Below are 144,179 nucleotides of genomic sequence, written 5' to 3' on the forward strand. Positions count from 1 at the left end.
GCCGGTTCATCCTTGAAGCTCCCAGGTGGCTGCGGGATTCCCAGGTGCGTGCGGCAATGTCTAATGAATAAAAGGTGCTATAACCTTCTGCTGTGACTTCAGTCGTTTGTTTCCAAAAATCATTGTTACAGTGGAGTCTGTGGGAGCCCCTGGACACACAGCAGGCACTCAACGGATGCTTGTGGCTGCACGTTGCTGATGTTTGTTCCCTTCCTTCAAATTTAAAAAAAAATATATATATTTTATTGATTTTGTACAGAGAGGAAGGGAGATAGAGTTAGAAACATCGATGAGAGAGTCATCGATCAGCTGCCTCTTGCACACCCCCTACTGGGGATATGCCCGCAACCAAGGTACATGCCCTTGACCGGAATCGAACCAGGGACCCTTTAGTCCCCAAGCTGATGCTTTATCCATTGAGCCAAACCGGTCTTGGCCCTTCCTTCAAATTTTTAAGTGAGTGAGCGCTCTGTCCCTTGACGACCAGGTATTCCTGCTGAAATATTCGCATTTGGAAGGATGAGCCCACAAGCTGAAGAGAAAGCCCGTCTCCTCTGGGTGTGATCTGTGACTGGCCAGTCCCCCTGAGGGAGGTCACAGTGTGAACAGGCCCTGCGGCCTCACCCCATTCCCAAGCGCCTGGCTGAGGAGTGGGGTCTGACTAGGTTCCAATGAAGTGGGCAGTTGAGAAAAGGCAGCCTCAGTTCTGAGCAGCGTACCCAGCCGTGTGCAGGTTGAAGGATGATTTTATTTTGGTGCCCAAGTGACAGAACTGTCTCTCTGAGCTGTTCAACTCTGTTTTGTTTTAAAAGTAAACCACAGTGTCACAGATTTGTGTAATCACACATGGGGTTTATCCCCAGGTCAAAAATCCACAGCTCCCTGACTCCCCTTCCCTCCCCCCAATCGGTATCCCCGGATTTATGCAGAGTAAGGGGGAGAGCCCCCATTCATAGCAGATTGAGCCAGGGCATCCAGCACTTGCCAACTCGCTTAAATCGCTGGCTTATCCAAGACTCAGGGAACTTTTTTGGGCCTGTAACCCAGCGGGCATGTATTTCAATATGAAAGAGACCACAAAAACTCAGACAACAGGGAAAAGGGCCCCACTAGACCAGGTTAGCTCGGCTGTCCGCCCTGAGTGAGCCAGTCCTTTGCCCACGGGATTCTGTGGTTTGTTTCCTGGTAAATACCCAGGTGAACTGCTCCTTGCAATGCTTCGAAGCCAGGAGGCTAAGCAGTCCTTCACTCCCTTGGGAGAGAAAAAACAGGCATTTCTATGCAGTCTTCAACCCCCATCTTATGTCACATCTTCACAGATTTCTGTTCTCAGAGAGGTGTCAGCTCCTCCCGCAGGATTTCCGAAGGCCCGAGTGGCATTAGATTTCCGCAGGTCCACAAACACTGCATCCCAAATAGTGGTTGTGTGTGGCCAAGGGGTTCAGGCCACCCTTTGAGAGCTTGGCCCAGAACAAGGTCTCCTTTCACTTGACCCTCCTTTGCTAGTACAAGGCGGTTTGGCTGGGCCCAGCACCCCACGGGGCAAGAGCTCAGGCCAAGAATAGTATTCATTCTTCCCGTGAAGCTTTGGAAGGCTCCTAAAGAACGCAGGAAATTGCTGGTCCGTCTGCTGAAAACAGCTGACACTCCACTTTGAACATCCTGTGGTTTGACCCCAAATCATGGGAACCAGATTCACTTGAAAGGCAGCAATGTTTTCATTGCAGACACTCATATAAGACACCTCAGCTTTAATTACAAACAATGGCGTATTTTGTAATTCCCAGTAGAGGCTGGTGTATGAATTCATGAATTCATGCACCAGAAGGGTCCCTTGGCCTGGCTTACAGGATTGGGCCAAAACCCGGCTCTGACATCCCCTGATGGGTCCTGGATCGTGAGAGGGTGCAGGCCAGGCCAAGGGACCCCACTGGTGCACGATCGGGGCTGTGGAGGGTATGGGAGTTGGCCAGCTGAGGAGGGACCATGGGAGGGTTCCAGGACATGTCCGACCCATCTAGCTCAGTCCCCAGCAGAAAGCTAACCTACTGGTCAGAGCATCTGCCCCCCACCCCCCCCTCTCCCCGGTCAGTGTTAGTGTTGGCCCAGGCACCAAAGGGTCGCAGGTTCCATTCCTGGTCAAGGGCATGTACCTGGACTGCAGATTTGACCTTGGGCCCCAGTCAGGGCATGTGTGGAAGATAACCAATTGATGTTTTTCTCTCTCTCTTCCCCACTCGCTCTCTAAACAAAATAAAACACACACACACACACACACACACAGTAACTGGAGTCCAGACACCTCTGCACGTGCAGTCAGAAGTAATCTGCATCCCAAACAGCAAGGGCATGTGGCCGTTTTACAGCTGAAGAAATGAATGTTGTGAAGGGAAGTCAGAGGCCCAGTTCCCACAGAGCTGGGGTTGGAACCTGGACGACAGGTGGTCATTAGCATGTGACAGAGGCACCGGGTCCCTGAGTCACCACACCTGGTTCAAACAGCAGCTCCACCAGTCACCACCTGTCTCCTGGAGAAGTCACTGCACGTGCTCCACGCTGAGAAAGGAGACATTGGCATCTGGTTCTAGTGAGGACTAAGTGAAGGAATGCACATAAACTAGCTTAATGTCTGGAACAGTGAGCATTCAAGATGGACAATTACTATTACCACCCAAGGAGCAGGGAAAACAACCTGAATGAAAAACACTGACTTTTAATGACATTGCCAAGCTTTTTATCAGAGACGATTTCAAGTTACCTGAGTGGCAGGGAGGACTCACAGCAGTGTACACAGGACAGCCTTGGAGACTTAACAACTGGCTATTTACAAATCCACATCAATGGCTTCCAGAGTGGGATGTGCTAACTCGCTGAGCCTTGAGGGAGTGCCAACTTCTTCCACTCTGTACGCTCTTGCTGCCTTACCTGCCACCTTCCCCTTTCCTATTCTTTCTCACCTACTATCCCTGCCCGAGCTCCACATTCTTAGGTCCGTTTCTCCAAGAGGATTTTAAAGGCATGAAAGATACGAGGAGTCAGAATGTGAAGGTCTGATGAGCTAACAGTTCCAAAGGCAGAAGCCTGTGTCTCCTAGCTCCCAAGATCACACACTGAACTACACATAGATAAGGCAGACATCTAATTCACTGTCAGCTTCCCCTGCTGCCTGCGAACTTGATAATGCAACAATCAGACCTCATCCCACTGGGTGGCAGTAAAACCTCACCATGTGCTGCCCTAACTGCACCAGGACTGTGTTTACATGGTCAACCCGATAATGAGCAAGACAGTGGTTCATTGGCTGCTTCAACTAGGTAATGCTTCTGCCCGAGGGGAGTAGCACTGCTGTTTGCTACCTTCCCCCATGCTTACCTGAACGTTACAGTATCGCGAAACATACAGCAGTCTGAGTCCACAGGCCTCTGGCAAAAATAGCCCTTCATACGCATGGAGAGCCTGAGGTCAATCAAAAGGGCCAGGAAAGCTGCATCACTCCTCTACCAGATTGAAGGAATACCTTAGGCATGACATGATGGAGACCGCGAACGTTTTCAGAGTGCTAGAATAGAGTGCCTTATTACTGTACAGAATTTCACAACGGTAACCACCAGAACCTGTTTCTAACCAGCAGTACTTAAATAAAAAGAAATGCAAGGCATATACATTCCAAGTGAAACAAACATACAAGAGAAAAGACGTGCTGCAATCATGGAGCTGACAAATTCAAGTAGAAAAGTTTCTTCCCAAAATTATTCTAATCTTGTACATCAACTGTAGAACAGTTAAGACCCACACTCTATTACATCACAACATTGTTTATTATGTGAATTTTTTACAATACAAACAAAAAAAATACAGAAATGCAATATATGAATACAGCTAAATGCAGAATGGTGACTTTTTTTCTTTTCAAGAGGCCATGATTTCCATTTCTAGTAAAATAAAGAGGCTGCTCATGGGTGGAAAGAAGTTGGTCGTTAGCTCCACAATTTTGCCTAGAAATGATCTATAAATGCATTTCCCCTTGCTACTTACCATAAAATGTAAAAAGGGAATTAAAGGAAAGTTTCCTTGTTGGTTCCTACCATATGAAAGATGCTATATTCTATTTTAGCAGGGCCAATATATGGAAAATACCTAAATTAAATGTTGTTACAAAAATGAAGAAGTAATGAGACTCTGGCTAAAGAGGGCACTAAATGAGAATAATATATATTTAAAGAACCCAAAACAAATAAACAAACAAACAAAAAAAGGCTGTTGTAAAAAAGCTCTAGGTGCATTGTAAGCATATAGGTTTTTTTTTTCCATGTGTATTTTTAAACAATGGAAGTGTCAAAAATAGGGTCAACTGTGTTAGACTAAATTACATTATTGTATATGCTGCATTGGATGGAACCTTTGTATTATAATTATTATAGAGAAGCATAGTTTGCATCATATTATGGCAATTTATCCTCAGTGAAAACCTTTCAGAGTCCTTTTATTTTGGAATATCCTGTAAACAGTCAAACCACCAGAACATGATTGTACAATAGTAAAATGCTTTCTTGCATTAAATTGAAGACATCCGTTTAAAAAAAGAAAATGTAGGAAAGGTACTTAGAGCTGTTAGTTTCTAAGTACACAACAATACCCTAGACAATTCAAGGCATCTTAATCTCCATCAAGAACAAAAAATAATAATAATTTTTGTCATGCTGTTAAATCCATCATTAAGGATAAAACTGGTGCAAATTGGTCAAACGGATCCAACAAACACTGATGTCCAAGCTGGCATATTGGCAACTTATACGTAACTGGTGGTCAATAGAGGGTTTAAAAGATCTTCCCTTTCTTCTTGTTCTTTTCCAAGGTTCTAAATGATTAAAGAAAATAATCAAAATGGTTGACTACGTTATAAACATTATAAACAACAAACGGTAGCAATTAACTAACCCAACTACAACTGTGTTGGGTTTTCAAAGACTACTTTTTCATTTGAAAAATTAAAGTAAACAATAAGGACAATGCTAGTCCATAATATTTTCTTAGGCAATCAAGTATTTGACAAAAAATACAGTAAATATATGACAAAACCTGAATTTCAATATATGAGAACAACTCGTAAATAAAATAGTGCAAATTTTTAAAAAATCAACTGATATCTAATAGGGTATCCTTTTCTTCTATTGCCATTTGTATTCAGAAATGCATCTGTTTTCACAAATGTATTTTCCTCCTCCTTGGAAAAAAAGTTAATCGAACAAATGTCTAATCTTAAAAACATTTAGCAGTGAGGGTAAATTGTAGAATCCTTACAACAATTCAACTTACTCGGTTTTAAATGGAACTAATGGGGGTGGGGTGGAGGGTGAAGCCAAGGTACAAATATTACTGAGTTTTTAAATAAAGACTGCGAAGCTTGTTAACTGCAGTAGGAATTGAGATACCCAAATTTTATCTTAAGAATTTTACCTAAATAATTCAACACAATTAAATCATACCTCTAACTACATAAAAGATCTTTACAGCAGTATTTTCTGTGTTTACTAAAAATTGAACACAACCATTAGCCCAATAATTGGAGGGAGAAGGTAAGAAACTGATTATACTGAGTCAACTGGGCAGAATGTTATGAACCTACTAATTTAGTTATGGAGATTATTAAATCATCCAAAATGTTTGTAGTGAAAAAACTGCCATTATGTTAGATTACATTCATCTATATAAAAATATTAAAATAATTGTGCCTAGGGGTGGTGTCTTTTAAAATGCTATCCTAATTTTTTCAATAAATAAAATAATTCTTTAAAACATTACTAGACATTTTTTGGCAATGTTACCTTGAAGAGTTCTGTTGTTCTAAAATACGTTGCTGGGCTTCCCAGTTGGCTTTGTCATCTTCAAACTGACGGCGTTTTTCCTCTAATTCTTTGTGCTGTGCTTCCAAATTCTTTTTCATTTGCTCATGGCGCCGTTGGAGCTAAATCACAGCACGACATATCAAATAAGACTGGTTAAGAACTCAGGCGCTAAAGTTCGTTTCATCCATCCTAACGTTAAGAGTGTGAGCACTGAGGTCTTGTGCTATAAATTTCAGAGCACCATCTGGAAAGCACTATGATTTCTCTTCCTATAGGACTTGTGACCTCCCCCTCCAAAGAGGCCCCAGAGAATAATCCTGAGAAATGGGGAAAAGTGCAACAAGCTTATGGTTGTAAAGACCTTTCTAACAGCAGACATACCTATCTCATTTTTCATGGCTCACAAACATGTAGAAAGCTCAGCAGGGAAGACGTCACTGCTCCCTCCCACTATAGAAATAAGCAAATAGTCTACAGTTTAAGTCCCATGCCATAGCCATTATCCAGAAAGTGGCAGAAAATCAGGATTTGAACTTGTCTCCTAATTCAAGGTTCAGAAAGCTGACACAAGTGAGAAGAAAGCAGGGAGAGATGGCTTATAGTATTAGGGGAAATTGGGCCCAGATCTCTTTACAGGTAGGCCCTTTAATGCTAAGAAAGGTTTTACCCTTCAAAATACTAAGTTAAATTTCTCAAAACTTATAGTTATTTTTCTTATTCTAAATATATGGGATGGCTTATAATTTCATTTTTCATAACTTACTCATTATAACTAATAATTCATTTTAACTATTCTATTACGTCTTTCTGCCAAATATACTATGTCCACTTACATAATAAAGTATATTTTATAGAAACATAGTGCTTGTTTTTATTTCTCTGTTTTATTACATTAGAGTATTATATTCAATTTAGGAAAATATTTTTAAAAAGTTCTATTATCTTTGAACTTTATGGAACAGTATTATTCTGAAAAGGAATATTGTGTCGTAAGAAGTGGAACTATTAGGTTGATTACCTCAGCTTCAGAGTCCTTCAGTTTCTGAACTTTTTCTTTGACCTTCATCTCAAACACCTGTTCCATCTCCATCTCCATCTTCTTCATCTTAGCTACATGCTCCCTTCTTTCTTCTTCCATTTGTGCCAGAGGGCTCCTGTTATGAACATGAATAATCATTACATATCCAGAAATAAAAAGTTAACACAAAACTCTGAGTGATGAAAACAAATGAGATACTGTATGGCATTACTAAAATCTCTGCTTTCTGTTTCTTGAGAATGTTTCAAAATAAATTTTCAATTATTCTGACACCATGTAAATAATATTGAACACAGATCAGAAGTTCCATATATAAATGCGTTAAAAATTCTTTATGAATTTTAATATTTATAATCTAATACTTCCACAAAATTTCTTATCTAAACTTAAATCTCTAGTAATTATTATGAAAATAGCTCTAAAAAACAAAGGCAACTGTTAGTAGGATGTTTCTCTAAACCTAGTGCATATCTAACTTAAAGATAACCTATTAAAGTAGGGGTGTCGAACTCAATCAGAGAAGGGGCCAAAATCTAAAATCCAGCCTAAATCGCGGGCCGAATGGTTTACTGAACAGTCATAAACTGTCATTGTGATGGAAACGCAGCGGAGTGCAGTGATGACAGCGCAGTGCGGGCCACATTGCAAGGCCTGGCGGGACGGATTTGGCCCGCGGGCCTTGTGTTTGACACATGTGTATTAAAGTGTAGAAGGAAAATGGAAAGGAAACATTTCAAAATATATTCGCAGAATGGAAAACCAAAAGAAAATTATTTCATTTTGTACTTTCTTTAAACAAGATTTTAATATGAAAAAAGAAACTGAATTAATAAAGTTAATATATGTAGAATATTCTTATTTCTACAAATCTCCAAGTATTACAATCTCTAAGACAACTACTGACATCACAATTATACTGTTAACATAATTCAAACTTATTTTGGTAACTGAAATGATATGCTGGAAATGAGCAGCAGTCAATACTACAACACTTGCTGAAACCGGTGTGGCTCAGTGGATAGAGCGTCGGCCGGGGTTCGATTCCAGTCAAGGGCATGTACCTTGGTTGTGGGCACATCCCCAGTAGGGGGTGTGCATGAGGCAGCCGATGGATAATTCTCTCTCATTGATGTTTCTAATTCTCTCTCTTCCTCTCTGTAAAAAATCAATAAAAATATTAAAAAAAAAAATACTACAACACTTTTCATTTAGAAATGCAGAGCATTTTTAGTCCACTTCGGTAACTTCAATGCTCTTGAAAATTTATTTCACCTAACCCAAATATTTCATTGATTTTTCAAGACTGATAGCAATAGTGATAAAAACAGACAAACACACACACACAGAATCCAAAGCAAATAATTACAATTATTTTAATATGTCAGAAAATAGACACAAGCATAAAAAACAGTTCAGTATTCCACTGACATTCAAATCCACAGGCTCAAATCTCTGCACAATTTTGTCCAAAATCTCATGTTGAAAAAAACACCACAAATGAGTTTAATTAAAGACTAGGATGCTTATAGACCCAAGAGGATGCCAAAGTTTCAGTAACCTACTACAGCCCCAGCAGGAGAGAAAAGTGAGCTCTGTGGCTTTGAGGAGCTCGGAGCACTATTCAAAACACTGGGACAGCTAAAGAGGCAGGCTCTTCTCTGCCTCTGTTGCTGAAACATGTTGATTTGACCTCCACAAAAACAGGCTTTGACCATGGAATTTTACATTTTAAATCAATGAGTTTTACTTCAAGAAAGTGATTTTAAAATTAAATTATGGCTGAAAAAGAAATCAGGCCTTCAATATCACCCATAACTTCAAGGGTAGTTACTCATCCTGACCTCACACTATGAACATGCTGACTTCTCTCTTTAGGAGGCTGTCTATTTCTGACCCTTAGAACACTCTTCTCTATCCAGAAGCAAGAGAGAGATAGAAAATATTGAAAAAGAGCACATGACATAATATTGGCGACTGCTTTCTCTTAGCAAAACAGGAAGGACAAAAATGTGATATACTGCCGTGATTAAGATGACCTGTTTTTGCAGTTAGTGTAAATTAGAAAAAAATGTTATTTGACTAAAGGAGATTTCTTTACCAAAAGAAAACTTACAAATTTGCAGTATAGTTTAACAACTAAGCAATGAAAGGAAAGTCCTGAAAATGAAAGTATAAGCAAAACATTAACTTACAATAAGATCCTGCATTCAGAAAATGAGGTCAACAAATAATAAAATTTTAAGTGTAAATGCCATTATTTCATTAAAAGCTGATGAGGTCCTTTTTAATTATATATTTCTCATCTTTATGGTATCAGATCTCTTGAGCATAGAGCAAATGAATAACCCCCAAATGACATGGTAGTCTTAGCCAGTTCAGTGGATAGAGCACTGGCTCATGGACTGAAGAGTCTTGGATTCGATTCCAGGCAAGGGCACATATCTGGGTTGTAGGCTTAATTCCCACCCCCCTCAGTAGTATCTCTCTCTGTCTCTCCCCCTCTCTTCTACTCTTTCTAAAATCAATGGAAAAATATCCTCAGGTGAGGAGTAACAACAACAAACTTACATGCCAAATGTGTGTGCCTTCTAAAGTCTTTTAGAGACTAGAAAAGAATCTAATAACTATTTTTAAAATGACAGTCTTAATAACTGAATATATATGTTTAAGCAACTTAGGTTATCCAACAATATTGCTGTGATTTGAAAACAAATATTCAAAACTATAAATATATTTAAAAAATTAAAATTTAGATAAAATTATAATTTTAAAGTTAAATATATATTTTTACTTATAATAACCTATCTGTAAAATGCTCTTTTAATTTTATTCCTGGGAGGAAAAAGGCAATTCATATAAATTTAAAGAATTCATAGCATAATCTGCATGTGAAAAGACTACTAGTTTACATGAGTAAACATTGTTATCTAGATTCTTATTTAACTCTGGGAAAAAATATAACACTTTTATAGCAGAGAAACATGCTATAATGTTTTGAAATTTGCTTTTAAAGTAAAAATTTAAATATTAAAAATCCCTACATACTAGACCTGCTGTCTTTGGAAAAACAAATAGCCACTTACATGCCTTCATATGTGTCATATCTAAAAGAACAAAAATACAAAAACTTAGTAAATGTAAAGTGAACCACACCAGAAAGCAGCAATTAAAGGCAAATTTATAGATTTATAGTTAAATAAAGTATGTGCCCTAAAATAAAAGCTTATGGGAACATTTGTAATGTAATTTTATTTCTTTTCCAAAATTCTGTTAGTACTTATTATTCCAACTTATAGATATAAATATGCTGTGCAATCACCTTCTTATAGCCTGCTCAAATTTCTAAACCTATTTAAATATGCATACTTTCAAAAGAAAGTTGTAATATTTCACATTTGAGATATTTTAAATTCTGACCTTGCAAAAATATAACTCCTGACCAAGAAAATTGATCTTCCAGTATTATATTAACAAAATGGTCACATAAATTTAAAAATGGAATTTTTTACATCTCTCACTCATCAAAATGATCTTTCAAATCTCTTTAATTTTTAAAAAAATTGCCATCCTGCTTCTGGTCATCTTTATTAAAGTGGTATTTAGAAGCAATACAAAATTATGCTTAATATGTAGAAAACATGGGAAAAAGATTACTTGTCATAACTGTTTTTTCAAATAAAATCTTTATTAGATGGCTAGAAAATACTTAAATTAATTACCTGCCTACTTCTTCTTATTTAATTTTTAAATTTTTTTTATTGATTATGATATCACATAATTGTCCTCATCCCCCCATTCCCATCCCAAACCCCTCCCCACATATGCCCCCACCCCCTTGTTGTCCATGGCCACTGGCTAGGCCCATATGCATGCACACAAGTCCTTTGGTTGATCTCTTCCCCTTACCCCCATCCTTCCCTACTTTCCCTCTGAGGTTTGAAAGTCTGATCGCTGCTTCTCTTTCTCTGGGTCTGCCCTTGCTCATCAGTTACCTGCCTACTTCTTAATGGGAAACTCTTTTTCACACTCAGATTCATTAAAAATTACAAACTTAAACTTGTCAGAGAAATTTAAAACAACTCAACCAAAGAAATGAAAAGACTTGAAGATTTGTTTTTTTAAAGAAAGGCTATGACATAACTTGAATATCAAAATAAATCCCCAAAGATATAACTTGGCTTTTTCTAGAGTTCTCTTTAAGTGTTTCTAACTCCTAAAAACCATCAAATGATTTATACTTTCACATGTCCAATAAGAGAGTCACAGCAGGATGCAGCCAATTGATGTTTTGCTTTCACATACATATTTCCCTCTCTCTCTAAAAATCAATAAAAAAATCTTAAGAAAACACTGTATAAGTTTAAGGTGTAAACATGATGTCTAAATCTTGTTTTAAGTCTGACCAAAATATAAATGGTCTAGCAGGCAGAGGCGGTGAGGGGTGACCAGGCAGGCAGGTGAACAATTAGGAACCAGCGGTCCAGGATTGAGAGAGGGATGTCCGGCTGCCTGTTTAGGATGGAGCCTAAATTGGCAGTTGGACATCCCCCAAGAGGTCCTGAATTGGAGAGGGTGCAGGCTGGGCGGAGGGGACCCCCCAGCCAGGTGCATGAATTTCGTGCAACGGGCTTCTAGTAAAATTTTAAGTGGATTTATCAATGTTTTTCTTTAAACTGTTATAAAACCTTTAAGCTAGTGAAATGCATTTAAAAGAAATTAGGAGCCCAGGAGACATGGCTTAGTGGTTGAATGTCAACCTATGAACTAGGAGGTCACGGTTCAATTACATGTCAGGCACATGCTCAGGTTGTGGCTCGATCCCTACTGTGGGGAATGCAGGAGGCAGCTGATCAATGATTCTCTATCACTGATATATATATATATATATATATATATGTATATGACATATATATATGTCTCCTCTGAAATCAATAAAAATGTATTAAAAAATTAAACGAATTACTAGTAAGACTGGATCACTTCATAAGTTACATAATTGTCAAAACTATTATGATGTACATACACCTGAAACTAATATAAAATAATGTTGAATGTCAACTGTAATTGAAAAATTCAATGAAACAAAAATAATTGAGTGGCCTTTTAAAGGATATATTAAAATAAAATAAAATGGATAGGATTTTATTAACATTTACTAACAATACTTATTGATAATCCTTATATTTTTTGCGATAAAGTTGAAAAAAATTTTGCTAAAACAAATAAGTCTTGCCTTTTATTTGCCTTATGTGCTGAATCTTACCACAAATATTTTAAGTATTTAAAAATTTTATCTTAAATATTTAAAAATTAAAATATTAACCAAATCAATTTTTCCTAGAAGTCAATGTTTTGCTAAGTATGAATTACTAATCACCTATATCAGAACCACTCAAGGTGCTTATTAAAAATATAAATTTTCAGGCCCATCCTCCATCTAATGAATCAGAATCACTCACTAAATGATTGAAACCAGAAATTTACCTTTTTAAAAATCACTCACAAGATCCTTGAAACCAGAAAAGCTAGAAATTGATCATCAAAGTTTCTCAAAGAAGTATGCTAATAGCATAAGAAGAAATTCTAAGTTAAGTAAAAAATTAGGGACCATGATCCAAGAATCATTAAGAAAATACGTAAGAAAATAAACACAGGGTTTAAAAGAGAACTGCTTTCTGTGCTTTCTCTGGAATGTAAAGGCCATGTGGAGACATAAGTAAAAGAGAAAAAGGAACATTTTCTGTTCCATTATGAGGGATGCTGGCCACTATAAAACACAGTAATGGCTACTTTGAGAACTTGCCTTTCTCATTATTTATACAGATGATCCTTCAGATTATCCTTGAATGGCAGATAACACCTGGCTACAAATGTACATATTATAATTAAAATAGTTTTTATAATACTTATGATCTTCAGCAATTCCAAGTTAAAAAAAGGAAAAGAAAAAGGAATAGACTTGTTACCAAGAACTACCCCAGCTACCTCACCATGTCCTCACACACCTCTTTCCCCATCACATCACAACCACACAGCCTGAGATCTGCACCGAGGAGGTGAAGCTACACACCTGGTGGTCACTCATACCGCTCCAGGAAATCCAAACCCAGGCAATTTACTCCGTGTTAATACACAATGGGAACAGAGAAAGTAGAGAAGGTAACCAAGACTAGAGCCATCTAAGTGTTCTTTTTGTTTGGTTCTATCCCTTGTTTCTATATAATGTTAGTGAAAACTCTGTTATCAAAAATGCTTATTTAAAAAAAGACATAATAAAACATAGAAGTTCTATGTGAAGTCTTCTTAAAGAGACAATGAGATATTTATCTTACAAGCATTATGGGTTAGGAGATCTTAATAGTAACTTTTCTCTTTCCTTAAAAAAAAAAAGTATTTTCTAAAGGGGAGCTATTTAATTTCTAATTGGGAATCTATTAACTATGTGGTACACAGATTATAAAAATGGCAGATGACCAAGAGAATGCAAGGTTCTTTCTCTTAAGAAACAAGGAAACAACACTTCCTTCCATAATTAAATAGTAAAATATAAAACTGCCAACTATAAATATAAAGTAAAATATAACCTCTTCAACTTAACAAAACTTAACATAAAATTCTGCTGTTGTGTATAAGTAAAAACCCAGTTTTCTATTGAGTAGCCAGGAACTACTTGATGAAAATAAAACAATATAATTATATACTAATAAACAGTACCTTTTCTGATGTATACTTACTTAGTAAGCTGCCCTTTATTCTTGTTATTATCAACTCCATTATAAGTCACAGCTGCCAATTTTCTGCTCCGGTAGTTCTCATAGTGTACATTATTAGTGACATCTTTCAAGTCCTGCATATGTGTTCTGTCATAAATGAGTAACAGATCAAGAGTTTGCTTCTATTAAAAAGCAGAGCAAGATACATGCACTATCTTGACACCAATGGAAATTTAATTCCAAATGAGAAGAGCCATAAATCCTTCAAAGCACTTACTAAAGATGACATTTCCACATAAGACTATTTACTTTTATACTACAGTAAGTTCTCCCTAACATATCGATATTTTGCAATTTTCCAGGCTAATAGATATAAACAAAAGTTAAGTTCCTGTGGCTTCTCAACATCATAGCAAAACAACACTGAACAAAATGACATTATTCAAAGATCTGCTGTACGTATTTTACTAGAGAAAGGAATGTAGATTAGCTTGTATAGACGCTCATAAAACCTAAAAGAAATCCTTTTCTTTTAGCAGTATTATTAATAAGAGTTTTTACTAAGGTGATAAATTCACAGGGACACTTTAGACCACATAACAGGATGAATTCAAAGTGGGGAATTTAAATTTGTTTATTCAAACTGTCCAATAAATGTGGTATCTTGGCTAAATGTTTGCTCATAGCATTTCCATATCATATAAAATCAATACATATAAAAAAAAACTGAACAATACATCAATGTCATCATTCCTTAATGATTTGAAATGCTAAAGACACCCTGAACTGCATGATTTCCTTTCCACAAATTCAGTTTCTTGGATGCGTGTGGTGTGGAGGTCTCTGTAATTCTTCAATCCTCCCTTCCTCATCACTCTACCACTTTACCAAAACTCCCTTCTGGGAGACAAACCAAGATATACTCCGTTTTTATTCTTCCTGATATCCATGAAACATTTACAATTACTCCCCCTTTTGTGATTAAAATGTGATGTTAAATTACTGATTCAATTCCTACTATTTGACCTTTCTATGCAGTTCTCTGAGTTTATTGCTCATGGTTCTAAGTCTGGTTTTCCACATGTCTCCTTTCTCTTTATACTCTGCCCTTTGATGACTGTATTCTCTCTCTGGCCACCATAGTTACACCTAAAGCTCTACCCCTCTCCAATTAAGTAAAGCCAGGCAGCTTATTCCAAGCTGAGCCAGTGTTTGAGGATAAATAGCTCATGCTAATTTGTCACTGATTTTCCAAACAAAAGAGTTCTTCCATTGCTGTGGAAGTTCTCTTCTCAGCCTTAACACTGAGTACCCCCCGTACTCATGAGAACATAGAATTAGGCGCAGCTAAGCACGGTGCAGTGCATACCCCCACCAAACTCTTCCTGTTCCCCTGGGGATATGTGTACCACTTTGGGAAACACTGAGTCTCTCCTGGCTGTCACTCAATTTTTGGTACCACTGTGTCTTATAGGTGACACCATATAACCTCTTCAACTATAAGCTCCCCTTTACAAAAAAACATGCCTTCAAAACCTAGCCTTCCCTTCCACTTTTTCCAATAAAAAAAAACCCACACAGAAGTTACCTTCAACTTTCCATACCTCTTTCAGTGTTAAAACTAAACTAAAAATATGACTTTTTTCCTATACATCCCTAGCCACACAGCTTATTTTGTATTTTTGCTAATGACTTTAAAATCCTGGTGAAATAATCCAAGTTGTCTCCGTTCACTACTTACTTCAGGGCTACAATGAGACACCAATTTAAATTAGCTACCTTTATGGAAGGCAAAACAAATTTGTCCAACTCTAACTTTATCTAGGGAAAGAAAAAGCTTGTTGTTTTCATCATTACTTACACTTACCTTATCAACATATTTCTTAGAATTGTGAAATCACAATGTTCACCATTTTCAACTATAAAAGAAATAGACCATATTATTTCCATTAACTGCAGGCTTTGCGAAGCAAATTTCACAGAAAGGTGGAGGCAACAACAATAAAAGAATATGCAAAATAGCTTAGATAAATTTTTCACTAAGGATTTGTTTTCCTCTGTGCCATTGAGTGACAGCTACCACTGGCACAGTCCCAGGAAAGATGCACTCAAGGGTTTTCTTTCAGCACCAGCTACCAAATCCTGGCCCCACTGCCTGGGCAGGACCTGTGAAAGTGCTATCATTCAGGGTCAACACGGTATGCCCGGCAAGCACAGTGTAATACTGCTTCACTGTAGTTTAATCTTCAGTGGTCAAATATATACATCTAACAAAGGAGCTCCTCAGAGCAACTTCTGCGAAGTTGAAGAGGGAGATCATATCTTTTCCTTTATTGGTAGAGAATACGTTTATTCCATGATAAAATACATGTTAAAAGTTTAGTGGTGGGAGAATAAAAGGGAAATCTCTTTAGAACGCCCCCTTAAAACTTACAGGAACATATTTAGGGGGGGAGAAACCCCTAAAACTAGAGATGTAAACTAAATTCTTCATCACAGATTTCAAGGGTTGTACAAACTCTAAAGCCTCTGCTCAGCAATTGAAGGTAATCTGGGATAACAGGGCTGGGAATGAGTACAGTTCATTGGTGTGGAAAGTCACTGATAAGGACAGTAACTAGGAATAATACCCTAAAAATTACAGAATTTTTCAGAGTAGTAATAAGTAGTTAAAATAATCATGACTCAATCTTTGTTCCAAGTTACTGTAACACAGGAGACTTAAGCCAATAATAATAAATACAAACTTAGGAAAACTCATCTTTTTGCCAGTGGACTTCTGGGATTTGATACTATGGCTAAGATTTTATTGGTGTTTAGACGAGATCGGGCGCGTACAGGGTGGTATGGCCATAGACTGGTGTTTAAAACTCTTTGCAGAATTAGTAGAGGATGATCTCTAAATAATGATCCCCCTGCCTAAAGATCAGATGCCTAAAATGGTAGCTTCTGTCCTGAGGAAAGGAGACTGTGAATACTTTTATTGGGCTTATGAAAGTTGTTCTCAATCATTCTTGAGGATCCTAGACAAAAATTGAGACTCGGATAAAAATAGGAGAGGCCTTTTCTCCAAAAATGGTTTTCAATTTCAGAAAGGGTAGTACCCTGTTTTCCCGAAAATAACACAGTGTCTTATGTTAATTTTTTCTCCCAAAGTTGCGCTAGGTCTTATTTTCAGGGGATGTCTTATCTTTCCATGCGCTAGGTCTTATTTTCGGGGAAACATGGTAGATCCCTCAGAGGCAAAGTTTGGATCCCAGGTAAAGAACCCTGCATTGTACGCATGTGTTCAAACAAGAAAACAGAATAGAACTAATGATGGGGCAGAGGTGGGAGGTGGCGTACTGACAAGTGACTTCTGAGTATTACAAGTGTTAGGATTTAACATATACCTGCCTGACTTAGGACACAAGATCTGAGAAACTGGAATGTTTGAGAAAATGAGACTAAATAAAACAATTTACAACTACCTCTAACAACTTAAATTATATCAATACAGTGATCATATTACTACTTACTATAAATACAAATCTTTATCACTTTTTTGAGCTCTTATAGAAAGTCATTCACTAAAGAAAACCTTACCTTCAGCAACACCCCAAGGATACTGCCTTCCTCTGACCCTTTTGCCATTAACTTCAATGATAGTATTACTACCTACCACAGCAAGAGGTAAACGGTCCTATAAAACAAAGTATTCTTGTTCAAATACATCTCTGTAGTCCTCACAAGTCAAGAATAAAAGTTATATTATTCAAGAACAGATTGGTAGAGTATATAAGAATATATAAAATATATGACTATTTCTACAAAAACTTAGAAATTCTTTATTGATAAAGCATTTCATTATTCTAAGATAATTATGTGCTTACATAATGCCATATATAAAAACATTTTTAGGTCCAGGGTACTTAGGAAACCACTATAAATTAAAAACACAGAAATTTATGTTGGTATAGATTTTTGGTTAGTTTTTATAAAAGAACAAAAGCGAACCTATTTTGTCTGGCTGTTAAAACAAATATTAAGCGTAACAGTGCTTAAGAACAAATCCTCTCTCTCTCATTACCTGTTTTTTTTTGGGGGGGGTTAAATGAAACCAGTTATTTGAAAACCATATGAAGATTGGAATTATAGCATTCATCTCTCTATTCTACACAATGCCTTATTACATATAATAGTCACCAAACAGAGTTAATTGTAAAGTTGAAGTCAACAATGAATTATCTCCCAATTGATATTGTTGTGACTATTATAGTGTTTTTAAGGCCTCAAAACATTTTAATATTTGTATGGGAATGAACCTACCTTTATCTTTTTAACAAGCTTATTTTCTTCTTCATCATCTGTCTCTGGAAATTCATATATTTTAATTTTATGTTCTTGGATTTCTTTCATTATCTAAAATGGAAGAGAAAATTAGCAAAAAAGAAATACACATAATTAATACATTAACTTTATTTTTATTATACTCACCTTATTTTTATTATACTAAATTCCTAGGAGCCCTCAGCTTTAGGTCCTTGACTGTTTTTCAATAATGTAAAAACTGTCATCTAAAAACATAGTACTATGCTGAAATCCAATTACTGCAGAAGTATTCAAGTAATGTGGTTATAATACCAAAAGAGTTCTAAACATGAAGTAAGATTCCAGAAAGGCTTTCTCGAGTTGATTTCTACGGTAATCGATGTAGGTCATTTATTTACAATGACTGAGATTCTTCCTCTAGATAAAGCTCTCTCCAATTGTTTTTATTCTGCTGAATCAACAATGCCTAAACTCACCTAAAATTTTTAGAAGATTTTGGCTAAGGTAAGTAAAACTAAATACAGTACTGGCTTCAGTAGAAAAAATTCTACACCATCAGAACATATCCTTGCATGTAAATGTGCATAAACACAAATCAAGGAAACAACAGATACAAGATTGGGTAAGCATAAGAAAAAAATATGCCCTGGAAATAAAGAAGCGAAGGTATTAATGAGGAAAACACAGAAAAGAGAAAGATAGCTTATTAATAATATCAGAAATAACCCACTTCAAATTAAATTATCTTGTCCAAAATTATTCTAAATTCAAACAAAATAAGGATATCCAAATATTGTTCAAATTCACAACAAACCACTAAACATACCTAGAACTAGCTCCCTACCTGTACTGGTATTTCAGTACTATTCTCACTGTAAAGGGTCCCCAGCAGCAGTAAAGGGATCCTAAACAAAATGTTTTAGATGGTTACTAAACTAAGAGGAAATAAAATGGCCACTGGAAAACACACACACACACACACACACGTTTTACAATTAGGGTTATGTATCTACATAGAAAAAAACATGAACTAAATAATGTGTCAAATGCATGACTAGAAGAAAAAAAGAAACACTAAAAGTTGGCTCTAAGAGCAGAGATTGTATATTTAAAGGACCTGAACGAACACCTTCAAAACACCAAAGCTAAAGCTCCACCTTAATCTACTGAGCCAACTGGTAGAAATACAAGCCAATAACTCATTTTGAAAAAGTTCTCCAGATGAGTTTGATAGGCACCCTGGGTTAAGAACCATTATTTTTAAGCATATGAAAAAAATAGTACAACCACTTCAATGCAACCGATTTGGAAGTTGAGATCATTGCTTGCTCATCTTTTTTAAGTTCTTAGTACTGTTTCAAATCAAGATACATTAAAATCATACAGAAGGGAAGAAATGTCTATGATTAGTAATTTAGAAATAGCACATTATAAAGTAAAAATGAGTGATAGAAATACCAAATATAGTAAAAATGATGCATTAAAGCAGTCTCAAAATCTAAATTAGCTATAACAAGCAAATTTCAAAAGACTTTTGTTTTTTAAAAGGTTTAAGATAGCCTCAAATTTATATTGAAAAAGGTGAAAAAAAATAAAGTTTCTTGTTTTAAAGAGAACTACAAGGAAAATAATGTATAATTAATTCTAAAATCTATTTTAAAATATTATACAAAACAGCTGCAATTTATTAGACCACTGGCCTAAAATTAAAAAATAGCTGTTGAAATAGAAGAGTAATTCCAGAAATTAACTCTACATTTCATAAAATATATGTGAAAAAACCAATTTAAAAAGTGTTCAGCTTTTATAGAAAATTAAATTATTAGGTACCACTTTATTCCAAAATTTTTTTCTAAATAAAATGACAAACAGTGCTATCAAGGCACTGAAATAAATACACCCCTTATTGAAGAAATTTGACTGTTTTACTGGAAAAGCACCATGACAAAATGAGGGGGGAAATGTAATCATGGCCTTTCAAAAAGTAATATTTTTGGAAATTTATGAAAATGATTCTAAGGTGTGTGGGAAGGGATGCTGGTGAAAGCGATACTGAAATATCTAAAATAGCCTTAAGGGACCAAGGAAAAAGGAGGCACCACCATAATAAAGAAGAGCTTTCAGGAGAAAACTGAGGCAGAGAATTATTTTCAAGAGTTATTTGTAATACAGCATAAACAATCATATGGAAAGTAGCAAGAGAAATACACTGTAACACATTATCCTGAAAATGTGAAAAACTACAAATTACGTGAATGGTATGAGAAACCCAGGAGTTCAAGCGCATTCAGCCTACCTGTTTTTTAAACTGTTGGCACTCCTCTGGTGTGAGTGTGTCTGCTTTGGCAATAAGTGGGATGATGTTCACTTTTTCATGCAAACGCTTCATAAACTCAATATCCAATGGTTTAAGTCTGAAATACACAATATTTAATATTACTGAATTTTAGGTTTGGAAAAGCAGATTCTTCACACCCCCAAATGCTAGATTAGATACGTTGGAACTACTTAATTGCCAGACACTCTCTAAAAATGTGCTGGGAGCTGAAACAAGCTAGGCCCAATGGATAGAACGTCGACTTGGGGACTGAAGGGTCCCAGGTTCGATTCCGGTCAAGGGCATGTACCTTGGTTGCGGGCACATCCCCAGTAGGGGGTGTGCAAGAGGCAGCTGATCGATGATTCTCTTTCATCTATGTTTCTAACTCTATCTCTCTTCCTTCCTCTCTGTACAAAATCAATAAAATATATTAAAAAAATAAAATAAAATAAAAATGTGCTGGGATAGCAGTGGTTATAATAGAAATTATCTACCACTGAACAAAGAAAATGAAGCATCAATAGCTGAAATAAAAAATTAACTGTGTGTGTTCAGTGATGACACTGGTGGGGTGAGGTAGCGGGGTGGGGAGGGCACTGAAAATACATTCCATAATTACTCCCACAACAGGTTCCCTCTATAAAGGAAATCCAGGGACTAGCCCTATAAGATGGATAGGCCCTTATTCATGTATCAGACTGCCTAGAATTTTAGTCTGCAGTGAGCAGGGGATTTACAACTCTCTACATAAAAATTGGTGTCATATTCTTTCACTTAATGCATACTAAACAGCACAAATGAATGGACAAAACTTTGTTCCATTTCCAAAAATAGTTAAGCTGAGAAACTATTCAAAGATACATTTTTGTACATCAGAAATAAACATTTTGAACTCCCATTCCTATGACAATGAATGGCCCAAAGCCACTAAACATCATTTGAATTATATCAAAAAATTTTTGCTTAAAAATAATTTTATTTCCCATGCAATTTTAAGAAGTATTTTTCCCCCTGGGAAATAGAAGAAATGTGATTTCATGAGAATTACAAAATCTTGGAGAGAGCCCAAAAGACCTAAAATAATAAAACTGAATATAAACTGACCAATTTCTAGTGATTCAACCTCAGATAAGGTTTTACTCTGTCCATTTCCAGGAAAAAAACCCCCCACAAAAATGATTACAAGTTAAACTAGAATGATTAAAAATGTATAAATTCAGGGAGAAGCTAACAAGAACTCATAAAAGGCCTTAGAGTTTGTGTTGTATTTCTGAGATGACTTTTTAAAAAAATTGCTTTCAGGAGGGGGAAAGAAGGAGAGACGGAAACATATATGATGAGAGAGTCACTTACTGGCTGGCACACCCCACCCTGGGGATCCAGCCCATAACCCAGGCATGGGCCCTGACAAGGAAATGAACTGTGACCTGGTTCATAAGGTTGATGCTCAACCACTGAACCACACTGACTAGGCAATATTACTTTTTTAAGCCTTTGAGATAATTTTTGTGCTTTCTTCATAGTAGACAAATATTTGAAATGAAATATTTGCACCACTACAATCTTACTGCAAAAAATGGTAAGCTACATTATTAAGGCTTTATATAGTGATAATGCGAAACCAAGACAATGATAAGGGCAAAGGTAGAGAAAGAAGCAGGAAATAGAGAAGTATTCTTATGAAGGAACTGGTATACACTACTGTAACTTGGATATTGGATATATAATAGTCTAGTTCCTTTTGGTGGAAAGATGGTGGGTTTCCTATCATCAAGACACTTGAATTATTCTGAGCCATTTACCCAGATTAAAAGCAATTACCTACCACTGAATCTTTTTATTTTTAATATATTTTATTGATTTTTTTCACAGAGAGGAAGGAAGAGGGATAGAGAGCCAGAAATATCAACAAAAAACATCAATCAGCTGCCCCCTGCACACCCTCTTACTGGGGATGCGCTCGCAACCAAGGCACATGCCATTGACTGGAATTGAAGCAGGGACCCTTCAGTCAGCAGGCCGACACTCTATCCACTGAGCCGAACAGGTCAGGGCCCTACCACTGAATCTATTAACCAGAAAAAGATTAGAGGGTAATTATAAACATCTGCAGTTACCAACGATACATATATCTATCTACTCAAAATGGCAGAGGAAATAAAAACAACAAAAAAGAGTGCAGGCTGGAAAACAGAAAAATCACACCGGCCCTAGCCAGTCTGGCTCAGTGGATAGAGCATCAAACTATGGGCCAAACAGAGGGTCCTGGGTTCAATTGCAGTCAAGGGCATGGACCTTGGTTGCATGCTCCCCCCTGGCCCAGGCCCTGGTCAGAGCTCATGCAGGAGGCAACTACATTGATGTTTCTGTCTTTCCCTCTCTCTTCCACTCGCCCTAAAAATCAATAGAAAATATATATCTTCGGGTGAGGATTAACAAAAACAACAACAAAAAAACACACAAAAAAACCAATCACACCAGATGAATGTTTAGATACTTAGTTATTAACTCCGTATAAGTAGAAGGTTAGTACTGATGCCATGATCCTTAAATGATGTGACCAAAGAAATGCTATGTGAGGACTTTGGTATTTTTGTCTTTCTGTAACCTTCTCTCTCAGATCTATTTTAAAAAACATCTTTGGAGTTTCTTAGAATATAATCTAAGCTAATTACTATGGCTGTTTCTCCTTATTGGGTGGTTCAATTGGTGGCACAGTAGTCCAAAAGAAAGCCAAATTAGCTATTCCTCTCTATGAAAGCAAGTAAAAAAAAGTATACATGAGAAATTACAGAGTCAAATCATTGCTAGTTTATCTAGGACTGAAAAAAAATTTTTATAAGACATTTTTACATGGAATTTGGGACTTTTCAATTAGTATAGTGAAGTGTACACATATAAGGAATACTAAAATGTGAACCGAAAATTGAGTAATAAACAAAAGGTTATCAGAAGCATCAAGGTACTGACCCATGTCCTGAAGGAGCAATGAAGTATAAACAACACTGCACCCTGCTATCAGGCATCTGACGTCTGTTCACTCGAGATTCTGCATTTAGGTAGTCCTCAAATTTACTATCAATGTAGTCGATAACAGGCTGCCAACTATAGAATAAAGATGAACAAAATAATTAAGTGGCAATTCTACATTTAAATGTACAAATGATGACTGTTAAAGGGCAATAATCTATATTTTTAAATAGGCAAAATCAATCTAACCAGTATGTATCAAATTATTCTACATATACTGATTTAAAGTGTACAAATTATGTTGACTAAATCTTGATTATTTCTAAATTTTCTAAATAAAAGAATATTTAAGTCAAAACATAACTAAATTATAATCATCTTTGTACCGATAAGTATATCAATGCTAAGGCAATTTACAATATGAAAAATTATATCCAAAGAAATGTTTATATTTATATACAATACAGAAATCACATGATGAATTTATTTGCATATTTTTAAAGTTGAGAGAAATTTACTTCAAAAAACAAAACAAAAAATGGAACTAAAAAAAATTAAAACTGCCAATTAAAGTGTCATGGAAACTTTCTTCATTTATGATGTATGGAAAACTGAAGATCTAAAGTCAGATTTAAATTAGAATGTGATAGCCGAAACCGGTTTGGCTCAATGGATAGAGCATTGGCTTGGGGACTGAAGGGTCCCGGGTTCGATTCCGGTCAAGGGCATGTACCTTGGTTGCGGGCATATCCCCAGTAGGGGTGTGCAGGAAGCAGCTGATTCATCGATGTTTCTAACTCTCTCTCTCTCCCTTCCTCTCTGTACAAAAAATCAATAAAAAAAAATACCCCAAAACAAAACATAAATTAGAATGTGATAGAAAATAACATATACAAATATATAATATTATAGTAAAAAATGAAGTTTTAAATTTCTTATAAGAATTATTGTATATATGTTTTAAATTTGTCTTAAAAAAATCAAAGATAAATATCTCCATTTTATAGAAAAGAAAGTCTGTTCAAAGAAATTAAGCAACATAAAGTACCGTATTTTTCGGACCATAAGACGCACTTTTTCCCCCCCCAGCAGTGGGGGGAAAAGTCCCTGCGTCTTATGGTCCAAATACAGCCTACACATATACTTTAAAAAAAAAAGTTTTTTTACTTGCCCGGCTCTGTGTGGTCTCTGTGTGCTTGCCCGGCTCTAAAATGGTTCTAAATGCTGCTGTTTACTTTACAGGGCTGATTACATGTGTTTATGACTGTGATGTTGGGTTTTAATGCACATAAAATATTTTAGGGCACTATTTGTTTCAGAATCTTTTTTTCTTCATTTCCCTTCTCTAAAAACTGGTGCGTCTTATGGTCCGGTGCGTCTTATGGTCCGAAAAATACGGCAAGTGGCAAAGTTGGTGTATGAACAGTTTAGTGGCCTTTGCTAAGATGGAAAATTTTAAAATGTTAAGGAGAAAGAGTCTAAAAACACCCTGAACCCCAAATATAATGAAAAGCAGTGATAACAAATGCTTCTTACCAATTACTATTATCCACTGCATCTCCAAATCCTGGGGTGTCAACTATTGTGAGCAGCAACTGAACCCCACCTTCTTTGATTAAAACTTTAGATTGTTCCACCTGTAAGAGTAATTGGTGCAGAAATTAATACAACATTACACCTATGGTTTCCTACAAGGTAAGCTGTAGGAAGATTAACATTAATCAAAACTAATCAAGAAGCTTTTTGCTAACTAAATCTATCCACCCCCAAATTTTCATTATTGTGGACAAAAAGTCCTGGTTACTTGAAAGAAAAGTACGATGTAAATATTGGATTTATGACTCATAGTTGGTATAAAGAAGGAACTGATACCCTGTTTCCCCGAAAATAAGACAGTATCTTATATTAATTTTTGCTCCCAAAGATGCACTAGGTCTTATTTTCAGGGGTTGTTTTATTTTTCCATGAAGAAGAATACGGTACACATTTATTGTTAAATGAAAATAAAGGAAATTTATTACCTGTATATGGTACGGTAGTACGGTAGTTGTCAACACAAACCAAAGAAACTGTGAATCCTACTGTATCAAGAATTTACTCATTTTGACAATCATGTCATCATCATCTGGAACATCATCATAACAATCCAATTCCTGAATTTCCTGGTGAATTTCTTGTGACTCCATTTCTTTCAGAATTAGTGGACCAAATCGCTCATGTTTAGCCTGGGGGGAGGGGGCCCTTATTTTCGGGGTATGCTTTATATTTCACTCAGAAGGAAACCTGTAAGTAGGTCTTATTTTCGGAGGATGTCTTATTTTCGGGGAAACATGGTAAATGGTAATAATCACTAAAGCCATATAATATTTTTATGGCCTCAATGCACATCCATTAATACCAATAAGGACTGTGTTAGAATGATTCAATAATTAAGAGATCAACTGTGATTAGGTAGACAAGTACATTTAATCTAACACAATAAATGTTCTCCATCTATGTTGGTCTAAACTAGGGGTGTCGAACTCAATCAGAGAAGGGGCCAAAATCTAAAATCCAGCCTAAATCGCGGGCCGAATGGTTTACTGAACAGTCATAAACTGTCATTGTGATGGAAACGCAGCGGAGTGCAGTGATGACAGTGCGGTGCGGGCCACATTGCAAGGCCTGGCGGGACGGATTTGGCCCGAGGGCCTTGTGTTTGACACATGTGGTCTAAACCAATTACTTAAGTAAACTTATTACCATTCCCAAATCTTTCCCAGCATGTATGTAATTATTTACACTCGTGTTTATGTTATGGCTAAGATCGTTTTCTTTTCTAAAGTGGTATTGCATATTTAGGCCAAAGCAATCAACAAAAGTCCCAGCAATTAAAAAATATATATTCTGGTAGAGTAAAACCCTACTAACTCTGATTAAAATCTTCCATTCTCTGTAGAATTTATAAAAACCTATGTGAGAGAGTATTGGACTTAAACAATCAGAACATATAAATCATTCACCCTGGGCATATGCTGCTGCTAAATAAAGTGAAGAAAAGAATACTAATTCCCCCATTCATTGTACAGTATATTTACATCTAGTGCTTATTAAAACAAGAGACTCCAGGTATGCCTAAAGGCTAAAGTAAGAGGCAAGAATTGTATTAAAACTTTGAGTGGTAAGTGCCATTGTACAGTCCAGATTAAATGCCACCAAATTTAGGAAAAAATGTAATCTCGAACAGGTGAAAAGCAACTGCAACTATTTATGTGATTAACAGAGTTTGGAAAGGAAAACTGATTTCTGGGTAAAAGAAGTTTGATGCTCCTTTACAGAACCGATGTTGTCTTTCCATTTTCCTTTGGCATTTCTTATAGATGCTAGCCGATGCATGAAGGGACTGAGGAAATGAAACAGATTGCTGAGCAAGAAAGTCTGTAGCAGCACTATCCAAGAAAACTTTTTGAGATAATTGCAATGTTCTATATTGGCACTGTCCACTACAGTGGCTGCTTGCCCCAGTGGCTACTTAGACCTTACAAAGTGTAACTGAGTAACAGAATATTTAATTTCATTCAATTTGAATTATTTTAAATAACCACATGTGGCTTAGTGACTATGGAATTGGACAATGCAGTTCTATAGAAATCAAAAGTTATTTTGTTAAAGAGTAGTTTCAAAAAAGAATTTTTTAAAAACTGAAAACAGTTCCTAAATTATGACATGCAAGTCCATGGAGGAGTTTCTACTCTTTTAGACAAGAGGCAAAGGTCTTATCTTTAGACCAATGGTCTTCAGACAGCTCTGATCCTGATGTAAACTCTCACATCCCAAATATAAGCATATTTATTTATCAATTCAATTATACATAATTGGCAACATGAATATTAAATATTAATAAGTATTAATTTTTCCTATAGATTAAAAAAATAAACATCAAAATATAAGGGTCCTAGCCCAGCCAGTGTGGCTCAATGGTTAAGCACTGACCTAGGAACCAGAAGGTCACAGTTAAGATTCCTGATCAGGACATATGCCATGTTGTGGGCTCGATCCCCAGTAGGGTGTGTGCAGGAGGCAATCGATCAATGAATCTCTCTTGTTGTTGATGTTTCTCTCTCTCCCCTCTTTTTTTTTTTTTGTTTTTTTTTGTTATCTTCAATATCAACTTGGGAGAACACTGTTTCAGGTCACATAGCCAAGATAACACAGCCTGTCTTATACCAGGTTACTCTAATATGAGGGAGACAAAATAACTAAGAAAATAATCAGGTATCGTCATCAGTGTCCGATTATCAAAACTAAAAAAAAAAAAGTGGCTTAGCAAGTGCACATTTCATATATCCTCTAATCAAAGAACAATTTGTTTATATGTCAATTATCTTTTTTTTTTTTTTTTTAAGGACAATCTGGTCAAATCTTACATCTCTATATATCTTGAATTCACCTCCACCTCCTTCATAAAAACAGGCCATTCGTTAATGGAAATTGTTATTGAAGCAGAAATATCCATAGTACTATGTATTAGAAACTAATGCAAAAATACAATTGTTCTATATGAACAATTTTACTTCAAACTATTTGATTGCCTTATTACTAAACCTTCAGTAATAAATTGTACATTAATCACATATCCTAATAGAATAAATTTTAAGGTCTTTGTCTCCTTGTCTTTATTTTAAAAAATCAGCAGAACAACTTGTTTATTGATATAAGAAAAATAAAGATCTGTATTTTACATACTTTAAAGAGTGTTTATATAGCTTCTTTTCTCCTCTGGCCTATGAAATTCTGTGTATCCATACATGGACAAATACAGAGACGACAGCAACATATGGAAGAAATCCAGAAAACATAACTGTAAACGAGTGCCCTTCACAGGATCCAACTGTATCCTATCATCTGATTCTGCAAGTATCCCCATGGGATCCAGGAAAAACAAATCAGTGCAAGTCCAGGAATTCCAAACTTTTCTTAACAAATGTGTTCCAAATGGCCACTTTCCCATGCACTTTACTTAAGCAGGTCACATCAGCATTTTTTTATGGCATCACTCAAGAGTTCTCTAAGATTAAATGCATAATTTAATACTGAAGGAATGAATCAGGGCATTTTCTGTTTTTCTATGGAAAATAAAACTAAAGCCCTTATATTGTTTATGTACAATTAATTTACTGAGGCCTCTTTTGGATTCCTAGATTCCAGAAATCCAAGGCACTGTTTTCTAATATTGTTCTTTTTTCAATCTGAGGGAAAAGTCAAACCTTCCATGTTTATATGATTCATTTCTTTCATTTTCAAAACACTGTTAAATACACTAAACTTTTCTAATCTAATGCTTAAGAATGTTTTGCTATAGTAAATAAAAAGTATTGCTTAATTAACTGAATTAAACTTAAAAAATGTTAGAATTTTCTTTCTTTTCTAAAAATATGTTTTATTTATACATTTATCTATTTTGTTAATCCTCACCCAAGGATATTTTTCTATTGATTTTTAGAGAGAGTGGGAGAAGAGAGAAATATCAATGAGAGAAACACATCGATGGTTTGCCCCCTGCACGCACCCAGTCCAGGGCCCAGGCCAGGGAGGAGCCTACAACTGAGGTATATGCCTCTGACTGGAATCGAACCAGAGACCCTTTGGTCCACAGGCCAATGCTCTATCCACTGAGCTAAACTAGCTAGGGCTGAATTTTCTGTCAAGAGCTTATCTATGGCTACACTTGCTCGACATTATAGCTAAAGCTCTGCAGACTTCAACATCCTGAAGCTGAGATATTTCACTTAGTTCAAACACAATTAACTATTTTAATTATTAATATTTAATGGCTTAAAAGACAGACATCATCTTAAATACTTCATTATGTTCAAGAAACTAAAAGAAGCAATGACCAACAGAATAGCTATGCCTTAAGACTACTTTCTTCTTATCAACACCCAGATCTAGTTTATTGAGAAGTTTATCTAGAGACTAGAGGCCCGATGCACAAAATTTGTGCACTCAGGGGGCCTGGCCTGCGCCTTCTCGCAGTCTGGGATCCCTCAGGGGACGTCCAACTAATGGGCCTAAGCCGGCAGTCGGACATCCTTAGTGCTGCCACCAATGCTCTTGCCAGCTGTGAGCTGGGCTTCTAGCTCCCTGAAGGAGCACACTAATCACCATGGGGCAGCTCCTACGTTGAGTGTCTGCCCCCCTGGTGGTCAGAATATATCATAGTGAGTGGTTAAGCAACCTTAGCATATCATTAGCATGTTATACTTTGATTGGTTGAAGGGCCAACCAGATGACCGGACCCTTAGCATATTAGGCTTTTATTATATAGGATTCTAATTCTGCCTTCTACTCTGAACCACCACACCTCATTCCCCCATCTCCTACTCTGAGACTCATTTCCTAGTATGGCTCTTCCCATGCTTGAGCCAAATATCTCTGCCATCAAGCACAAAAAAATACCTTATCTCTCCTTGAAGATGAGTGCCCCAATTTATCTGAAGCAACCCTGATTATTCCCTCCTTCAGTGGAATAGATCCCTTTCTTCCTAAGCCTAATTTCTCAATCCATGCTAGGAATCTGATACCTTCCCATTTTAGAGTCATCTTGAAAACCATTTAGACTATTTCCCCTGTATCTTCAACCTCTCATCCCTTAGGGAATGATTCTTCAGAGGCTATAAACATCCTCAGATCTTTTTTGGAAATAAAAGCCAAGTGACTCTCTAACATCTCATTCCTTCCTTCACAGCTATCCCATCTTTACTGCCTCACTTACCATTCACTTTTCAGCCCACTGGCATATTGCCTACTATTCATACTATACTCTTCACTAAAATCTACCTCGCCAAGGTCACCTTTATAGCAGATTATAGCAACATCTTTATCACTATATCCTTCACTTTACTGTGAGATCCTTGAGGATTTTGACTGTTATCATTACTCTAGCTTCAAAACCTGGTATGTGACAAGCATTCAAATGTATATTCCGTGACTAGTTAAAAAACAAACAAACATTGGAACAACATCAACAGGAGAGTTTCTTCATTAAACTATAACCTAGAAAACAGCAAACTCTGAGGGGGGGACTCAGCAATCTGGTTTAGCCTTCCGGGTAACTGATGTACACTCAAGTTTGAAAACCACTGGTATAAAGAACTCCAGGACTAAAGTGTCAGCTCACATTTGGAATAGCAGAGTTCCCGGCCAAGACACTCAAGATAGAAGGTCAGAATTCTATCTAATACTGAAAGCTTCACTCAAACTGGAACCACTTATATATAATAGGAAACCAGAATAATCTCTCTATTCAGTGTAGACAGTTTCTCCTTTCTTCCAAGACTGTGAATGTGAAGGAATGTCTTTTAAAAAATATATGTTTTATTTTTTACAAAGAGGAAGGGAGAGGGATGTAGAGCTAGAAACATCAATGAGAGAGAAACATTGATCAGCTGCCTCTTACACACCTCCTACTGGGGATGTGCACACAACGAAGGTACATGCCCTTGACAGGAATCAAACCTGGGACCTTTCAGTCCACAGACCGACGATAGTCTATCCACTGAGACAAACTAGTTAGGGCAGGAATGTCTTTTTAAGATATGAGTCTCTTATAAGTAAAGTGCTCAGGGAGATAATGAATTTGTGGGTTTTGGTTTTTTTTTTTTTTTTTTTGGTTGTTGTTAATCCTCACCAAGGATATTTTCCCACTGGTTTTTTAGGGAGAGTGGAAGAGAGAAGGAAAGACAGAGAGAAACATCGATGTGAGAGAAAGAAGTTGATTTGTTGCCTCCTGCACAAGTCCCAAACAGGGCGCAGGCTAGGGAGGAGTGTGCAACCAAGGTACATGCCCTTAACTGGAATCAAACCTGAGACCCTTTGGTCCAAATGCCAATGCTCTACCCACTGAGCCCAACTGGCTAGGGTGGAATTGTGGTTTATTAAAATTCACTCCCTATTTGCCACATCACAGGATTTTTCTTTCCTCCTCGTCCTTTTTTTTGACAGTTGAAAAGTGTTTCAGAAAGCCTTCAGGTCAGGGAAATTGTAGACATGCCTTTTGAAATTCAGAATTGTATGTTTCTTATGGTCTAATATGTCTGAGCTGGGATATAATTCTCGTGACCACTGAGAGAATTTGTGAGCTTTCAAGAGCAGATTATCTGAGAGATTACTGGGTTTGGTGAAGAGCCAGTCAACTGCAAAAGAAAATTACATTCTATCCTCTAACTGTGCTGAATGACTTGGCACATGTAGTGTTCTCCCCTGGGTAAGGGGGGAAGAGTTTGGATAATCTACAACTTGTTTCATATATCAAAGAATACCTTTATGCTACAGCCAAGAAAAAGGACTTCTCTGGGATTCTAAGTCTGGATCAACCCAGATCTCAGAGGCTGTAGGTCTTACAGTGGTACACAGGCCCTTTTCTTAAAAATCTAACTAGTAATAAAAAAAATATTCACAATAAAAGATGGCACTTAAAAAACAGGTTATTGATTTTAAGACGGGGGAGGGACAGAGGAAGAAAAGAAAGGAAGGAAAGAAAAATTGACTTATTATTCTGCTTATTTATGCACCATTGGCTGATTCTTGTACGTGCCCTGACCAGGGATCAAACCCAGAACCTTGGCATATAGAGATGATGCTCTAACTAACTGAGCAACCTGGCCAGGGCAAAAGAAGATATTTCTGAAGTGTTACCTTAAAGGAAGGTCAAGTGAGCTTAGAACAGATTATTGGAGATGGGCCAATGCAAAAAGAATTCTAACAAAATAAATTGAGAATTTCTCCCAATGTCTTTAACAGATGCTAGTCTGAGAAGTTATCTGTAACTTCTGAAATGTAAGAGACTATTATTCAGGTAAGGAACTCCTTCAGATCAAGGAAGGAAAGAATAGTCATATTAAGATGGTAAAAGCACTTTAATGATATCTGAACACTTAATGAGTATAAAAGACATGTTCAATCCTGCAAGAAATAAAATGTAAAAAGTGAAACAATGAAATACCTTTATTTACACACTAACAAGGTTCACAAGGAAAATGAGTGCCTATGTTCACCAAAAGATATGTATAAGAATATTCATATTAGTCAAAAACTAAAAATCCAAATGCTTATCTACAATAGAAAGAATATATTCCCACATGGAATATTATAATATTTCTATAATGGAATATTATACAGCAATGAAAAACCTATTGCTATGCAACATAAATAAATACCACAGACATAATCTCCAGTGAAAGAAATCAGACACAAAAAGAATATTTAAATGAACAAGAACATCTATAGAGAGAAAAGTAAAAAAGGTGCTATTTAGGGTTGGGCTGTAATACTGAGTGAGAGTAGCACAAGGAAGCCTTTTGGGGTGCTAGAAATGTATACATTAATCAGAGTGGTAATTACGTGGATATAAAAATACACACAAAAATTCATTAACCTCTATGCTTAAATTTGTGCCCTTTAATATACAAGGTACATAATAATTAAAAATTACATTTTTAAAAATATTGCTTGAGATAAGATGAAAATAATAAAGATCCTCAAATTTAAAACTATTTCATTTAATCTATAACAAGGATTTATAGGACTTCACAGAACAAAAAGCAAAAATTAACAAAACTTCAAATATCCTCGTTAAAAAATATCCTAATTAAACATTTATAAATTGCTTAAATCATTTGTTCAATCACTCAATAAATACTGAATGCTAACATATGACAGATGCAGTTCTAGGAACCTAGCTATAACAGTGAATAGAATGAAGTCTCTACCCTCAGAGAGCTAATACATTTGGAGCTGGGGGCAGAGATTAGGAGGCATTTACTACCGTGTTTCCTCGAAAATAAGACACCCTCAGAAAATAAGACCTAGCGCATAGAAAGATAAGACATCCCCTGAAAATAGGACCTAGCGCAACTTTGGGAGAAAAAAATATAAGACACTGTCTTATTTTCGGGGAAACAGGGTAGTATTATAGGCAGAAAAAGCCCAGTGTAGAAAATGGGTTGTAGGGGAGAGCTACTGCAATAATCCAGAAAAAGAGATGATGGATACTAGGAAAGTGGAAAATGGTGGTAGGATTGTGGATATGCTGTGATGGACTGTATGTGAACTAGAAGGAAGAAAGGAATTAAAATGGCTCCAAGATTTTTAGTCTGAGCAACTGGAAAGGTAGAGTTGAATGTAGTGAGATGGAAGAACCTATGGGAAGAGCAGCTGGTTTAGGGTCAACAGTACCATATGGCTATAGATATTTTAAAGTATTTTTAAAAAAATATATTTTATTGATTTTTCACAGAGAGGAAGAGAGAAGAATAGTTAGAAACATCGATGAGAGAGAATCATCGATCAGCTGCCTCTTGCACACCCCCTACTGGGGATGTGCCCGCAACCATGGTACATGCCCTTGACCGGAATCGAACCCGGGACCTTCCAGTCCGCAAACGATGCTCTATCCACTGAGCCAAACTGGTTTCGGCGGCTATAGATATTTTAAATAAATCTGTTGATTTGTTTTGCAAATTTATTTTTGGCACAGAAATATTAGAGGATAGGTTTTGTTGAACTGCCCTAGTATAAATTTTACCCTGCCCCAAACCCCACCATAGCTACTTTTTATCTTTTGATGCTACTTTTCCCTTTCTGAAAGGTGTTAAAAAAAAAAAATGATGAAAGCATGCTCACTGTATAAAATTAAGAAGATATAATAAAAGGAAAAAAATTCAATCTCACAATGTGGGGAATCACTGATGACAACTGTCTACGAATCCTATTTAATATACTTTTTTTGTACTGTGTAAACAATTACAGAATAAGCAGTTATACCTACATTACAAACAATCTCTCATTGTTTGGACAAATACTTCATTGCAGAGTATGTAAAACTAGATTTCTGTGTGTTGAATTCCTAAGATTGCATAGGATGATACTCTCACCTGTTTAGACACTAGTAAAAATCACTGCATAGGGAATCAAGAGAGCTAGAGATATTATTTATTTCCTGTTTATTAAACATAGTGGAATAAAACATGGTAAGGTACAAACCTTTCATGAATTAATTGGCTCCCTTCATCCACCCAGCAGTTTACTGGAATTTCAAGCCTGGTACTTAAAGTTAATACACTCCGAGTCCATCTTGTAAATTCAATTCTAGTAAGCAACAGCAAACACCCTGTGTGTTCAATGACAAAAACCCCTCTTCAAGTATCCCTTACTAGCTAGCACAGCACCAGAGAGATCAGCCTCATGACCTAGAGATGCATTTTCATGTTTTTTAAACTACTTTCACATAATACAAAACTATGAGGAAGAAATAACTTCACTAATCAAATCATTTTTTCTTCTTCATTTTAAATTGCCTAATTGGGAATATATTTTCTTATGTCATATTTTTAAAGGAAAAGGTGAAATAAGCCAAAAGAAAACTGGTAATTTATTGGACCAAACATTATTTAAAAAGGGGTGGATGAAAGGAAAAGCTAATCCATTTATTAAGAATAAGTTAATCTATCAAACTAGCTCCTATTATCTACAATAGAGAGCGAGTACAGGTTGATAGAATACAGACTAAATCAGACAGCTAATATTTGTATCCTAGTTCTGTCACTCTACATGATCTTAGGCATATTAGCATCTCTGTGCCTCAATGTCCACATTTGTGAAATGGAGATGATAATACCACCTACTTTATAAAGTCCTTATAAGAATTAAGTAAGTTAATGTATCTAAAGTACTTGGTATACTACCTAGATTACACATGTGTCAAACACAAGGCCCGCGGGCCAAATCCGTCCCGCCAGGCCTTGCAATGTGGCCCGCACCGCGCTGTCATCACTGCACTCCGCTGTGTTTCCATCACAATGACAGTTTATGACTGTTCAGTAAACCATTCGGCCCGCGATTTAGGCTGGATTTTAGATTTTGGCCCCTTCTCTGATTGAGTTCGACACCCCTAAGTCCTAGAAGATGATAATGACTCATTATGTGAGTTTAAGTATTACTGCAGGCCTGGCATTTTGTTAGGTGATAGAATTACTAAGAGGATTTAGAAAACCACACTAGCATTACTCACCAAAGACACTTTTGGTAGGTAAAGGAACATTGAGATTTAACAGATCTAGTTTTTAAAATATGTTTTTTTGATTTCAGAGAGCAGGGAGAGGGGGAGAAAGAAACATTGAGTCCACAACACAGCCACATGCCCAACTGGAATAGAACACGCAGGCCTACACTCTATCCACTGAACCAAATCAGATAGGGCTAACAGATATTTTATACTAAATTAGAGGCCCAGTGCACAGATTCGTGCACCAGTGGGGTCACTCAGCCTGGCCTATGGCCTCTCACAATCCCTGACCTCTCGGGGGGATGTTGGATAGCGGGTTTTGGCCCAATCCCCACAGGCCTGATCCAGACAGGAGGGAGCCTGATCTTATGTATTGAGCATCTGTCCCCTGGTGGTCAGTGCATGTCATAGCAACCTGTCAACCAGTTGCTTAGGTTTTTATATATATTGATATGCCCAAACCTAGGAATCTACACTGGGGTTCCTTAAACATTTCTATGTACTTCATTTACTGATCTTGAATTTGAATTCCTACATTAAGAAAGTTAAAAGTTTAACTTCTTGCTTACAGTTAAAATATTCAATACTGAATATAATAAACAATGTAGTAGCAAGTATTTAGAACACACTTTTTTGCAGGTAATTTGGAAATCAAGCTCTATGAAGGATAAAAAAATATTCCCAGCAGCAAAGCTTTAAAAAGAATAAATAAAACATTTATGTCACAGAATTAAGTCTTAGGGTTATAATTTATACACTGCATCTTGCAGTTTGATAATATATGTTTCTGCCCTAAATTTCCAGACTGTCCTTCCATCTTGTGCACTGAGATAATTTCTGCCAATCCTCCAAATCCAGCTTCTGAACCACTACCGAGTAAAGCCTGCTCCATGCCCCTCCTCTCTGCTTATGTGCTGCATCACTCCACCAACAACTTTTTCAATCAACAGTTTAAAGCAGCAGTTGCCAATCAGTGGATCACTGGTGGACTGTGAGGTGCAAAAGGTTGGCAACCACTGATTTAAAGCACTGCTGCCGAACAAAAATGTAATGTAAACTTCAAAAGTAACTTTAAATTTTTCAGTAGCCACTTTAAAAAGTAATAGATTAATGTATTTTTTTAACCCAAAATAACCAAAATATTATCATTGCAAAATGCATTTAATATAAGAAAAACTATTAAACATTTTACATTCACTTTTACATACTAAGTCTCCAAAGTAAGAGGTGTATTTTATACTTGCACTAGAGACTTGGTGCAGGAAAATTCGTGCAGGGGGTGTGTCCCTCAGTCCAGTCTGCACACTCTCCAATGTGGGACCCCTCTTACAATCCAGGACTGCAGGCTCCCAACCGTTCACCTGCCTGCCTGCCTGATCACCCCTAACCACTCTCCTGCAAGCCTGATTGATGCCTAACTGCTCCCCTGTCAGCCTGATTACAACTGCCTTCCCCTGCCAGCCTGGTCAACCCTAACTGCCCTCCCCTGTCAGCCTGATTGCTCCCAATTATCCTCCCCTGCTGACCTGGTCCCCCCACAACTGTCCTCCCCTGCAGGCCCAATCGTCTCCAAATGCCCTTCTCTGCAGGCTCAGTCACCCTTAACTGCCCTCGCCTGCAGGCCTGATCACCCCTAACTGCCCTCCCCTGCTGGCCATCTTGTGGCAACCATCTTGTGTGTTGGAGTGATGGTCAACTTGCATATTACCTCTTTATTAGATAGGATAACATCTCAAGTTGGATTACCCATATTTTAAGAGCTCAACAGGCACATGTGGCAAATGCTACTGTACTGGACAGTGCAGACAGATATAGAGTCTATATAAGCAATATGGCATCACCACTGCCATCACCTAGAATTTTGTTAGAAATGCAGAATCTCAGCCCACCTCAGACCTAACAGAACAGAAATTAAATTTTACCAAGTGATCTGAATGCATAAGCAAGTTTGAAAATTACTAGACCACACATAGCTTGGGAGCCTTAATGAACTGCTACTGCCATTCAACCATGTGGTATTATGTTACCACTGAACACAGAACACTGTATTTAAATAATAATGGCTTTTCCGAGTCATGTTTTCTCTACTGTCCAACAGAACTTTTTGTAATGGTAAAATTTATACATTCACTGCCCAAATAGTAGCCACTGGCCACATATGGCTAGTGAATACTTGAGATGTGACTATTGGAACTGAGAAATTAAACTTTTAATTTTATTTACTTTAACTCATTCAAACTTAAATAGCCCCATAAAGCAAGTAGCTACCTACCTTACTATTTAGCGTAACTTTAGGAGTATTACTCATATAATTATCACAGTGTAACTTCTATTAGGGTCTTCAGGTCAAATTTTGGTTTTAATCAAGGTAATTCCTCTAATTAGCTACACTTCTTTCTCTCTTAGCAACATGTTTACCACTTTACATTGGCTGAGGCCAACTCTGAAACCTACCTTTAGGGAAGCATAATAAAAGTTATAGTACGTGATTTTGTATGTTAACTTATTCCAGCTTGTTATCAATTAATAAAACTAATACGCATACCTGTACAGTCTTTTTTATTCTATGGGAAGGACCTGGATACTCTGGAGAATACAGATCTGTGAGGAATAATGAGTTGATTAACGTTGACTTTCCCAATCCAGATTCACCTAAAAGAAACAGGGAGGAGGGGGAATCTGTTAAACTCTGCCACATTATCGACTTTACTATTCAACCAATGCTATAATTAAACTTGCTATATTCTTGGTGGGACAAAAATGTGACATTAGAAAATATACTATAAAGATTTCCTATTAGAGTAAGCTCTTTGTCCTCATTTTCTTATCAAATTAGACCCGTTTCCAAGGAATCCTTTTAGTTTTATAATTTTACAAAGTAATGTACCTGATCAATAGCTTCCATTAAGAAAAAATGTTTTTATTGATTTCAGAGAGAGGAAGGGAGAGGGAGAAAGGGATAGAAACATCAATGGTGAAAAAGGATCATTATGGGCTTCCTCCTGCACGCCCCCCACTGGGGATCGAGCCTAGACCCAAAAGCCATGCATATTTTATCCCAGTTCTCTGACTGGGAATCAAACCATGACCTCTCGTTCATAGGTCGCTGCTCAAACACTGAGCCACACCAGCTGGGCAATAGCCTTCATTTTTAACAATAATGTATCCCCTAGAGGTCAAAGTTAGGCATAAACAAAACACTGGATTGTATAAAGCTGCTTTAGCGAAATAAAACATAGAAGTAAAAATGCAATAATTAATGAATGGCTAAAGCAAGAAATCATACAGCTAGGAAAAGAATCTCCCCCCCCCCCCCCCCCCCCACACACACATATACACACTGGCTGGGAGAAACCTACAATGAACCATTTAATTCAAACATGGTACAAAGAAGATTGCACAAGGCGCTACAAGAGCACACAATGAAAGACTAACAGGCCTCTCAGATACTGATAAACCAAGTAGTTTAAAAAAATGGAAATAATCGAAATATGTTTGATTAAAAATAAATCTGAATAATATGCTTGATTTAAAATAAATGAAAAAATCCTCCCTAAATAAACGTTTTTCAGATATTTATTAAATACTTATATACTGTGATCATATCTTTGAGTTTTAGCCCATGAAAGCCATAGATATTTTATCACTGTTCAGAAATATTACATTTCAAGCCTAAGAATAAAACATCCATAAGATGTTTGCTCACAAAGTTTCGAAGTCCCACCATTTAAAGATGGTTAGTTTCAACAATAAAGATTAAAATAAATAATAATAATAAAAGAAAAAAAAAAAAGATGATTAGTGGAAAGAAATCTAAGGAACCAGATAAACCAAGAGGCAGTATCACAAAATGTGAGAATTACAAAAAAAAAAGTGGTCAATAATACCAAATAAGAGATTTTTTTTTAAGTGGCCAAAGGACAATGAGAAGGCCTTTTACTGACCTTTAATAAAAGCAATTTTATATTAAGTCAAATGGTGAGAGTTAACAGGTGGGAAATTTAAAAGTACAGATTTATTCAGTTAAATAGAGAAAAGATATCACCTAGGAGGTAGATAAAAATAAGTTATCCAGGAGGGTATTAGTCTTTGTTTTGCTTTTTTATATGCTTATCTCTGAAGATTTAATCTAATAGTTTAGGTTACATTAGATACTGATTATTTCCAAGGTATTCTATATATCCTGGAATTTGCTAAAAAATTCATCTCCTCAAAATCTATTAGGGTATCCTTCAACATACAGATGATGTACAGGATAATTACAAAACGCAAGCTAAACAGGTTCCCTATGACCTTGTTCTACAATTATTTAAACAAGGTTTACATATTCTAATTACAGTAATTGACCACCACCACTAAAAGCTAAGTAGTAATTCTGCTGTGTAGCTAGTAGCAAACATTCCAACCAGCTGCTCAATAATTACCTCATTCACTGAGTTAAAAGTTTTCACTTGCTATGCATCAAAAGTTGGGAGGTCTTAAGGAGGATATTTATTTATGATTTATGATATTTCTTGCTATACTCAAATAAAAGTACTCTTTTTATAGCCCAATTTGAGAGGAAAAACCTAAATGTCTCTGTAGAAAATTTTGCTTATGATTAATTATTTTTAAAATGGATGATCACAACTTTGTCTTTAAAATGCACTGTCCTTAGTGGGTGAATGTCTGGGGTGGGGCTGGGGCTGAATGGAAGGGGGCAAAATAGGGGGTAATGGGTGACATCTGTAATATTGTCAAGAATAAAAATAAATAAATGTACTTTTTTCTTTTTTAAATATTTTGTTGATTTTTCACAGAGAGGAAGGGCGAGGGATAGTTAGAAACATCGACGAGAGAGAATCATAGACCAGCTGCCTCCTGCACACCCCCCATTGGGAATGTGCCCACAACCAATGTACATGCCCTTGACCGGATCGAACCTGGGATCCTTCAGTCCGCAGACTGATGCTCTATTCACTGAGCCAAACCAATTTTGGCTGTACTTTTTTCTTTAGGCTAGGTCAGTGGTCAGCAAACTCATTAGTCAACAGAGCCAAATACCAACAGTACAACGACTAAAATTTCTTTTAAGAGCCAAATTTTTTAAACTTAAACTTCTTCTAACGTAACTTCTTCAAAACAGACTCTTTAGTGGTATTTTGTGGAAGAGCCACACTCAAGGGGCCAAAGAACCACATGTGGTTCGTGAGCCAGTTTGCTGACCACAGGTTAGGGCAGGTGTCGGCAACCTACAGCTCCAGAGCCGCATGCGGCTCTTTTGAAGCTTTACCGCGGCTCCGACAACTTGCAAGCCTGTGTGAAAATGAAGGTAACGTCTTACAGCCCTGATGTGCTGACACTGTGCACTGAGGTTCAGGAGCAAAAAAAAAAAAAGCTGAAATCAACAGGTACTGTTTAACAGCTCTCCGTACCACGTTCCTCTAAATTCTTCATGTTGTTGCCTGAAAGTCTAACTGATCATTCAATAAACATCCTCTCATAAAATCAAGCATTCTTGGAAACACTCTTAGTCTTTAATACTGGGGTGGGGGTGGGGAGGGTGGAGAGATTTACATTTTTCCTCTAATTTCTTTCTAGTAGTGGCCAGCATTCACTGAGTTTTAGTTTGAATGGAAATAGGATTAGTTTTGAAAAATATGAATTAGAGCCGAAACTGGTTTGGCTCAGTGGGTAGAGCACCCGTCTGCAGACTGAAACGTCCCAGGTTCGATTCCGGTCAAGGGCATGTACATTGGTTGCAGGCACATCCCTGGTGGGGGGTGTGCAGGAGGCAGCTGGTCGATGTTTCTCTCCCATCGACATTTCTAGCTCTCTCTCTATCCCTCTCCCTTCCTTTCTGTAAAAAATCAATAAAATATATTAAAAAAATATGAATTAGAAAAAGTGAAGATTTTGTGGGAATACAGTGGAGGGTTCTATAAAACTAGAGGGCAGCTAAAGGCTAATGATCACACTAGAGGGTAAGAAAAAGGCGAGATCAGGGGGAAAAAACAAACCACACAGGAGTATAACAAAAAAAACAAACAAACAAAAAAAAACACACCTCAAAACATTTTATTTGGATAGAAGAGGGGAAACAGGGAGTTGATCTATTCTTGAGCAGAGAGCACATTCTACAAACTGACATCAAGAGTGCCTTTTAAAGCTGAAGGGCTGACTTTGATCTTATGCACTAGATGACTCATATATTCTTTCAAGACCTATATATCTCATATACCCAAATTTATACACCAAGGACAGTGGTAAGTTGCATGAAGTACACTGGTGATTGTATGAATATGTATTTCTTTAAATAAAAAAAACAACCAACAACACAAAAACATGAGTATGCATAGTTATAACATTCACAATAGTTAATTGTGTAAATATGCTTAATAAAAAGCTAGACAGATTTCATATTTTTCTGAATTAGAGACCTAAATGTCTTATCAATAAAAACAAAAAAGCTGTAGTTCACAAAAGGATACATTCAGAGATTACATATTTTTTCTGATCAAGATAATATGAATATTAAATGTTTTTATCTGGCCCTGGCTGGTGTGGCTCTGGCCACAAAGTGAAACGTTGCAGGTTCAATCCCCTCTCGGGGTGCATACAGGAGACAACCAAGTGTGTGTGTATATGTGTCCCTCCCTGAAAACAATGAAAACATATCCTCAGGTAAGAGGTAACAGTTAAAAATATATAATTTTATCTAGAAAAATCTCACAGGCATTTAAAACTCCATCTGACCTGCATATGCCAATATTATTCTACTAAGTATATGTTCAATAAATTACTCTTTAATCCGACTGGAGTGGCTCAGTAGCTGAGTGTTGACCCATTCACCAAGAAGTTTGTGGTTAGACATGCTACAAGTTGCAGGCTCAATTCCCAGCAGGAGTATGTGCAGGAGTCAGCCAATCAATTTGATGCTTCCTTTCATTAGTATTTCTGTATCTCTCTTTCTCTCCCTTACTCTCTTAAAAAAATTTTTTAATATCAAAACTTTTTGAAAATCATTATAATTATCATAATGGGACCCTGGAAGTTCTCTTACAAATTAAAAAAATGATCTTATACTTGTCTACAGTTTGTCATTTAAGATCACTAACATTACATATGTAAATGTACTATTTCTTCACATATAATGATCATGTTTCCAACTTATGGAAGAAAAGGAAGGTTCTATAGAAGTTTTATCCATATAGCTAGACTCTCTTCTATTCCACAGCAGCAATTTGGAAGCTAGGCATACTATACTTCTACTCTACCTGTGACAGGCAAGTTAATTAACTAAAGTATTATGGTCAACTGATAAAAATATTTTCCCCTTTAATGAAGGAGTATCCTATCTAATAAAAGAGGGAAAATGCTAATTGACCATCATGCCCTCACAAAGAAGGCAGTGCCCACAGCCAATAAGAAGGGAATATGCTAATTGACATACTCTCAAATATAGCAGCACCCACAGCCACAAGATAGCGGCACCCAGTACCCTTAGCTCCCGCTGGGGCGGCAGGTGGGTGGGTCCCACCGCTCCACATGCCTGCCTCTGGAGTCCCTTAGTCCCCTCAGCCCCCAGCTGCCCAGGGTTGGTCTGAGGCTTGACTGTGCCTCAGATGGTGGCTGCCTAGCTGCCCAGAGCTGCCCAAGGCTTAGGTAATGAGGGTCAGCCGAGGCTTGCGTTGCTGGCAGTGGCAGCAGCAGAGATGTGATGGGAGCATTGCTTTCCCCTGATCTCCGGGTCACCTCCAGCCCCTGAGGGCTCCCAGACTGTGAGAGGGGGCAGGCCGGGCTGAGGTACCCCTCCCTCCCTGGTGAATTTTCATGCACCAGGCCTCTAGTTTTATACATAATTTAATCTAAGTTAATACCAGGGGTTGACTATATTAGCAAAAATTAATGCATACAACATAAAGGTCCAGTATCAACTCAATTTTCTTTGTCAAGGACAGTTAATCCATTATCCTGCTTTTAACTTTCTTACAAAGTATAGACAAATACAATAAAGTTGCATCATACTTAGGATTTGTTCTAAAATCAGCCTATATGAGATGAAAACATTATAGTCATTTAAGATTAAGACTGTCATTTAAGTCTACTCATTTACATATGGTAATGTGTTCCTTCATATACAATGATGATGCTACCAACCTAATATCAAAGTAACCATTGACAATCTCTTAAAATTGGCTACATGCAGGATAAGTATTCACAGAATAAAACACAGGAAAAATTAGACTGAATTAAAGAATAAGGAGATTCATATTTCACTCACTCCAGGACGTACACTCAAGGAATGAATTCCTGTGGTAATAATTTGCATGATTATGATCCTTCGTACCCTATCCTTCTTTTTTTTAAATTGAGAGCACTCTGTTTAAGTTAAATGCTCGTGTGCTATGACACAACTTAGCAATATAAACCACAGAAAAAAAATTATCCTGGAGAAATAAGTAATCACTAGATGCTCTTTCTTCTTGTAGCATAACCAAGTGAACAGAACTCCTCTAGTGTTCTATTCCACCTCCTCCCAACTGCTTGTCAACTTTTAGTTTCCAAAACTGTGTCATCTTTAAAAAGGAGACAAGAAAACATATAAATCCTGTTATACCAAGCTAACTTTTAAAATGTATTCACATAATAAGAGAAAATATAACACAGGATCCCTGCAGTTTTTTGGACTATTGTTTTCTTAAATTCATCCAGAGTTGATTAATAGTTTAAAATTTAGATCAAAACTCAATTTTAGGGAGAAATCATATCTTACCCACAACCATAAGTGTGAATTCAAACCCTCTCTTCACTGATTTCCTGTATACTTGATTTGGTAGATTGGCAAATCCCACATAGCCTTCAAGGTTCTTCTGTTGCTGAGAAAAGAAAAAAGGGCCAAGTTATTCATATATCAACAAACTCTTTTGTCACACATTTCAAATTCCTTTCATAAACCTAGTTTTGAAAGCGATACAAACTATTATTCATGGCAAATAAAAGACTTCTAATGGTATCACAGAAGTATTGGTTAACTGCAGCAATGGACAAAATGAATTAAGCATGAGTTAACTGACAATATAATAGTCAATTATAAAAACCCAAGGAAATAAAAATAAAAATAAAGAAAACCTGTCTCTGAACAAAGATTTCACTTTATAGTGAATTAGTCACAATAAGATTCTGACCAATCAACTTAAAAAGAAACAACAAAGGATTATTCACAATATAAAATCCCTTAAAATTATACTAAGAACTCTTCTAATTATCCCATTTGTTCATACTAATTACCACAGGCATGAAAAAAAAAAGTTGAGTATAAAACAATTTCTCCACAAATTTTTGAAGGCTCTTATGACCCAGTGTTAATCAATAAGCAGTATATTTCATGCTACTATACCAGACCGAATTATGTTACTTCAAGTTTTCACATGATCCTGCTGCCTCTATTATCAGGGAAATCAGATTTATCCTGGTTTTAAATTACAATTCAGTTTTATAACTTTTATGTTTTCTGATGACCTCAATATAATAGTTTCATGAGTAATTCAAAGAAACTTATTTCTAAATTGGTGTAGTGAATAAGTCTGATTTTTAACTTACCCATTGGTGAGAAAAACTGTCCATAGTTCAGGCCATCTGAGTAGAGTCTTAGTTAATTTTATTTAGAGGTAGGTCTTATTCATCATTAAAATATAATTGCAAAAATATTCCTAAGAGGTACTCATTTCTCTTAAAAGTTTTTGTAACATTTAAATTCTCATTTAAAAACCTCATGTGAGATTAAAGCATTAACTTAACACATTTGGATTTAACAACAGTCTGCATTCCTCACTAGTATCACATATGTAGTTTAATATTCTATCCATAACCTTTTACTGTTTTTTTTATTCTAATTAAAAAGTTAAAAACTATTTTTTAAGCCAAATGTTGAGACAAAAAAGCCAATTAAATTGAAAACCTAATTTTAAATGTAATTATGATACTTATCAGATACACTATTTTAAAATAAAATATCTGAGCCGGGACCGGTTTTGCTCAGTGGATAGAGCGCCGGCCTGCGGTCTGAAAGGTCCCGGATTCGATTCCGGTTGAAGGCATGTACCTTGGTTTCGGGCACATCCCCAGTAGGGGGTGTGCAAGAGGCAGCTGATAGATGGTTCTCTCTCATTGATGTTTCTAACTCTCTATCCTTCTCTCTTCCTCTCTGTGAAAAATCAATAAAATATATTTTTTAAAAAAATCTGAGAGCCTACAATGTGTACAGCTAAAATTAAGGCTTCCTTGGCTTATATTTCATCCAACTATAAGTTAATTTAGACTGAAAAAAGTCTCTGTATAAATTATCAAGTATACTCACAGCTACTTTGTAAAGAACACATTTCCATCATTCCAGTGTTCCAAATTCCAACAGAACAGATCCACAAAGGAACAGTAAATGAAGAATTCCAAGAATTGTACATGATATATATAGTCCAAACAGGAGAGGAATCCAATGGAACATAGCAAAAGATAGGAAAAAAATAAAGTTAGCTACATGTAATTCAACAAATCAGAGGTAAATTACAAATAAATTAAAGGCATATATATATATATATTTTTTTTTTTAGGGATACAAGGCCCAGTGAATTTAGTTCATTTTCAGCAGTTCTCTTGATGAAATATAAAACAAAAAGCCGAAACCGGTTTGGCTCAGTGGTAGAGCATAGGTCTGCGGACTGAAAGGTCCCGGGTTCGATTCCGGTCAAGGGCATGTACCTTGGGTGTGGGCACATCCCCGGTGGGGGGTGTGCAGGAGGCAGCTGGTCAATGTTTCTCTCTCATTGACGTTTCTAGCTCTCTATCTCTCTCCCTTCCACTCTGTAAAAAATCAGTAAAATATACTTTTTAAAAAAGAAATATAAAACAAAAAACCTCCTACCTTTTAAATGCCCTGTACCTGAAGTGTTATGAGAAACTAGAGGCCCTTTTGCAGGAAGATTCCTACAAGAATAGGGCCTGAGCGAAGCAGAGAAGGGAGCAAACCCCGCCAGGGCAGACTTCCCTTCCCCCATTGCTGCGGCCCCACGCTTTCCCTTTCGCTGCTGCCATTTTCTGCTTTCCCTCCCTCTTCCTTCTACCTTTGTCTTCAATCTTCACTCTGTGCCTGCGTATGCAAACTAACCACCATCTTTGTTGGGTTAATTTGCATACTTACTCTGATTGGCTGATGGGCATAACGAAGTGATGGCCAATTTGCACGTTTCTCTTTTATTAGTGTGGATGGTGGGAAAGTTGTCAAGCATAAAGTTTCAGGAAGGTATACAGGAACCAAGTTTAAATCCCAATTAAAAAAAAATGTTAATTTTGCTTTGCCAGTCACTGAATTAAGATAGCCCAAATCAGATAAAGAAAAAATGTTTTAGGTAAAATATTTACATGGTACTGTATTTCAGGTTTTATTAATTACCTAAACTAAAATTCAGAATTGGAAGAAATACAGGCTCATGGATGGATACATGAAAGGGAAGGAAAAGACGGAAAGCAGAAACAAATGGAAAAATGAAGTAAATGTGAGCTGTGAAACTGAAAGACAACTAATGAAGCACAAAGAAAACAGACTGCTCTTGAACAAAATGTCTGTGAAAAGTGTGCATTTTTTATTCAATACTGACATGAATCTGTGAGTTACATTACAACTTGAAACAATGATGATAATATGCTAACTCTTCTTGGCAAGGCCCACCCTGACCATCTTTTCTAACATTATAATCCCACTCATCACCTCAGAACTTTGCTGCTTTATGATTTTCTCCTTAGCCCTAGCCACCATCTAACATACATTGTACTCATCTTATTTATTGCCATCTCTGCCCCAACCCACCTCCAACTAGATTGCAAGCTCCAGCAAGGTAGAGATTAATAAATTATATAAATTGTGGCATCAAAAACAACAACAACAACAAAAAAAACACCAAAAACTAACAAACAAAAAAACCCACATGGCCATCTGGGAGAGTTCAGGAAGTTTCAGAGAAAGTATTATATATAGGTTGCATATCAAGAAACACACCAGACAAAAAGCATAACAAAACTGCCTCAAAGTCTACCCCCTGTGTCTTATTCCTTGCTTTATTCTCATCTCCCAGAACTGTCTTTAGCATATAGTATAATTTGAGGACTAAAGTAAAAAAAGATAAGTATTCTAGGCTAAGTGGCAGCCCTAAAAGTAGGATGAACTTTTACTCCCAGGAACCAAAAGAAGGTACATGAACTGTAATGATGAGAAGTAGTGGACCTGGGGATAAGTGATAGAAAATGAGGTCAGGGAGGGAGTCAGGGGTCAGGTCATGTGGGATCAGACAAAAGAAATATGGATGCTATTTTAGGTATGATGGGAAGCCACTGGAGGGTTTCACACAGGCGATGACCTGACCTGATTTGTGTTTTAAAGATAGCTCTCACTGCTTAGAGAAGGAGTGAAAATAAACTAGTAAGGAGCCTACTGCAACAGTCCAAGAAAGAAAGGATACACTAACTTTAGATGGTGTAGATTAAGATCAGAAGAATTCAGAATGTCTTTAAGGTAGAACTGTCAGGACATTGCTAATGGACTGTATTTGACTGGTGAAGGAAAAAGAGACCAAAGAAAACTCCTAGGCTTTTAGCTTGAACAATTCCATGGCTAGTGATATTTCTTAGGGAAAGAGGCAACAAAAGAGAAGGAAAAGGTTGGAAAAGTCAGAGCCAAAGTTGGCCCCCAAAAAAGAGAAAAAAATAAAACAAAAAAAACTTTGAACATACTCAGTTTGAGCATCTATTACATATTCAAGGAGAGCTGTCCAGCAAGCAATTAAGTTCCAGTGTTAGTTGGTGCTGCAAACATAGATTTTGGAATAATAAGCATATAATTAGTATTATGGGAGGACTGAAAAGAGCAACTTGTTTTAGAAACTGCTAAGTATACTTTTCAGTAACAACAAAACTGATCATGGGGTGTTGTAATAAACAGAAAGCCCAACAAAATCGGAATTTGAGGAAAATTAAGATATATTCATAGTACAATCTACGTAAAAATCTTCAATTCCTCCCATTTTTACAAAATAAAAAGTTCAGCCCAAATTACCTTAACATGACCAGAATTCTCTCTCTCTCCCCTTGGTAACTACAATTAAAAAAAAAAAAAAAAAATCAGGCTACAAATATCAAAGGTTTATATCAATAACTTTAAATATCAAAGATAAACATTTGGTCTTTCCTATATAACTGCAAGTCTAATCTGTACCCCTTTAGGTCTTAAAACATAGGTATACTGTATATTGTTTTACACACTGACAAAAATAATACATTTCTTTCTCCTAAAATGTAAGTTAATTCTAAATATAAATAAATAATACACCACAAGAGATATTAATTTATAAACTTATCTATTATTCAGTGTATTAACAAAAGCCTTACATCATATACACAGATACAAGTGTCTAGCACTTGCTTAATTAAACTCCTATTATCTCTTACATACAAGGAAAGCATTTAAAAACTTAATCACTTTAATGTTTTAAATATTTTAAATATAACTGGTATAAAAATACCTAGGTTCTAGATTTACTGTTTCAAAAGCATTAAGATGTTACAACATTATATAGGCATGTCCTAAATGTTGGTTTTGATGTCCCTTCCAATATTTTTAAAGGTTCATGTATCAGTTTGAATGCCCCCTGCTCCTCCTCCTTTACTGAGATGAGTTCCTGTTTTCACTAACCAAAGGAAAGCAAAAGTTGGCTTTTTTTTTTTTTTTAATAAAAAGGTGGGGGGACAGCACTGTTTGTTTTATAAGGGCAGTGAACACCCCTAGACAGGAGAGTGGCACAGGAAGCTTCTTCCCAGGAACTAAACTCACTACTTCAACATTAAGCTGCCATAGCTTTGAACTATGTCTGTTACCAAATCTATTTCATCTCAATTTATTTTGTGCATCTGTTACAAGGTATGTACTAAGGTATTGGGGGGAGGGGAGGAACAGATCTAAGGGTGTTACACTTAGTGTAAAACTGGACATAAGTATATTTGGTATGACGGGTTATTTTGGGGGTCTGGAAACACTAAAAATATTTTCCATATAAATAATGTAATTGCTTCTTTGCTTTACACATTTCAGTTTATAAAAGGTTTCTCAGGAATACTCCACTTTCATATAGTGAAGGAAACCTGTACTAGCTGGCACAGTATTTATTAGGCACCTATAAACATTTTCTTGTGTACATACTAGACAATTAAAATAATATAGAATGGAATGGCATTAAGAAACTGGCAGAATAAAGATCTCAGAAAATTCTCTCCATTGAAAGAAATGAAAAACTGGTGCAATTATCAAAATCAACTTCTCTAGAACCCTGGAAATTAATAAAAGACTTGCAACAATCCAAAGAATGCTTATTCAATAAAAAGGACTGAATCTCAGCAAAAACAGCAGCCCTTTTTGCATTTTACCTTGCCCATTCTCATCTCCCCTCCCCAGCACCACAGTAGCCTTGAAAACCAACATGCAATGATGACAAAAATCAGCCGTGTTCACAACTGGAGGAGACAGCTTCAAAGCATCATTCCCCAAGAACTATCATTATTTGACATGTCTGGTGGTTCCCTGAAAGATTCCACAAGATAACCAAACCACTAAGGTAACCAGAGACTTCAATGACAACACATATCAAAGAAAACAGACTTTATAGAATGAGTTCCCCAAAAGTTAATAAACAACAAACAGCAACAATAAACCCTGTGGAATGGGAGAGAGGAAGTATCTGATCCCAGTTGCCATAATGTATTACTTAAAAGTCCAATACACACAAACTACAGACCTAATGCATGAAATTTGTGCAAGAGTAGGCCTTCCTGTCCCGGCAGCCAGCACTGGCTTCCCTCACAACCTTTGTCTGGAAGGTCATCCAGAAGGACATCCGGTCTAATTAGCATGTTAAAGCTTTTATTATTACAGATTTACTGATTTCAGAGAGGAAAGGAGAGGTAGCAGCATCAATGATAAGAAAGAATCACTGAATTGGCTGCTGCCTGCATGCCCCCTACTGGAGACATAGCCAACAACCCAGACATGTGCCTTGACTGGAAACTGAACCCATAACCTCCTGAGCCACACCAGCTGGGCTACTTACTGCTTTTAAGAAAAGTTAAAAAAAAAAAAAAAAAAAAAAAAAAAAAAAAAGAGCTGGAAAGAAAATATATTCAAATGTTAACACTGGTTGTATTTTGCTAAGTGGATCTGGGGTAATTCAATTTTATAATATTTTCTGTTTTCCAAGTTATTATTAAGGAACCTGAAGCATTTCTAGTAAAAAAAATAAAATAAAAAATAAAAAAAATCGGAGGAAGAAAATGAAGTAATGTTCACCACAAATCAGTATGTTGTTTTGTTTTGTTTTGTTTTGAATAGACAAATCAGGTGTTCTTTATTTTCCATTTCTGACAAGTTCATTAGACCAGCAGTAGCCAACCTTTTGGAACTCATGGACCACCAGTGGTAACTGCTGCATTAGACTGCAAAGGAAAAAAGATTCAATTATAATAATAATTCTGACAAGATTTCAAGAAAAATTGTAGGATGTACCGTATTTTTCGGACCATAAGATGCACTTTTTCCACCCCAGAAGTGGGGGGAAAAAGTCCCTGCGTCTTATAGTCCAAATATAACCTACGCATATACTTTAAAAAAAAAGTTTTTTTTACTTGCCCGGCTCTATGTGGTCTCTGTGTGCTTGCCCGGCTCTAAAATGGTTCTAAACGCTGCTGTTTACTTTACAGGGTTGACTACATGTGTTTATGACTGTGATGTTGGGCTTTAATGCACATAAAATATTTTAGGACACTATTTGTTTCAGAATCTTTTTTTCTTCATTTCCCTTCTCTAAAAACTGGTGTGTCTTATGGTCCGGTGCGTCTTATGGTCCGAAAAATACGGTAATTCTGACAAGCAAGGTACAGAAAGCCTGGAAAGTTATAAAGTAAGATTGATCAATAGCTGGTAAGTTGTATGCCAAATTTAACAGAATTGTACACCACCAGGATCCATCTTAATTAAGTCCAGATAACATCATTCAATACTTTTGATTAAAAAAACATAAAAGGTATGTTTGTCAAACTGTGAGATGATAAAAACTGAAAAGGTAACAAAAAGTTTATGACACATTCAGAACCAAATTAAACTTTAACAGAAATATGTGGACCCAAACCATTACCCCCCCCCCCAAACCAGAATTTGAAAGACAAACTTTCAGTTAAGATCAGAACTATAAACTAAGACTAGAAAAGTAAGAAGGTGAAAGGACAGTTTTCAGCCATTCAATTAACAAGTTGCTCTAATTACCACCACAACAACAAAAAAGTGAAGAAGTTAAATCAATAGCAGCATGAAAGGAAAAAGCAGGAACACCTTAGCAGATGCTATGCTCCATAAGTCAATAGCTACCCTCAAAGGTAATTTAACTTTAGATCTCATTAATAGACTTATAGCAAATAGAATGAGACAAAAGATAGATGTATTCTGACCCATAATTTTAAGATCACAAGATATGCAGTTCTTGGTTTCAGCAGGGATATGTACAAAATAAAGTTCACAAGAGAGTAACAATGATGGTTAGAAGCACATAACCCCCTGCCACAAATATTGTTAAAGGAAATGGAAAGTCCAAATCTCTACAAGACTTAAGACTATCCTATATAATAAAAGGCTAATATGCAAATCAACAGAACGGCAGAACCACCAGTTGCTATGATGTGCACTGACCACCAGGGGGCAGATGCTTAACGCAGGAGCTGTCCCCTAGTGGTCAGTGTGCTCCCACAGAGGGAGCTCTGCTCATCCAGAAGCCAGGCTCATGGCTGGCGAGCATAGCAGCAGCACTCCTGAGCTGCGGCAGCAGGCACAGCAGGCACAGCAGGCGGGATGAGTGCAAGCAGCAAGGCACCTGGCCCCAGTTCTGGCTTCTCCCTGGCCACCTGCAGGTTTAGGTGCGATCCCTGCAGGCCACGTGCATGAATCTGGTAGTATATTTTAAAAAATAAGAAATATGAATACCAGTATCTGTTCTAATTTAGAGCTATGCTCTGGTGAGTAAATTACATAACCTTTCTAAGCCTTAGATTGGGATAATGTCATTATGAGGTTATTGGAAGACATAAATATATTTTCATTCATATACTTATGTATGAAATATTTATCACTTCATAAAGAGTAAGTACAATGTGCAATTATTAAAGTCTCTATTCTTTGCAGATAAGAGATTCCCAATCCTAGCTGTAATGAGAAGTATTTAAGGAGCTTTATAAAAAAGTAACCTGGACCTAGCCTCGAAACAGAGAAGAATCTTTTCCTGGTTCGTAGGTTGACACTCAACCACTGAGCCATGCAGGCTAGACAACAAGTAGAATCTTGCTGACAGGGCCAAGAAAACAGTATTTTTAATAAGAATCTTTAAAAGCCTACATTATAAATAAAAAAAATATTTAAAGTTCTATAATTGGCCAATTATAATAGCAGTATTTGAGGTACAATAATCTTACAAACACTTATTGAATGAAGTGGGAAGAGACTGGAAGCAATGAGATCAATGAGAAAACTATTATACTAAATAGGAAAGACAGTCCTTTGTTCATGTTGGTTAGATTCTAATTTGTTAAATGGAATCCATTAGTGAGTAACTATATGCAGAACACTCACCTTTCAATAAAAAAGAAAAATCATTGGAATCTTTCAGACCTACGCAGTAACACCTAACAGATTTAAATAAAAGTTTCCATCAAGCATAAACTGCTCTCTTATTCCCTTATTCCAGGCCAGTACATTTATCACATATAACATGGTATATTTGCAAGTTTATGGTATTACTTCTTCATTTCCTCTTTGTTGATCAAATACTTAACTTTCATAAAGATAGGGTTTGCAACTTTATTTTTTATTTTTTTATTTTTTTAAATATATTTTATTGATTTTGTACAGAGAGGAAGGGAGAGAGATAGTTAGAAACATCGATGAGAGTGAGTCATCGGTCAGCTGCCTCTTGCACACCCCCTACTGGGGATGTGCCCACAACCAAGGTACATGCCCTTGACAGGAATTGAACCCGGGACCTTTTAGTCCCCAAGCCGACACTCTATCCACTGAGCCAAACCGATCTTGGCTGGGTTTGCAACTTTTAAGCAAGTCTAAAATAGCTCCAAAATTTCAAAAAACAAAACAAAAAAACCCAGGTCCTGGCTGGGTTTGATCAGTAGTTAAAGCATCCGCCTATACATCAAAGGGTCTCAGATTCAATTCAAGGTCAAGGGTGGTCACGCATGTGGGAGGCAACCAATCAATGTGTCTTTTTCACATGGCTGTTTCTTTTTCTCTCTTTCTGCCCCTCATCCCTTCCTTCCACTTTATAGAAATCAATGGAAAAAGTATCCTCCAATGAGAATTAAAAGAAAACAAAGGAACTATCTACACTAATTTTTTAAATATGCAAATTGTATATCTGCAACACCCACCAGCCAATCAGCAGTGGGTATGCAAATTCACCCAACAAAGACAGCAGGCTAATTTGCATATGCAGGCATGGAGTGGCCAGGCAGGGAGGAAACACCTGCTATAAGGGGGAGGACAAAGGGTGGAGAGAGGTACAGGAGCGGGGGCTCCACCCAGGAGCAAGAACTGCATGCTCCTGGGCGGCCGGGAGCAGTCAGGGGAAGGAAGGCCTATTCTTGCATGAATCTTTGTGTAACGGGCCTCTCATATCTATATAATTATCTTTCTAATAGCATAGCACCATGGTCAAACACAAACTTAACTACTTTTGGTGTGTCTGCTTGCCAGCCAAGTGATTCTAGTTTTACCTTTTTGGCTCATGGCTGAATGAACCCTCCTCTCATAATGTAACTCCTAATTGTTCTGTATTAGACCAACTTTTATATTCTATTATAAAATCCCAAACAGAACTGACTATAGTTCTATCTAGGATCACTAGTTTCATCCTTTCTGCCAAGTTCTCAAGTCTCCAAACTTGAGCTAGAGATAAGTTAATCACTAGATTCACCCTTCCCAACAAGAAAACTAAAAGACAAGTTCTTAGCTGTGTAGCTCAGTTGGTTAGTCAAGGTTGCAGGTTCAATTCCTGGTCAAGGCACATATAAGAATCAAACAATGAATTCATAAATAAGTGGAACTATATGCATAATCCATGGTCACAGACAATAGGGTGCTGAAGGCCTGGGACGGGGTGAGGGAGGTTGGAAGGGGTCCATGGGTGGGGGTGGGTGGGGAGAGGGGGACATATGTAATACTTTCAACATTGAATAATTTTTTAAGAGATGATAAAAATAAGTGAAACAAACTATTTCTCATGATAAATCAATAAATACTCTATATAATAAAAGCATAATATGCTAGTCAACTGCTCAACCAGTTGCTATGACATGCACTGACCAACAAGAGCAGACGCTCCAACAGGTAGGTTTGCTTGTTGCTGGGGTTTGGCTTGATTAGGACTGGGCGAGAGAGCTGGACATGCTCTGGAACTCTCCTGTGGTCCCTTCCTGGCTGGCTGCCCCCAATGACCCTGATTTGAGGGACCCCACATGTGCATGAATTCGTGCACTGAACCTCTAGTAAAAAATAAAAGACTACAATTTGTCCTCTAAGCATTATGTACTAGTATGGTCTTTTAAGATTATAGGCTACATATTTTGGTTTTTGAAGTTCTTTTCTATTTGCATATTATTTTATACCTCATAAAATATTAATCACATCTACTTTATTTTATTTTTCCCCAGCATATCAACTACACAGAATACAAATGGAAGATAGAAATGGAAATCTAATTCTTAACAGGTAGCAGACCTTCAATACAGAAATGAACCACTATCAGGGGTCTTCAAACTACAGCCCGCGGGCCACATGCGGCCCGCAGAGGAGTCTGATCCGGCCCGCCAGGTTTTTTGGGCAGTGAGCGCAGCCGAGGTGTTACAGTAGGAATTAGCAGTTCATATAGTCCGGCCCTCCAGCTCTCTGAGGGACCGTGATCTGGCCCCCACTTTAAAAAGTTTGAGGACGCCTGCACTAAATAAAAGCTGACAAGGAAAACATAAAGATTTGTAACAGCAAACTGGATAGTTACAAACTCCAGGGACAGAAGAAGATAAATATACCCATAGGACGGAAAAAAAATGAAAAGCAATGTACACATAGTTAAAAAAAGCAAAAATGACTATCATATTGCATTATTTAATAGTTCCATATATATAAGTCACAGCATAAAACAAAATATTCCTGATGATGATTTAAGAAGTTCAGTATATTCTACTGAAAATATGGAACTAATCAGTTTATATAATATAATAAATCTTTCTCCAGTAATATAAGAAACAGAAATTAAAACAAATTTAATGTACTAAACTAGGAAAATAACTAGGGAGGGCAGAAGAGGTTTGCTTAAGGATACTCTTTTTTTCTTTTAAAAAATATATATTTTATTGATTTTTTACAGAGAGGAAGGGATATAGAGAGCCAGAAACATCGATGAGAAAGGGTCATTGATCAGCTGCCTCCTGCACGCCCCCCACGGGGGATGTGCCTGCAACCAAGGTAGATGCCCTTGACTGGAATTGAACCCGGGAACCCTTCAGTCCACAGGCTGATGCTCTATCTCAGCGTTTTTCAACCGCTGTTCCGCGGCACATGTTCCCTGGTGTGCCGTAGGTGCAGACAAGACAAGAATTTTATAATTTTTCACTATTTTGTTTACTTAATATTTCATAATAAAGTAATTATAAAATACTTTGTGTTTATTTGATTCCTATTCAAGAGAATTACTTTATATATAGTCAATATAGGCACAGAGTTAAATTTTTTAACATTTTCTAATGGTGGTGTGCCTCGTGATTTTTTTCATGAAACAAATGTGCCTTTGCCCAAAAAAGGTTGAAAAACACTGGTTTATGGGTATCTACACATTGTAGTGGTGAGAGAAGAGGCTGGAGAGTGTTTTACATTATGGTAAATGTTATTGGTTTGGTATCACAGAAAGTCTCTGCATACAATATACCGGTATGAAGTTTGTTGCAGTACAAACATTTTGACAGTTACCGGTATAATAGTATGAAGAGAAATTCTGACGTAGCGGCGTTATCAATCAGGGCATCTAGCGGCGTTATCAATATGGCTGCAGCGAGGGCATGGAGGCTGACTACCATACATGGGAACTCCTCTACCACTCAGGGTTTACAGAGCGGGGCAGACACTCTGGGCACGGAAGAATGGACAGTGGCTGCAGCAAGCACACAGAGCCAGGCAAGCACACAGAGACCACACAGAGCCCGGCAAGTAAAAAAACTTTTTTTGTAAAGTATATGTGTAGGCTATATTTGGACCATAAGACGCAGGGACCTTTCTCCCCCCCACTTCTGGGGGAAAAAAAGTGCGTCTTATGGTCCGAAAAATACGGTAATTAAAAAAGAACACAAATTAACTTTTAGTGATCGAAATAACAATGTTTTTTTATTCCTTCTGGTTAATTTGTTTAAATTAATCATAAAAGGAAATTTTATATATGTGAGTGTGTGTGTGTATATATATCCCTAGAGAGGGGAATATATATCCCTCTCTAGTCTCATAACCCACACCACTATGATTTCACAGCTTAGAAAAAGTATCCTTTCTCCTTTGCCTAATAACTTGTACCTAACTTTAATATTCATCTTTTCCATTTTGGAAAAGGTATCCTACTACTACTCCCACTGTATACATACCTTTAAATCATATCACAAATGATTTAGTAAGTAAATATTAAAGTGAAAAAACAGTCCTTGAGTTTAAAAAACTTACAATGGAGACAAAAAAGTAGTTAATTGCCAAACAGTCTAATACCTTTTTTAAAGCTAAGATCTAAGTGCTTGTTATATGTCAGATTAAGAATTTGCCATGTATTATCTCATTTAATTTTCCAATAACTTTGGAGTCCTACTTTTTTTTTTTTTTTTTACATGGAAGGAAACAAGAAAAAGTTCTGTTATCTTCCCAAGATTCAGTTGAGTTTTAGGGACATGAATCTAGGCCTAACTCCAAAACCTAAGCTTTTAATCAATCAGCATGCCTTCTATTTCTGTCACAGCATTTAACTCACTTTCCCCGGTGCCTGACACACAGCAGGCACAAGATACAAATTTGTTAAATGAATGAATGTGAGTGTTAAAGTCCTAAGCAAGTTACAATATTATCAGTGCTACTGCTTTAATTAATAGTGTCTTGGGTCAAAGAGTTCCAAAACTGCGAAACTAACACATGTGAAAAGATTATCTTCCAAGTTATTAATCATGTCATAGCTTATGATAGCAAAATATCCTATGTAATAAAAGTGTAGTATGTAAATTGTCCCCTCGACTGAGAGTTGTCTGGGAGTTTGATCAGGGGACGGGGTCAGCCCAGGGAAGGGAGTACCCGGCTGGCAGCCAACAGCTGCTAGGGGCCCTACCAGTATAGCCTCTAGTTGAGAATAAATATCTATCAGAAGGGGACATGTTAAACAAATCACAGCCTATCCATATATAACAATGGGGTATGTCAAATGAGAAAAGCTATTCTGTCATGCACTTCCACGAACCTAGATGACATATAGCCTACTACACACCTGGATTATCTGGTTTAGCCTATGCTTTAGGTTATACACCTGTACAGCATGTTACTGTATTGAATACTGTAGGTGATTTCAACACAATAGTATTTGTGTATCTAAACATAAAAAGGTACAGTAAAAATACAATGTTAAAGATTAAAAATGGTACACCTATACAGGGCACTTATATAAGGGGCCCTGATTGACCCTCTTGTAAATACTGACCTAATATAATGTTGTATGTTCAATAATTACTGATCATGTCTCACGAAAGTCCACTAATCCCATATAATAAATAGGTGATATGCAAATTGACCATCATGCCCTCACAAGATAGCTGCCTACGACAAAGCCAGAAGGGGGTTTACTGAGGAATGACCAAACAACTGAACAAGCAGGCTGCGTGGGGGGTGACCAGGTTGGCAGAGAGGGGGTAGTTAAGGGTGATCAGGCCAGCGGAGGAGGGAGAGGAGGTAATTAGGAACAACCAGGCAGACAGGCGAGTGATTAGGAGTCAGTGGTCCAGGATTGTGAGAGGGATGTCCAACTGCCGGTTTAGGATCGGGCCTAAACCGGCAGTTGGACATCCCCCGAGGGGTCCCAGATTATAGAGGGTGCAGGCTAGCTGAGGGGACCCCCATCCCCATGCATGGATTTCATGCACCGGGCCTCTACAGACACAAAAGCTACCTAGATGATTCTGATTCCCAAGTCTGAAAATACTAAGTATTAAGTGGTAGGAGTTCTAGGAGGAAGAACTATTGACTAGATCAGTAGTTCTCAATTTTCCGATGGTCTTAGGCTCTACAGCAGCAGTTCTCAATCTGCAGGGTCTCCTATAATAAAACCATCAGAAAACACAGATACTAACATTACGATTCATTAACAGTAGCAAAATTACAGTCATGAAGTAGCAACAAAAATAATTTTATGGTTGAGGGTCACCACAACATGAGAAACTCTATTAAAGGGTCGCGCCTTAGGAAGGTTGAGAACCACTGGTCTAGATGGTTAAGAAAGACTTCTTGCTTCTCATTTCCTCCAATGCTGAATTGCTATCACCCAGCTCAATCTGGCTTTGAGATGAACTCCTCTCAAGCAGTAGCCTCAGATCTATCTACACTAGCTATACAGAGTACAGAATAAATGAATTTATGTAAAAGCCACATTGACTTAATACCATTTAAGTTTTTCCTCCTCACATCAAGACCTCCAACCTCTTGCACATACTGCACATCCAAACTATATATTACCCAGAGTTTTTACAAATTTTTACCATAATTCTTAATAAAAAAAAGAAATATTCCCAAATACTTATAAAAGAGAATTTAATTCTCCCCAAATTTATAGTAAGCACAATATACTGCTATTTTCTATTTCTTCCCTAACTTTTTTTCCATTGATTTTCAGAGAGAGTGGGAGAGAGAGGGAAAGACAGAAAGAAATACCGATGTGAGAGAAACACATCCATTGGTTACCTCCTGCAGGAGCCCCGCCCAGGGCCGGGAGGAGCCTGCAACAGAGGTACATGCCCTTCACTGGAATCAAACCTGGGACCCTTCACTGATGCTCTATCCACAGAGCCAAACTCGATATGGCTCTCTCCTACTTTTTAAAAAGCATTAGGAGAAATCCACAAAATTGATTTCAAGACCAACTAATAGGTCTCAACTTGCAGTCTGCAGAACACCGCTGTAGAGACCAACAGTCTACATTTAGCAGAATGCTCTCATCTGGCAGGCTTAACCTATAATCATGCTACCTTAAAATTCTACTCTGCAAAACACATTTTTTCTACATCACTTTCATTGTATAATTAATCTCAAATCATTTACAATTCAAATTTAGTAAACATGTGTCCTAAAATTTAATAAAATGCTTAATGTTAAAATAAAAGGTTTCAATCTCTCATCAAAATTGAACATGGATTAGCTCAAAATGTGAAACATGGTTCTCGACTGGTAATTTAGTAGGTAACAATATTCTATTGGCAAAACTCAGAGTAGAGTATCATATTGTGACTATGTATACCACTGAATTATAAGAAGTCTGAAACCAAAGTGCTCTACTACTGTCTTCACTGACTGGTCCTGTCATCTGACCACCCCCATGCATGAGACCTTGAAAACCACAGATCTAGCTCTTCCTCCTCCCCAAGCTTTTTTTTTTGGGGGGGGGGGGCGGTGGGGAGTGGAAGATATCATCTGTGTTGTTGTCAACCCTCTACAATTTCTTTAAGGTCTGTCAGGATCCAACCTTATCTCAAACTAGCTCAGAAGTTCTGGCATGGACTTATTTAAGATTATTTCTATGGGAAAAATCCATAAATCTAAGCAACCAATTGTATAACAAACTTCTGAAACATAATCTATTGATAACACTACCTTTCATGGAGTTACTACTGAATACCTTATCTGCAAAAGAAAACCAGAAACCAAAGACTTAACTAAATTACAAATATATATATATATATATATATATATATATATATATGCACACACACACACACACTTTCTGTAAATTAAAATCTTCTTGACAAACACAAAATGAAGTTCTTTGTAATCAGTTATGAATTTCAGTTCTGTAAACCTAACAGCACAGGTAACATTTTTAATAACTTTACTGAGAGAGGCTGGCTTCTCAATAAAAAGGAGGGAAAATAAAAAGAGAACCAGGCTCCACGGTGTTGTCCCACCACAGACTGACGCGATGGGACCAGATACGCCGTCTCTGCAGCCTGCACATTTATTTCATAGCTCCGCTCACCCCGCTCCTCTGCCCCACCCACTGAACAGCTGGGTGGGAGAGACCGTTTCCTGCCCGCCTCCTCTGCCCTTTCCCTGGCTATTTGGAGGAACAAGGGATCCAGGCAGCAGCAGCTAGCTTTGTAACCGTTTATATCCTTCCGTATATCAGGGTTCCATCAATTTCATGTCATCGCTCTCTGTACATGTAATGCCTAAAATGTTTCCTCCTCAACTTGCTCATATGCTGGGAGGAGGGGGTTGGGGTGGGGATGGGTGCTGACCACATTCACCACCCGCATGTATGTAAATGTGTAAGACAAGTACCATGCCTTTGGATCTATAGTCTGCCTGCTCATTTGGATTTCTCAAGGGCACCCGGTAACGCTTCCCTTTTACCAAAATAAGAGCCAAAAGAAACCTTCAAGTTGAACTCTAACCATCAACTCGCAACAGTGTTGTTTCGGTCACTAAGCGAGCACCTGGATGTCACACCAATGACTTCCTCGCGCGGTGAAAACCGCGGTGTGAAGCCCAGCGGAGGGAGGGGAGGAAATGTGTTAGAACCATCTCCGCCGCTGGCGGCCCACCGCGCACACCCCGTCTGCCAAGGAGCTCGGCAGTGGAAAATGTGAATGAAATGGCCTTGCTCCTTTTCCAAAGCGCGGGGGGAGGAGAGGAAACGAGGGGGCTTCTCACAGGGAGTGACGGAGAAGGCTCAAACACTTTGGAAAACGAACCCCCTTCACCATGGCCAGGCAGGGGTCTCCCCGGTCCCCGAGACCCTTCCCACCCGTCCCCACTCCTCGGGAGGGCGCCCTTCCCTGGCGTCCTTTCCCTTTTTTTCTTCTTACAAATGAAGCCCAAAAGCAGGCTCCAGAGTCTCGGTCCTCAAGCCTCGCCCGCCACCCCCGGCCTTCGGGGCCGCGCCTGGGGGAAGGAAGCCCGAGCGGGGACAGGGGCCGCGCTGCAGCCGCCGCCGCCGCCGCCGCCGCCTTCTTCCCGCAGCCGCAGCCCAGCGCATCCTTCCTCCTCCTCCTCCCGCGCCCGCCGGGCCGGCCCATGCCGCCCGCCGCCGGGCCGGGCGGCTCCCACGAGGGCAGCTCCCGCGGGGCTGCGGCCGGCCGCCCGGGGAAGCCGGGCCGCGGAAGCCGGCGGGCCGGGCACAGACGACCCCCTCAGGCTGCTCCCGGCCGCGGCGCCGGAGGCCGCGGCTCCGTCCCCCGCTCCCGGGCCCGCCCGCCGCGGCAACAGGAAATGCCGCCGCCTCGGCGCCCCTCGCCTTCAATTCAAACTGTCACCGCCGCCGCCTCCCCTCCCCCCGAGCCCGCCGCCGCCGCCGCGCCCGGGGCCCGACGTCGCCCCCACCCCACCTCCTCTCGCCGCCGCCCCCGCCTGGCCTCAGGGCGTTCCCCCTGCCCGGTCCGCGGCCACGGCGGCCCCGCCGCGTCCCGAGCCGCCGACCCGCGCCGGGCGGCCCGGAGCTGAGACTCACCCATGGTGCTGCTGTTGACGCTCCTCTCCTCAGCAGCAGCGGATCTCGCACTGACCGACATCCCCTCCCCCTCCGCGACCAGCCCGGGAGCGGCGCAGCCCGCGATTCTCCAAGGCCGCCTACGCCAGTTCCGCGGCGCAGCCGCCCGGCGTCGCTGCCCCACTTGCGCAGCTCGCAGCGCCCGGACTCCGCCTCCGGCTCGCGTCCGCCCGCCCTCCCCCGCCCCCGCCCCCGCCCGCTCGGGAGAGGCTTCCGGGCTGCGCGGAGGCCGCTCGGATCTCGCGAGATTTCCCCTTTCCTGCCTCGCCGCCCTGCTCCATGGTGAGCATGACTTCATGGGCGTCCGCGCTCGTTTGCCGCTCGGATGCGGCCGCCATGTTTAAATTGGCGGGGTTGGGTACCTCCGGGGCCACGGGCAGTCAGACCTCAGCTAGCTTCTTCAGGACTGCCTCTAAGGTTAAACCCTCACGTTCGTCGGCGCAGAGCCTGCAGGAAGGTGTGAGGGAAAGGCCGGTGGGGCGCGAGGGTGGGGTTGCCCTCACTAAACATGGCCGCCGCGAGGGCCGCCCCGCGCGATCTGACGTCAGAGCTCAGGGAGGCGGGCGCCGCCCGGTTGGCCTCAGCGCCTCCTTACGGAGTTGGCGTAAGGCGGAGAGGCGCCACCGGGAGAGGCCCGGCTGGGGAGCGGCGCTCGGGCGGGGGCCGCGTCTGCGCCAGGGCTCCGGGCTACTGACCTGGCGGCGTTGTGAGTGGAGGGGAGAGAAGCTTGGAGGCCGGAGTCTGTGCCCCGGCCATCGCCGCCTCGGCTTCCTGACTCGGGGTAGAAAGTGAGATGAGGCCCTGGGTTCCCCCACGTCCCCCCGGCGCTGTCACTGCGGGGGCCTGGCACAGCCCAGAGGTCGGCTGCGCGGCTGCCCCCGCGGACCCTCCACGTCAGGCTCCCCCGTGCCCGGGGCCGGCCTCGTGGAGCGCACACGCTAGTGGAGAGAATGAATGGACGCACGTGAGACCGCAGGGTGACCGTGGACGCGGCATCGAGGGCTGAAATGGTGCGGCCCACGGAGCAGCTGTGTGTCCCTGGGCCCCTGGAGCCGCCGCCAAACGCTTTCCAGGGAGAGCGTCGTCATCCACCGGCTTCTGTGCCCTTCTTGAAAACGAATGGCTTGTATAATCCATGCACACATATGTGTTATCTTTCCTACTAAGCTGCATGCTAGGACTTAAATAGGAATAAATAAATATAAATGTATACAGATATAACGTATATATATTCATGAGCCAGCATGAGGACGTTTATAGCAGCATTGCTTATATTAAGTGAAACAATTTAAATGTCCACTGTGGGAGAATAAGATGTGTCAGTTACATTTGTTGGACAAATGGACATACGCATAATGCTAAATGTGCATTAATGAGCCAAAGGTACTCGTGTTGATTTCAATAGGATCCATTAACATAATATTCAGAGGGAACGAATCAGGTTGCAGAAAGACGTGTGTGGTATACGATAAAAAAAAGTTTAAAAACCAAAAATCACATAAGGAAATAATTGACACCAAATTCAGAATCGTGATGACTCAGAGAGGACAAGAAGGGAATGTAATAGAGAGGGTTCACTTGCATCTATGATGTTTTATTTTGTACCAAAAATAATCTGCAGAGAAAGTGGCAAAACCTTAGAGCCTGGTGGAGGGTACACGGGGTGTTAAATTGTAATTCTTTTCTATACTCTTCTGTATACTTGAAATGTTTCCGATTTCTTTTTAAAATAAAGGACACTTTTTGCCTCTTGGTATGTTTCCTCATTTGCTCCCTCATTTCTTCTCTGCAGAAAGAACCCTTCAGAGAGGAATGCCAACAACCTCCTGTCTCTATCTTCATCAGCCTCCTTCACCCATGCCCACCCTGTCCGCCATCGAAGTGCATCAGGTATCTACCCCATCTGAGGCACAGATCTCTGCATGTTCTCTGTATTTTATCTGCTCATGCCTGTCCTCTGGATTCTGTTTCCTCCTGTCCACCCAAGAACTTCATTCAATGGATTATTTATTCAGTGCGTCTGGGTTCTGCCCCTACCACTTCACTGAGATTCTAAACAAAGTCATTAATAACCTGTTTGTTCAATTCAGTGGACCTTCTTTTTTATTGTACTTGACCTCTTGGCAGCATTTGATACTGGTGGTCAAGGCCTGCTGCATGTACAGCCCTGATTTGTGAAACTACACTCCCCTAGTTTTCCTCTGGCTTCTTTGTATCACATTATTCTAACTTGCAGGGTGCCCATCTTCTGCCTGTACATGCCCATGTACCTCAGAGCTGTGTTCTAGTCAGATTATTCCTATCTCACGTTTTATACTCTCCTTCGATGATCTCATTCATGCCCTGGATTCAGTGACTATGCTAATGACTCCTAAATAAAAATTTCTAGTTCGCTTTTCTTATTACAGATCTGCATACCTGACTGCCTTCAAGATATATATCCCCAAGTTCCAAGATATCTCAAAACAATGTATCCCAAATTAAATCCTCATTTTACTTGTTGTCTTTGTTCTCAATCTCTAAATGGTATCATCATCAAGCCCATTGCCTCAGCCAGAAATATGGGTTTTATACACAGCCCCTCCCTCTCACCATTGACAGCCATCGGAAAATCCCGGCAATGCTTCCTTCTCAGATATGTCTAAACTCTTCATTTTTCTCTATCTCCTCTTCTCCTGTCCTAGTTAGGCCAACATCTCCGGCCTCACCTCTCTGCAATGGCCTTTCTGCCTGGTTTTATCTCAACTCATTCTTCACATTGTACCCAGAGTGACCTTCCTAAACTTTATGTACCTAAAGACTTCAGACTTTCCCTCAGGAAACTTACATGATGCATACTCTTGTTTCTGGCCATCCTGCCATGCTTTGCTCTCTCTAGAAACTCTAGCAAGCCTTGTTGCTCCTCTTCCCCCCCAGTCCCCTTTAGCCTGGGACACTTCACTCTCTTTTTACACTTACATTCCTTACCTGGCTTTCTCCTTTAAGTCTCAGCTCAGCCATCATTTTCTCTGAGAGCCTTCCTTGATCTCCCAAGATTGAGCAAGGTACCCTTTTACCACCCCCACTCCCATAGTATCTTGTATTTACTGCTATGGTAGCACAGATTTTTGTATTTGTGTTTCTTTTGCGGGAGTCTAAGCTACTTACGAGCAGGAACTCTTGTCTTATTCAGCTGTGGGTCCCCAGCACCTAGCACAGGGTCTGATATTCGTTATTTCATTCAGCAAATATTTCTCGAGCCATAACTGGGTCCTAGGCACCAGCACAGTGGATAATGTGTGGAATAGGAAACCCTTGAATGAGGTCTCTGAGAAGCAAGGGGATCCATAAAGTCAAAATTATTTCAATACCAAGACTATTTTTAAACCTTTTTGATTTTCATTCTATCATGAGCATATAGTAGAGTTTTCCAGAGACTACATGAAGTGTGACAAGTGCAACAGATGGAATGTAGAAACATATAAATAATTTTAGCTAATATTAACCCAAACATTAAAGGGATTCGCAAAATGTAAAACAATACCACTTTTCAAACTAATTTTTTGTTTTGTTTTGGAAGATATGGTTAGTTTTCATAAAAAATGTATTTATATTAACATAATGGATTTGTTGTCATTTTTATTGAATAAATATTTTTAAATTCCCTCAGTTTTAATTTCTAATAAGTATCAATAGATATACTCCACATATACAAAAATTCTTTGGGGTCCTCAATAATATATAAGAATGTAAAAGGCTCCTGAGCCCAGATGTTTGAGAATGGCTGCACTGGCACGTCTTGCATATGTGTCCAATGTAGATGTGGTAGATGATTAATAGATGTCAGTTTGCCAAGATGCTGGCACATGGGTGCTTAATGTTTCTTAATCAAAACTCCCCCAAAATATCTGAATAGCAAAAATACCCTTAATATCTGAATATGTATAAGTGAAAATGTTTTGTAGATGAATATGCTTTGTAAACTATGGCATGTCATACAAATACTATTGTTTTAGAAGTTTTCTGTGACAAATATGGACTAACATTTTAGCTTTGATAGTAGAACCAGAATTACTTATTATAATCTATAAGTGACATTAAGATGAGAATTTTTATGGTCAGCTATGTTTTATCAATCTAATTTAATCCATATAACAATTTTATGAAATAGATACTACTCTCAGTTTTTTTTAAATGAGCAAACCAATGTTCAGAGGAGTGAAGTGATTTATTTAAGGCCTCCGAATTTATAAGAACCTGAGACAAGATTCAGAGACCTCATGATTTTCCAATACATAAGACCTCAGTTGAAGAGATTCATTTCTCTGCTGACCTGAATCATGTCCTCATTTGCTAGATATCTGGTCTGGTGGAAGGATAAGAATGTTTTACAGTTTTCAAGTGCTTTTACCTTTAGTGCAAGCAGAAGGACATGTGGATGGTTTTACGTCTATATGGAGGTTTTCTTTGAGGACCAACTCACAACTGACAATATAAATGAGATGGCACTTCTCATAGAACAAGTCTGTCCTGTTTTCTACAATGACAGAGCTTAGCAGACAAAAGTCAGGTTGGGTGGTAGGGGTGGAGCTTGAGATTTCAGAGGTTTATTTTATGAAGTGGGTTAGGTAATCTGCAATATTTCCCTGTTAACACTAATACCTAAATATCCAAAAAGCCCTCAAGTGCTTTCTGTTTGTTCCTCCTTTGAAGAGCAGTAGGGGAGGACTGAGAAACAATGTTGAAAATAAGGAGCCATTAATTAATTTTTTTTCTTGTAAATTAAAAATATATAATTTACTCAAAAGCCGAAACTATTTTCATATGAATGAATATTGGAGTGTATTTTATTCACATCAAATTTGGAATATGAAACCTCATAATTCAAGATATCCCTCAAGAGAAATATTCCACCATCCACAAAATCTCTTAAAATACAAATACATGGAATCTAGCAGAGTATGGTTTAAATACTTTTGTACTTAACTTTTAAGGAATAGTGCATTCCAATATTAAATTCACAATTAAACAGTATAGTTATTAGAAAAAGTTCTGTTGAGATCAAAGAATGTAGACTATTAGACTGTGTTAATGTTCTGCAAATAAAAGAAAATAGGTATCGATGTGCCTTTTTATAGATTAAGAATCTCTACAGTACAGGAAGTCGATTGACATTTGCAAGGTTATACGACTAATGAATAAAAGTTAGAAAAAATAAAGCCTACTTCCTCTTCCTTTGTAAAGATTAAACTTTACCCCTCAGAGGAAGAGAAGCCAAAGACATAGCAGTGATAACAAACAAAAGACAAGAAAACTAGAGAACCATGCAACTTGAAGACCAGAGATTTAACCAAACAGCAAAATAGCTGTTTAAATAACAAATAACTCACATTCTTAATTCTTTACCTTAGAAGGAGGGCTTTTTTTCTTTTTCCCACCAGCCAAGGAGAGAGTGGGGGAGAAAGCAGAGCAGAAATAGGATGTTTGGATCCTGACTACACAGAGAGGCCTGATTTATCTCAACATATCACTGAAGGCTCAAGGAATTTTCAAATTCCAGGGCTGCCCTGGAAACTTAGTTCTTATGTAGATGAAAACCCCTCTTCCTTCTGAGGACCCCGTGTTTCTGGTAATAGACTACTAGCAGCCCAGTGGCTTCTGGGACTGAAGGCAGAGAGAAAGCCATTTACCTTGAGGTTTTCTTGCCAATCAGCACCTTGTTGTAGAGCTGTCCAAATCTGATTACACAATAAAAATACCACTGAGCACAATACCGGAGAAAAATCCAAAGTACATAAAAAGAAAATCTATTATAAGTGGAAAAGGCCATTGTTGCCAACTCCCTTTGGCATTTTCTACCACTGAATCATAAACTGACTGAAATAGGAAATGGGGACACATGATTCTATGGGAAACAAGCTGCCTTCAGCAACCAGAGTTAATATATTGACTTTGGCAATGACTGCATGCCTCCTGCTGTATGAGAGGCCAGTGAAAGTGAACTGAACTGAACTTAAGGACTTTAATGTCAATGGCATGCCCTAGGTTAGAGCAAGGCTGTCCTTTTAGTATGCAGTTGGAGCCTATCCGCTCCAAATCACTCTTCCTAGCAGACTCCTGAGTGAGCGACTGTTTCCTGAAGGCTCACCTCAGAGAACCTCACATCCAGGAAAACAGGAAATTTAGAGAGGAAGCAAATGCCTGTGCCACACGAATGTGCTTTAGGTGAAGCAATTGCATTGGATCACCAAGGAGACTGGACAAACGCTTAGTAATAGTGAAAATAGTATGTTATTACTCCCTTCCTCTGTGAGGATCCTCGAAACTTAGAGTCTCTTACACTGTTTCCCTCGTCATTTGACATTGATTGGATCCTATTCTAGTTACATAGTGAAGCATCTGATAAAAAAGAAAAGGGCAAATAATGGTGAGGTTAATTGTTACCCACAAGGTGACCAGACCATTTCGTGGAAGGAATCGTGATTGAGATTTATTTATGGTTTTTAGTTTAATTTTTTCCTCCTTTGTTTTGCTTCCAGAAATTTGGTAGTAAATTATAACAGCTTGTCATCAATCACTATAAACAGATAAATGATTTTATGAAACCAATATAATGGCCATCTCTATCATCCCAAATGGTAGAAATACAGCATTAAACACTAATGTTGAGCTGTAGATATTTCCCCCTGGAGTTTTATTTCAAAAGGCTACATTTGTGCCCTACTAGAATCTACTATTTTAAGATTTGGAAGATACTTTATAACTCTAAACAGCTACCTGCTAAATTCAAAATCTTTCTCAAATAATTTTTTTATGTGATATACAAGGCCACAATGCCAACTATTAAAAGAATAAATGTTACATTTGCACTTGAATGAAGCAAATGTATTGTAGATGATGTTATATTACTTTAGAGCCCTGTAGTTCCCATATGGCATGGGTGTAACTCCACTTTTTACAATTTATGACACACAAGTGAGCAAACTGTCCCCAAATCCTTATTTCTCATAAAAATCTTCATTTAATTGTTTATTTCAGAATGTTTTTGGTTTGAGCTAAATGCCAGTGACATTTAGATGCTGTCAGTGAATACTAGACAATTACAGTGTTTTCTCTTGTAAAATGTAGCTGCTTTTGCAAATTTCTGAGCAAATAGATCATGAATTACCTTTACTCTGATACTGCAGACCTTGAAGGAAGACTAAATCTTAGCTATCTTCTCATCTTGTTCAAACCTAACATAATGCCTTGCACGTAGTAGTCACCAAAGTAGTTTTTGGAAATAATTGTGTATACTTTGAGGGTTCATTGGTAGCTTAGGAAATTAGAGTGGAAAAATCAACACCAAAAAAAGGGCAATAGAAAAAAAAAAAAGTGGAACTTGAGTATTGCAAATAGGAAGAGATTATTATCTTCATATTTGCTCCTTAATTTAATCCCAACGTCTCTTATACACACATACATCTGAACACATTGAGGGGAAAAGTCAGGGAAAAAACCTATACAATTTCCCCCCGCATTTCAAAAGACAGAGGTTTCTTTGTTTCTTTAGCATCACCTTGAGACTTTGAGTTTGTTTGGGGAATAGGAGAGAAGTTGGCATTGCCTAGTCAGTCACATGGTATCATTGGAAAGTTTGGGGGAAGAGAGCAAGTCTGCCTTAACTTCTCCTTCAGCCTAGCTGCTGCTTACTTTTCTTCCTTCCTCCTGATCAGTTCTAGGTAACAGGCAGGCCTGACTCTTAGCTTCCCAAACTATACTAACCTGTTGGAGCAAAGTAGGCAGAAGCTTTCCCAGATCCATGAGGCTTAAGTGACCAAAGTGGACTCTGGAAAGAAAACAAAGAGAAAGAAGAAATGCCAAAAGTAAAATCCTCTTTTCAATCACTGGCTGATACTCTCCCTCTTCCTTTCCTTCTGTCACTAACACACAGCCATTTCCAGCAAAGCAGCCTTCCACTTTATAAGGAAAAGGAATTTCTAAAGGGAGGAAGAAATATTAGGAGACCTTGAGACCAATTATTCCAGCTACATCAATCCTGGTGAGTCACTCTTCAGGATTTTGAAAGAATGTTAAGTATGTGAAGATTACTGAGGATGGCTGTGGAGCAGAATGAAGATTGTCATTCTGCCTCATTTCAAGTTCCTTCTATGTCCTCACAGAAGCACAGATGTCACAAGCAATGAAGGCTGAGGGACAGAGGTGCCCAGAGAGAGACTGTAGTAAAACAAAGCTTCAAGAAGTGCATTAACCCCAGCTAGCCAGTAGGTAGATTTATCTAATGAATTTAAAATAATCTACAAAAGTGAGCTATTGATCCCCATCAATCCATGCAAGAAATGAGAGAAAACTGATGTGGGAAAATTTTCTTCTGATCATTGCATAGTTTATATAGTGAAAATAAAGGATATGTCAGTGGATAAATACCTTAATAGCTTCCTGCTAACTAAATGCTGCACCGGAATGAGATACATAAAAAACAAATTGTTCACAAACATCCAAAGATTCTTGAGATTCCCCAGTGTTCACAATAAACACCTCTTATTAAATAAACTGCAGTGAGCAAGGAGGGTAATGATGATAAAGGCACAGAAAGAGCATGGGATCAAGTAAGTAGGGAGCAAGTGACTAGAACACCACATGGACCTCAACTCAAAGCAGAAGGGCCACTAAGGCTTTTTGAGAATAACCCCTCTATATTTACTAGGGCTCCCATAACAAAATACCACACCCTGGGTGGTGTAAATAGCGGATTTATTTTCTCATGATTCTTAGGCTCTAAGTCCAAGGTTTGTCAGCAGGTTTGGTTTCTCCTGAGATCTCTCTCCTTGCAGGTGACTGCCTTCTCTCTGTGTCCTCACGTGGTCTTTCCTCTGTGTGTATATCCCTGGTGTGTGTGTCTCTCTCTCTTTTTTTCTTTTCTGGTGTCTCTGTGTGTCCAAATTTCCTCTTCCTATAAAGACACCAATTGGATTGGATTATGGGTGTGTGTGTGTGTGTGTGTGTGTGTGTGTGTGTGTGTGTATTTATATATGTTAGAGGCCCAGTGCATGAATTTGTGAATGTGTGGAGTCTGGCCAGCCTGGCCAGGGGGAGGAGACATGGGCGGTTGGCTGGCCTGACTGCTGATCGAACTCCTGGTGAAAGGGACAATTTGCATATTAGCCTTTTATTATATAGAATATACACTGGCCAGATTATTATGTGTTCAGAGATCATAATTGGCCACTCAGTGTATATCAAACTGTTAACGGAGCTAAGGTGCCGGCTTTGTAGTAGGGCCTTTCACTTTTTATTTGTATACTTATATAATCTGAATTTTTGCAACAGATGTGTTTTAATAACTAAAAATGAAACCATTGATTTTTAAATTATTTCCAGAAGAACATGGGGCAGACAGGTTTAAAGCCTATAAAGTTTGACAAACACTGTAATAAATTATAAAGGCTATCTTTTTTTTAACTTTTTTAAAAAAAAATATATTTTATTGATTTTGTACAGAGAGGAAGGGAGAGAGATAGAGAGTTAGAAACATCGATGAGAGAGAGTCATCAATCAGCTGCCTCTTGCACACCCCCTACTGGGGATATGCCCGCAACCAAGGTACATGCCCTTGACCGCAATCGAACCCGGGACCCTTCAGTCCCCAAGCCGACGCTCTATCCATTGAGCCAAACCAGTCTCTGCATAAAGGCTATCTTTATTGAGTGTCAACTACTTATTCATTCAACAAATACCTTTGAGCCTCTATGTCCCAGGCAATATTAAGCAGGCACTTTACATATATTACACCCAATCCTCGCAGAATTTCTCGAGGCAAGTTTTATTATTTTTATTTTATTCTGGCAGAAAACAAGGCTCAGAGAAGTCAAGTAATTTGCAAAAGTTGCACAGTTAATAAGCGACAAAGCCAAGTGTTTGGTCTGCTCTATTATGGTGCCTTGTGAAATCACTGTGTATATGGGATACATAAAATTGTTGTCCAGTTTGACCTTATCTTACAGTCATTACTTTATTCTTAGCATCTCTAAATCTAAGTCTATATCTATCAATATATATTTGGCAGCCACTAATCTGAAGTATTTGCCAAAAACAATTTCGAATGTATGAGTAATTTTGATAGGTAGAGGAAAATTTCATGATCTTGAGCTCACATTGAATGATGGTTGGAGCAGGGCAGGTGGGGAGCCACTCTTGTTTACTCTATTTATCGTAGGTTAGGGCGGGACTGGTCTTTGGAATACGAACAGAGCAGTGTCTGGGCCTAAACTTCAGTTATGGAGAGAAAGAAGATTTGATGGATGGCGTCCTCTGATTACCATTTCTGAGGCGCGCACACATCCGTCTTGTTCCCTGTGAAGACAAAGACTATACCAATAGGCTGGCACCATGGTATGAAAAGTACTTCATGAGAACCCCAAGCAGCAGGCCTCTTGATCATCCTACGTCTGATATTTTATTATTTCTTTTCAGACAGCAATAGAACATATTTGAAAGTGCTATTGCCTGCCTCCAAGGGTGATTTCAGGAACTCAGCTTATCTTCCAAATCCTTCCTAGATCCTGCCTCTGACATCCATTCCTCTAAGTGTCTGCCCTTTGTCAAACGCAGTAGGTCCCCAAAGCACAGTGCTTTCATCTGCCATCAGACATGTATTACTTGGTGTGACAGTAGGCCCCTCCTCAGGGACTGGGGTAGAATTACAGGGAAAATTGGGAAGGCTGGGGGCAAAAAGAAAATCCTGGCAATTTCACTGTTTCCCAGGGCATGCTGCTGGGAATAATGAGGTCCCTATGGGTCAGGTATCACTGGGTGTTTTTGCTCACTAGTGAGTAGAGGTGGAAAGCTGCCTGGTGCCTCTTGTGAGCAGAGCCCCTTCAACAGTGGTCTTCCTAGCTCACCCCTGGGTGAGCCTGACAAGCTTGTGCCCAGTCCCTACGGCTCCAGGGAGGGGCCGAGCAGTACAAGTCTGCAGTCAGAATAGAGTTCGGTTCCACTGCAACTCGCCCACTTACTGATTGCCTGACCTTGGGCACCCCACCCTGTGTCACAGGGCTGTCATGAGGATGAAATGAGATGATGTACATCATCTCATTTCATCCTCATGACAGCCCTGCTACACAAAAAGGACACAACCCTTTCTAGTTCTTGCTGAGAACTCCACCAGGACCAGAGCCCAGCTTGAACCATAGCCAGGTCAGCTCTGAGTCCTGACCGCTTGCCCAAATCCTGCTGAATCCTTTCTCTTGGGCTGTATTCATATCCTTTCCGCCATCAGGATGCAGCTTCAGACACACATCCTGCCTGCCTTCCAACCACCAACTGCTTTCCATGGATGGCTGTGCCAGCTTCAATCAGACCAGGGTCAGCTCTGGTCCCCCTTAGACCCGGTGATTTAGACCAATGGCTCTCAACTCTTACTGGGACCACGCTGGATCCAAACCGCTCTGTGTATGGAGCCTGAGCATCTGCACGTTTTAAAAGCTCCCCCTCCCCCACAGCAAGAGCCCCTTACTAGTCTTTACTCACTCTTTAAAAAATATACACATATAGCCCTAGCCGATTTGGCTCAGTGGATAGAGCATTGGCCTTAGGACTGAAGGGTCCCAGGTTCGATTCTGGTCAGAGGCACATCCTCGGATGGAAGCTCCATCCCCAGTAAGGGGCGTGCAGGAGGCAGCCCATCAATGATTCTCATCATGGATGTTTCTATCTCTCTCACCTCCCTTCCTCTCATAAATCAATAAAAATACATTTAATCAATTTTTATATTAAAATATGAAATCAATTTTTATTGATTTCAGAGAGGAAGGGAGAGAGAGAGGGAGGAAGATATAGAAACATCAATAATGAGAGAGAATCACTGATGGGCTGCCTCCTGAACACCCCTCCTGGGAATAGAACCCTCAACCCAGGCATGTGCTCTGACTAGAATTGACCGTGACTTCCTGGTTCATAGGTCCACACAACCATTGAGCCATGCTGGCCAGGCTATCTTCACTCCCTCCTGTTTTCATTCAGAGGTTCCTGCATGCTGTGTAACCAAGACCCAAGCATCTATTCTACTTTGCAGATAGTGAATGCTTAATAAATGTTTACTGAGCAAGCCAAGTGGTGGGTGTTTTTTTGTATGTTTGTTTGTTTTTTGCCTTACAAAGCTACTTAGCTATGAAATTTTAAAATAATGACACATACTTGTTGTTCAATAAAAGTTGGTTTATGAATGATTAAAACCTGTTTTGGTGTGGATTCTTTGTGGGTAAGGGGAGGAATGACAATCATTTGGGAGAATGCCTGTGGGTACAGAAATTCCAAAGAAATAAATGACAGCGCTTTTATATAGCATGAAGGAATATGTGGAACAATAATGATGTAATACCATCACATATTAATGTCAGTAACGTGTTACTCTAATTTGTTCTGGAGAAAAGGGACCTCAGGTAAGCACTGTCCCAAAGATTTCCATGTAAGTCACCGGGACAGAGAAAAGCTTTCATTAATTGCACCTATCCCAACACAACAAAGAGACATCTCCTTTTTTTCTTTCTTTTTTCTTGTTATTTGGGAACTTTCTAACATATACAAAGAAGAAAGGATAGCATAATGAAGCCTCATATCCACTGCACAGCTTCAACAATAATCAACATTTTGCCTATATTGGACCAACCCATGTGATGCAAAATAGGTCTCTAAGTTTGCTTTTTAAATCGTTCGAAGAGAATGTGTAAATAAATGCTTTAGGACTAGGTCAACATTCTCTGGGAGGGTTTAGGGATGGCATGTCCTCCAGGGCCCATTTACATATATTTTTCAACATCTCACTAACAATCCCTCTTTGAGTTGGGTGATTACCACATCCCAAACCCTGCGCAGTCTCCTGTTGATTGTATATAATAGAGTCACTGTACTTGTCCTTGGAAAAACAACTTATTTATGTTTAGAACTTCAGAAAACTGTGACTGTGTCTCCCTCTGGGGTACAAAGAACCAGTGAGTCCAGAGTGCTGAGGTCCCTGCACTCAATGGCTCCAGATGTGCCAACCCCAAGACAGTGTTATATCAACGCAGAGGGTGATGGGGTGAGAGAGGCTGCAGGTCTGGAGCCACTGACAGGGGAAAGAGTCTCTGAGGGTGGAAGTTTATACTCTAAGGCACATGTGTCAAACACAAGGCCCGCGGGCCAAATCCGTCCCACCAGGCCTTGCAATGTGGCCCGCACCGCGCTGTCATCACTGCACTCCGCTGCGTTTCCATCACAATGACAGTTTATGACTGTTCAGTAAACCATTTGGCCCGCGATTTAGGCTGGATTTTAGATTTTGGCCCCTTCTCTGATTGAGTTCGACACCCCTACTCTAAGGCAAAACATTAGGCAGTGACGAGTTGTTTCACATCGAACCCAAGCAGTTTCTTGGGAGTCACCATTTTTGGTCCAACCATTTACTTAAGAACATGGTGACGTTACTAGGTTTAGCTTTCGTATCATTTTCTTCCAAGTAACCAGTTTTATTTTCTACTTTTACAAGAAGGTCACCACGTACTAAGTACCCTCTGACAGTGGGAAGATAGTAATATTAATTAAACTGTTCTTTGAGAGGAATCTACCAGATCATGCTTATTGAATACAGTTTCACATTAAGCACATGGCTCAATATATATTTGAATGAACGAGGTTGAGTGTCTTCCTTCCAAGTTTATTTCTAGCTACTCATATGTTTTAATACTAATGTTAGTGTGGGATTTGTCATTGCAAAGAAGATCTCAGCTAGAACTAGTATATTCTTTGGGATTCAAAATCCACGTTGATGACCTTTTTAACTCTTTGGCCTCCTTTTTAACTTTCATTTCCTTACCTCGGACTCTGTGACTCCATCTCATTCCACCTCAGGTCCTCTGAGCGTAGCCATAACTTAGTTATGACTATCAAACTAGAAAAGTTTTCTCTGACCACTACCCAGCAGTCTCTCTCTCCTGCTACCTCGCTCCTGAACCACTCCTCACCTTTGTGGACACAGACTCTGTGCTCTTTCTCTATAATTTCTGTTCCTGGCCTCTCGGGACATCTCAGGCACCTCACAGATCTCAGGATCAGTTCTTCCCACTGCACTCACAACTGCATCCCAATGACCCTCACTCCCTGTGCTCCTGTCACATCTGTCCTGCCAATCCTCAGCCCTGGATAAGGCAACCATCTGTTTCTTCTGCTGCCTTTTCTAGGCAACTGAGCATTTCAGGACCAGGTAGCATAACCAGGTGGATTAGATGCTCTAAAATGTATTCCAATTTTTCTGGGGATTCAAAAACTCTGGAAATTCATTTTCTCACCCCTCATCAATTCACTCTTATAATACACATAGCTGTCGTTCCATCTTCAGCACCCCCATTAAAGTTCTATACCTACCCTCCCCCCCCCCCTTTTGCTACCAACTTCACCAGAAGCTGAAGATCAACTGGTATGAATACTATAAAAATTTCCTTTGTCAAAAATTATCACCCATTTCCTTTATCTTTCCTCTAGTCTCGGTGAAGGATTTTCCTGACTTCCTTCTGAAGCCAGTGTTCCCACCTGTCTTTTCCCTCTTCCCTCCCTAGGTACTAGACTTTGCCCCCCCTCCATTTGCGTCTACTTCCCTTCCCTGCTCTGGGCCTGCTTTCCTTTTTGTCCCTTCCTTGAGACCTACAAACCTTTTCTCTCCTGTTTTAATTCTCTACCTCGATTCTACTTTCTGCTCATGGTATTTCTGTCTCCTTCCTGTTCATCCACAATTTTATCCACTTTTTTCTTCTCCCTCTCAATCCAAAGCACCATTAGTCTACAGAAAGTGCTAATGCCGAAAACCAACCTCTTCCTAGACCTTCTGCTCAGATTCTGTTTTCAACAGAATTTGAAAACATTCTTCACCCTCTACTTGCTGGAACTGGGATCTCCCCTGGAGCCCTTGTTACATCCTACTGGCTCTCCAGCCTCCTGAATCCCTACATACTACCCACTTAAAACAAGCCCTTTAAATATAAACTTTCTGAAGATTCGGTGTTCAGTTCTGTCTTAACTATTGACAGTCCCTTGGTAATCTCTTATCTTACAGCTTGAGCTACTTAGTTGTTCCCTTTAGAGAGTGGCTCACAGTTCTACCTTTACCCTCATCTGTCTTTCCCTAGTCAGACCCTGTTCCTAACAGTATGCTGAGCCTCCCACGCTGATGTGTTGCAGACATCTTACACTCAGATCTAAATTAAACTCATCGCTTTCCACTGCCGTAGTTTTTTTTTGTTTTTTGTTTTTTTATCTTGTCTAATCAATCCAATGAAGTCTCCTTCCACCGTTATCTTTCAAATCATCTCTTGTTCGCTACCCTTCTTTAAATAATTGGCTAATAGAAGGCACAGTGCAAGTGAAAGAATATATGCAAATATCACAGAAGCTTCTGATTTTAATTAAAAGAAAATGTATGTGAAATGCTTATTATTTAACACAGACTAAGCTCTCAGTAAATGTTACCTAATATATACAGCAAGTAAAGGGTCTGGAAAAAAAACAACAATGTGTTTTTTTCCCATGTAGCCCCCATAATTTTGTGTGATAGGTGATACTAACTTTGAACTGCATTCAGTTTGAAGTCAGCTGGATATGTCTTTTTATGATAATTTCAAGAGAAAGTAACAAAGAGTAAAGCATGTGAGGAGTAGCATGATATAATTAACCACGTGCACTATTGATGAGACGTGGCTTCCCTCTGTACCACTTGATATTCAGTGAAATAAATAATGGTGATAATTGTCAGATTCCTAACAAAGACATCTGCTAAACCAGACAACTCAGGCAAAGCTGTTTGCTACTGACAGCTTGCTTCAAATGTGAATGTTGCCATTAAGAAAAAATAGAGTTTCTGTATTTATCACATTACCTAATCTGTTGTGTCGGTGGTGTTTCATCTGGGGACCAAAATACCTGATAATTAAATTCAACATTTAAACCTCTACATTTGCTTAAGGGACTATTAGAAGATCTTTCCTTTTGTTGTTGTTTTAGTGTAAATGCAATATATCTACATGATAAAAATAAAATCAAACAATGAAGTATGGTAGCAACTGAAGAGTAAAAGTCTCATCTATTCTCCCTACTACCATTCCTCCACTCTAGAGATTATCTTTTGAATCATATGCTATGTAAAAATCACATGATAAAATCCTATCTAATAAAAGAGAAACATGCAAATTGACAGTACCTCCGCTATGCCCAGAAGCCATGCCCACAAGTCAATCAGGAGCAAGTATGCAAATTAACCCAAAAAATATGGTGATGGCCATAGAGTTGGAGCAAGCAGGAGGTTTGGGTTGTCTCCAGTGATGGAGGAAGCCAAGCTTCCCACATTCCCTGGCCTGCCCTGGCCTCTGCTCATGGCTACAAAGTTTCAATTATAGAAGAGAAATAAATCCCAGATACCAGGGCCTCTGCTTGGGTCACCATGGGGTGTGGCCGGCCTGCAAACCACCAGAGGCCCCATACCCAAGTCGCTCCATGACCCAAGGGAACCCCCACCCTGATCTGGGACACCCTTCAGGGTAAACCAGTCAGCCCCCACCAGGGCACCAGGCCTCTATCCCATCTAATAAAAGAGTAATATGCAAATTGACCATCACTCCAACAAACAAGATGGCTGACCCCATGTTGTCAAAGATGGCTGCCCTCCATGTGGACACAAGGTGGTTGCCACAAGATGGCTAGCAAGGGAGGGCAGTTGGGAGGGACCAAGCCTGCAGGGGAGGGCAGTTAGGGGTGACCAGGCCTTCAGGGGAGGACAGTTAGAGGTGACCAGGCCTTCAGGGGAGGGCAGTTAGGGGCAATCAGGCTGGCAGGGGAGCAGTTAGGCATCGATCAGGCTGGTGGAGGAGTGGTTAGGGATGATTAGGCTGGCAGGCAGAAGCAGTTAGGGGCAATCAGGAGGGCAGGCAGGCAAGCAGTTGGGAGTCAGCAGCCCTGGATTGTGAGAGGGATCCCAGATTGGAGAAGGTGCAGGCTGGGCTGAGGGTCGCACATCATCGTGCACAAATTTTGTGCACTGGGCCTCTAGTAAAAATAATAAAAATCAACCAATGTCACCTTATTTTATATATGGCCTTGAATTCAGAAAACTCCAATAGAGCATAAAGACTAAGATCATTACATCTTTAGATTTTTCTCTACTTGTCAATCTCATCATTGAAAAACTCTCCATTTCAAAGTGTTATTTCACAGGACCAGAAGAATGGAAAGGCTTACTCTCTTTTTCCTCATCTGATGATCCATCACTGAGAAGTAGCTGAAACAGGTTCATCCTCAGACCAGATGAGAAAGGTCCCTCATCCTGGGCTGGAAATTTTTGAGGATCCTAGTCTTGCCTTCCTTTGGCCCAGCCCCAACGATGGATGAGATAACATGCCCACCCAGAGCCTGTGCCCTCTACCAGACCACATTTGGGGTCACCTGGATAGAAGAATGAATTTCTAGCTCACATGGTTCAAGCAACTTGCATGGCTTCTTCCCACCTCTTTCCTCACAAAGGTGGGGAGGCCATGGACAGGGGGACAGGTCCCCATCTCCTCCTTCTCCTCCTCCTCCTCCTATTCCTACTTCTGCTCCTCCTCTTACTCCTCCTCTTCTTACTCCTCTCTTTTGCTATTTTTTTGTATGGATCGAACTCTGAAGACTTTGAGAAATCTAAATTCAGCCCTAACCTTTTAGGTTGTTATGAAGATGTCAAGGGAAGAGGATTTGAATATTTATTTAACAATTTTTTAGCTTGACCTGTAACTTTAAAGTATTGAATTCGGCTGCCTTTAATGTTAGGAGGTGGGCCTGATTTGAAAATAATATCATTGTGAAGCTCATGTAGTTAAATGCCTTACCATTTGAATTGTGCTTCTAACAGTTCTTTGAAATAAAGGCAAAATAAGTATTTTATTAACATTTTATTTTACCATGGTACTCATTACAATTATTGAACCAATATTGACACATTATTATTAACTAAAGTTTATATTTTGTTCAGATTGCTTTAGTTTTACTGTTATTAACTAAAGTTAATACTTTGTTCTAATTGCTTTAGCATACCATTTTCTGTTCCAGAAGCTCATATTACATTAGTCATCATGTCCCCATAGGCTCCTCTCGGCTGTGACAGTTTCTTAGACTTTCTTTGGTTTTGTTGGCTTTGACAGTTTTAAGGAGTAACTGGTCATGTATTTTGTAAAGTGTACCTCAGTTGAGATTTATTTTTATTCAAATGTATTTTCCACAAGGAAGTCTTTGGATGAGTGCTTGAATTTTTTTCTAGTCATTTGCTATTACCAATAATGCTTCCTCAGTAGCAGCACACCTCCCATGTTGCATCAGCCACTTCGCATATCGCAGGTAGAGGAGATAAATTCCCAAAGTGGCATTCAGGTGAAACGGGAAATGCTTTTGTAATTCTACACTATTGTCAAATTGTCTTCTATAAGGACGACTGTGTTGGTTTATACTGTATGCCCATTTCTTGACAGATTTGCCAACAGAGTATGCTGTAAAACTTTCAGAGTTTTGTCCGTCTGATGGGGAAAGTGGTATCTCAGCATGTTTGTTTGTTTTTTATAACGTTTATTATAAATGAGGATGGAGTATTTTTATACATATTATTGCTTATTGTCAATGGATTTCCTTCTATTATATTTGCTAAGCATCTTTTCTCGTGAATAGAAAAGCTATTGATTTCTGTATAATAATTTCACAAGTTAGATATTTCAGCTGAAGGATGCTTGTCATGCACCCCATGTTCAAGCTTGTACTCATATTAAACATATGAAATTCTAAGACACAACATTTTTATTTAAAAATAAAACTTTAATTTAAAGAATTAATAAGATAAGGTTGAACATAGATGAAGGTGGCAGAATGTTTTCCCCCTTAGAATTTGGCTGCTATTGGAATTAGTTTTTCTCTCAGTGCTAGGTTGATAGCACATAGTCATCAGATGATCACATTATATCATCGAGCAGTAGAGATATGTTACATTTCAGGTGAATAATAATACAATTCATGGCATAAAGGTCAATAGCATATAGAGTCAGACTGACTAGACTCAAATTCTAGCTTAACCACTCACTAGCTATGTGACACTAGGCAAGTTAATTAATGCCTCTGAGTTCTTGGCACCTACTAAGTATAAAAGTGTACCACTACTTTACAGTGTTCTTTAAATCTTACCAAGGACTTTCAGTTGTATTAGCTCACTTATATCACCAATAGCACTTGGTATATGACTGCTTTAAACTTCATTGTACCTAATGTGGACTATGAGATTAGTGGATGTGTTACTGTCCTGTACCCATTGCTGGGCCATGTTGCTTTATCATACTATCTCTAAGCACTAATCTGGAAATGTATAATCCATCCATTTCTTCCTTAACCATCTGTAGGCCAGAAGTGTCTATAGGCACAAGTGGCAGGCCTTTTTTAATTAAATTCAAAATATTGTGGCAGTTAACTGGTTAAATATAAGGGTAATCTCGGGGACATTTTGTCACATTTCTATTTATCCTAAATAGAATTATGAATAATTATTGATATTGTAGAATGTTCTCAAAACATATGATTCATAATGAATTCAACTTCAGCCCTTTTTATTGTTTGTTTAGTTTGTTTGTTTTTTCAACTTTGGCCTTTTATAGACAATGGCTATTCTTCTGTCAGGAATGTCCTCTTGATTAGTACGGATGTCCCTCAGGAGCGGCTGTGGCCTGGGGAGGCTGGCCTGAGATAACGCAGGCTTGGGATGCAGAGCTCACTTAATTCACCTTCCTCTTGAAGGCATTTCAAATTTTCACTTTCCCCATAAAGGTATTTCCCCCCACATTTGGGTCTATGCTATGCATTTGTCAACTTCATGGCTTAATTCCACAGCAATTCAAAAAATCTTCCAAGGTTGATAAGTTTGATCTTTGGGTTAAAGATAAACATATATGCTTTTCCTCTCTCTGGCTGGGCCTTGCTCTTCAGCTAAGACACAGAGCATATGTCTTACATTAGAGAATCTTATCAGGCTCAGAAGATGCACTCCCATTTCCTGTTCATACCACGCTTACGTGCTGCAGAGCTAAATTATAATCATAGCCGCTGTGCTATTTTTAAAGTGCAGTTACAGTTGGAGTCATTGGCTTCCTTCTAAAACCATGACCATACTGCCACTCTCCTCGCAGGCACTATTTTACAGTGTCTCTGTGCTGAAATAAGAAACATTTTGGTGCTTACATCTGATAACCCTTGCTGCCTTGCTGAGAAGTTTATTTGATAAATGAGATGTACAAGAAGTCTTTTCGGAAACTTAATAACATGCTTCCATGTCTAAGTTGCATACAGTTATATAACCGAGGGACAGGGTGGGGGTGGGTAGTTAATCTGACAAACTAATAAAAAAAAAACACAACACCTTGATCTGGAATGAAGGAACAACCTTGATGTATCCTTTAAGCCAAGTGAAGCCGAGGTCTGCCATTTATCTGAAGAAAAAGGAGCTTGCAAAGTCGAGTCTGCTTACTTATTGTCATGGGAGCTGGTGTTGGCTGGTTTTTGTTTGCTTGCTTGAAATACCTGGCTTGCTGATTACAGCGTTTAAGTAAGCTAGATAATGCTGTGCCCGTATAGGTTCAACTGTGACCTGATGCTGGTTTTCACATGTGAGAGTCTGGGCATAAATCATGCTCAGAAGAGTCCTCCTCCTGGTTTCATAATTCAGCTGAGAGACAGAGTACTCAAAGGGGAGAGGAAGGAGATTGAAGTCAGACCCAGAACAGAGACCTGCATTTTTGTTATTAATATTTCCACTTGACAGAAATTTTTATCGCTTCGAATATAAATGGGCACAGATAAAAGGATAGGTCAGCCAGCCACAGAATAAATCTCTTTCAACTCAGCCTGGGGAAGAGGCACTGAAGTTGTTCTTCATATGTTGCACTCTGACGTTCCTCTTCAGAGTCCTAATTTTGGCATCAGAAGTTGGATCATTTGGGTTCAAACATCTGTTGTTTCTGGATGGCTTTAAAATTCCACTGCGAGCTCAAAAATGCTCCAATTGCAAGGCATACCCCTCTGAGAAGTATCTTTTGGTGTGTGTCTGCCCTTCTCTCTCACGGATCTTCCGAGAACACTTCATCTAGGCCTCCAATTTCTGCTCTTTTTCTGTGTGGGATTGTAATGTAAAGTGTTTGTTTCTTGCACTCGGATCTCATGGAATGCCTTTCCCTGCTAAGTTTATTTTTTATGTGTTTGGAATGCTCTGGAATGTGTGCTAATACTTTTCAGAGTCATCACTTGCTGCTTTTCCCTTTCCTGCTTGCCGTTGCCTGACTGTGCCATACCAATTTCTGTTAGAACATTTGCAAGTTATAGCAAGATTTTTTTTTTTTTTTTGAGAAAGATAAATGCAGTCAGATAACCCTTAAAGGGCAAATGTAACTCTTTTTTTTCCTGAGAAAACCTAATAGCTTTTTCCCATTCCATGAAGCACTCCAACTTAGAGGTATGATTACAGGCAGAAACTGAGTTAGCACAATAAATGTCCTCATGTTGGAAAAACATATTTGATGAACAGATATTGAAGAGGGTCAAGTTCTTGTGACTTTCCCACCAAGCCACTGAACTCCCTAGCTCTGCATTCTTTCCAAAACTATTGAATATGTCTTAAAGACAAAATGCAGAGTAGCATTTCAGTGGGGGAGACCACACCATTGGTGATTTGATTGGGGTTCAGAGTCATTTAAAAACAACTGGAGCTAGGACTACCCTTGGCACCCTGGCTGGGTTGATCAGTGGTTAGAGCATTGGCCCACTGACCCAACAGTGGAGGGTTCCATTCCTGGTCAGGACATGGATCTTGGTTGTAGGCTTTACCTCTGGTCCCCATCAGGGTGCAAATGGGAGGCAACCAATTAATGCGTCTCTCACTTTGATGTTTCTTTCTTTCTTTCTTTCTTTCTTTCTTTCTTTCTTTCTTTCTTTCTTTCTTTCTTTCTTTCTTTCTCTCTCTCTCTCTCTCTCTCTCTCTCTCTCTCTCTCTCTCTCTCTCTTCTTTTCTCCTTCCCTCCCTCCCTCCACCTCTGTCTTCTGCTCAGTCCTCTCTTAAAAAAGAGTGAATCTTGGCATTGGTCCCCACACCAAGTCAGATATCTAAAGAAAACAATTTGGGAGATTTAAAAAATTTTGTATACAAACTTTGTGTTTTCTCTCTTAACTCTCTAATCATAAATTATTATAGGATGAACTAACCTAAGAATGACAGTTTATTAAATAAGTGATTTATAGGAAAACTAAATAAACCCAGGGAAGGTCTCAGCGTTGGAGGGCCCTCTGGTCTTAGCGGCTAATTCTTGGCTTCTCAGTGTCCTGCCATTCCCATGGTAGCAGCTGCTCCTCTAGGGCCGGGGTAACTGCCACGTGGGCCATTAATCTTGGCTTGGCCCCTCTGACTCCTTTATCTCTCGAGCACATAACACACTTTAAACCCACTCGGCCACTGACTTCTTGGACTCCCGGAGTCCCGCCCCCCATCCCCCTCAGCCTCAGCTCTGCTTTTTCACAGAGTAATTGTGATATCTGGAAGGCTGCCCATCAGAGAATGCAGTATGGTTTCCACTTTCCTCCAAGCTCCTTTCAAAAGCATCGCACGCACATTAAAGGGTTGCTCTCCTTAAGCAATTTACTGTTGGACCTGAGAGTGTCCTATCAGCTTTGCATCCTGCCTGTTTTTGTTACGTGTGAAAATACTGGCCACCGGATCCCGTGCCTTGCCGAGCTGTTTCATCTTAGTCTTTGGCAGGAATGGCCAGGCGCTTGTCACCGGGAGCAGCAGGGTAGAGAGCTTACGCTCGGACGTGAGGCCCACCTGGATTGGAGAGCTGCTCCGCCGCGTCCTAGTAAGTGACAGGTGGCCCTTGTTTAGCCCTAGAAGCTTTGGTCAAATAAGATAAGGTCTATAAACCACTTAGCATGTGTTTTGTGCAGAGTCCTTACTCACAGTGCTAGCCAGTGCAAGTTGTATGGACCTATGCGTGGGACCGAAGGGAGGAGGGAGAATCTGACCTTCACAATTTCCGGAGCAGAAAGAGTGGTTTCTGCAGAAGAGCCCAAGCAAACCTCGGATGTAAATTATTTACACTGGTAGCACATGTTTACACACACTGGCCAACAACACCTACGGGGCAGCTGTTTCTTAACACTGCTCCTACAATTAATAATTGCTCTTTTCAAATCCAAGTGGCCATGTGCACGGACAGCCCCAGCTCAGGCGGAGCCTGTGAGTCTGTGACGTGGTCAGTGGCTGCACAGTGACCTCAGGCAGAGGCCGGGTGGCCGGGATATCAGCCACCTGCTTGGCCTTTGAATCTGGGGCTGGCAAATCTGTCTGGCATGGAAACTTTTCTAAACCATGGCCCCTTGAAGAATGTGGAGAAAACTGTGCCTACATAAACATATGTGGTAGGAGGCAGGTGATAGGGGAAAGAGAAGAAAGACAGACTCTGGTAATGACACGGAGAGAAAAGAGAAGGAAGAGATGAGCCACAAAGCCAGAGTGGGAGCAAAAACCAAAGAGGCAACAAAATGCCAGGCTCTGGATTCAGACAGGCTTGGTTTTAAGTCCTCGTTTTCAAGCTGTGTGATGATGGGCAAGTTACTTAACTTTCCTAAAAGACACAGCAAGAACACCCACTTCACAGGGCTGCCGTGAGGCTCAAGTGAGAGCAGGCATTGGAGAGCATGGGGCCCAGTGGGCATACTGTTTTCTAACTTTCTCACCTCATGGCACATGGAAGATCCTTCCTCATAGATGGCATTTATGTTTATTTATTGACTTAGGGGTAATTTTTATTAGCAAGAGGCATCCCTAGAACTAAATTCACATGGTCCCATCAATCTGGGCACATTCTTATTGCTGTTTTCACAGGAACAATTACAGATACGTGATGCTAGGCAGCTTGTATCTCTTCTAAGGGCCGGCTGTACCTTTTAAAAAAATATTGATGAATTGGTTCAAACACCAAACCAGGAGTCACAAGGCATTCATGTATTCACTCATTTATTCTGAGGCCAAAAAGAAATTCGATTTTTAGCATCTGGTGATTTTAGACTAGTAAAGATTTCTGAATACAAGGTGCAGCCAACAGAAAGTGGGTTCTTCATTTATCCCATTTTCTAGCTAGTACCTAGGATGAAATGGGAGAGGGAGAAAGAATGTGGAGAGAGAAATGCCTGTTGACACACCAGCAAGAACTCGGTCACTTCTCACATTCTTTCTTCCCCTCTGTTGTGGGATCACCCTCACTTCTGCTAGGATTTTAGCATGGCCTATTATTTATAGGTTGGAACCAGGGTAGGAGGGTGAGGCGCCAGGTCTACTTTCAGCCTCAGTCTCCAATAAAGTATAAGTTATATCCCATTTGCTGCTTTCCCATCACTTCATAATACGCATGAGGTTCACAGACCTGTTCTCTCGGGCTTCCTCTGGGGCAGATAAAGCTGAGATTGCACCATCACAAGCAGTTCAACCAATGGTTGTGTATAACCACAGCCCTTTTACAACAGACAGGGAAGGGCACAAACCTGTCATAGTCCCAACTCGTCTGCGGCATCAGGGCCACAGAGCCCCTCTCTCCTTGGAAGTACCATCTCTGCTCTGGTGGTAAGCCAGTGCCCTCCTTAGGGAAAGTACTTCCTGAAGGTGGAGTGTGCATGTGATGTACAAACACCTACAATCACTTTAGAAAGGAGCTGTAAACTGCATGCTGGGAAGCTGGAGCACAGGAAGACTGAATGTCTAGAATTTTCAGGCGTCTTCAAACTACGGCCCGCGGGCCACATGCGGCCCGCAGAGGAGTCTGATCCGGCCCGCCAGGTTTTTTGGGCAGTGAGCGCAGCCGAGGTGTTACAGTAGGAATTAGTAGTTCATATAGTCCGGCCCTCCAGCTCTCTGAGGGACCGTGATCTGGCCCCCACTTTAAAAAGTTTGAGGACCCCTGGTAGTGTCACAGTCTCAGGAGAAGCAGTGCATGCTCGGGCCTGGAATCCTGTATCCCGGCCATGAGGAGCACAGTCCCTGTGAAGAAAAGGCCAGCGAGTTTTCCAGCAGGACGTGGTGTTTTATTTCACCATAGCTGCCGGCTGGGAAATCCCTGGAGGCCCTGGCAGCTGCGTCTTGTCTTTAGTATGAAGCCCTGGGAGGGGGCAGAGACTCATAACTCACAAGAGGCACAGCCTCAAGAAAGCCTTTCTGAGTAACTGAATCAGACAGAGGGGGAGCGTTAGTCCATTCCCAAGTCAAGAATGCTTTTTGTCTCTCCTTCTCTCCCTACGGGCTGTGTCCTCATGAAAAGATCATTTATGGCTGTGGGAATGAGTGCCTCAGAGCTAGCTTCTGGTTCTCCCTTTTTCTTCTCCCATCGCTCTTTCCTGCTCAAAAGACCTTTTGTTAAAGACAAACAGCAGATGCAGCTCAGATGTCATCAATAATTTGGGGTGGGGGGTATTTTATCTTGAATTGGTCTAATACCATTTTTTGTGTTGAAAGTATAAATATTCTAGGAAGTTGAGAGACCCCTACCAAAATAGTATTTTTTATATGTATCTCTTTAAAATGATGTAATTCGGGAAGAACTGATCATGTCACTTAAATGATATACAGAAGAAATGGACATACAAGGGCATCACAGGCTGGAGTGAGTCAGGAGGCCTGTGGAAGAGGTAAGACTAATAGGAAGTGCTGGGTAAACATGAACAGAGGCATGGAGCTAGGAATGGGCTTAGCGGGGGCAAAAGTAAGGCTTGTTGATTAGGAACCTTGAGTTAGAAGTCAGGTAGAAAAAGGTGATCAAGTGCTGCAGAAAAGGTTTAAGACTTGAGACTGTTTCAGTAATCAATTAGTTGCTATCCAATGAGTTCCCATTCACAGATATGTGAAAAATATTTTAAATATAGATCATAAAAAGTTCAATCATTTACAATCTCACCAGTCTGAGGACAATGGCGGTGAGCATTCTGGTGCATTTTCTTTCTCAGATTTGTTAGTAAAATTCCTGTCCTAGTTTAGGTGCCCCAGAGGCAGATCCTGAGACTAGGATTGAAGTGCAAGTTTAAGAGCTGATTCCAGGAAAGGCCAGCGGGGGAGTGAGAGTAATAAGACAGGGAAGTCAAGGAAGCTCCAAAAGTACATGTTCTCAAATGCATTAGTTGGAATGCAGTCAGTCATGTGGGGAGCTCAGAATTATCCTACTGGAGGACCAGGCAGCTGGAATATTTATTCACTAATTCTTGTCAGTTGATTTTGGGGGGCATTAACTCTGAAAGGGTCTCCCTGGTTTAGAAAAAGAACTCTCAGCAGAGGGTTGCATGTTTTTGCAGCCAAGGGCCCTCAGTGTGTTGTGTGGATATGGGTGCTACATGAATATACCCAATTTATATTTTACCTATAAAAAATAAGCTTTCTGTGCATCAGGCTTTGTACTATTTGTTTTACTTGTGTTAGCTCTTCTAATTCTCACAGAAGCTCTGTAAGGTAGGCACTGCTCTTTCCCCCTGAAGGTTTGAGTCTAGGATTCCAGGGCTGGTAGCAGATAGGAATGTCATACTCCCAGAGAGTAAACATCCGAAATCACAAACATGACGCACAGAAGAGCTTTAATGACGGCCTTATTCACTCAGCTCCTTTCTTCTGCATATTTTTTTCTTCCTTCTGTCAACACAGAGTTTTTCCTTTGCAACTGTAATGTCTCCTCTGTTTTCAGAGACATTTGTTGGAAAACAAAACAAAACCTTGAGCCATAAAGGATCTGTAATGAATGCCTGTCAATGGTGTCTGTTCAGCATCTCCTTTCCCATCTTCTTCTGGCACAGCACCTTATTCCATTGGGGAGAAAGGATCCACGCTTCTTCCTTGTGGTTTTAAGGACTGCCAAGCCAGTCTTTAGTATACAGGGGTGAGCTTGAGGTCCAGACTTGGCCAACTTTAGTCTCCATCAACTTGGCCACAGTGTAAGCTAGGAATGTGTTTGTGCATCAAGCTGAACTAACTGGAGTCTTTCTCTGGGACTTTGTGTCAGGCTTTAAGAGAAGAAAGCTGATGTCATTGGACTGAGATGGTAGAACCAGGAATTGTCTGAACCATGCTCCACTTCCTCTCCACAGCAAGGGTAGAACAAGCCCATCTGCAGTAGGAGAGAATGTAAAGAGAGCAGAAAGATGGGGATAGGGGGAAGGAGGGAGGGAGGGCGGGAGTGAGGGAGGAAGGCAGGGAGAGAAGGAGGGAGGCAGGAAGGGAGGGAAGGAGGGAAGGAGGGAAGGAGGGAAGGAGGGAGGGAGATAAATAGATAGATCTGACTGCATGGCTAAATCCCTGCAAACCCCTGGGGTCTACTCCTCCTGGACTCCCCATTGCATGAACAAAATAAACCATAAGCTTCTTTCTTCCATTCTTCTTTCTTTCCTTTATGCTTGTTTACTTACTTGTTCATTTGTTTGCTTGTTGAAGCTGGTTTGATCTGGATTTCTGTTTCTTGCAACCACAGAATCTTGACTAATTCAGGACATAGTACATTCTGACCAGAAGGTGTGTTTGTGGCCCATCGTTATAAATTGGTGTAAGAGAGCAGAGATGTGGAGAGAATTAAGTTAAGATAGGACAGGGATGAATTGTTTCCAACCTTCACAATGTTATTTGTCTTCCATGATTCCCAGGTCGATTCCAACTCTCTGAGGCATGAAGGAGGCATCTGCCCCTGGGAAGTTTTGAATTGCAGTAGCATCATGAAGCACAGTTTTGTATCGACTGCTGCCTTTGCCTGCAGCTAGTGATGGCATTCATCAATTCAAAGTTGACCTATTTGTTTGTTCCCTCGTACTCTTGCCACTCAAGGACATGGGAGAACTCTGGTTTTAGGAGCATAAACTGGTGGTTCTGTGAGTTTTAACCCTGCCTCAAGTACTCTTTGGCTTGTGTGATCCTCCAAAGATTCAGCAGATCTAAGATCTCAGCATGCTGTTATTCCTCTGGAAGCTAGAAGACATCCTTGAAGTAATAGCTGTCCTTTATTAAGCAATTACTATATCCTGGCCCTGTGCACTTTATGTGCTACTGCCGTGTAACCCTCCCAGGATCCTGCAAAGTGGGTGTTAACTCACAAGGTCTCTGTGAGATCAATAGGGGAGCTCCAGAGCCCAGATGGCTGGCCCCTTAGAGTTCTTGAGCTGGTGGAAAGAGCTGGGCTTTGTTTGCCAGCCTTGCTCAGTCATTGGCTGGGGTTGTCCTGAAAGGAATGTACCCTTTGCTGGAAAGTTAAGGAAGACCCTAAGGAATCTCAGCTGCCACATTCCTCCCCCATGGGCAGCCAGTACTTTCTTAAAGGAGGTATTTGAGCAGCACTTTTCTAAGTCAGCCACCTTACTCAGCCCATTGTACAAAAGGGTATTATTGCCTTAGGCCAGTGGTCAGCAGACTCATTAGTCAACAGAGCCAAATATCAACAGTACAATGATTGAAATTTCTTTTGAGAGCCAATTTTTAAAAAAATATATATTTTATTGATTTTTTACAGAGAGGAAGGAGAGGGAGAGAGAGTTAGAAACGTCGATGAGAGAGAAACATTGACCAGCTGCCTCCTGCACACCCCCACCGGGAATGCGCCAGCAACCAATGTACATGACCCCAACCGGAATCGAACCCGGGACTCTTTAGTCCGCAGACCGACGCTCTACCACTGAGCCAAACTGGTTTCAGCTTGAGAGCCAAATTTTTTAAACTTAAACTTCTTCTAACATCATTTCTTCAAAATAGACTCGTCCAGGCCATGGTATTTTGTGGAAGAGCCACACTCAAGGTGCCAAAGAGCCACATGTGGCTCTCGAGCCAAGGTTTGTCCACCACTGCCTTAGGCCATGAAAATCTCCCCTTGGACCAAACAAGGGCATACATTGAAATATTGGTTTGGTCAAGAAAGAGAGCTTACTCTAGATCAGTGTTTTTCAACCTTTTAAAAAATAATATTGCTCATTCCCCCAACCCCAGGAGCATTTTTAGACATTTTTTCCTAATTGTTTTTCCACCATGAAAATTTAATATCAGAGTTATACTATTATCGACATAAGAAACATCCAAACCTGTAGAGAATTTTTGTAAGCATTTATTTGAGCCAAACTGATGGCATTGCCAGGAAGTAAGATCTCAAATGCTCTGGAGAACGACAGTTTTATGCATTTGAAATTAAGAAGGGAACGTACAGAAGATTACATGATAGTGGGAGAGATCAAGGTGAGGATTGGGTTATAGGATAGTTAACAAGATTATGTGCTCACTTGAGGGTGGTTTCCTACCCAGGAGTCTGAAAAAGAGGCATTTTAAAGGTGTGTTAATCTAGACACACAAGAACAAAGGACAGGGCTTGCTAAAGTAAAAGATAAACCTTTTTCTCAGCAAGTTATAGGCCTGGGCATGATTATCCATCATGAACTGCCCAATTAGAAATTTATGATCACATCGGACTGTGAGGTTAATTTTGGTTAAATTTATTATAATAAATCTGTGTGTATATGTTTATGTACTGTATGGATATCTGTGCTTTGTATATAAAAAGAGTTAAAAATTTTACATTCCTCAAGAACCAATTTTCACTTCCTTGGAGACAATATCACCCTTTTAAGAATCCATGTTCTAGATTAAAAGAGACTCAAGAACTATAACAATCAAATATAATGTATGGTCCAGGGTTGGACCCTGGGTTGGATTCCCAGCTATAATGGGAATTTTGAGGATATGTGGGAACTTTTAATATGGACCAGATAGTTTTGTTAGGTGTGATTGTGCTATTTTGGATGTGTAGGAAAACATTATTATCCTATATAATAAAAGGCTAATATGCAAATTGACCAGACAGCGGAATGACTGGTCACTATGACCTGCACTGACCAACACAAGAGCTGCCCCCTGGTGGTGAGTGCATTCTCACAGGGGGAGCGCCACTCAACCAGAAGCTGGGCTCATGGCTGGTGAGCGCAGCAGTGGTGGTGGGAGCCTCTCCTGCCTCTGCAGCAGCGTTAAGGATGTCCAACTGACGGCTTAGGCCCGCTCCCTGTGGGAAGTGGGCCTAAGCCATCAGTCAGACATCCCCTGAGGGCTCCTGGACTGTGAGAAGGTGCAGGCCAGGCTGAGGGACCCCCTCCCCAACTCCTCTACCCCAAGTGCACAAATTTATATATATGCCTCAATCCTATACACACATACACACACACACACACACACACACACATATATATATGTATATGTGTGTGTGTGTGTGTGTGTGTGTGTGTGTGTATATATATATATATATATATATATATATATATATTTAATATGATAATGTCTGCCTAACTGGTAGCTATGACATGCACTGATGACTAGGGGGCAGATGCTCAACATAGGAACTGCTGAGCTGCAGTGACTTGGCAGTGGCAGTTTTCAGGTGACGCCTCCCCCAAATCAGAGAGAAGTTAGCCCGATTCCTTGCAGGGCCAAGCAATTCCACCTTTAGCCATGGGATATGTTGTTGCTAGGGCACTGTCAGCCCCAAATCTGGTTTACTCACACTTGCTTTTGGGTTTCACACTCTGTATGATAGTAACTTTGCAGAGTGCCCTCCCGCACTACAGGACCCCTCAGGGGATGTTGGAGAGCTGGTTTCAGCCCAATCCTCGCAGGCCAGGCCAAGGACCCCACCTGCCAAAGGGACTCCACTCACACAGCAGATGCCCTTTGAGCTACAGCACCACCCCAGGTGTGTTCCGTTAGGGAGAGACCACATGGGAGGTTGGCTCCAGAGCATGTCCAGCCTATCTCGTCCAATCCCGTCCTGCCAGCCACTTTCTAATTAATTTTCTATCAATGTATGAATTTATGCACTGGGTCACTAGTTTTTTTATACATGCCTATGGAAGTAAAAAACAAGAAAGAAATATTGGCTTTTTGAAGACACCTGTATTTGTTATTAATCAAGTTCTCTTACATGCATGGGACTTCCCTCCTTGAAAATCTTATACATATTTCAGTTACTAGCAAAGTTTGGCATCAGAAGTGGAATAATTGGCCTTTGTGGATTTGGAATAGCTGAGTATTCTAAGTTCCTGGTGCTGGTTCTCTTAAAGTGAACTGAAATGTCTTGTAAGAAAAACAGTCTTTTTGTAAAACACTAAATAAAACTGGGTTATAAAACTTTTCCATGGTTTCTTTAAGATTTGGGTGTTTTAGTCATTAGGAAATTAAAACCTATTTTATCAAATAGTGTCATGAATTATTTATCCCAATTATCATCCATCATCATCTTATCTTATGATGAAAACTTTTAGATGACAACATAACATATGTGAGGAATTACAGAGGTTTAAAAAATTCTTTTGTGAGTTATGTAAGCAACATGCTTAAAGATTCCTGGGCTAACATCATACATTTCCAGGAAAGTATGATGTTTGCCATCCTTCCAGTCTCTTTCCTTCCCAGGAGCCAGTCGCTAATTATAGGCACACAACCCACCTGGTCAGGACTCTAGGCAAAATGGCAGACCTTTGCTTTTGTCAGTGAGAACCATTTTTACTTCAATAACATTTCTCATTCTTTTCTCTCAGTGGTCGATATCCAGGGTGACACAGCTCTAAGCACATCAGCAGAACTCAAGCAGCTCACCTAAAGCTGCGACTGCTTCCTGCAACTTTTCTCACTGTGGTTTACAAACCTCACACTCAGTGTTCACAGACCCTCTTCCCATTTGCTGCTGGGTGCATGAAAAACCATTCCAAATGGCAACGAGATGACTCTTGTTCTTTCCAATCAGTGTTATATCGAACAGTCAAATGTGAAGGGCTGTACATTTTCTCAGGCAGGATGAACCGTGGGCATGCTGCTTCGGAAGGGTGTCTAAATCATCTCACACGTTAAAAAAAAAAAAAAGCCCGAGCATCTGGCGGAAAATACACGTTCTCCCAGATCTCCCGAGAGTCTGAGCTTCTCAGGGCACGCCATGACCCACCTTTCTGGGTTCCTCTCCCACTTAATTTGTTGGCATGTCTTTCTGTCAGGTCTTGCGTATAATTCTCCTTACTGCTGTCTTTGATTGTCTAGTCTTGGCCTAAGCTTGGAAAATTCCAAAGAGGAATGCTCCACCAGTTTGCAGGCCAGAAGTAAAATTCTAACAAGAATCTGTTTATTGCTCACAGCGTCTGCGATTCCTGGAAGATGATTACAATCAGCTGTCGGGGTTTAGACAGGCTACACCCCCCGAATCTCAAGCCTTCGCTCATCTCTTAACTCTAACTGTTCGCCGAGCATGTTCCTTGAGAAGACCCACTATGATGTCAAACTCAAGCTCTCGGGGATAATACTGCCATCCTCCCCTTTAATGCTTCCTGCCTGGTTGCTCTAGGAGACCAAGCTTCCTGTAGTGCTATTTTGATCTTGTCGCCTCTTGCTGCAGAAGCCTTCAGTTGTTCACATTGTCTGCAACATGAGATACAAATTCTTTTTCTCATATTCTAGGGCCTGTTACTCAGGTTAGATGGAGCCCAACCAAGCTTTGTGTCTCATGCTACAGATTTTTTGGTCAAATGTTCCCACGTTCTGGAATGTTCTGTCTACTTTCCCCCATTTATTTTTCTTACAAATATTTATATTGCTCTTCACATTTAACCCAGATAGCTGCATGTGGCCTTCCCCTTAATTCCTTGAAGTCTGCTCAAATGTCACATTTTGCCGTCACTCCCCCCACTTCCTATCCCCATTCCCTGCTTTATTTTACTCCATGGCACTTGTCACCATACCTTATATATTCATGTGCTGTCCATGGGGGCCAGGGATTTTGTTAATGCTGTTCATTGTTGTATCCTCATCAACTAGAAGGAGGCCTGGCATAGAACAGGGAGACAATCAGTATTTATGAATTAAGTGAGTAGATGAAGGAACTCTGAGAATATTTAAGGGCATTTAGCATGTGGCTGGCACTCTCCTGGCCCTATAAAGGTGGATATAAATGAAAATGGGGTCCTTCTATTTTATTTATTTATTTATTTTAAAATATGTTTTTATTGATTTCAGAGAGAGGAAGGGGCAGGGAGAGAGAGAGAGAAACATCAGTGATGAAAGAGAATCATCCATCAGTTGCTTCCTGCATGCCCCCTGCTGGGGATCACGCAGCAACCTGGGCATGTGCCCTGATCGGGAATTGAACTGTGACCTCCTGGCTCATAGGTCAACTCAACCAATGAGCCACACCAGTCGGGCTATTTTATTTTATTAAAAAAAAAACTAGCCCAAGTATAGTTTGTTTGTTTATTTTCTTTTCTTTTTCTCTTTCTTTTTCTTTTTTCATTTTAGAGAGAGGAAGGGTAGTGGGAGAAAGATATATGGATGCGAGAGAGAAATATTGTTTGGTTGCTTCTCATATGCGCTTGCACCAGGGATCAAACCCACAACCTATGTAAGTGCCCTGACCAGGAATTGAACCTCTGTTTTGTTGTACAGAACAATGTTCCAATCAACTGAGCCACTCAGCTAAGTCAAATGGAGTTCTTTTAGAAACCCACAATCTTGTGGGGGTAGGAAATGAGAAATGCAAAAATGAAACTGAGGCAGGATAGTAAGAAGCTAGGAAAATTCCTTGACAAGTAGAAAGGGGAACTGAGACAAATAGCTCATTCAAACTCTGGCCTCAGCCAGCTCCTTGACTCACCTGCCTCCTTCTCCCTTGTACAAACCACTCCCTTAAGCATTTGTTGAGGTCCTGATCAGCATAAAATAATCTTAGGGACAAAGCCTCGGGATTGTTGACCACATAGAGTTTTGGTCAAAATAGAGATAGCATCTAGGCCTCATTTGTGTTTCAGCTCCAGGCTCAGAAAAGCAGAAAAACCAGATGAAGCCACACCATGGCTGACATCAGGATCAGATGTGCTGATCAGCTACCCAGTAGCCCAGTGCTGACCAATTAGTAGAGACCATGACCCTGATTCTATCCCCTTATTTTTATGAATCAGCATATTAAAGAACACACCTAGAAAGCTGATGAATATTCTATTGAGATCCTCCCTTGAGGCCTCGCCTAAAATCCTTGCCTTTAGAAAATGGACAAAAACTCTTAAGACAAAGGACCCAGCGCATGCTCTGTCTCTAGAGCACACCCACATCGCCTTTGCTTTCTTCCTCCTAAGCTCAAAAGGTTCCCAAGAGGTTTGCAACCAGGGGAGCAGTGGGCAGGGGCAGCTTATCCCGGGCTACCCCCCTAAATCTGTCTTCAAGGGGCCGTCTTTTGCCTCTGTAACTTGTTTCTTGAGTCCACACAGCCCAGCTGGCTCACTTCTGCCTTCGTGACTTTCTTTCTAAAAGGTCAAGGTAACTCTCTGAACAGCTCTCTCATATCTTCTCTTTGAGTGAACTTTTGCTTTGCAAGCTAAATAAAGTTTCTCTTGCACTAGAGTTCTTTTTTTGAAAAATTTTATTTTATTGTTTAAATTATTACATATAGTAGTACATATATCTCCCCCCTTTCCCCCCCATAGAACTTCCCCCCGCCTCCCCTACCCCTGTTACATGCCCTCATCTCCCCCTCCCCCAGTGTTTTGTGTCCATTGGTTGTGCTTATATGCATGCATACAAGTCCTTTAGTTGATCTTTCCCCCTCTTTCCAACACTCCCCAGCCTTCCCGCTGTAATTTGACAATCTGTTCGGTGCTTTCCTGCCTCTGTGTCTATCTTTTTGTTCATCAGTAATAATGTTCTTTATTTTCCATAAATGAGTGAGATCACGTGGTATTTTTCTTTCATTGCCTGGCTTATTTCACTTAACATAATGCTCTCCAGGTCCATCCATGCTGCTGAAAATGGTAAGAATTTCTTCTTTTTAACTGCAGTGTAGTATTCTATTGTGTAGGTGTACCACAGTTTTCTAATCCACTCATTTGCTGATGGGTATTTAGGCTGTTTCCAAATCTTAGTTATGATGAATTGTGCTGCTATGAATATAGGGGTATATATATCCTTTCTGATTGGTGTTTTTAGTTTCTTGGGAATATTCCTAGAAGTGGGATTACTGGGTCAAATGGGAGTTCCATTTTTAGTGTTTTGAGAAAACTCCATACTGTTCTCCACAGTGGCTGCACCAGTCTGCATCTTCAATAAATGGTGTTGGGAAAACTGGACAGATACATACAAAAAAATGAAACTAGACCACCAACTTGCACCATACACAAAAATAAACTCAAAATGGATAAAGGACTTAAACATAAGATGGGACACCATAAAAATACTAGAGGAATCCACAGACAGAGAAATCTCAGACATATGCTGAAGCAATTTCCTCACAGATACTGCTCCTAGGGCAATGGAAACTAAAGAGAAAATAAACAAATGGGACTACATTAAAATAAAAAGCTTTTGCACAGCAAAAGAAACCATCAACAAAACAACAAGAAAGCCCACTGTATGGGAGAACATATTTGCAAATGTTATCACTGATAAAGGCTTAATCTCCAACATCTACAGGGAACTTTTATACAACTTAATAAAAGGAAGATAAATGATCCAATAAAAAAATAGGCAACTGGGGGAAGAAAAGAAGATATATCTACTACTATACATAACACTTAAAGAATGAAAAAATATATAAATAAATAAATAATAATAAACACTAACTTTAGTTTAAAAAAAAAGGGGAGGGGGCAACAGACCTAGATAGAATCTTTTCAAAAGAAGATAGAAGGAAGGCCAAGAGGCACATGAAAACATGCTCTAAGTCACTAATTATACGAGAGATGCAAATGAAAACAACAATGAGGTACCATCACACACCTGTCAGAATGACAGTCATCAACAAATCAACAAACTGGTGAGGATGAGGAGAAAAATAAACCCTTGCACTAGAGTTCTTGGCTCTGAATTCTTTCTTTGCCAAACTCAAGAAACTGAAAGCCGAAATCACCAGTAACAAAACCAATTTGAAGTGAAGCATGGTGTAGGAAAGAGAAAGGATTTAACGTTATAGAACTCCTATGTGCAAGATGCATGTATTTATCTGGTCTCATTTAAGCCTCACAGTGATGCAATCTGGTAGGCTTTATTGTTTCCAATTTTGAAGATAAAAATACTGAAACTCAGGAGAGTTAAATAATTTCTTCCAAAGTTTTATGCTAATAGGTGGTTAAAATAAGAAGAGATTTACACCCAGGTCTTCTCGTGCAAATGTGAATACACTTTGCATTATATTAGATTGCCTCTCAAGTTATTAAGGAGCAGATATATTTAGTTTAGCCTGAGGATGACATCTAGAGTATGTGCTATTTGAGTAGTTAATGAGAAGTGCGTCAAAGCAGATAAGAGATGGCAAGATAGTCATAAACTTCCCACCTCACTACATCCTGTGGGCCTTCCCCTCTGACCTTTTATTCTCTCCTATAATATTCATTCAGTAAATATTTATTAAATTCTTGTTATGTGCCAAGCTATGTTCTATACCCTGGTCCTAGAGTAGTGAATAAAACAAAGTTTCTATCTCCAAGGATATTTCATTCTCTAAATATTTTATGTGACATGGGGAGAAAACAGAATATTTCAAATTTAGAGAGCTCAGATTAAAGTTATGACTTCATCATAGTCTAGCTGAGGACTTTGGAGAAGGAACACATTTAAACTTTCTGAATCTCAATTTCTATATTTGGGATAGGAATACCCATCTCACCAAAATATGATATTGTGAGGCCCAAATAAGATGAAAATAGTTTGAACCATGAAGCACTAGATACTGTGTTTATTTAAATCTAATATGCCATTGATTTTAATAAACACTATTCTTTTATGTTCCACTGAGAAAAAAAATCCACCAATTATGATATGCCATTGATTATAAAGCCCATTCTGATTTCAGAATACCAAAATGTGAGGGAAAATTATGTATCTTAGTTAAAATATGGTATAAGAGTGCTATTATTAACATTCTGTATGGTGCATGGCATATGGTACATGTTCAGAGAGGAATGGCTTTAGCAAGATACATTAAAGTGGATCAATAAGACAAGTGATAGAATATTTCTTATAGATATTCAAGGGTCTATCTGTCCAGAGTTTCACTATAAAAAATTTTAAGTACCTAGAAAAGATGAAATAATTTTATAATTAACACTCATATACCCACCATCTGGATTCCATAGTTAACCTTTTCCTGTATTTTCATTATTAGATCATTATATCAATTATTTTTTTATACATTTCAAAGTAAATTGCAAAAATCTATACACTTTACTCCTATACATTTTAATATGCACATCATTAAAGTTCAATATTTGGTTATATTTTTGTTTTTTTGAGGTAAATTTTACATTTAACAAAGTGTACATACCTCACATGTAACATTCAATTGTGTAACACAAATCCTTATCAAGATACAGAATATTACCATCAACCTAGCAAGTTCCTTCATGGTTCTTATTCCTTCCCCACAACTTCAGAGGCAACTACTGTTCTGATTTTTTCCCCCCCGCTCCATAATTAGTTTTGCCTATTTTAGAACTTCATATAAATGGAGTCACACATGTACTCATATAATCTTTTACTCAGCATAATGTTTTAAAGATTTATCCACACTCCTATGTGTTTCAGAATTTGTTCTTTATTTTGTTGGTGAGTATTCTATTGTATGAATATTCCTCAGTTTGTTGAGCAATCAGAGCTGCCATGAGTGTTTTGTATAAGTCTCTTTGTGGTAATAATGCTCTCAGAGCTCTTGGCTACATACCTAGGAGTGGAATTTCTGGGCCAGAGGGTAGTGCATGTTTAGTTTTACTAGAAACTGTCAGACCTTTTCCCAAAGTGATTGTTATCATCAACCACTGTGTATGAGAGTGTAGGTTGTTCTGTGTCCTCCAAACATTTAATGCCGTCAGTCTGTTTTAAATTTTAGCCACTCATGTGGGTAACAGTACCTCATTGTTGCGTTAATTTGTAGCTCTCTTCCTTTGTGAAATGTCTGTTCAGGTGAATCCACATTGAGGTGTGTGTTTTTGTTGTTTTTTTTAAATTCTTGAGATAGGGGAGTTCTTTACATTTTCTAGATACTAATTTTTTGTCAGATATGTTTGTCAAATATTGTATATCAGTTTGTGGATTTCTTCTGTGTTTCATGAACATTTGTTTTTTTATGAGCAAGAGATTTACATTTTGGTATAATCTGATTATTCAATTTTGAAATGGTAATTGCTCCTTTTATCCTAAGAAGCTGTTGCTTACTCTAAGTTGTGAAGATTCCTTTTCTTTTTATTCCAAAAGACTTATGTTTTCATTTTTACATTTAGGCCTGTGATCCCCCTTAAATTATCATGGGAAGTAGGGGGTCATGGTTCATAGTTTTTCCATTTGGGTACCCAGTTCTAGTACCTAGTCTATTTATAAATGTATCATATACATTTTTTGTAAGATCCCTCAGATGTTTTTTGGAAGAAGCAATAAATGGATTCTGCCTAATGGCTAGAGCAGTGTTTTTCAACCTTTTTTGGGCAAAGGCACACTTGTTTCATGAAAAAAATCACGAGGCACACCACATTAGAAAATGTTAAAAAATTTAACTCTGTGCCTATATTGACTATATATAAAGTAATTCTCTTGAATAGGAATCAAATAAACACAAAGAAAGTATTTTATAATTACTTTATTATGAAATATTAAGTAAACAAAATAGTGAAAAATTATAAAATTCTTGTCTTGTCTGCACCTACGGCACACCAGGGAACATGTGCTGCGGAACAGCGGTTGAAAAACGCTGGGCTAGAGGATGGCCTCATGGGTCCCTTTGAGCACTGTGATGAGTAACATTCCCTCAGCATAGCCTTGTCCAAATGCGATCCCCTCCCTCCCAGGAAAAAGTGCTATGTTCCCTTTCGCCTTGGCCTTGTTATTCACATCACTGCCTCTCAGAAGTGGGAGAGGCCGCTGTGTACTCCCTTGCCTGGGATGGTTAGCTTGCTCCTACCTGGTATTTGGGGATGGAGATGAGGCAGGAAGAGGCTTAGGATTGCTGGGTAAGGGGAGCGGGGAGAGGAAGAAGGGTCTGGAGCAATCTCTGTGGGTGTCTATAGGCCTCCAGAACTCATCTTTTTGAAGGTAGAGATGTTAGACTCTAATGCACTTTGGAGACAGAGCAAAGCTGTGCTCTCACTCTTTTGGTAAATTTGGTTTCTCATTTCTGAATGGGTACCAGTGGCTAAGAGGAGCCTTTCCTTTATCCCCTTCTAAACTATTTTTTTTCTATTTTTCTCCCCTTCGCTCAGCAAAGAGCTTTGGAAACAGATGTTTATATATGTGTGTATGTATGAGGTATGTACTTAATATATTTACTTATATATTTTCATAAAAGTAGTATAAATTCCTTGTTGAAAACCTTGCTAGTACAAATAATGTATAAAGAAGAAAGCACAAACTAGCTATAATCTAACACCCCGAGGTAAGCCATGGTGACATATTTTGTCAGCTTGGATTTTGAGTCTGTGCTCTGTCTCTTACCAGCATGATACCTGTTTGAGTGTCTTCCCCACCTGGGAAATGGGGAAGCCTCCTTCATGGACAAGCTGAAAAAAATCAAAGAAGATATACGTAAAAGATTTGGCAAATAATAGATCCTTAATATATATATATATATATATATATATATATATATATATATATATATATTCACTAAGTGATGCTATTCAAGGGTGTAGGAAGTAAGTGGGTGGCAGGAAGAAAATCTCAGTTCCTCCCTCCTCCCCATTTTAAGTTTTGTTATTAAATTAAATACCTTTAAAGCAGGCAAAACTAGAGGAACAGGAAACAGAACAGTGGTTGCCAGGAGCTCTGGGTGAGGGAGGAACTGATTACCAAGGGGCCAGAGGGCACCTGGGGATGATGACACTGTTCTGTATCTTTGGTAGCTACCCAACTGGATGTGATGTTTCAAATGCGTTGAGCTCCCCACTAAGAGGGTGCGTTTTATTGTGGAAGTTATACTCCTGTAAACCTAACTTAAAAAAATACTCTTTAAACCATCATCTTCGAGCCTTCATTAAGATTGGCCTTTTCTCTCCTTTCAGGCTTCCTTCTCCAGTTCACTTCTTCTCTAGCCACTTCCTGATGGTGGTCTGAAAGGGTGTTCATTGTCATACTGGATTCTTTGTTCCTCGCCTCCCAACCCGGCTGCATATTTTATTTCCCTCTTTTGAATTGACACTCTGTTGAGCTGGGCTCAGCTGCGCTTCACAAACAAAATGTATGGCTGTTTCACTTGCTCTTTTTGTGCCAGTAGATGTCTGATCAGGGCAACGTGTTCATTATACCGAATGAGATAACAGAAAAGCTGATCCAGGGTCCTTGTGGCAGTGGTTGAACAGAAATCCTTTAAAATTCTCTAGATTGTTCTTTCTGCTCTGAGCAAAGGACTTGGAACAGTTTTTGTGCTGGAAAAACCAGCATCACCCAAGGTCACAGTGGAACTCGTTATAGCTACTTGACGTAGCTCCTTTAAAGCAGACACAGTTATTTTGAGGTATATGCTGATTACCTATGCTGAACTTTCCAGGTCGGTCTGGATTTCAAGTAGTTCATGCCGAGTCTCTCTAGGACACTCATATTCTGTAGAATAGACAGAGTGTCTTGATTTGGGCTCATAAATACAGTTGTCAAACTCAGAAGTTAGATACATGCATTCATTCTTTATTTTTCATTTCTGTAAGTATTTAATGAGCACTTACTATTGAGTGCCAGGCTCCTGGGTAGGCTCTGGAGAAACAGGTAAGTAAAATCATCCTTGAGAAGCTAGTGCTGTGCAGTCTGGAGGTTGGATAGACTAACAAATGCATTTAGTTTCTCCAGAGAGCAACTACACAAAAGGAAAGGCAGAGGCTAGGTAGTTCATGTGCGATGTAGCTTATTGAGACAGATTTTAAGCTGTATAGTATATATTTAAATTGCATAAATTATATAGTCTTGTTTTCCAACACCAGTATTAGCACGAATTTCATTATATGACGAATTATATAATGCATCCACATATATAATATTGCATATATTATACTTACGTATTTTTCATAGGCAAGCTTGTGCTCTATACCCAGTGTTTTCACTGGTATAACTTTTGGATAGAAATCTTCCCCTGACTGGCTTGACTACATTGCAGTTACTTCCAATAATAACTGTAGTATATACTTATATATTTTCATAAAAGTAGTATAAATTCATTGTGTCCTGTGTTCTGTCAGGTCAGTGGTCTGCAAACTCATTAGTAAACTGAGCCAAATACCAACAGTACAACAATTGAAATTTCTTTTGAGAGCCACATTTTTTCAACGTAAACTTCTTCTAACGTCACTTCTTCAAAATAGTTTCGCCCAGGCTGTGGTATTTTGTGAAAGAGCCACACTCAAGGGGCCAAAGAGCAGCATGTGGCTCGTGAGCCGCAGTTTGCCGACCACGGTGCCAGGTAATTTGCAACACTTTCTTTTGCTCATTCAGCGCAGCGGAGGACGCATCGCTCTCCCTGTTTCACAGGCTGGGTGGAAAGTGGGTGCTAGAGAGAGTGTGTGGCCCCGGGTGTGCCTGGCAGACAGGAGGTGGAGGGAGATGTGATCTGACCGCCTGACTGGGGCCTGTGCTGTCTTCCAAGCACACAGCCCTTCATTGTTGGGGTGCTTTTAACTGCCTATCGGGCACCCATTTACTCAGATCTCCGTGGCTACCGGAAAGGAGGGTGAGAAAGGGGAAGTCACTCGGATGCAGCCCCGGTAACCCAATATTCTCACTGCAGCCCGAGCAATCTGTAAAATGCCATTTGCACGATTTCTCTTTCCTCCTCAGAACCTTCTGCAGCTCCCACTGGTTTCAGGTCCACCAGCCTGTTGCTATCATTCCAGCCCCGACCTCCCGGGGAGCTGCCCCAGCCACCGAACCTTTTTATTTTTTCTCCGCCTACAGCTCTGCCTGTCCTGGGCCCTTGTCCTGCAGCTCCTTTTGCTTAGAAAATTCCGACTATCCCTCCCCCTTCTCATCCACTGGTTAGCACTGCTTCTGGTTCTCAGTGCCCGGGCCCCTTCTGACACCTGTCCTACCTGCCAGCCCTCCTGCATACGCCCTGCCCTCGCAGGCACCTGCACCACCCTTCCTGGAGGCCACCATCAGGCTGTCTTTGACAGACGGATGCAGTCGGAATCTGTGACCCTGGCTCCCCCAGCAGACAGCTTCTGTTCATCTCCACTCATCGTTAGCTTAGTCCCATAACTAACTGCTGGGAGAATGAATCCTTGCGTCTTTCCTGTCACCTCCACTCGTTTAGGACCCCTCCTCCCGTACCCTTAGCAGGACCTGGATTTTTCCTTGCTAGCCCAGTAACTACAGACTTGGCTGATGGCTAGGTTATGTGTCTCTTCCCCCGAGGGCCCATAAAAGTAGGGTTGGTGCTCACTTGTGAGCTTAGCAGTGCCCACCTAGAGTATGTGCTCAGTACAGTTTTGTACTGAGGACAAGCTTGGGGCCTATTTACTCAAAAAGAAGTGATTCCATGTCTTAGTGTTAAGGCTATATGAAGTGGCTCATTCTCTACTAATTCAAATTTGTATGCATTTAATAAATTACCTAGTAATGCCATGAGCAGCTTCCAAGCGGAACCCTGAATACTGGCCTGAAGCCCCTTCCTCAGCTGGGACGGCTCTCTGGCCAGTGAAATTCAAGTCCCTCTGTTCTAGGCAGAGGCAGATCATCCATGGGAGTCTTATGCTTCAGGAGCCTTCACCTGTAACACCACCCAGGGCCTGGGAGAGGTCTAGCAATTGTGCACAGGATCATGGGTTCTAGTAAAATTAGCAATAGAGATTTAAAATTACAACCAGTCAAGGCCCTGTCTCTCTCTTCTCTGATGTCCCTTCTGTCACTTGGTTAGGGGGACTAGACTGGCCATGGTATCTTAGGGCTCTCTCTATGGGAAAGTTGAGCTGGGGACACATTGAGTTAAGCTTTAATGGGATGCAGTCATGTGATTTTTTAGACATTTCTATCTAGTTAAGTCATGGCTGGTAGTCCTATTGCCAGAGTGGCTTCTGGGAATACCTCTCCTGCCCTCTGTGACAATTTACCCCAAGTTGTGACACCAGGTGGCGGCTAGTATCAATGAGGTTCCTTCTTAGAATCTTTTGCTTTGATGCTGAAGGTTGTGGGGTTGCTGGCATGGTTTGCCTATACTTCCTGACTTCCTGCAAATGGCCTTTTGATCTTTGCTCTCCTGGTCTATCCAGTGATTGTGTCAGTCTCGACCTCCCTTTCTCAGCAACCTTTCAGGAAACCCCTGAAACACCAAGAGGGGCTCCCCTTTCTGGCTGAACTCTGGGCAGGCTATTCTGCTGTGGCATCAGTGCAACCCTCTTGCAAAGCCCTCTCTTGGGCACCTTCCGTTCCTGCCTCCCTCATCCTTCTGAAGTGCCCTGTGGAATCAACAAGCCCAGAGGTACACTGCTCTCCCCCCAGGACTCAAGACAAACCCGCAGGACTGTGCCCTGGAAGAACAGACCATTCATAAGAGTAAAGAAGGGCAGACAGAAGACTGAGCAGGAGGCAGAGAAAGAGGGAAAGGGCAAGAAGATTAGGAGCAGAGTGGTAGGAAGACAGTGATGATGGCAGTGGACGGATGGCTGAGAAAGTTGCAGGAAAGAACCAAGCAGAGGTTTTCCTTGCCAGATCTTCCCTCTGTAGATTCAGGCCACAGAATTGGTTCATGTCAGGCACCACATCAAGGATGTCCCATACTTCATCTTTCACCTTGCTCCCTGCAGTGGTTTCCACACTGGTTTCCTAGTAACCTCCCTCACCTTTCTAAGCCTGTCCTCAACCCAGCAGCTCAGTGATCCCATTCAAATGTGAGTCAGAGATGCCACTCCCTGGCTCTTCCACTCTCTGACCTCATTTCCCTGCACAGTTCCCCACCCTCCCATGCAGACGCACTGTTCCTCAAACATACTTGATCTGCTCCTGCCTCAGAGTGTCCCTCTGTCTGGAAGGCTGCCCCTCTGCATGTACACTTACTGCTACATCACAATCACCCAGTCACCTCCTCACTCGGGCTGCTCTGGTCGGTCCATCTAAAACAGCAACCCTGCCAACACTGCCTAGCCCCTTTCCTTTCTAACATAATATACTAGTATAATCTATTTGTTCATTTTTGTCTATCTCCTTCCACTGGAATGTAGTTCTACGTGAGGACAGGAATCTGTTCCCTGTTATATCTCTCTTTTCAAGAATAGTGCCTTGCACTTGGTAGGAGTATATCTGATGTTGGTTGAAAGAATGACCTCTGTAGAATGACCACAATCTGTAGAGGATAAATGTTGGGCTTAGCAGTGTAAAATAACTTGCCCAAGATCATGTGGCCAAATGAAAGGCCACAAGTTGAACCAGTATTCGTCAGCACTCTGCTGTAACAAGGTCTTCCTCTTGCTACGAGCTACTGAAGCCAGTACAAGGAAATAATTTCTCACGTCAGCCTTCCTTTACGGTTAACCAGACCTTCAGGCCTTCAGATGACCTTCCTGAGTTGCAAGGTGAGAGTATTGACAGAAAGAGATAGAGATCAGAATTGCAGTGCATGTGCTATGTGGGGAAGTGAAGGGACAGGTCTGAGTCCACTTGGTTAAAAATAGGAACAATTACTTGTTGAGTACAGCCTTTGCTGGGTGTGTTGGCCTGTGCAAAGGGGCTGTCCCCTCAGGGCAGGATCACTGCAGGCCAGCCAAAACCTGCGTGGGGCACCCCCAATGCTAGGGCACCCAAAGGATGAGAAAAACATTATGTGGGTAATGGTCGGCTCTTTGATAGTCGCAAAAACATAAAAGGAGGTGTGTGGGAAGAGATGAGACTTTACTGGACTCCCTAAGAGGCATTTGTGGGCACGGCTTTCATATTAAAGTACACATGGGAAACAATATACGGATGATGTAGACTTGCACACCTGAAATCTATATACTTTTCGTAACCAATGCCATCCCAATAAATTCAATCAAAAACTACGAGTGGGGATCATCATCACCTTTTCGGTCTCAGAAGGTCCATCTGGATCTGCTGATCCTGATCATGGGACCAGCGGACTCATTTTACCTGTCACTTTAAAAAAAATGTTAAGTATGTGTGGTTTCCATTGCACAATGGGAGGTAGGTAGGGCAAGAACGGTTGCTTTGTAAATCCTTGAGGAATAACACTGGTGTTTCAGGCAAGGTTGGTTAATGCTGCTGTTTTAAAATTGGAGTTGTGGCTACTAGTCCTCCTTCTTCACCTTCTCTGATGCCACCCTTGTGCAGCCTTCTCTCTACCCACACCTGAGCTCCCCTCCCCCAGCAACAACTCACTCCTCATCCATGCCACCGATCTCATTATATTTACCACATTGCAGCATAATCATCTGAATCGCTCCTGATCCCCCGAGAGAATGAGAACTCCTGGAGGCCCAGGCTCGTTCATTAATGCACTTTACTCATCTTTGCATCTAGTACATGCTGAAGGTTTCATAGTTTTGCCAAAGGCCATTAAATCCAGATTCTGGACAACAGAGGAACAGATGGAGAACTACACCACTGATACAAGGCTGGACTTGGCGTTTGAAGCCTGGGCCCCAGGATAATCTTCTTGGCCCAGACATGATGGCCTCCAAACCATGTTGGTCTGAGGGTCTGATGGAGGTCTGGGTCCTGGGAGGGGAGTTCGGACCAGAGAGAGAGGTCTGGGTTTCTAGGGACATTTAGACCCTCAACAGGACATTGGGTTATGGAATAGTTGTCTGGGTTGTGCTTAGAAATCTAGTACCTGATATACCACTGTGTTCGGTGTTTGTGGACTGGGACCCAGATTGGCATTCTCGGCCCTGCCATAAAGGTCTGGGACCCCATGTAGGTCTGGGTGATGCGAGAGAGGTGTGGTCACTAGGGGGCGCTATGGGCCCAGGTGGAAGGTTTGGGTGAAGGGCAGGACCTTGGGATCAGGAAATGGTGGTCTGGACTAACCTGGATATGTAGACACCAAGAAATGGATAGGCAATGGGTTCTTGTCTCGTGCCCTGAGTGGCCTTCTGATCCTTGTCATAGAAGTCCGGGACCCACATGTTGGTCTAAGCCCCTCTATGGAGGTCTGGGTCCTAGGAGGGCATTTCGGGCCAGGGAGGAAGGTCTGGGCCCCGAATGGAGATCTGGGTCCTGGGAGGGCCTTTGGGGAAAGGGTAAGGTGACCAGATTTTAACATTGGTAAAGCGAGACACCATTAATGGGGGTGTGGGGGGAGGTGGGAGGAGGAAGAGAGGGAAATGGGGGGAGGGGGGTTCTTGATTAAAAATTTGGTCTATATGGAGCCGTTCCCTAGCTTGTCATTCATTCTTTCCAAAAATTGGGACCTTTTTAAAATGTCGCGAGACTCGGGAAAATTATTAAAAATCGGGACTGTCCCGCCAGAAGTGGGACTTCTGGTCACCTTAGGAAAGGGCGGGACCTTGAAGGCAGTCTGCTGCCTCACCTGGACATCTGGGTTATGGAAATGGTGGTCTGGGTTACAAATTGAGAAGTACACCCCCGATACAAGTCTGGATTCTGTCTTTGAGGCCTGGGCCCTGGGATAACATTCTCAGTCCGGCAATGATAGTCTAGGTCTCAGTGGTAGGTGTGAGCCCCAGGTGGAGCTCTGGGTCCTCTGAGGAAATTCTGAGCCTCAGGGGCAGTCTGGTACCTCACCTGAGCATCTGGGTTATGGAATAGTTGTTGGGGTTACGCATAGAGATCTAGTCCCCTGATACAACTCTGTGTTCCAGGTTGGTGGCCTCAGCCCCAAGTGGGCCTACTAAGCCCTGCCATGAAAGTCTGGTACCCGGATGTAGATCTGGGTGCTCATGCATGGTGTGGTCACTAGGGGGCGCTATGGGCCCAGGTGGGAGGTTTGGGTGAAGGGCAGGACCTCGGGATCAGGAAATGGTGGTCTGGACTAGACTGGATATGTAGACACCAAGAAATGGATAGGCAATGGGTTCTTGTCTCGTGCCCTGAGTGGCCTTCCGGTGCTTGTCATAGAAATCCGGGACCCACATGTTGGTCTGAGCCCTCTATGGAGGTCTGGGTCCTAGGAGGGCATTTCGGGCCAGGGAGGAAGGTCTGGGCCCCAGGGCGTTCTGGTACCTCACCTGCACATCTACGATATGGAATGGGGGTCTGGGCTACAGATGGAGAACTACAACCCTGATACAAGACTAGATTTTGTGTTTGAGGCCTGGGCCCCGGGATAATCTTCTCGGCCCCACCATGATGCCCACAGACCCAGATGTTGGTCTGAACACCTGATAGAGATCTGGATTCTGGGAGGACAATATGGGCCAGGGACGGAGGGGGCCATCTAGTTACTCAATTGGACATCTGCATTATTGAATAGTTGTCTGGGTTATGCTCATAGATCTAGTCCCATGATACATCACTGTGTTCTGTGCTTCAATGAAAAGGTGTCCTTTGGCGCATCCCTCTATAAGCCAGGCCAGGTGCTTAGAATCTACGAACAGGTTGTATGGATCAATTGCTTCTAGATCCCCTCCTTTCTCCCCAGAACTTCTCTGCAGGGCGGCTGGTACTCAACTGTCTTCCAACGCCTCCCACACCATGCCCCATGAAGCAAAAGATGTCAAGAAATAGGCGTTTGTCATTTGGGCCGCTAGGGCCTCCCCCATCACTTCTCTGCCTTTTGGTTCCTCATTTTGCGGAAGTCATGAGTTGAAATCTGAATTCTCTGAGGTCTAAAATCTCTGATTCCTTGACCATGACTCTGCCTTCTTCCCACTCCCTGCTGGGCAGGCCTGGCCTGGCTGCCTTGGAAGCAGACCTGCAGCCACACCTGTCCTCTGAGCTACCACTGTGACCTGCCTTTCCTTCTGCTGGGAGTGCATTTCTCCTGCACACCCCTCCCTGCGGCCACCTCCCTCTGTGCTCCGCTGCTGCACCCAATTCAGTGAGTCAAGCTGTTCTCCACGGCATTTTAGGTAGATTTCATCCCTGTGAAAGCGATGTGATACATTTAGAACACTGCATACATCCTGATGCTATTTATGTATTTTATTTTAAACTGCACCTGCTGGGGGTTTTTCTGTTTGCTCTCAGATCTATTCTCTGCCACCCTCCATCTGGGCTTTGCATCCCTGGGAGCTGTTTTCCTAGATGCCCTTACAGAACTGGCTTGTGGTGGAACACTGAGAACGAGAGGAGGGGAGAAGCCAGGCTATTTCTCCCCTCTCCGCTTCAGATGGTGTCAAGAGCATCTTGTCCATGTCCCCAGCCCCTCCTGTACAGCGTCAGGAAGGGGGCTCCAGTAACACCTTCTCCTTCATCCCTTGAGCCTCAGGTTAATGGTGGGCCATCTCTGGCCTCTCACCCCGTCCATCACCTGTATTAACTCCCTCTGCAGGATCTATCACTGCTTCTGCCTTCTGACTAGACTCCCACTAAAACACTCTGAATGTGTTACACCTTTTTAAAAGTAGCTTGATTGTGGCATAATTTACATATATAAGACCATCGCTTTCATATTTATGTGTATGTGTTGTTAGAATATTTTAGAGATCATTTACTTATTGCTTATATAATATTGAAACAATATTTATAGCAGCCTTGGCCAGTGGTTCTCAGAGGTATGGGCAGTGGCCTGTGAACCTAAGGGTCATAGGTTCAATTTCCAGTCAAGGGCATGTACCTGGGTTGTAGGTTCGATTGGTATGCAGGAAGCAACTAATCAATGCCCTTCTCTCACACTGATGTTCCTCCCTCTCTCCCTCTCTCCCTCTCTCCTTCTCTTTCTCTCTCTCCCTCCCTCCCTCCCTCCTTCCCACTCTCTCTAAAAATCAATGAAAAAAATATCCTCAGGTGAGGATTAAGAACAAAAATAAAATATTTATTGCAGAAATGGGACAAATGAGGCGAAACATCAAGTGCGTTAGCCAAAGCCTTAGGCCATGTAGGGAAAGCTCTGCAGATGTCATTAACATTCGTTCATGCAACACGTACTTTTTATTTACCACGTGCCAGGCACCGAGGGCCCATTGGTGAACAACATGGGCACGATCCTTGTCCATTACCTACAGTGATTCAGTACACAATTATTTCAGTTTTAACTAATGGTACGCTTGAGTAGGTAAAGAGGGCAAAGGAGTCAGGGTCAGGGTCACGGAGGAGCCAAGCTGCTGGAGAAGGCGACCTGGAGCTCCTTGGCACCGCCTTTGTACTCCCGCTAGGACAGGCTGCAGACTTCCTGCAGCGTTTCCCACTCCCTCACTCGGCAACCCCACCAGAACTGAAAATTAAATCCTTTTTGTGGAAGGACAGGGGTTTTGGAACAGGTGATCTCAGCCTTGCGTGTGCAGTGTCACAGAAGCTGGGAAACACTACAGTAGAAGACGGATCCTCACGTGCTCGTCACTGTCGTGCAGCTGGGCCTCTGATGAATCCATGAAACCTCGTGGGTTTCACTGGGAAGTTTACATGCAAGAACAAACGAGAGAGAGAGAGAGAGAGAGAGAGAGAGAGAGAGAGAGAGAGAGAGAGAGAGAGAGAGAGAGAGAGAGAGAGAGATTGGAGAGCTCTCTGCTGGACACGTCACAGGCGGACATCCAGGGAAGGGCACCTGCCCCTGATACTCTCCTCTAGGGCAAGAGTGAGAAAGAGGTGGCTGGTGGGATGGAGTTAGACTTCTTGGAATCATCCAGTCTGGAGCTGAATGTTAGCTTTTTACAGTATCTCCCTGGCACAGCAGCTGTCCAGCACCCGAGGTTCTTGGGTCCTATGGAAGGGAGACACGTGTCCCTTGCGAAGTTTGGGTGCAACACCCCTGGAGGGAGGGTGAGGAACCAGGTCCCGGCTGGGTTGTTGTCCAGAATGATTTATCTATGTCAGTTTTGGACAATCCTGACTGTGGGCCCATGAGTCCCATTCACCTTTACACCCCAGCACTGAGCACACAACCGCACAGGATAGGTCTCTGAGCAGTGCTGCTGGTTTAATGAGCAAATGCACTTCCGAGCCAACTGAAACAGCTCACTTTGTTCTAGCCGATGAAATGAGGGAGGCTGGTAATAGATGCTGTTGCCCACATTTCACGACCCTGTGGAAGTGAGGTGCATGCTCTGCCTGGGCTCTGGAGGACCAGTCGTGCCAGGACAGGGCCCCCGGCTCCCGGCTCCCAGCTCCATGAGAAGGCCCCTGGCTCCAGGATGGGGCTCAGGCTCCAGGAGGAGGCCCCAGGCTCCAGAACAGGGCTTCTGGCAAGGTTTGCCTCTACAGGTTGCTCCCATTCCTTGCAGCCCCAGCCAAGAGGCAAGGTCTCAGATTCGGGACAGTCCACAAGGACACAGAGGCCTGGAATTTCCCATGGCCTCTCCCAGGGCAGTCTTTTCAAATATCCAGTACTTCCACGAATTAGATGCGGAGTTTAATGGGAGGTTAGCCCCTGTTTGTCAGTTTTTAATGAAAATTATTGGAAAAGCTACACCCCTTAAACACTTTTCTCTAGGATAGTATGTTTTATTCCACTTCCCACTGGAAACCCCTTTTAATAGGATTGTCCCCATAGAAGGTTTGTTTTGAAGGACTTTGTTTATAAGCAAACACATTTGTTCCATAATAACGAATTTATTTTCTTAAGAGGAAACTAGAGTCAAGATTTTTTTTTTTTCTAATTAAAAGTCATCCTTGAGGTTTCATTTTGAGTAAACAATTACTTTTGTGTTTCCTGAAAAACTGAAAGCTGCTGGAAGAATTTCCCAAACTGCTAGGCTTCTAGGCTGTAATCCCGGGTTCCAGAACGCCCCAGGCACACGGCACAACATTCACAACAGCCCGCGCGCCTGTTCCCCCTGCTGCCGCCAGCCCACCTCCGCAGGTAATGCGTGCTCAACTCTGGAAGTGGTCCTTCCTGCCTCAAGTTCTCCCAGTCCAGGGGCCCGCTGAGTGGTGGGGTTTTTGTCTGCCAGGCCGGAGAGGCCAGACTTTAGCCCCAGCTTTTTGTTCACATGACATCACACAAGAAATGGTCAACAAGCAAGCTGGCACATTCTGCTCTCCCACTTATGGAGCTGTCCCCTTGAGAGTCAGAATAAGTCACCTGTCTTCCCAGAGGAAGCTTTTCACCCTGGTTGTGCTTGAAGCTGTAACTTTGGGATGGGGGAGCTTTGCAAGCAAGAACGTAATACAGCAGTAGCACTTTTCTAAAAGAAAAAAAGAGAGTTTTTATTACTTTTGTACATTGCCATAGCACTTTTGTAAGGAAATATCAGAATAAATGGGAGTTGAAAACCGGACCTTGGCTGTGTAAGAATAGCGAGAATCTGGTACGCCTTCATTTCCCATTCAGGTCCTCAGTAGACCAGGAAGCAGTTTGCTCAAGTTTCTTTTCTGCATTTAGCTCTCCTGAATGCCCAGCCTCAGTGCCCAGCTCCTGCTGCCAAGGGTCCTGCTGGCGCATTCAGCTGCCGCTCCAGGACCCATCCCCCCCCCCCCCCCCCCAGACCGCCTCACCCCTAGAAGCCTGTCTTCCAGCACAAAACAGGTGGGGGGACATTCCGCCTCTGGAGCCTGGCCCGCATGTCTTGCTACTTCCATTGCCTAATGCCAAGAATGACAAAAATCTTTTGTTTGCTTGGAAGTAGGAAAGACCAGATAGAACTGTGGATAGCAGTGAACTTGCTCGTTGGACAAGATTCCCAGGGCAGCTGTTGTATCTCAGACACTTGGCTCTATTGCTAGGATAGATGAATAGAAACTTTGGACAAATCATTTAAAAAAGCTATGCTTGCTGAAACCGGTTTGGCTCAGTGGATAGAGCATTGGCCTGTGGACTGAAAGGTCCCAGGTTCAATTCCCATCAAGGACAAGTACCTTGGTTGCAGGCACATCCTCAGTGGGGGGTGTGCAGGAGGCAGCTGATTGACGGCTCTCTCTCACCGATGTTTCTAACTCTCTGTCCCTCTCTCTTCCTCTCTGTAAAAAATCAATAAAATATATTTATAAAAAAATAAAAAAATAAAAAAGCTATGCTCCCATGATAACTGTTGAATATATCATGGATCATCTTAAAGGCTGAATATTTGCTAATGTCATAACAAGGAAGTTATTTGCTAACATGATAATGGACTTGGGTGTGTTTACACTTTCAATTCCATTCTATCCTGTTTTCAGTAAAGTCATCAGTATCTGTTGGCAAAAATTTGATGTGACACAGTATTTACAATCTATAGCTACAATTGAGACATAGTTATTATTTTAAAATGTCTTTATTAATATCAGAGAAAAGAAGGGAGAGGAGTAATAGAAACACCAATGATGAGAGAGAATCATTTATCGTTTGCCTCCTGCATACCCCTTACTGAGGATCAAGCCCACAACCCAGGAATTGAAACATGACCTCCTGGTTCATAGGTTGACACTCAACCATCAAGCCACATTGGCCTGGCAGGGTTATGATCTATAAATTATTTATTTATGGATTTAAAGAGAAAGAGGAAGGGAGAAAGAACGAGAGAAACACTGACTTGTTGTTCCTCTTATTTATGCATTCATTGATTGATTTTTGTATGTGCCCTGACTGGGGATAGATCCTGCAACCTTGGCATATCAGAACGATGCTTTAATCAACTGAACTACTCGGCCATGCCCATGGTTATCTTTTTTATGTGCTGACATTCTTAGTTGCACTAGCAAGTTAGTTAAATTCACAATGGAATTATGAATTCTAACTTAAGAATTTGCCCATTGTTTGTTCTCAGCCAAAGAATTTAACCTATGTTTGATTCAGTCTTTTTTTTTTACTTCTTACTTTTATTTTTTATTATTTTTTAAAATATATTTTATTGATTCTTTTTTGCCCTTTTTAAAAAAATATATTTTATTGATTTTTTTTTGCTCTGATTCAGTCTTGATGCATAATAATCTTCTTTATTTTGTGTATAAAGAACAAGATTATGTTAGTATCCAATTGGTAGTTATTTCTACTAAATTAAATGTACACTTTAGTGGAAGATAAAAATGTGACTAACTGAAATGTTATTCTTAGAAAATAAAGTCTCAATGAAAAGTTCTGTGAATTTCAACACTATCAGTTACATTTCCTCTAGATCCCCTAAACCGGATTGGTGTGCATCAGTTTAAAAATATAGAGTTGAGTGGTTCTGCCTTCATCTTTTCCTTTTGGTTGAACCTATCCAGACTAATAATAACAGAGACAATTGCCCCCACTTCAGAGTGGGTTTCGCATGGGCATTATTGATATAGCTACAGGTCCTATATCACCAGCAAAGCATAGATTAGAATTGGCCTTGACTCAAATGGACTTAATGTTTTGTTTTTTTAATATATTCTTCTTGATTTCAGAGAGAAAGGGAGAGGAAGAGAGAGATAGAAATATCAATGATGAGAGAGAATCATTGATCAGCTGCCTCCTGTATGCCCCACACTGGGGATTGAGCCCGAAACCCTGGCATGCGCCCTGACTGGGGATTGAACTCTGATCTCCTGGATCACAGGTTGATAATCCACCACTGAGCTACACTCGCCAGGCTGGACTTAACATTTAAGTTGGTTCTTGGATGCAGCCAGAAAGTTGGCTCCACAGCATCAGCCATCTGGCTTGCCTTGCCTTGGTTCACGCTGACCATTCACTGCCTCAGCTTGCTACTGCATCTCTTCTACTCTCTCCTAACTCCTCCACTTGAGTCAAAGCCCAACACGCCTTCAGCTCTGGTTCTGGCCAACCTGGTCTGTCCTGCTCAGCAGCTGACACTCACCTGTGCCAGCCTTCCTGTCATTTCTGGGTCCTGCTCTCGCCCAGTAGTCTCTGCCAGTTTTGCTACTTGAGAACCCACGCCTCAACCACTCCCATGGCGTCTCCTTCTGCCACCACCTTTTTACAACCCTCCTGTTGTCTGTCTGCCTGCGTTGGCTGCTCTCAGCTCAGCTGCTGGCACCTGCATGAGCCACATACTGCTAGGTCAACGTGGCCCTGCCAGGCTGACTTCGGTCCTTCCTCCAACCCTGTGGATGAGGCACTGGCATTTGATCTCCTTTGGGATTCCAGTTTTGGTTTTCTACTCTTTCCTGGAGTTCGTTTTCCCTCCACATTCCTTCTCCTCTGCCTCTGCATGGGGTGCCCAGCAGGTCACTGGGATGCTCTGTCACCATCTGCTCATCTACCCTGCACAATTGCAGCACTTTTTGGACAGGTGGATAGTGTTGCCTCTGTTCACCTGCCCTGAGTTTAAGGCAAAATACGCCTACAGCCCAGCTGGCATAGCTCAGTGGTTGAGCGTCATCCTATGAACCAGGAGGTCATGGTTCGATTCCTGATCAGGATACATGCCCAAGTTGTGGGCTCAATCCCCAGTGTGCAGGAGGCAGCCGATCAATGATTCTCTCTTATCGTCAACATTTCTATCTCTTTTTTTTCTCCCTTCCTCTCTGAAATCAATAAAAATATATTAAAAAAACAAACAAAAAAACTTCTACAGATCAGGGCAGTTGTGACTCAATATAAGTGGGAAAGATGACACTTATGGTGAGGAAAGAGTTATGTGGAAGGAGACGGGGTGAGAGAATCTGCGTGGAGTTCTGAGTAGGAGGAGGTAAGAATAAATATGATGGAAATGAAAGACAGGGGGAGGAGGTGATGTGTATGAGAACGAGATAGTGAGTATTGAGAGAGCTGTGCTGGGCCATGAGATCTACCTGTTCAGAGCCCTGCCGTTTGACTAGTACCATGTCTTTCATTGCAATGGGGGAAGTTTAATGAATGTCACAAAACAAACAACTTTAAAAATACAGTGTTAAGTTAAAAAAAGCAAACTGCAGAAGGCTATGTGCAGTATGTTGCTATTTCATAAAAGGTTAAAGTAGTCTCATTTATATTGTTTAGGAATTCACTCCTTTGTTGTCAGACTATAAAAACATATTCGGAATGATAAACACCAGATTCATGCTAGTGGTTACTTCCAGGGAAGGGAAATGGGGACTGGGCTTGGGAAAGATGGCACCAGGATTCCACCTATACCTGAAATGTTTTTATTGTTTTTAAAAATTTGAAGTAAGGTACTCAGGCAAATAAGGAAGATGTTAAACTTTGAGTTGGCTGATCGGTACCTGGAAGTTCACTATAGAATTTTTTTTATAGTTTTCTGTATTTTGGAAACACCTTATTATTAAAATAAAGAGAAAGAACAGTGGATCCAAGTTGCTGCAAGACAGGCCTGCATATTTGCACAGATAAATTAAGTACATTTCAAAAAAAATTCTCATGTTTTTATTGATTTTCAGAGAGAGTTAAGTGGGGAGAGAGTTTGAGAGAAATATTGATGTGAGAGAAACAGCAATTGGTCGCCTCCTGTATGAGCCCCACTGGGTATCGAATCCGAAACCGAGATATGTGCCCTGACTGGGAATTGAACCAGTTGCATGGGACAAAGCTGGCCACACTGAGCAACACAGGCCAGGACTTTAAATATATTTTAAATCTAAATTCTTATTGATACAAGTCTATTTATGGATGAATAGTATTCTGGATTTAGCACCATTTGAGACTCAAATATAACTCAAATGTAACCTACATGTAACCTAGTGCCCCATGGGGCCCAGCCACTGCAATCTCATTAAAAAAAAAAACAACCCACAAAACACACGTTTAATCCCAGCAACCTTGGGAGAGAGCGAAGCCTCTGTGGTGGGGGTAGCTGCTACCAGTTGGATCGCACACTCTGGAAATATCCCTGTTTTTGACAGGAGATAGCACTACTGACATATGGGATGGACAGAAAAGGGATCTGACCTACCTTAAGGATAGATGGCCTGCCTGGGCTTTTAGGGTTTTTGTAGATTTATCTGCTATTGTGTCCGATGATAGTTCAGATTAACCTCTTTCCCTGGTCAGCAATCATATTCTTTTTTTTTTTTTTTTTAATATATTTTATTGATTTTTTACAGAGCGGAAGGGAGAGGGATATAGAGTTAGAAACATTGATGAGAGAGAAACATCAATCAGCTGCCTCTTGCACACCTCCTACCGGGGATGTGCCCGCAACCAAGGTACATACTTTTTTTTTTTTTTAATATATTTTTATTGATTTTATACAGAGAGGAGGGGAGAGAGATAGAGAGTTAGAAACATCGATGAGAGAGAGTCATCGATCAGCTGCCTCTTGCACACCCCCTACTGGGGATATGCCCGCAACCAAGGTACATGCCCTTGACCGCAATCGAACCCGGGACTCTTCAGTCCCCAAGCCAACGCTCTATCCATTGAGCCAAACCGGTCCCGGCAAGGTACAAACTTTTGACTGGAATCGAACCTGGGATCTTTCAGTCCGCAAGCTGATGCTCTATCCACTGAGCCAAACCGGATTCGGCAGCAATCATATTCTTTACCCCTCTCCTCCACCTTCTGCAGAGAACCCTGTGAATTCCATGACATTAAATCATTTCTAACCATGGGACTCAGGACCCCCCATTTCTTCATCTTCGTCACCTATTTGAATATATTTTAATAAGATGTATTCTTTAACTTCCGACTATTTTTTCCCCCAAGACGGTGAACTTGATATTTAAATTATACTTTCTTACTCAGAGTTCTATCATCTACAGCAAGTTCTGATTTTAGTTCCTCTATTTATAGTTTGTAGAATCAAAAATATCATCTCTCCAATTTCACTGCTGTTTGAATTCAAATGTTTCTCATCTGATTCCACCATTTGTTAGTTTCACCAGGCAGATAAGTAAATCTGTTACACAGCTAATGTATTAATTCCTAGCTCAAGTATTGAATTGTTTTTATGTTCAGGGGCGCCTCAAATTCTGAACCATTTATGCTAGATTTCTGGAATTCCTTTCCTCTGATGGAATGATTCAGGGCTAAAGTAGAATTTTTAAAATAATAACTCTCATTCAAAAAGTATACACTCAACCTAGCAAATGAAAAGGGACTGCAAAAAAGAAAAAAAAAATTAAAATGGGGATAGGAGCCCAGCTGACATGGCTCAATAGTTGAACATTGACCTATGAACCAGGAGATCACAGTTTGGTTCCCATTTGGGGGATATGCCTGGGGCTGTGGGCTGGAGGGGTGCCTGTGTGGGGTGTGCAAGAGGCAGCCAATCAATGATTCTCTTTCATCATCAATTTTCTACCTCTCTTCCCCTCTCCCCCCCTCTCTAAAATCAATAAAAAATATATTTTAAACAAATGGAGATAGGAGATTGCAAATGGAACAAAGAACACAGAAGAAAGTGGTAGGTTTGGGGGAGAAATATTACACTAAAAGAAGGCAGGATGGAGGAAAAGTTTATCGTAAAGGCACAAAATGCTAGTGTCATGGCATACTGAACTATAAATGGAGGTCAAGTCTAAGTAATGGCCAGACTCAAGGTGTAGATCTGTGACCTTAGGGAGAAGTAGCCTTAAAGATCCCTTACCCAGAGGCTATTGCACATCTGTGGTGTGGGTTACTCTGCCTTTCTTCTATTCACTAGTCCTTCCCAGAGCACATGACATCTGTATAGGAAGAGGCCAACACCAACCAGCTTTCCACATTTCCAAAAGGAGGATTTATTCTATTCCTGTCTAGAGATAACTTTTTAAAAATTATTTTTAATCCTCACCCAAGGTTATTTTTCCATTGATTTTTAGAGAGAATGGAAGAGAGAGGGAAATACAGAGAGAAATATTGATATTAGAGAAACACATTGATTGGTTACTTCCTACATGCACCCAGACCAGCGCCTGGGAGGAGCCTGCAACTGAGGTATTGAATCTGGGGCCCTTAGGACTTCAGGCCAACACTCTATCCATTGAGCCAAACTGGCTAGGGCTAATGGTAATGTTTTGTTGTTGTTTTCACTTGAGTTATTTTAGGACTCTGGAAACGACAGCTCTGAAGATGTCACACATGAAGAAATTTTGGTTCTGATGAAAACATTGGAATAGGAAATGATGAGATAGTAAGGGACAAAGAGAACTCTTCTTGTTGGCAAATCAAATGCCCAGATATCAAAGAAAATACTGCGTACATGAGCAGAACTGCTTCTGAGTAAAATGTCTAGAACGTAAATGCTGCATCAGTTCCTAGTTAAGCATTCTATAAATAAAGCCTCTCTCTTCCTCTGTATTCCTGGAAACTTCCATGGGAGACAGAGTGGAGCGAAGCAGTGGAGCCACCTAGTGGTCAAGTGGGTAACCACAGCAATCGTGTGCTTCCTGGTGCATTTCGTCCGTTTCCTGTGTAACAAACTGTATATTTCCTCTTGAAAATATGACACTAAGTACTTCTAATAAGAAATTTAATAATGGAATAGCAAATGGGAGATCCATAACTTGAATATCACTCTCAAAATCTTCACATAGAAGTCTGAAGAATTTGTGATCAAGCAACTTTTAAAAATAGAAGCTTCTTGAGAGATATTGAAAAAGCTGGAGAACCCATACATAAATGGTGGCGAACAAAGATTATTTCTCATTTGAACAGAGAAAAAGCACCCATTTATGCCGGGCTTTCTTTCCCTCCGTGAAGCTCCTTTACCTTCATAGGCCCCTTGGCGTACTCGCAAATGTGGGAGTTTATAAGGGTAGTGCCCCGCTTCTCCCTTCCTGAAGTGCTCCATAAGCTGCAATTTGGGACAAGAGTGAATAAGAAATGGCCATGTTAACCAAAGAATGACTTTCATAGACAAAATGAAAAGCTGTAAGCATATAATTATAGGAAATTCCAGTCAATTTGTGCAATAATAAATAATAGATTAAAATACTGAGTTTGGCTGAAGAGTTAGCAGGGAAATGCCTGTGGTAGGGCCAATTATTAAATGGCAGAAGAAAATGTAGGGAGAGAAGAACCAGACACAAAGCTGAGATCCCTGTGGTGGTTCTTCTGGGTGTATAACCAGCAAGTTAATTGGGAGATGCTGTTTTTAGCTACCTGGGGTTCCTAGCAGATGTCTGAAGAATGATTCCCCTCCCCCAATAGTTTTGCTACCCACTGTACCACTCCTCAGTGTGGCCCAGACATTCTGCTGTCTATTATGGCACTGTGAAAGAGGATATAGATGGTAACACGGAAATCCTACAGAAACAGAAGCTAGAAGCAGTGTTAAATAGAAACAAACAGGGAATGCCATCAATTTCGTGGGCTTTTTGCATCAACAGCTCTATCGATTATTGTGACCTTGGGCACATTACTTAACTTCTCTATAGCTCATTTCCCTTCTCGGTAAAATGAGTATTATCATCTAGTCAATAATATTTATTGTTACACTACAGCAGGAATTGTTCTGGGCAGCAGTGATGAAAATGGGGTTAAGGAATAATATCTAGCCTCAGGGAGCTCACAGTCTAGTGAGAGAGAGGGACTTATAGAAAGACAATTAGCACATGGAAAATTCAGTAGGTGTCACTCGAAGCATTGAGAAAACAGCTAAGGATGGGGCAGGGTGAGTTTGAAAGTGGGGGCTTAGGATTTATCTTGAAGGGATTCCAAGAGCTCCCTAGATAAAAGCACCTAGCACCCCCCCCCCCCCACACACACACATTGGTAATAGGCACCCTGCTAACGTTAAGCTGCTTTGCCTTCATTCGGGAGTGATCTTAGTTGCAGCTTCTTGCAACAGAACTGAGCATTCTGCACTGGGCAACGTCAAAGTTGTGAAACATAAACCCCTTCGGGGAGATAAAACCCTGCATTCTTTACCAATGAGTATTACAAAGACTATGCTCAAGAAGCTGTCCCATGACTCCTGAAAGCCTGGAATTTAACAAGTTTTTCTTGGTCAAAGTCAGTTTGCTATTTCAAAGGCTCAACCCAGTTTTAAACCCTAAGGAGTCCTGAGAAGTAATATGCAAAGAAAGAATGAAGGGAAAAGAAATGTGAAGTCAGCCAAGATTTTTCTCAAGAACTTTGGCCTTTTCTCTTGACCAATTATGCAACTATTTAAAAATTGTTAGGCATAAAGTTTGGAAATATTTTTTAATAAAACATTAAAAGCATAGAATCTTTGGAGCGCAAAATGCTTTGAATGAATGAATGAATGAATGGGTGAGTGAGTGAGTGAAATGGGTTTCTAGTGTACAGTATTTAAAGTGCTTGACTGAGTTGTCATTCTCTTTCCTCTCCCTTGTCAGTCAAGCCAATCCATTATTCTCATGATCCAAGATCTGGCCTTGGAATCTTAACACAATTAATAAGGAAGGCACTACTAACATAAAGAAATTGTTGCCCTGGCTGGTGTGCACAGTGGTTAGATCATTGGCCCCTGCATGCAAAGGTTTCGGGTTCAATTCCAAGTCAAAGGCATGTACCTGGGGTGCAGGTTTAATCCCCAGCCCCTGTTGGTGCACATGCAAGGGAGTGGGCAACCAATCGATTGTATCTCACATCAATCTTTCTCTCTTTCTCTCTCTCCCCCTCACTCTCTCTCTTTCCTTCTCTCTCCTCCTTTCTTCTCCCTCCCTTCCACTCTCTCTAAAGATCAATGAGAAAAAAATACCCTCAGGGAAGGTTAACAAAATTATAGTTACTGGAGGTGAACCTGGCGAGAAGGTGGAGAGTGGGTGAGAGTGAGGCTCTTTAAGAATGGCTCAGCCAGCCCTAGCTGGTTTGGCTCTGTGGATAGAGCGTCGGCGGGCAGATGGAAGGGTCCTAGGTTCAACTGCGGTCAAGGGCACATGCCCTGGTTGTAGGCTTAATTCCCAGTAGGGGGCATGCAAGAGGCAGATCAATGATTCTCATCATTGATGTTTCTATCTCTCTATTTTTCTTTCTTCCTCTCTGAAATCAATTAAAAAAAGATGCAGTGAAATGCAGGCCTTGAGAAGGCACACATGCCAGCCTGGTAGCGTGGGGCCGGTCTTATCTCCTCAGTGCAGCTGGACCTCGCCCTGGTGGCTGAACTGAGCATCTCAGCTGGGCTGGGAAAGGCAGGGGTGGGGTTTTGATGAACATAAACTCCGGGGGAAGGGTGAGGAACTTTGGAAAAGGCCAAGGAAAGCAAGAATCACGTAAACTACTGTTTGCCTTTACACACTGCCCAGCCCACTATGACATGGCGGATTACACACTCCACTCACTTTCCTCCTCTGCTTTTGGAGCTGGGTCCCGGAAGCGCCTGGGGCACCTCCTCTGCTCCCTTGTCTCTTACAGTCAGTCACGTATGTGCTTACTTTTTCCCGAGAAATTGCAACCTCCTTGAAGGCAGCTATATCTTCCTTCTTTGTGTCCTCTGCAAAGTGAATAGCACAGCTATTCTTTAATATATATTTATATTATTGATTTTTTACAGCGAGGAAGAGAGAGAGATAGAGAGTTAGAAACATCGATGAGAGAGAGACATCGATCAGCCTCCTCTTAAACACCCCCTACTAGGGATGTGCCCGCAACCAAGGTACATGCCCTTGACTGAAATTGAACCCGGGACCTTTCACTCGCAGGCCGACGCACTATCCACTGAGCCAAACCGGTTTCGGCAGCACAGCTATTCTTAATGCCAGTGGTGGACATGAACCACATGCCTTTCTGTACCTAATGGCCTCTGATCGACAGCATACACGGTCTCCTATAAAACAGATCCCACCCTTTCCAGGTGTGTCTCCCAAATGGCACTTCAACTGGGGAGTTCATCCCAATGGCAGCATCCCCTTCTGCCATACCAGGTCTGCCAATGAGAGCAACCCCAGAGCTCGATAAGGATGGGGTGCTCCCCTCACTAACATATTTTCTGGGACTTCTCATGGAATGTTTGAGTGGTAGAGTGGATGTGCAGATAACACACACGATATGGTTTAACATTCCTATCTGCCTGGCCCCCGGATTCCTTGATCTACATTGTGTCAGGAAAACTCTGGTATCTCAGCTATGTTACATATAGGCCATGGGTCCGAGTCTCAGTCAATCAGCCAATCAGTCAGTCAATTTTGAGAGTCACCTTTAGTTTCATGAGCTCACACATTAAATCTGGAATCTCTAGTAAGTATATTTGTATCAATCAATTGCTCCAATCCAGTGTCATAAGTCACCGTACTCGATCTTACATTCAGAATACATTCCCACGCAGGCTCCTGATTTCTGCTGGGACATATTAGCAGAGTTTGCCATTATTTTCTGTTAGCCGTTTCTTCCTGGGTCACAGTGTGCACTGCCCCTGAGCATGCTGAAATTTAACCCAGGTTATAGGGCTGGTGGGGCTGGAGGAGAATAAAGATCCTCTTTTAAGAAACTGCCCCCAGGTGAGGTTATCACAGAGTTTCCCAGCAAAGGGCATACATTCTCTGACAGAGGAGGCTCAGAGTGACGTAGTTTCCAGATTGTCAGTGTCATCTGGGTGTAAGCCGATGTTTCCATTCCAATGATCAGGATTCCAGTCTTTCCCCTGTAACTCCCTAACTGTCACAAAGATGTCTTGGGTCTGTGAATTCAATTATTGCTGTAATTCAGCAACCCTTAAGTTAAAAAGTTGTGCTTGATTTTCAACGATAGTACTGCTGTGCTGAGAGAAGGAAATGGTTCCTTATAGTTGTCAGGGAAGCATTCTGGTCTCTGACTGTGACTGGAGCTGAGAGTTGAAAGACATGAGCTTGTCATTTTCTTCCTATGAGGGCTAAAGTGCTCTCAGCAGAATCGATCTCCCACCCCTGTCCTTATAGACACCTTAACTGCCATTGTGGTCCAGTGTGGCCACCGCTTGGGCAATCCCTGACTTCAACCAGCTCATCCTCGCTGCCAACCACAGATGAGAGTTTGATGAACAGCCTCATTTCCCACTGGGGTAGAGTGTGGCCAAAGGGCATGGCCACAGCAATCCTCAGAGTCCCTGTGTGTCTGTCTCCTAGGATCACTACTGATGCAATTGTGTGTCAGTCAGGGGCCAGTTAGGAGGCAGAAACGATATTCTGAATATGGAAGGTTAAATACAAAGATTCTTACTTATAACAGGGAATTGGAAAGATAGGTAAGGAGCGAAGAGAATGCTGGGGAATGTAAGAAAATCAGATAGAGGGATAAGCTACTGCCCGAGGCGAGGGCTGAGATAGACCTTCCTTGAAGAGGTCTGGTGACTGTGACACATCTCACATCAGAGAAGTTGCCTGAGGGTGCGAAGCTGCTGAGGGGGTGGAGGAAAGCTGTTCCTGGAGGGTTTGTATGGATGGTCCTTCACTGGGGTCCACTGGAGGGGTTGTGGGAGGAGCTGTTCATGGAAGGGGCTGGGCACTGCTGGCCACTGGGCATGGCTGGAAGGGGCCACAGCAGTAGCCACGGGCTGGGAGACCTGCCTAAGAGGACACTGCATGCTCAGGCCGGGGATCTCTCCCTCCTTGGGGTCCCACCTCTGCCCTCCATTGTTAGAGCTTATTTCACCACAACTCAAGAAGGACAACTATTTAAAGAATTTATCCCTATTATCACAAAGTTTGGGAGCCCTATAAACAATAATGTAATAATCAGCTCAATAAATCTATGTCCTTTAACTGGGAAAACCCTACAGGGAAGACTAGATTTAATGGGGCTCTGGGAGGTGTACGAATGGCCCCTTAAGGAGCTGATAAAAGCCATGGACTCTCCCTCTGGAAAACTGCACATGTGTGCATACATACAGTCTCATTGACAGTCCAGAGTAACTAACCCAGATTAAGAACCCCTGGTTAGGCCAATGACTATTCCCCGTGTTCAAATCAGTGACTTATTTATTTGCACTCAGAGTAGCAAATTTAATACCAAACTCAACTCAAGTCTGTTATGTTTGCTTTCAGCAACAAAGATAAACATTTGAGAAATATAGCCAATAGTGCTAGCTAGTTCTATTTTGGGGGGAGGAACTTGGTGAAATTTATCTGGAAGGGAGAGGCTGAATACCAGAGGAAAGGCAAGCATTGTGAAACAATTGCAAGACCACCATTGGGATTTGGACTTGGGTAGTTGCCTGTAGACAGAACGAGGTATCTATCCTGACTTGCTACGCTTTGGGAAGGCATGTTATGGCAGCTGGCCTCTCACATGACATGGACGGTCCTTACTTCCTGGTGTTCATGTCTTCTCTCCTCCCACGCCGACTCAGAGCTGGTGTTTGTGACCAAGAGCACCGTGCAGGTGACAGGGTGATTGCTGAGACTAAGTCATGAATGTCATTTCTGCTTTTGTCTTGGTTCACTGGGTCTCTTTCTGGGGGAATCTGGCCACCATGTTGTGAGAAACTCAAGCAGTGCTGTGGAGAGATCCACAGGGAGAGGCTCTGAGACTTCGCACCAAGAACCAGCTGCCTTGCCAGCTTTGTGGTGAGCCACCAGGCTACCTTGGAAGTAGATCCTCAAATTCCACTGGGACCTTCAGATAACTGAATGCCATCTGCAATCTTGACTCAGTATCATGAGACACTGAACCAGAATCATCAGCTAAGGTGCTCCCAGTGCTGTGACCCACAGTTTTGGGGTAATTTGTTTTGCAGCAATAGACATGTATACATTTAGGTCAAAATTGTCTAAAGAGTGGAAAATATAAGGGATTGGGTGCTTCTCACCGCCCTAGTCTCTCTGGTCAACTGAAGGAGAAGTCAGTATAGCTATTTATTATAGCTACATTTCCCCCCACCCTCCCAACCATGATCATAAACAAGTAACTCAGTAGAATCATCAGAGAAATAACAGACTTCTGTGTTCGCCGAATGGTCACTCTAAGTCAGGGGTGAGGAACCCTTTTACTGCCAAGGGCCATTTGGATATTTATAACATAATTCTCGGGCCATACGAATTTATCAACTTAAAAATTAGGCTACCAAATTTGGTTAAACGTTTAGTTAACTCACCCCTAATGCCTTGGCAGGGACAGACCAAATGATTTCATGGGTCTGATGCAGCCAAGGGCCAGACATTCCCCATCCCTGCCTAAGTACTTACTGGACATGTAGTTTCTGAAAAGCAGGAAATCCAACTTGCTAAACCAGCTTATGAATATTTCTATTGGTGCAGAAATTTGTAGAAATAACAGATGTGTCCTTATGAAGATTGTTCTAAAGTCACAATGTGTCTAAATGCTCATTATGGCTGCCATAATTGATGAATGATATAAAAAAGAGTGTGTGCCCAGGTGAGTGAGTATTCTGAAGGAGCCAGAAACTAAGCTGGAGGATGGTTAAAGGATCTGGGGCTCTTTAGTTTGGAGAAGAGAGAGAGAGAGAGAGAGAGAGAGAGAGAGAGAGAGAGAGAGAGAGAGAGAGAGAGAGAGAGAGAAGGATTTAACAGGTATACTTTTGAAGGGCAAGCATGTGGAATAAGAGTTATATTTTGGGTTGGTTAAGAGGAGAAAAGTGGCTAAATGAGAAATTATAGGAATGCAGTTCTACTTCACTTAGAACCATAGCTGTTGAGCAACAGGTCATGCTGTAGTGAAAATTAGGGCATCTCCTCGCCTTGGAGGGGTTTAATCCGAAACTGGCCAATTGCCCTTCAGAGATGTGGTAAGAGTGATCCCGGCTGTACTTGGGAAACTGATCTAGGGGACCTCGAAGATGTTGTGTCTGAAAACCTTTAACTCCTAAATGTGTCTTCTTACACATGAACATCTCTAACTAAGAAAGTTCAGGGTAGTGGGAAGTGTATGCCTTATACAGGAGTCAGAACTCTATTTGAAAGTTACCAGCTATGTGACTGTGGGCAAGACGTTTAGCATTTCCCTGTCCTTATTACCTTTGAGGGTTGTTCTGAGGTTTCATTCAATGACACATCACTCAAATCACTCACTTGCCTTTTGATGAATATGTGGATTTCTTTCTTTCATTTTCAATGTTATGGTTCATAATCAAACATCTGGGACCCATTAAGATTTTGAGAGTGCAGTGTTGAAATGAGCTAATTCTCGAAGGCTTTAACTGTAGGATTTCATTTGTTTTTCAAATAACAAACTTGATTAATATTTGATTAGATGCTTGTGGCACAGCATTTTTTTTTTAAAAAGGGGAAAAGACAAGTTTATTGGGTATAGAAATAGAAGGAATCAGAAGCCAGATGGCCAACGTCATCTTTGAAATTTGCAACTGCAAGATCATCACTTGACTAAAGTCTTTCCTCCCAAGAGTTTATATAAAAAAAGAAATCACACCAAAAACAAACCAAAACCAAAACATCACAAACTAGATTATTCAACATCAATAAAGTATTTTACTTTCCTGAGAGGTATTCCAAATTTCAGCAACAAACAAATCCCAGCAACAAAGACTTTATTTTCTTTTAAATAGTAAAAGAAATTGGAATGTGGCAGACTGAGTCAGTATAGGCTTTTCTAGCTGCCCTTCCCACCCAGATTATAATAATTTGAAGTAAATAAACACCTCACAAATACTCGAGTCAGTTTTTGTTATTTACAAATAATTTTTAATATATTATATATATATATATTTTGTTAACAAAGAAATCTACTGTAATGGCAGACCAACCCAAATTCTTGAACTAGGCACTAAGAAGACGTATACTGAATTAGTTAATAGTCTTAAAGTAGATTTAGTCTTAATGATTACCAATTCCTTGTTATCTATTAGTATCATACTCTTAAGCACTCTCACTACAGACTGTCCTTAAGTAACAAATGGAAGCTGAGCTATGCAATCCTTTCACATTTCCTTTTATATATTGATAAATGTGTGTGTGTGTATGTGTGTGTGTGTATATATATATATATATATATATATATATATATATATCCCGCAGTTCCCTAGCTTGTTGTGCAATTTTATATATATATATATATATATATATATATATATATATATATATATATATATATAATTGATTTCAGAGAGGAAGGGAGAGGGAGAGAGAGAGAAACATCAATGATGTGAGATAATCATTGATTGGCTGCCTCCTGCCAATCAATGGAGGCAGGAGGATGGAGTCCTCAACTGGCATGTACTCTGACCAGGAATTGAATGGTGACTTCTTGTTTCATGGGTCAATGCTCAACCACTGAGTCATGCCGGCTAGGATACACTTCCTTTTCTTACCTGTGACACATACAGTGACTCAGTGGTCAGCAAACTCATTAGTCAACAGAGACAAAGATCAACAGTACAATGATTGAAATTTCTTTTGAGAGCCAAATTTTTTAAACTTAAACTTCTTCTAATGCCACTTCTTTAAAATAGACTCGCCCAGGCTATGGTATTTTGTGGAAGAGTTGATGTTAAATAATTTTGATGTTGAATAATCTAGTTTGTGATGTTTTTGTTTTTGGTCTGATTTTTTAAAAATAAACTCTTGGGAGGAAAGACTTTAGTCAAGGGGCCAAAGAGCCACATGTGGCTCACGAGCCGCAGTTTGACGACCACTGAAATGACTGAATTAGGCAGTCCAAGGCCCACAGCAGCCTCTGAGTAACTGCTGAGTTGCATCCCCTCAATGCTATCTATTTTTCCTACTGTAAGTTCCAATTTAAATACTATCAGTATTCTGGGGATCATTTTCATACATGGTTCTACACATATATACATAATTTAACAAAAATGAGATATTATGTACAGTTTTTATTGTGACCAAGTTCAACTGCATCAAAAGCATTTTTAGGTACTTAATTCAGATGGCTATAAAGTAAAAAAAAAAATCATTTTCAGACCATATATATATAATTTTTATATCCACATATTTCAATCTCTTGAATGTTCATTACACTTTAAAATATTTTTGTCTATGCTAGTGAACCTTTGATGGGCTCTGCTTTAAATAGCACTCATCAGCCCTGGTTAGAGCATTGGCCTGTGCACAGAAGGGTCTTGGGTTCAATTCCCAGTCAAGTACACGTACCTGTGTGCGGGAGGCAATCAATTGATGTGTCTCTTCACATCGATGTTTCTCTCTATCTAAAAACAATGGGAAACTATTCTCTGATGAGAATTAACAGCAAAAAAAGAATAGTGCCTATCACAGTGAAGTGTACATTCTGTTTTAATATTTTTATTAATGTATATTCTCATTAATAATGTATATTTCACAGTGTCTAGTGAGAGGACTCCATGGATTCCTGGAAGTCTGAGTCAAAAGTATAAGTGACAAAATCTGCAGGTTTGGGTGGTTGTGGAGACTTCCTGGCTTAAATAGGAATTAGACACACAAAAAGAAGAAGAAGAAGAAGAAGAAGAAGAAGAAGAAGAAGAAGAAGAAGAAGAAGAAGAAAAAGAAGAAGCAGCAGCAGCAGCAGCAGCCATAAAGGTGACAGCTTGGGGCTTATTTGGTGGCACAATGGTGCCATAAAGGATCTGGCGTGTTTTAATTGTTCTGCTCTGTTTGTTGCTTTGTGGCTAAACTATGACTGCTGCACCTCTACTCCTCCAGTAGGGCAAGGATGAGCCCCATCTGCACATGTCTGTCCTTCCCAGAAGCCCCAGCAGCAGCTTCAACTTTAATTTTATTGGCAAATTGTGTTAAATGGCTGCCCTTAATATATGGGAGTCTAAAACAGTACTTTTCAGCTAGGAAAACAAATTCCATTAGATGACTAGATTAAGGTGACCAGATTTTAACATTGGTAAAGTGGGACACCATTGACCCGGGTGGGGGAGAGGGGTTCTTGATTAAAAATTTGGTCCATATGGAGCAACAAAAATTTTCATAGAATGCAAAAATAGTATTGTAATATATTTTTAAAAATTTCAACATACGTACAATTTACAAATATAATAAATAAAAATTATGTATAGTTGTGTCACTTCCAAGGTTGGCGCTAGACTTTTTGCCGCCACTATAAAATATAAATAATACGAGTACTGTCTGCTAAGTTCAAGAAAATTTATGTATTTATGAAATAAATAAATTACTTACCTAAATTATCTGAATAGCTGATTTGTAATGACATCACTTGTTTAACTAGCTTACTAGCATGCAGTATGATGTGTATGTCTGAGAGACAGTTACAAAATGTTTTCGTGGTTGCCAATCCTAAAAAATGCCATTGTTCATTAAGTCCAAACAATGGTGGTCGAATTCTAACAACTGATCAACAATGCGAACTTTGATGAGCAGTTCTCGATAATCAGTTCTCAACAATAATTTGTTATTATTAAAGTTTAACATTATAAAATTAACAAAATAATATAAAACTCATATCCTGGCTAAATAGCCACATGGCCGCTGAAAACCGTATATTCCCTTCCCGTTCTCCTGCAGTTCCCTAGCTTGTTGTGCATTCTTTCCAAAAATTGGGACTTTTTTTTAATACGCTGCGGGACGCATGACAAATTGTTAAAAATTGTGACTGTCCCGCCAAAAGCGGGACGTCTGGTCACCTTAGACGAGATATTAGTCAGAAAAAGACCGTAAGACTTCTACTACAGAAAACCCCAGCAAGCTGTCCTTATCCCATGACAAGAAAGAAAGAGGACTTCCTCGTATTTGAGAGGAGCATTGAAAGGTATGGGTGGTAGGGTAGGTATCCTACCACAGAGAACCAGGTAAGGGAGGGGAGGTGTGAGCAGCTGAGAGGGAGAACTTGCCCTTGGTCACTAACATAGCGGTAGATAACCTTCACTAACCCCCCAGAAACTAAGAGGAAAAGGAGTCCAGCTCCCCAGAGTCCCCTATAGCATCTGCTTGCATCCTCCTTGAAGGGAATCCTGGAGCTGTGAAAATGTGCATCTAACTTACTGTTCTGACTCCCAAACTCGTGCAGAAAATGGAGAGTAAGTCAGCTTTGGGCATTGCACTTAACCTTTGCGTTCCCATGTTTAAGACATTTAAACAGAAAAATAACACTGTGCTGAACACACAGTAGGTACTGAGGACACACTTGTCAACTGTTGTGAAGACCAAGAGGAAAAAAATGGAAATGAACACGTGTTTGGGAGATTGCCACTCGCTAGAACTGTACAAGATGGTTTCATCACTCATGGCCTCATCAGCACGCAGTCAGGTAGGTATCACAGGTTCCATTCAGTGTATGAGGCTCAGAAAGGTTAACCAGAGTCACACATGGAGGTGGACTTCAGGGTTATCTGAAAGCCTCTGCGCCTTATGCAATGTACCCCACGGTCTCTCCGCCAAAGCTGTGGGAACCTTGCTTTGCAGACAGTCGACACTAGACATTTTGAGCAGAATCTGACTTAACATCAGGCTTTTCCAGAGACAACACTTAGGATGGAGGAACCCGTCCCAAATCTTCGGGGTGTGATCCAAACAGGACATGCTAACGCCCGCTAAGCTAGTGGTGAGGCCGGGGCTTGGGACCCAATGCCTTGTGAGGCCAGGCGAGCTCCAGGCGGGCTCCAGGCGGGCTCCAGGCGCCCTCCACGCGCCCTGGCGGCGCGAGGTGGCCAGGAACCGCGCCCCGGCTGTTCCGGGCGGAACCAGGCGCGGGTGGTCCGCGGGTCCGGCGGGCGCGGCGTCGGTGGAGCCGCGCGTGACGCACTTCCGGCCTGCGGCTTCCGGCTTCAAGGGCCCGAACCTGGCTCCCAACAACAACAAAACGGGTTCGCGGGCGGCGGCGCCCCGGCTCCAGTCCCCGCCCTCCTGCCACCTGCCGCCGCCCGGCCTGGCCTGGCCCTCGCCGGCCGCCCAGCTCGCTCCCCGCCGCCCGCTCCCGCCCTGTCCTGCGGAGCCTCGGACTCCGGCCGCGCCCTTCGGCCAACTCCTCCCGCCGCGCCCGCGCCGCCTCGCGAGACCCGCTGGCCGCGGCCGCGCAGAGCAGCAGGAAGGGAGCGGCCGCGGCGGAGGGAGGACGCCCGGCCCGACTGTGCGGCCGGTGGCCCTGCTGGGCACGGAGGGCGGCGGTGGCGGGCCCCGCGGCCGGCTCTCAGGTACCTCTGCCCGGCCGGCCGCCCTGAGCCCGGCCTCGCTCCGGCCCGCGAGGCGGGGCCGTCGCGTAGGGGCCTTGTTGCGTTTCAGCGCCGGGGTCACGGCGGGGACGGGGTGGCGGCTCGGACCGTGGCGCCCCCCACCCCTCCCTCCCTCCCTCCTCACAGCTTTCTTCCTCTCTCCCCCCGCCCCCTCCGCAGTCCCGAGTCCGGCGGAGCCTAACGGAGCCCGGACCTGGCGGGGAACGCTGCACCCGCGGCCGGGCCCCCTGACCCCGCCGCCGCCGGCGCCACCGCCCATCCTCCTCGGTCCCGGCAATGGCCTTTGCATCGCCTGGGGCACTTGTGACTGACTTGGACAAGGAATATTAAGACCCACTCACTTCCGTCCCGATCCCGGCCGCACCGGCTCCTCTGGGCTCTTACCTGCTGCTCCTCCGGACTCTTCGGCGCTGGGGGCACCATGGAACAGAGTGGGATGGAGATTCCCGTGACCCTCATCATTAAGGCGCCGAATCAGAAATACAGTGACCAGACCATTAGCTGCTTCTTGAACTGGACCGTGGGGAAGCTAAAATCGCATCTCTCTAACGTGTACCCTAGCAAACCAGTAAGTGTCTGACAGCTGGGCGCAGCGGCCGGGGGCTCACCTCCCTCTCCCCCCCACCCCCCCCACTTTGTTTTGCGTTCCGAAGTTGTGTGAGGCTCTTGAGTGTCCGCGCCCTCATTCATCTCTTCCTTAGGAGGTTCAGTTAATTAACAAGAGTTGACAGAAATATTAAGGGACATACGGATTGCAGGCAGGCATAAAAAAATACCATTTTCCTTGGACTAAAAGTCATCAACCTAATATGGGATGACAGATGCATTCTTTAAAAAAAAAAAAAATAAAGAAGCACAACAATTCATATTAAAGCTGCTATTGCTTATTAGACTAAGATTCCTCTTTACTTTCAACACTGGCCCAGAAAGTTGCTCACCATTGTTGAAGAGCAAATGTTTTTATCTTGGAAATAAGTATGTGCCCCTGTAAAAATTACATGCTCAAGATTACCATATGTCTTCTAAGAAGCAAAGAAGTGTGAGTTTTAGACTCACATTCCTCTGTCCCTCCCTCCTCATTTTTCTCCTGTACCGGGACACAGACATTTCGCTAATTTACAATAGAAGAGAACAATCCTTCCACCCCCTCCACCATTTGGTGCATCTTTTTATTCCTTTCGTATGGCCACTTGTAAATCATTGTGGCAGTGTTTAACATTCTGAATCATATCTGGATATTGCAAAGATAATAAATAGGGACTACAGCTCCATCTGTTCCCAAAGGTAGGTTTGAAAGGACATGGTTGGTAATTAAGAAGTCTTGATAAGAAGGCATGTGATCTATATTCAGAAGTTGATGAATTAGGACTGTTTTGTGTTACAGTATTAAGTTTAGTTAATTTAGATTTCTGAAATAATTACAGAAATCCTGAGGTTATTGCAAGAATGGGAGGTTTAGAAAAACAATTCTCAGTTGGCATTAGCTGTGCTTGTCAGCACCTTGTGATACAAATATTTTTAGGACAGGAAATAAAAACCCAGAGGTAGTTAAGGACTTGGAACAAACTAGCTGGAACTCTTATTTAAATCTTTTTGTATGAAAGTTAAAATTTACACAAGGGATAACAATTTGTTTTAAAAACTTTAGCTTTATAAAAGATTTTCTATTGTATGTGATTGGTTTTTGCACAGTTTTGAAGTGGAAAATAGCTTTTCAGAAGTCAATTTAAAGTCATAGACTTCCATAGTACTGCTCATAGCATAGTCTGAATACCGTTCCTAAGTAATACATGTCCCAGTACATACTCTCAAGTATGTACTTAAGTGAAGTTCTTTATGCTATATGATTAAACTAAAGTCAAAAGGAACTTGGTTTGCAGTCTGATAGACCAAAGTTCTTACTTTCCTAAAACTTTCTCTTTTGTAAAAACTCTCTGAGGAATGTAAAGCATTCTGCCTTATCTGCACCCCTCCCAGCACTCACCTGTGCGGGCTGTCAGCGCCTACCTGGGTGGGTCAGCTGCTGGAGACAGTTACAAACTTCTCACCCTGTCCTCCTTATCTACCTGCTGTCTGGACGCCCTGGAGACTTGCAGGCTGTGCACATAATATGCAACCTAGTAATTGCCTGACTACCTAATTTTGTGGCAAACCCGACATTTTTCCTCCTCCAGCAAGCTTTCGCCAACTGAATTGCATTATCTGAAGGTTATTTCTAGGTTAATGAGAGTGGGTGGGCCTTGGGGCAGGTGGCATGTGTTTATTTTTATAGAACTTCGCTGAAAACTTTGTGTGGTGATTGGATTTGACAGGCTGACAGTTTAACTTAGTTGTCACATGAGAATTTGAAGTTTCGCCGTTGTTCAACAGACCAGCTGTTTAATAACACCCCAAAGCCAGAGGTAGTTCTCAGTCTAGGCCAGTGGTTCTCAACCTTTCTAATGCCACGACCCTTTAATACAGTTCCTCATGTTGTGGTGACACCAACCATAAAATTATTTTCGTTGCTACTTCATAACTGTAATTTTGCTACTGTTATGAATCGTAATGTAATTACAGTTATGAAATAGCAATGAAAGTAATTTTATAGTTGGGGGTCACCACAACATGAGGAACTGCATTAAAGGGTCGAGGCATTAGAAAGGTTGAGAACTTCTGGTCTAGAAAGTGGACTCCCCAAAGTTTTCTTTATCAGGCTGTAAGTTAGAACAGAGAACATTTTGCAACATAAGCAATGTTACAGGACAACTTAATGCATTACACAGGAAGTTTAGTTTCTTAGGACCACCCACAGTGATTACTTAACATTGATTCTATGTTGGTGTTTAACAGCGGTCATTTTTATGCCTCATTCTGTGCATGTCTGCCTGCGGGGGTGGGTGGACTTGGAAGCAGAGTGGGGTTCCAGTGCCTTGTAGAAGCACTTGTCCCCCAGTAAGAGGTAGAAAAGTTGGCGGCTCTGGTCAGCACTGCTCTTGCTGGGTGCGATGGTTTATGGGTCCCTGTGGGCGGTGGCCTGTAGGAAAATAAATGGAAGCTGATGGAGGGATAAGAATGGATATCTGAAGTTGTTCCTTTTAGGCTATCTACAGAGTTAGGTCATGTGTCTACATTGCTATTAAAGGATTCAGCAACAGTGTGTAAAATCTTAAAATTCTAGTTTTAATAACAGATATTGACTTGTCTTAATCATAGATAGTCTCCGCATGGATATTTTAAATACAATAAACCCACAATAGAAAAACTACCCCACCCAAGCACACTTTCTTGGGCTTCATTTATTTACTTTCACTTGGATTTTATTGATATGGCATTTGAATGTCTGTATGCCAGGCATGAAAGGGATGGTAAGAGTCCCTTACTCTTATGAAGCTGAGGTCTAGTGGGGGATACAGAGATGAAAGAAAATAGCTAATATGCTAATATTATGGAAATGGTGTTACAGCGAGGAATGTGCTGAGCGTGGCAGAAGCACAGGGAAGGAACAGTCGATGCGGGTCCAGGAGCAGGGAATGTGTAGCTGTTTTAAGAAGAGGTTCGTTCACAGGGACATTTTTCTTAGGGTTGGTAACAGTTTTAAGCATACCAGACGAGAACTTTATAAAAGCCTCTTCTGAGAGCTCCTGTTGCGCTGCTTCTAAGTACTTTATGCACTTTATTTCTTGGTGTGATAGTACTATGTAAAAAAGATTGTGGGTCCATAATGGGCTACACAGGGGAAGGTGTTTTCCTGGTAGGAAGTAAGGCAGTTGGACATCATTATTTTTAAAACTCAGATGTGGAATTGAGATCTTTGGAGTTTTGCTTAACTTTGAATGTTATTGATTATTGGTTTAGAACTGGGAAGTGTACCAATTCATGTTAATGGTATATGTAGATAATATTCTAATCAGATGTTTGTCATCGCTTCAGGACTTCAGATTTTGAGATCCTGAAATGTTGGTGTTTGCTACTAAGGGGTGAAGCTGCCTGTGAAGAGGTCCCTTTTACTTGTTTCAGACTTTTATGTGGCTTACACTTACTTACTTAGAGCTGTAAATATCAAAATGGTTGAACTTCATGTTATCCAGTAGAACACACTATCCTGGAGAAAACTTGAAAAAAAAAAAAAGAAAAAAAAAAGAAAAATAAGAATCTCTAAATCCATTAGGCCCCTTTCTCGTTATCTCTCTCGTTTTTTTACTCTCTCATACATACATAATTACTGAGATGGATCTGACTCACAGTGAATTCAGTTTTGAATGCAAACCTTCCTGGAGCTTGTGTACCTGGCTTTCCCTTGGTCAGTGTTGAGGTCAAATGCCTGTGGAACATGTCCCTCAGTCCAGGGTAGGTTTCCTGCATCTTGGTGCTTCTGTTGTTCAAGAAGTCAGTTTCTTTACTCAGGCCTTCCAGCTCAGTTAGGGAGATTTGTGCTGGTTTTCAAATTGTTCCTCCACTCTGAGATTCTGTTAGAAATAAAGAAAACAGAAATAGAACTAGCTGTGTAAGTTCTATTTCAGAACCCAAATTGCCTATAATTGAGATGGACATCTGACTCATTATCAGTGAAAATGGCTTGTGTAATATAATTTGAGGTTATGTCTCTTAATTTTGTAATTCCCCATTATCTTATTTAGGCAGGTCATTTAAAAAATATCTGCTTAACCACCTCTGAACTGATTCAAAGGTACTGTAATCCATACATATTAAAAAGCATTTATAAAACAATTATAACATTTTAGTACATACATTTAAGAGGGTTTCATATCACATAATATGGTTCAAATTTTTAAAACTTTATTAAATTGAGTGTGAAGGCTGATGAAAAGTTGAAAGTTTTGAATGAATGTGGGTTAAATTTGTTTTAAATTTGTTCCTTACATAAATGCATACTAATTTTTAAAAGGTTTTATTAAAAAAATATATTTTTTATTGATTTTTAGAGAGAGGAAGGGAGGGGAAAGCAGAGCAGTGATTGGCTGCCTCCTGCAAGCCCCTACTGGGGATCAAGTCCAAAACCTGCCTAGATTTGAACTGCAGCGGTTTGGTGCAGGGGACAATGCCCAACCAACCGAGCCACACCGGCCAGGGCAATAAACACTCATCTGATGGTCTCAGATGCTTTTATTTAACTATTAGAGTTAAATAATAGTTAACTATTTAACTATGCTAACTGCCATTTACTAAATAGTTACCATGTGTACCAGATATTCTACTGAGCACTTTATCTGTTTTATCACATTTATTCCTTTTATCTCATTTATTCCTTTAGAGATACCTTATGATGTTAAGTTTTATTATTCTCTCTCTCTCTCTCTCTCTCTCTCTCTCTCTCTCTCTCTCTGTCTCTCTGTCTCTCTTTTGCCCAAGTTCATAGAATTCTATGTAGTGGAATTTGAATTTTAGGGACTTGGCCCTCTCAGTTGTATGTTTGCAAATTAAAAGAACTATAAAAAGAGGTCTATGTGTTTAGCTGGTCTGTTATTTAACGGCTACAGATGAATGGGTTGCATAACCTTAATACTGTTCTAATGCATCTCAACTTAGTGTATGGTTACTTCTACTGATTTTGATAAATGATGGGAAAAATAGGGGTATATACTCTCTTAAGAACTCAAAGCCCTATCTTCTCACAATCCTGCTTGTTCATGTGAACCACAGCAGGCATGTCCTCTGGCAGTCCCTGTGGTATCTATACCTGGTTTGTGCATGGCCTGTGAGTGGAAACAGCTACGCAGGGAATGTCCCTGTGGAGTTCTAGAGGAAATTCTTCTGTTAGCTCTGTGTGCTGGTGTTGCTTACAGTTGTTGCAAGGAGATAAGGTTTGGAGACAGTTTGGGTAAACTGTGCTTCCATTTATAGTGTTTGTGAATTTCCTGGGGCTTTAGGTGGGCTGATCTAGTGGGAGTGGGGGATATGTTCCAGTACAGATTCCCAGAACTCACTTCCCACGGAAATGATGTTTGTGCATGTCTTGGGAACCAGCTCTTCAAAGCTGTTTGGCACTTGTGACAGCTGTATGCAAGTACTGAAATGTTAACAGTTACTACTTTCAGAGGACTCGGTCATTGTTCTTTGAACTGACATATAAGTTGTAGATTGCTTTAACTGAGCTATTTGATTATTTTGAAGTTGGATATACTAAGGACATGGTTTTTTAAAGCCATGCATAGTTATGAGAGACTCATTTAGTTCTTCACGTGAAAAATTTAAACTTTTAATACCAACTAGGCGACTTCTAGAAATATAAAGTATTGCTGGCTTTGTAAAACTCAACTACCAGAATCTAGTGATATTTAATATGTGTTAGGGATGCATATACCGTAGTATTTTATCTATTTTTGGTATCTGAATAAATGTTGAAAAGTCAGACACTTTAGATAATAATATGTAACTTTTAGAAAGAGAAAAATCTTTCCCCAAAGGATTAATTTTGCATTTTTTACTGGCCTTTCCTCACCCTGTTTAATTTTTTAGAGTGTCTGTTTAGTGGGTGGCAGAGTTTTGGGGTCAGCTGGTTAAGCAGCTGTGCATTCGGAGTGCTGTAGTTCTCTCTCTGCCTTTTCGGGCCACCATCAACTTGGTCATTTAGATGGCCATGCAAGAGCTGGGCAAGAATATGCAGGTAGAGTGTCTGAGTCAGGAAGGGGCTTAGTATATTGGAGAGCTAAGTGAACGCCAGTTTGGCTAGTGAGTGAGGCGGTAAGAATACCATCAGAGGAGGTCGGGGAGAGGCAGAAAACAGACCTGCTGGGACTGTCTGGCGGTGGTAAGGAATTAGCTTTAAATCCAGTGTGGTGGGAATCCAGCCGAGGGACAGGGTTGGTTTGCACTTTTAAAAGATGTTCCTAACTGTACTCCTCTCCTTTTCTCTCTTATTCATTCCAATTAAGTTTGTCCAAGTTGCTTTTATGAAGACCACTAGTGATTTCCATGTTGCAGGATACTCTGAGGGAGCACAGAAATAAATAGAATATTGTAGTATGAAAGAAGGACACTGTGAGTAATAACAAAAGCCTGGAACTACTCAAATATCCGTTAGTAAATGGTAGCATCCTAATATATAAAGAGCCAGGGTCCATAACGTCCAGAACGCCCGAGCGGACGACCGAAAGCCAGGGTGCGTGCAGCAGGCCGGTGTTGGGGACTGGCGAGCTGGCCGAGCTGCTGACCTCTGAGTCCCTTCTGGGCGCAGGCGCTGCAGTGACCCAGCACTGACTGCCACCACCAAGGCAGGGGCGATGCAGTTGGTTGGTGAGTCCCGCCATTGTCCCATGATTGCCCTGCAGAAGGAGGCCCAGGCCACTGGCTAAGGGCTCCACGATTGCCCCAAAGAGGGAGGCCCAGGCTACCCGCTGGCAGTGGTGGGTGGGGCCTCCCTCTGCAGGGTGATCAATCCTGAGGCTCCTGAACTACAAGAGAGTGCAGGCCGAGCTGAGGGACCACCCCCTGTCAAACCCCCCCCCCCACCTGAGTGCATGAATTTCATGCACTGGGCCTCCAATGTCTGTATAATGGAGCATTATGGACTGCCAAGAAGAATGGGGAAGACATCCTAATTTCCAGGTTATATTAAGTGGGAGGACAAGGCACAAAATATTAAGTAGAGTGTACTAGCTTTTATGTGAGAAAAGGGAAATACTTGCTTATATTCAGATTTGTTGTGTTGTTAAAAAAGAAATAGTGAAAGGGAAATTCAAAATTGATGTTTCTATCTCTCTCCCCTTTTCCCTTCCTCTCTCTGAAGTAAATAAAAGCATACTTTAAAAAATTAGGGAGGGAACAGGGACAGAAACTAAACCTCTCTGAATATATCTCATTCTATAATTTTTACTTTGTTGCCATATAACTTAAAAAATTAAATAGAAAAAATGGCAACACAATAATGTAGTGATTCAATGTGAGGGTGGTGACATAACTGCAAGAGGAATTATACCAAGTAATTTTGAAACAGTATTTCATCTATGTATTTCTAGTGGGATACATGTAAGGATGGAAGAAAGCCATAAGACATGGTAAACTTCATCCGAAACTGTTATTCTTATTTTGAGGTTGTATACAGTAGGATAAAGCATATAAGTAAGTTTGCTAATGGCATATTTTGTTTGTTAATGTCATTAGGAAATTTGGTAATTGTATTTTATTATGTCTACAATAAATATGTTACCATTTGCTGAGCTCTTAATGTCTTAAGTGGAATTTGGAAAAACAGAATTCTTAAAATATGTCAGTATTCTGCTTATTTGTGCCTAAATGGAGTTTACTTTACTCATTTTTAGGCATGTTATTCCCAACCTTTATTTTGTATAATTAGAAAAAGTTGAATTATTTTCTTTGTCCCATTTCTTAGTTGACGAAGGATCAGAGATTGGTGTATTCGGGCAGACTGCTTCCCGATCATCTGCAGCTGAAAGACATTCTCAGAAAAGTAAGCAGATCTCTACCACTACTCGGTACCAGACACAGTCAGAGTGTGAGAGGAGATTTGTTTTGAAATTTTATCAATATCCAACCAGTTCATTTTTCGGATACATAAAATCAACCCTTTGGGTAGCATAGCATGTAAACATGAGCTAGAAAGTAAAAAACAGTGATAGATTCCAGTTAGTTTAGGTAACAGTTTTGTATATCTCTCTGATAGCTAACTAGGATTACACATTATGTTCAGGTGATTGGCATTTTGTGCAGGAAAACTCTTATCAACTTACCAGTAGTGCAGAAGTGGAGAGTTCAAGGAGTGGTGCAGGATTTTCACTGAGGACAGTCTCCTCGCCTAGATCCCCTTTGACCAAATTGTATGACATTTTAATACAAGTTGCTTGGGTTAGGAGTTTAATTTCAGGGCAAGAAATAAAAGGAAGCCCAGTTGGTCCACCAGTTAGCAACCTTGAAAGCTGGTGCTTTGAGCTAAAATATATTTCAGTGTAGCTTTTTGATAATCAGCTGGAATACAGTTTTCGTGGTTTTTTTTTTTTTTTTTTTTTTTAATGGCAACTTTTAACTCATTGTTTATTTGTGGAATTTATACTTTTATAATCTCTCTGCATTTGTGATGCTACATTTTGTTTGTGAATATATAGCTTTGATATTTTGCCTTAGGTCTTTGACTTAACTCTTAAAGTTGTTCGAGACCAATTTAAGAAATCTGCATCCTCTCCTTTTGTTTATGATCATCAGAGAAACTAAGAAATCTTATATCAGTATATTCCTCCTATTCAAAAGTTGACATTCTCACTCTGCCAGTGTGACTTCTTGCTGTCATTTTCATTTTAACTAGTAGTTTCAGTTTGCCAAGGTGGTTTAATAACTTCTTACTCTCTCAAAAATAGTGGAATTTGCAGCAATTTTTCTTTCTCTTTTTAATAGACTATTTTTTTTTTAGACAGTTTTAGGTTCATAGCGAAATTGAGCAGAAAGTACAGAGATTTCACTTTTACTCCTTGTCCCCCCACATGTACAGGCTCCCCCACTAACACCATTCCATTTTAGAGTGGAACATTGCTTACAGTTGATGAACTTGCATTATTGACACATCATTATCACCCAAAGCCCATGTTTTACATTAAGGTTCCCTCTTGGTGACATTCTGTGGGTTTGGACAAATGTAGAAGGACATGTATTCACCATTATAGTACTGTACAGAATAGTTTCACTGCCTCAGAATCCTCTGTGCCTCTCCTGTTCATTTTCTCTATGTTTTTATGCTTAAAAACATTGATGCTGTTTACTCTTTAAAGTAGAGATTTATTTTATTATTTTAACCCAAAGATAGCTAGTTCGCACTGGAATGTTTTTAAAAAAGGTTCTTGCTGCCAGAAATGGTTTCTAACCAGAACACTTAAAAATGTTTCCGTGGAAGGACGGACGGCCCCTTATATAAAACACTTTGAATAATATGTTTACATTATGAATAGATCTTTGAATTGTTTTTGTTAGTCAGTGAACCACTTCTTTTTTCAATTAAATGCTGCCATTAGCTTTACCTATTTAGTTAAAGGAACATTCCCAAAAGGTGAACAAATGCTGTAGTTAATTCAATTAGTATTACCTTAGTAGATCTCCAAGGGTAAACATCTTATATTTCATTGCTTTTTAATATTCTATGTTCTGAAGCTAAAAGGATATTGTAAGTCAGGAGTGCCTTCTATTTACCTTATTAGGCACATCTCATGTCAGACTATCGCTGGAAGTTCTTCTTAGCATTCTACTAGTAATACTAACTTCTTTCTTTAAACTCCTAGAGCTTGTAGTTTGTGCTTCTTAGTTCTGTGCAAAAGACTGTTTTATGTAGTTCTCTAATTGTGCTCTAATGCAGTGTTTTTCAACCTTTTTTGGGCAAAGGCACACTTGTTTCATGAAAAAAATCACGAGGCACACCACCATTAGAAAATGTTAAAAAATTTAACTCTGTGCCTATATTGACTATATATAAAGTAATTCTCTTGAATAGGAATCAAATAAACACAAAGAAAGTATTTTATAATTACTTTATTATGAAATATTAAGTAAACAAAATAGTGAAAAATTATAAAATTCTTGTCTTGTCTGCACCTACGGCACACCAGGCAACATGTGCCGCGGAACAGCGGTTGAAAAACGCTGCTCTAATGCGCCAGTCTGATCTTTTAACAGTGTCATGAGCCTCTTCAGGGGAGGGGCTGACTCTTACCTTTCTGGTATTCACCTCAGAATTAAGCACAATTCTAGACTTATGGTAGGCATTGGGTAAATTCTTAGTTTCCAGTAACTTTGTTTCTCTTTCTCACAACTGGGCATCTTCCTTGTCTTCCTGCCCTTTTCTTTATCATATTTCATTTTTTTTTTTCTTCTTATAAGTTGCTGAGCTATCCTGTGTTCTTCTCTGTCCTTTATTTTCTTTCCTTTCTCCATCTTATTTACTTGCTTCATGCCTAAGTATATATACTCATGTAATTGCTAAGCTAGTCATTTTTAGAAATTTTTCCTTCATAATTATAGGTTTATGGAAACACATGGAATATTTGTAGAATATAGTTCAAACGTATGCTTTTACTTAAATATAAGTATTATAGATAAAACCAGATTTTGACTGAAAAACAACAACAAACAAAACACACACACAAAAAAAACCAAACTATACATCCCCTTGCTAAAATTAAGGCAAATGAGATTATGGTGAAATTATTTGAGTTTCTTTATTATAG

At 40.5% G+C, this 144,179-nt stretch overlaps 2 protein-coding genes, 1 long non-coding RNA gene and 1 other non-coding gene across 14 annotated transcripts in view; 1 reads left to right on the forward strand and 3 right to left on the reverse strand.

Moving 5' to 3' along the window:
- Positions 1-3,799: 3,799 nt before the first annotated feature.
- SEPTIN7 (septin 7) lies at positions 3,800-62,317 on the reverse strand. 8 transcript variants are annotated; one of them, XM_036429877.2, is made up of 16 exons: positions 62,098-62,242; positions 45,582-45,586; positions 44,825-44,860; positions 43,998-44,100; positions 37,788-37,894; positions 24,736-24,836; positions 23,200-23,334; positions 20,206-20,323; positions 17,907-17,999; positions 17,184-17,280; positions 15,466-15,517; positions 13,620-13,745; positions 9,969-9,989; positions 6,865-7,000; positions 5,826-5,965; positions 3,800-4,858 (listed from the first exon to the last, which is right to left on the reverse strand). In XM_036429877.2, exons 3-16 carry the CDS (start codon positions 44,846-44,848, stop codon positions 4,819-4,821), a joined length of 1,293 nt encoding a protein of 430 aa, XP_036285770.1. In that variant the 5' UTR covers positions 44,849-44,860; positions 45,582-45,586; positions 62,098-62,242; the 3' UTR covers positions 3,800-4,818. The 8 variants fall into 8 exon arrangements, with proteins under 8 accessions (XP_036285770.1, XP_036285769.1, XP_036285764.1 ...); XM_036429876.2 differs by lacking the exon at positions 45,582-45,586 and adding an exon at positions 60,652-60,653; XM_036429871.2 differs by lacking the exons at positions 44,825-44,860; positions 45,582-45,586 and adding an exon at positions 60,652-60,653 and having other exon boundaries at positions 62,098-62,317.
- Positions 15,654-15,779, reverse strand: LOC118714621. Its single transcript, XR_004986627.1, has one exon. It is a non-coding gene; the product is annotated as a small nucleolar RNA SNORA30/SNORA37 family (small nucleolar RNA).
- A 50,485-nt stretch (positions 62,318-112,802) lies between the features above and the next one.
- On the reverse strand, positions 112,803-113,975 carry LOC123651978. The gene is made up of 2 exons (XR_006741010.1): positions 113,492-113,975; positions 112,803-113,397 (listed from the first exon to the last, which is right to left on the reverse strand). It is a non-coding gene; the product is annotated as an uncharacterized LOC123651978 (long non-coding RNA).
- An 18,855-nt stretch (positions 113,976-132,830) lies between these two features.
- HERPUD2 (HERPUD family member 2) overlaps positions 132,831-144,179 on the forward strand; it is a 19,857-nt gene continuing 8,508 nt past the window's right edge. For 2 of the 4 annotated variants that reach the window (XM_036429878.2, XM_036429880.2), the window contains exons 1-3: positions 132,831-132,975; positions 133,174-133,582; positions 141,347-141,424. In XM_036429878.2, the coding sequence (XP_036285771.1) occupies positions 133,436-133,582; positions 141,347-141,424 (225 nt within the window). In that variant the 5' untranslated portion in view covers positions 132,831-132,975; positions 133,174-133,435. The remainder of the gene's footprint in view (positions 132,976-133,173; positions 133,583-141,346; positions 141,425-144,179) is intronic. The other 2 variants (XM_036429879.2, XM_045578642.1) reach the window with 1 other exon arrangement.

Source organism: Pipistrellus kuhlii, unplaced genomic scaffold, assembly GCF_014108245.1.
Source record: "Pipistrellus kuhlii isolate mPipKuh1 unplaced genomic scaffold, mPipKuh1.p scaffold_m20_p_10, whole genome shotgun sequence".
In the NCBI taxonomy this organism is placed as follows: Eukaryota; Metazoa; Chordata; class Mammalia; order Chiroptera; family Vespertilionidae; genus Pipistrellus; species Pipistrellus kuhlii.

Bases quoted from the DNA above. Each gene is read 5' to 3' on its own strand.
- SEPTIN7 (XM_036429870.2), bottom strand. From the start codon at position 62,158: ATGTCGGTCAGTGCGAGATCCGCTGCTGCTGAGGAGAGGAGCGTCAAC. The intron at 37,895-43,997 runs GTAAGATATGAT...TGTTTCTTTTAG, and splicing joins ATTCACACTTATGGTTGTGG to GTGAATCTGGATTGGGAAAG. The intron at 23,335-24,735 runs GTAAGAAGCATT...TTTATTCTATAG, and splicing joins GCAGTGGATAATAGTAATTG to TTGGCAGCCTGTTATCGACT.